This window comes from Pecten maximus, chromosome 10 (assembly GCF_902652985.1).
Source record: "Pecten maximus chromosome 10, xPecMax1.1, whole genome shotgun sequence".
Classification (NCBI taxonomy): Eukaryota; Metazoa; Mollusca; class Bivalvia; order Pectinida; family Pectinidae; genus Pecten; species Pecten maximus.
Window position 1 is genome coordinate 41,867,447 of NC_047024.1, and position 144,179 is coordinate 42,011,625.

The 144,179-nt window shown below is 34.2% G+C and overlaps 7 protein-coding genes across 7 annotated transcripts; 3 read left to right on the forward strand and 4 right to left on the reverse strand.

Moving 5' to 3' along the window:
- Positions 1-2,958: 2,958 nt before the first annotated feature.
- Positions 2,959-15,603, reverse strand: LOC117336713 (multiple epidermal growth factor-like domains protein 10). The gene is made up of 12 exons (XM_033897325.1): positions 15,552-15,603; positions 13,928-14,062; positions 12,526-12,660; positions 9,030-9,164; positions 8,696-8,830; positions 8,222-8,353; positions 7,089-7,223; positions 6,623-6,757; positions 5,925-6,059; positions 5,289-5,397; positions 4,963-5,054; positions 2,959-4,632 (listed from the first exon to the last, which is right to left on the reverse strand). The coding sequence occupies exons 1-12, from the start codon at positions 15,601-15,603 to the stop codon at positions 4,184-4,186; spliced, it is 1,779 nt and encodes a 592-aa protein (XP_033753216.1). The 3' UTR covers positions 2,959-4,183.
- A 6,825-nt stretch (positions 15,604-22,428) lies between these two features.
- LOC117336714 lies at positions 22,429-29,605 on the forward strand. The gene is made up of 9 exons (XM_033897327.1): positions 22,429-22,475; positions 22,802-22,905; positions 24,595-24,642; positions 25,229-25,363; positions 25,734-25,868; positions 26,388-26,537; positions 26,921-27,053; positions 27,631-27,752; positions 28,233-29,605. The coding sequence occupies exons 1-9, from the start codon at positions 22,429-22,431 to the stop codon at positions 29,402-29,404; spliced, it is 2,046 nt and encodes a 681-aa protein (XP_033753218.1). The 3' UTR covers positions 29,405-29,605.
- Positions 29,606-36,495: 6,890 nt separating this feature from the next.
- On the forward strand, positions 36,496-40,186 carry LOC117336109. Its single transcript, XM_033896485.1, has 5 exons — positions 36,496-36,621; positions 36,969-37,103; positions 37,685-37,802; positions 38,374-38,465; positions 38,584-40,186. Exons 4-5 carry the CDS (start codon positions 38,432-38,434, stop codon positions 39,162-39,164), a joined length of 615 nt encoding a protein of 204 aa, XP_033752376.1. The 5' UTR covers positions 36,496-36,621; positions 36,969-37,103; positions 37,685-37,802; positions 38,374-38,431; the 3' UTR covers positions 39,165-40,186.
- Positions 40,187-44,923: 4,737 nt separating this feature from the next.
- LOC117336715 (multiple epidermal growth factor-like domains protein 10) lies at positions 44,924-69,923 on the forward strand. Its single transcript, XM_033897328.1, has 10 exons — positions 44,924-44,935; positions 47,580-47,670; positions 49,043-49,168; positions 50,954-51,073; positions 51,916-51,936; positions 64,593-64,727; positions 66,173-66,307; positions 67,369-67,480; positions 68,830-68,921; positions 69,877-69,923. The coding sequence occupies exons 1-10, from the start codon at positions 44,924-44,926 to the stop codon at positions 69,921-69,923; spliced, it is 891 nt and encodes a 296-aa protein (XP_033753219.1).
- A 3,869-nt stretch (positions 69,924-73,792) lies between these two features.
- Positions 73,793-80,242, reverse strand: LOC117336110. Its single transcript, XM_033896486.1, has 6 exons — positions 79,949-80,242; positions 78,204-78,395; positions 77,734-77,910; positions 77,202-77,422; positions 75,287-75,504; positions 73,793-74,646 (listed from the first exon to the last, which is right to left on the reverse strand). Exons 1-6 carry the CDS (start codon positions 80,057-80,059, stop codon positions 74,558-74,560), a joined length of 1,008 nt encoding a protein of 335 aa, XP_033752377.1. The 5' UTR covers positions 80,060-80,242; the 3' UTR covers positions 73,793-74,557.
- Positions 80,243-89,397: 9,155 nt separating this feature from the next.
- On the reverse strand, positions 89,398-95,336 carry LOC117336716 (G-protein coupled receptor GRL101-like). Its single transcript, XM_033897329.1, has 4 exons — positions 95,270-95,336; positions 94,411-94,521; positions 90,471-91,652; positions 89,398-90,023 (listed from the first exon to the last, which is right to left on the reverse strand). Exons 1-4 carry the CDS (start codon positions 95,334-95,336, stop codon positions 89,398-89,400), a joined length of 1,986 nt encoding a protein of 661 aa, XP_033753220.1.
- Positions 95,337-103,903: 8,567 nt separating this feature from the next.
- LOC117336717 (leucine-rich repeat-containing G-protein coupled receptor 4-like) lies at positions 103,904-109,053 on the reverse strand. The gene is made up of 4 exons (XM_033897330.1): positions 108,951-109,053; positions 105,077-108,394; positions 104,686-104,816; positions 103,904-104,041 (listed from the first exon to the last, which is right to left on the reverse strand). Exons 1-4 carry the CDS (start codon positions 109,051-109,053, stop codon positions 103,904-103,906), a joined length of 3,690 nt encoding a protein of 1,229 aa, XP_033753221.1.
- Positions 109,054-144,179: the final 35,126 nt, after the last annotated feature.

Here is a 144,179-nt window from a genome sequence, read left to right on the forward strand (position 1 = left end):
TTTTGCATTTTGACCATGCTTCTCCTCTTTTACGTATATATGTTCCTGTTTGAGAAACACGTTCGTATCCGATATTTGCGATGCCCATTGATCATTTGTACTTTATCTACAGACTTATTTCTTTGTGAGACATTGTTGTCCAGTAAAGCTGCATTTTTGATAGCAAACATATTTAGAACACCGTTACATTACGTTCGGACGCATGTATTAAAAGGGAGGAGCATGCACTTATTTACATTATGCATAAATGGATGTCTGTGACGTTTTAAATTATTGTTTTTATGTACGCAGTTTATTTTTTTCTGAGGAGTTAACAAGACCATTAAACATTATTATTTTTTTGTATCACAATCAAACAATTGTTGAATCATTAAATTGCAATTCAGTTATAGTTTACAATATCAAAATCACTGTTTTCAAATATTCGAGGTCAAATTTTGAGAGTGATACGTTGTTTCTGTTTGTTTACGATACGTATAAATGACGTTTATTCAAGTTTACATTACCCAGTGGTTTATATGTATTTACCTTCACAAAGCATTTCCTTTCCTTGCTGTCGATATCCGGAAGGACAGTTGAATTCCATCGAACTTACAGGAAATATATCACTGCTAGAACGATCAAAAAGGTAAACAATTACTACACGGGTGAATACTTTATCGTAATAATAAAATATGGCGGTCAAAACGGTCCAGAGTGTGAACTGGTTTCTATTCCAACATTCAGAGGACGAAGTGACCCCCATGTGTAACCTGTGGTGAAATGCCGATTATTAATATACAAAACTGACAATAGATTGGTGTCACGAAACTAGACAAAGGAATGAAATCATCATTATATTTGTACAAATAGATACAGTTTACACCACACGTGGTGGTAATTATTAATTCCTTTCGGTTGAATCATAGGGTATAAATCTGTTATTATAATTTTGTTATGACTTTATAACAAATTGTCATATTTCCACACATTTCTGAAACCATCAGTTTTGTATATTATTAACGTATTTCACTTTAGGTCATATATTTGCACTCCAACTATGAAAAGAACACGCGTTAGGATGTCAATGTATCATCAAAATATTTCCCTAATGTGGTAAAAAAACAGGTAAAACAATATCGTGGTTGTTGAATATATTGCTCTTACCCTCGGTAGTTTTGTTTAACCGTTGGTGATCGTGTTTTATTTATAACATTTAAAAAAAAACTACTTTGGTTATATTAATATCATATTCAATGACCCCGAAGAGGTGTTGGAATTATTATGTATAAGTCCTAATTGATTTTCAAAACATTCGAAATATTCAAGAATATGCCAGCCCATGGTTGTTAGGCGTTTTTCATGTATGCAGTTGTGCATTTCATAAAACAATCACTGACTATATACACGCATGTATATATATGTACGTGACGAGCTACTCTTTGCTTCAACCAAATAGTAGAGTGTTGAGAGGGGGAAACATTCACAAATTATGTTCGAAACAAATTTAATTTTCTATCTTTGATAATTTTAATCAGGATTATAAAAAAGCATAGCAAGTTATAATATTACAAACATCAAACTAGTATATACATTGTTTATAGAAATTATTATTAAAAGCAAATATTCTTTAAAACCTACACTGGTCAGATAATTTTCAAAGTATGAAGGGATGAATTAAACAAAGGCATTATCTGATTAACCTTACACACATATATATACCATAAAGTCAGAAATGATCCAGGAAATAACGATATACTAAAACTTCTTATTACAGCTCACAGAGACCTGGCACGGTGTATGCATTACCTCACATCCTGTTTATGTGCTGAAGAGAAATTGAAAGCCAGTACAAATAGTATCCAAATAACATTAATTATGTTATCATTTAAAATACATATCCCTGGAACGACCATATAACATTCATACAGAGTATACAAAGCGTACATAATCTCAATGCATGTGTAATTTCCGTTGATATTGTTAGAACGCCTACGTCCTGCATCCTGATACAGGCCAACAAGCATGTGTACTGAAACATAATTCTAACAAATATATGTGTGCAATTGCGATTTTGTTGTGTTTGTATCTATTTTTAAATCAGATTAATTTCAAGATAGATATTTTTTTATAATACCAAAATAAGATGAATATAAAACACATGTATATAGTCACATGGCTTTGTGACTTTTATTAAGTGGTCAGAGGTATATAAAAACACCAAGGACACAACACACCATTAAACACCATTATCTTACCATTATTTGATTTATAATGTATCCCCTAGGGACAGCTAACAACTCGATAAACAATACGTGATAGCCCTAGGTAACAATCTCTGCTTCTGTGAAATGTTGAAACTTATAATCGGTATCAATGGACTAATTGTAATAAAACAGTTTTGAGAACAAGTGCCATTTGAAGACGTAAAAATTACACCAAATATTTGTTTTGGAGCGATATGTATTGACAAAGATCATGAGACCGTGTTCAGATCGTACTCAGGTCTGCTTGTGAAAAAGTCTTTATCTTTGTGACTTTGCAACCAATTTTTGTATTATTTTGATGATCTGGCTCGCTTGGCGATGACCTAAATTTCCATGGCTACCTTCGTCATTGAAGAAATAGACGTTAGTCCTCCAAGACCATATGATCTTATTTTTGTCTTTACTTGTGCAAAGGGCTGCCATTAAAAGCTGTATTTGTGCATATTTTGCCTCGAGGTATCTATTTAGAATTCGAAATACAATTTCGTTTTAGAGGCATTCTGTGCTTGCTTAAAGTCTTTCACCTTGAAAACGTATTTCAACTATTTTATCTGTTCGATATATTTTAATTTAGTGGCAGTACGGGTGAAATAGCAATAAAGAAAACATGGATGCTCGATTGCCAAGCAATTCATTACATTTTGTATGAAGAAACACGAAACCAAAATCCATTTCAAATAAACATAAATTATCATTGTCAAAGTTCCTGACTTACCTTTACATACCTACAAATAGAACAAAGTGTTATTTGTAGAAAATATTAATTTCATTTATTTCTCAATATATATTGGGTACAATAATATGTGATATGATCTCAATGATTGACAACTCTTGAAGGCCGCAAATAGCAGCGCTGTGCAGAAATCAAAATTAGTATTATAATATTACTAAATATCGGAAACCTAATCATATGTTACTATTGGTATACCAATGGTGTAACTAAAGACATTGAAGTCGTATTAACCACCATATGTTCATGCATATGTTTTACTAGTATATATGATACGCAACATTTTAGTACTGATTCTACTACATACTGTGTATAAAAGGAGGAAAGAAAATCAACGGAGAAAAGTATTGAGACGAACTTCATTATTCGATCACCAGATAATATAAGATAGTATAGACAATATTAAGATATTATTTCTGAAGAACCCCAAATTCAAGTTACTACTCCGTTTAATATATAATTAATGATGAATTATTCTAGACTGGTAAATGCATCAAGCTTATACGTGAATTTTAAACAAATTCCCTCAAACGTATTTGTGTGCATAGTTATAGAACACGTGCAAACGAAACACAAATACCTCGATCGCAAATAAAACCCCACGTGAACTGTTTATGTATTGAAATCGCGAAAATGACCCCTTGCAAATAACTCTGTTTGCAGTATCATCGTCATGTACATGTTTCTATTCACAAGGCCGTATTTATTACATTATACAAATTAAACAAAAATGACACTACAATAGCCAATTATAGAAATGTCATAATGAATTGATTCTCATTTAGTATGATCCCTAATTTGACATATTCACTACACGAACAAGTTTCTTTCACCACCACTTATACATGTATTTATAAGTAATATTTGAATTTTATCATAGTGCAAATATTTACGTAACTCCTACGTTGCTTTTGCAGCAAACAGTGTAGCACATCATTAATTCTTATTTCTCCATTCACATACTGGGAACAAATCATCCAATCATCTAATACAGCAAGGACACTGTGTAGACAATAATATATTTGAATATTTTCCTACATTGTTGTATGTTTTATTATGTACATAAAAAAGTAACATACGTAGCAGTTCGTTTAGCAAAGAAAATATTCTGATGATATGAATATCATTGATGTGGCAAATTTTAATTGCATGTGAATGACTGCATCATAAGCATTTTGAATCACGTCAGAGGTGCAAGGATAATATACTAATCCAAATCAGCGTAAGTTTCCGAGACGCCTCTTCCTCCCAAACTCTCGTATTCTTCTTGTATACCAGCGTTTCCATACACTGGCTGTGCTTTAGTCTGCTGTACTGGGGGAAGTGGTAGCGGTGTTTTTGCAATTTTCGGATTTATTCTTGGACTCGAAGTAGCGGAATTGGAACTGTAATTTTGATAAGTGGTCGCTGAAACATCCCCTTTTGGTTTGAGATCTTTACCGGCGTTACCAGCCGCTGCAGCAGAAATACCGTCTGTGTAGTAATACTCGTCCCCACTTGTGGGAACAGGTGGTGCCACCTGTGAACCATTCCCCGCCGGTGTGGACGAGTTGTTCAAAGTATCTCGGCCATAATATACCCCGTCTTTATCATTCGGTAAGCCCTTTGCTGTAGGTGTCTTTTGATATCCTGTAGCTTTCGCGGCAACCCCTCCAGCTAAACAATGAATCAAAACCGTAGATTCATGATTATGACATGTACTATTTCATAAATAATAAAATTGCAGAATTGTTTTTCAAAAGGGTTCAAACTCAATTTTAAAACATGTTTTCACTATATTGTTATAAACATATATATATTTTTTGTAAAATAATTACAAATGCATTGTAACATATACAGACAGTGTTTGAACAAAACAGTATCAATAAAAAACAAAAAGAAAGAAAAAGATAAAAGTTTCAAGATAAGCAGATGAAGCATAGCTAAATCGCCATCTTACGTCGAATATGATTGTTTTAATTGACGTTTAAGAGATTATGTTACTACCTATAGGAGGCGCAGGTGCTTCGGGTACCTCAGAAAGCTCAATGAAATCTTTCTTTCGTCGAGACCGAGATTTCACCTCATGGCAGGAACATCTATAATAAATACAAACAAGACTTTGTTTGAACAAAGGTGAATACGATTTTGCAATAGCTTTAACAAATGATATACAAATTCAATTACATAAATAAATAAATACTTAGTATGCCAGAATATGAGAATGAGAATCATTGTTAGGTTTCAAGCTCTAAGCTAACTCTTGTTGTTCGCAATGATTTCTTCCTATTACAAAACAAAACTGCAGAGCGTATGCTATAAAACTGGCCTACCTGCACGCGCACCACAGAACGACAGCTATGATTACCACTAGGACAAATGCAGCCAGGAATCCTAGAATACCAACCAGGGCCGGACTGCTAACCAAGGCAAATGCAGCAGCTAGGGACAGAAAGGCAAGCAAAACTATTGTTTTATGAGTTTATGTGATTCTAGGAATATTTGTACTTATGTTATGAAGGCCATGCATGCTTTGGCACATTTGTACTGTGTTGACAAGGCAATGGGAAATGACTTCAATCAAAATTTATATGCATGTATTATATTTGTTGATATAGAAGAAATACGGGCATTCGATGCTTGCAATGTCAGAGTATGACTTAAAATATATAATAATTTCTAGGTTTAATTACAGAATAAACTGAAGAGCAAAACATCTCTACTTGAACTTCCACATGTTCTTTCCCGTATGACACATGGTACCTTACCTAAAGCTTATTCAAAATATCCTTCAAATACAATGTAGCATCCCTGGTGCCGTTTTGAAAATATAGAGTCACCTATCACAAAACCTGTATCATACCTCGCCAGCTACTGTTACATACATAGTCACGTGTAACATTATCTTTATGACATCTGGTAGGTGTCTCACCACACAATGTTGCCCACACATGCTTTTGTCACCTTACCTGTATCACACCTAGTGCCCTCCCAGCCACTGTTGCATGCACAGGCACCCGAAACCTTGTCACATAGGTTTGTGTGTTGAGCATCACAATCACAAATCCCAATACATGCTATTCCAAATGTATTGTCCGCACAAACTGTCAAAAATAAAAGCAAGCTAACATTTTACCACATAACCTTTATGGTGGTAATAAGCCTTTTTAGCATCTTATCAGCTTTTGCTGTTAGTAATTAAAACTGATGAAAATATCGTTAATGTTGCGCCTGAATTACTTTTGTGCAGTAGGTTTTTAAAATGTATGCCAAAATGAAGATTATATGAGATTTTGTGCCTACAAGTAAAGAAAGCAACGCCGAAATGGACGGGAAAATGATATTTCGTACACAAATACGGACGGTAATTAGTGATACTTCGGGTCAAACTGAGAGTTTTTACGATTATGATACATAAAACACTTTAGTTTCGATTGGAAGTAAAACTGCCGTATTAATTTAAAGATTGAAAAATTTACATCTTGGGAATAATACACATTTCCCATTCAGTTTCAGCATTATATACTTTATTCAAATGAAGGAATTACCTTATAAAGAAGCATTCTTGTCAATGTTTCGATCTTGTGTTCCCTTCGTTTTTTTAATCGGTTGTAAGTTGTTGTTTTTTGTTTTTGTTATCGATTATCCGTTTGTGTATATAACTCACCACTATCACAGGTGTCACCGACATATCCCGGACTACACGTGCACGCCCCTGTCACGTGATTACACACTGGGTATGCATTGGAGGGACAGGAACATGATTGTGAGCACTTATCACCGAACTTCAAAAGGCTGCAGACTAAATCAATCAAATATTTAATTTAGAGGGTCTAAGGTATCATTAAATTTCATCTTTTAAAGGTTCAAAAGTTTTTAAGCTTAATGAAGTAAATGGAGATATCATAACAAAATATATTTAGATCACTTCGTTTCAAATAATCTACATATGATATGATAAATAGCATGTTTTTATTAATATGTTGAAATATTTGTTTTTCTGAATTAAAGCGTTTTTACATGTTTAATATTATTTAATGAAAAATTTAAAAGGTATCTTCACATCAAAGGACATTGAAAAAAAATACTTGAGTGTACTCGTGAAATGAGGGAATTGGAATAGCAAATATCACCTTGTGTGCAGTCTGGTTGATCATATCCGACTGCGCATGTGCAATATCCGGTCACATGGTCACATGCTATTGTATTATTTAAATGACAGTCACAAACAGATGAACATCCATCTCCGTAAAAACCGGAAGGACACGCTAGGTAAAATAAATCATTTAGATATATGCCCATATGATATCGAAGTAGAAAACAGTTTTATACTCAAAAGAGATTCTAGCAGAATTTTATTCTCGTAGTTATTAAAGAAATATTGCATTTAAATCGAGTAAAATGTTTATAAAAAATGAAGGCAATGATGTAAATATGTCGAAAATGAAAATTTCAGCATAGAAGAACATGCTCATGACATAACCCCATGGATCAAATGTAACCATATCCCACAATACATAGAGGATATCTAACAGTGTCTTCAGTAATACACAATATATTTCACGAGTGGAGCTAGTATTTTGATATTTTTCACGAGTGCGCAGCACGAGTGAAAAATATCAAAATATTAGCTACACGATATTCTGTTTATTACATTCTTTATCAACGAAAAACCTACCCCGTATGCTAACTAGAACTACAGCGACAATTAGTTAATAATTAATAATTAACTAAAAGTAGTTTCTAAAAGTAGTTTTATACAAACCTGACATTAATTTAAAAAAAAAAAAAAAAAAAAACGTTGTCCCCATTTTTTTTCGAAACATCCGGAAAATGATTCTTTAATCAATACGATTTGAAAAAAGAGATGTTTTTGATATAGTATATCAATTGCAGTGTTATGCAAATATATCAATAGATTTGATGCGATATGTATTGATTTGAATGTAGTAAAAGTGTGCACTAAACATGATGAAGTAGCACATGCGGATAATCTGGGGTTGGTCTTTTATAGGAATTATGTCGCTTTCAAAATTTGACATTGACATCTCCTCAAATATCTAATACTATCTTACGCTTTAGAAATAATATTGTTGATTATACTCTGTTCATTCAAAACTACTAAAATTGAGCTAGGCTAACGTGACCATTGTTTTGTTTTCCTTGTTTAACACATCAAAACGCATTCTACGTAAATCGATATACAGACTGTCTATCAAATTCATATGCTGATATTAATATGTAATTTTGATAGTTTACATTTTACCTTCAATGCAGCTTATTCCGCTGTAACCTGGTTTACACACGCACGTGCCGTTAGAACTACAGGTGGCTGTATTGCTTTTGTCACATGTGCAGGTTGAAAAGCACCCAGCTCCGTACGTCCACAGAGGACAAGCTGTACGAAAAAATGCAAAAATAAAGTATAAGGTATTGTGTGACCCTTCGAAACAGTACTACGTGAGGTTGCGATGCTATTAATAGCATAGAATATATCAAATGACTTTGCCTCAAACAAAACATGCATGATCATGGTGAATTCATTGCACGAATGAACAGTCAAACATAACTCAATCTGTACAGGGTTTAGGAATGTCAAGAGTATCTGTGTACGAAATGTCCCTACATGAGTGAGGTCGCAAGGGCTATATACTAAAGACAATTAAGTTTGAGGAAGAAAGACATTCAAAAGATTTAAATTAGCATCATCATAAATTAGTCTGCTCTTAAAGCATCTTACTTTCGTTACAGATAAGTCCAGTGTAGCCTGTATTGCACGCGCAACTCCCGTTCACATGACTGCACGTGAGAGTGTTGTTTGGGATACATGAACAGTTTTCAGTACATCCTGCTCCATACGTATAACCAGAGCAAGCTGAAAATATGACACAAAATCATTGACATCCTGTTACCCGGAAAAATGATACGTCTCTCAAGTACCAGAAAAAAAATCACATTTTGTGTTACAATTGTGTCTGTCAATTCCAACTGTTGTAGATAAGTGTAAGAATGACATTTCTGTAGTTATAGATGTTTTATACTTTTTAATCACTTGCTGCATTACGTTCTCTTACCAGTTTCACAGTTAGTACCGATGTAACCCGGCTTACACGTGCAGGCACCGCTCACGTCGTTACATGTTTCGCTGTTGGCTTGGACACATGTGCAATCATTTCCACAATCGTTCCCAAATTTCCAAGGAACACACGCTGAAAGAAATACAAATCCTAATTCATTTTGATTTTAAAATCTTGGTTCGTAGTTTTTATGAAAATGTATCTGTCCCATCGTCTCGATTTAGTTCCGATGCATAGTTTCTTCATAACTTAGGACCGTTTTACAACTGAAATGCCAAATGACATACTCCGTAACCTTGTTTTGATTTACACACCACAGTACCTTACAGTTTTAAAATCATTTGACCTCCAACAGTTCTGACGGACTAGCCTCTATTCGGACTTATCGAGTCGTATGAATACGCGATTGAGATATATATCGCATTGATCATGTTGTATTAACCAAAACTGACTGTGATGCGGTTAACAGTAATAGTTGCTACATTGGGCAAACATGATCCCAAACGTTGGACGGTTGTTTACCAAGTGTATCTGACTCTCGTATTAGGAAATGAAACTTTTAACTCGTGTCTTTTCAATATTTGGAAAACTAATAACTCGGTTGTTGAACAACCATCAGTTGTTTTGGAACCTGTTTTCATCTCAATTTGAATATTTCGAAATATTACACATATTTCTAAAATGATTCTCAAATAAAAATAGCCCAGGGTATCAGTAATATAAGTGTTTATACTTACACGATTCACAGTTTGTCCCAAAATAACCAGAGTGACATGTACACTCTCCATTAGTACTACTACAGGTCGCCGTGTTGGCCTGGACACACGTGCAATCACTGACGCAGCCAGATCCATATTTCCAGCTGCTACAGGCTGCAAAATTAACGTTTAATTCTAGACAAACCGAACTCATATTTTTAATTATAAGTCCACCATTCAGCTACATGTAAAACTGTCGTTGTGTTGTACTGTTTTCGCTTTTAGATTTTAAATTTAAATCTGGTTATATTTAGATTAGCTTGCTTGATGGATTAAGGTATAAACGTAGATGTATATACATTTTTGTCTACTGTAAACAAAATCATTAGTTTGTATTATTAAAATTCTACGAAAAGTTTAACACCAAGTCAAACATTTTTCTCGTGGAAATTTTGAAACAAACCATAAACTTTAATGCTATTAACTATTCATTAAGTGTATTGGGCGTAGCTGTTATCAACTAGGTTCTGGTTTGATAACAGAGGAAGGGAGTGTGACATGCAGCATCCAAGGGTAAATATCATAATATATAAAGGGTATGCTATAATAGCTGTTGAATCTTTTGATATATGCCTACTTTAATCAGCTTTCGAATCATGTACAGTAAACCCCTTTTCAGAAAGCGACCGTCGATGAAGTCACCTACCTGTGTCACAGTTCGTCCCCGAGTAGCCCGGATTGCATGTGCAGGTTCCGTCTGCGCTATTACAGGCTACTGTGTTGGCCTGTAGACACATGCAATCACTCGCACAATTGACACCGTATTTCCATGCGCTGCAAGCTGACATCAACATAATATTAACTATTTTGTATTCGAAAAGCTTATCCAAACGATGACTATACACTGTTACATAGGTTGCTCTATATTGTGTGACAACCCGCAGTCACAAATAAAGTAGACGATATCACAACAGTGTCTGTAGGGTCAAATCAGACCTATAAAAATTTCCAGGCCAGTGACCAATCTGCTATGATGTCGGTTGCAAATGAAAAAATTGCCTTTATACTAGTTTAAATCCTACTCCATTTGTTTGGTTTAAAACGAACGATTTTTCGCAATTAATTTTCCCACCCTGTTGTATTTTTATTATTAAAATGAAAAAAATGTCAAATGCTTAAGAAAAGAAAAAAAATTAAATAAAAAATGAATAAATATAATAAATCAAAAGTGAATAAATAACAAATAATGTATCATACTGAGTTTGTAGCAAAAGTTAGATGGCATCCTTGCAGTTTCCGAAAACCAGCTCAAAACGGCGGAATGATAATATCAATTATAAGAATACAAATTCAAATTACGTAAGAGACGGAACAATAATATCCATGGGGACATCATTAAAGATGATAAACCCAAGATAATGCGCTGCATTAGTAAGACGATTAACATGGCACTGTACCTGTTATGTTAGCATGGTATACTTACATGATTCACAATTATTTCCGGAGTAACCAAGATGACATGTGCAGTCTCCATTAACGCTGTTGCAGGTCACGGTGTTGGCTTGTACACATGTGCAGTCACTGACGCAACCAGACCCATATTTCCAGGCACTGCACGCTAATACAAACAAAAAACGGGTTACTCCATGTTACGTAAATCTTAACGTATATATAATGCCATCCCTTCTTCATCTACCTATGTGGATACATGTTCCAGGCACTGCACGCTTATACAAACAAAAAACGGGTTACTCTATGTTACGTAAATCTTAACGTATACATAATACCTTCCCTTCTTCCATTACCTATGTGGTTACATGTTCCTGGCACTGTACGCTAATACAAACAAAAAACGGATTACTCTATGTTACGTAAATCTTAACGTATATATAATACCATCCCTTCTTCCTCTACCTATGAGGATACATGTTCCAGGCACTGCACGCTAATACAAACAACAAACGGATTACTCTATGTTACTTACCTCGATATTCACTTATAGATAATAATATCCCTTCTTCCTCTACTTATGTGGATACATGTTCTACTTGATTCGACTATCAAAGAAAAATCACTATGATTTCTACGATAGATGACGACTTCTCACCGAGAAGTTAACAATGCAGGATTTGGGGGATGCGGGTTGATCATGATCGTAGGAAAGGTTTATAGACGACAACGTGATCGCCTTTTGACATACTCTTTTGTCTTGTGTGTATGCAGACATACGTTTTTATTGCTTGCTGATATGTCGAGGTTCTATTAAAAACGCCATAGTTCTCTTTTTGAGGACGTGACATCACCCTTATTTTGCATAAAACTTATTTATGACGAGTGTCGACGATAAGCTGAAGCCACTTATTACTCTAAACACATGGTTTTATTCTCATTGACTTTTCTTGCCACAGGTCTTAATGCAACTCGGTTTTTTAAATATGGTTTTGACCTCTTTTTATCGATTTTTGAATCTGTTACTTTCACTTATTAGCATTCTCTGTTGTCTTTAATCAGAAACATGTTCAGCATAAGCGTTGGAACAATTAAGAATTCAATAGAGACAAATTAAATATTTAAAATGATAAATATATTTTTTTAATTATGTGGCAGGTAAAAGAATCCCCTCATACCCTCATAATCTATGTTTGACAGACTTAACCAGTGAAAAGCGCTCTGGAAATGTACTCATATAAATTCTGTATTATACATACGTACACATCAGAATTGACAAAAGGGTCGCTTAAATCAAAAATATGAAAACAAATAGCATTAACATTATGAATCTCTTGTAAACCTACCGGTGTCACAAATAATTCCGGAGTATCCAGGGTCACACAAACATTGCCCGTTTTCATTAATACAGCTAGCGGTGTTAGCCTGTACGCATGTACAGTCACTGCTACAACCATCACCATACTTCCAGGCGCTACATGCTAAAATGAATATTGAAACATTTATTGTTAAGTGAAACATGAACTAATAAAATGTTTTTGGTTAATTATGAAAATAAGTTACTTTGCCATTCATTATGTGTACAAACATATGTATATATTTCTGTATTAAGGACTGGGCAATACACATCCTCTTATATTTCTTCGCGTATCGTCACTCGTGTATTAAGGCGAAATTTTACCTGAACATTTCGGCATACCGTTCCTTGACACCGTCAAAACAAGTGCTTTGTTGAGGGTTTGCATGTGACAAAACTGGATGTAAGACTCAATAGATAGATGTAATATCTCCTAGTGAGGTAGAGTTTAGAAAAAAAAACCCGATCCCTTAGCTGTTTCATGGTAAAATTATAACGACACTCGATATGTCAACACCTTTTTAATAATTGTTGTTTGTTACATAGGTTGAGTCTAATTATAGTGAAATCTGTTGTTTTACTAGCGGTCACGCATAGTCATAATTAAACACATACAGACACTTGTAGTGACACATACAATTTAGTCACAATATAACCCAGTAAGACACAAACAGACACTTATAGTCACAGAAAGTAACAATGATATACAATTAGACAAGATCAGACATTTATAGTCACACATAGTCACAATATATAGAGGATTTCTAACATTGTCTTTAGTAATACCAAATATATTTCACGAGGGGGCTAATATTTTGATATTTTTCACGAGTGCGCAGCTAAAATATTAGGCACACGAGTGAAATAAATTTGGTATTACTGAAGACACTGTTAGATATTCTGTTTATTACATTTGTTATCAACGAAAAACCTACCCCGTATACTAACTAGGTCTACAGCGAAAGTTTACATAAATAGTACGTTTATAGTAGTTCCCCTTATCCAGGTGCTGACATATATGTCGGGCTTTCTGATTGGTCAATTATTTTGGTATTTTCTAATCATTAATTTCATTGGTCAAATCAGCAAAAATTTCACTTTTAAAAAATAAATATTTTTGATATTTCATTGGTAAAAATGTAATAAAACACGCGTATACATATATAGGTAATTACACCCTTTACATAGCCACAATAAACCACAGTTTGGCAAAGAAAGACACATTTAGCCACAGATAGGCACATATATACATAGTTAGATACAGAAAAACATATTTACGCAAATATATCAAATACCGGCACAGTAAGGAACTGGAAATGCACAACTAGTTACATTTAGGCCGTGATCAAATTAGATACCGATAAATAGTTAGATAATTCTTTTATAATTACCATTTTCACAGTTTGTCCCAATGTAACCTGCACTACATGTACAGGCCCCGTTTACATTGTTACAAGATGCTGAGTTAGCTTGTACACATGTACAATCACTTCCGCAGCCGGATCCGTACTTCCAGTCGCTGCAACCTGAAACAAATATTGTAGCGGTTGGATGAAACATTCAACGCGCTCGTATCTGATGGCACAAATGCTAGTTGACTGCAACATTGCCTGATTTCCGACATATTTGGTTGTATTTTATCACTTCGGTCGACAAAATTAATTGAAAGAAAACAATTAATCCAACTTACTAGATCCACACGTTTCGTCCTGGTATCCATCTTTGCATTTACAAAAGGGGAGACTACTCAAGTCACAGAACGCGGTGTTCCTTGAGTTACATACGTCACAAATGTCAATAGGGCCTCCCGTCACTATTCCACAATCGATGATGCAAACAAAGCAAAAAAGAAACAGAATAATCAAATTTCGCAAGCACAATTTAGTTTTTTTTTCAAATATGGATTTAAAAAATTTGATTTAGAACAAATTCACTATGTTTAAATATATTTTTGCAACTTAATGTTCAAATTTGTAGCATTGATACACTCATGTGTGAATTTTTTCTCCATATGTCAGTGAGTTTTCGGTAAATGTTGATGTTTTAACAACAGGAACATCAAATACGTAAATACAGTTTGTCCTATGTCTATATTTATCCATATTTCATATTACATGCGGGATTTAGGCAACATCCAGAGCTTACCAAACACCGAACTTAAATGATTGAATAATCAAAATTTCTTAAATACAGATCGAATGATGACATTTTTTCTTAACTCATTCAGTTGAAAAAATATGCATATCAAAAGTAACGTAATAAATAAAGACTTGATTATACACAATTTTATATCTCATATGATCATACCTATACCGCCGCCTCCAATTATTGACTCCGGGGCTGTAAATCAAAATTAAACGTCACTATAACTTGCTCCAAACACGGCCAAATACCAAATTAAAAGGAATCTAATAATATATATTAAAGTAATAAGCAAACGGTTTCACTTATTTATTAAAAATATACCCTACCCCATACCATGTTGAAAAGGCAAGAAACAATGTCATTTGTTAATGTACAATGTTTATAAATATATAATGAGGAAACATGATAAGAACAATAAATGTGGTTTCTAAAACAGCAGGCAGTCTCTTCATATTACCCTGGCTATTTCAATGACACATGAAATGAGAGAAATAAACTTCTTGACTTTTCTTACTAAAACATAACATTTCGAAGAGAATCAAATACTCTCTAAATATTCTAAAATCATTGTTTCATGATTCAACTCGCAATGATATTTATCTAACTTTCTGTGTGTCAATACACAAAAATGTTTTATCAAAGATGTCAACACCTTTTTGGTTCCATTTTTGTTGAATAATTAGTATGGGTAATGCCATATTTAAAACTACTACATTCCATATGTGCAATGGCTTGGAATAAACAACACAGAGAAACGTACATGGTATCAATAAAAATAATGTAGAATTCAGTTAATCAATTGTATACTAAAAATAATTAAATACAAGTGTAATCAATTATTCAGAGTGTATGTGTGTCAAATAACTTTACCACTTCCGGTGAGATGTGCAGCAGGTACAGCTCCTGAAAATGTCATAACCATATCTCAATTAATTTTTGCTAGTAATTGTATTGTATATGATAGACGCTATTAAAATAATCATTAGTTTGTAAAAATAAAAATAATTTATTCTTATCTAGAAGGAAACAATAGCGATGTAATATAGTATAGGAGCTTACGTTTTCCAAGATGAGTTTTACGTTTCTTTGAGCATGTACTTCCGCTCCATCGATATTTACATCGACAACTTCCGGTCGCATGGTCACAATAACGGGAATTTCCACGTATGCAGTTACATTTATGTGTACACCCAGACCCGTATGTCCACTCAGGGCAAGCTAGATAACAAAACCGATAAGCGAGCAGTTCACATGCACATGTATGATCATAACTGGACTTGCCAAAAGTATATTTTACATTGATATCAGTATGTAGATGTAGATGTCAGACTTAACAGTTAAACGAGCAATATACTAACACTTTGTCATTTTTTTTCAAAATATTTCCTTACATTATTGTTAAAAAAATTAACTAAAAATCAAAGATATTATTTTATGAGTGTGGTTGGGTTTCAAACTAACAAAGCAGAAGTAATTTAGGGTGATATTCTTCTGTACCATAAGGCAGTAGATTGTGTATAATATTTTAAAGAAAACAGGTTATTAACACATTTTCCCCCTTTTCCTGTTCGATATACACAGACTTTTATCCAATGTCAGAGATAGTGATCGGGAAAAATGGTTGCCATCATGAACGTATAGGAACATATCATATTTTCGTCCATGCAATCTAGATTCTTACGAGTTCGAGTTTCCATTGAAATCTTTATTTTTGCTTCATAGTTTGCCCTCGTTTTTATCGCCTGTGACTTTTAATGCTGGTTTTGTTATTATGTTATTATTCTTTGTTATTACTCTTTTGATCTAGAAATAATTATTGGTCGTCAAATTGAGGATACCACCAACATACTTACCTCTGCATTGCGTTTCCTCTTCGCCCCGCCAATATCCGATCGGACACTGGAGTTCCTCCGCATCAACAGTTTTTATTTCATTGCTAGAATATACCAATATAAAAAAAATAATAATGATACTCTGGTCTCGAGAAATTAAGCCAGAACTGCTTTTTCTATAGTTTATAGCGAGATTTATTGACGACTAAGTCACATAGAGGATTATATTCGTCTAACGCGGTTTTAAATAGTGTCCTGGTTAGAGACAAAATCTATATCAAAATAGCCAAAACCAAATCAGATGAAAATACCATTGATATCATTCAGCCAATTATGTTTAATTAAAGAAACAGGCTACTCTTCTTTCGTCATACATAGATATATAAAATACGGACAAAAATATCTTATTTACACCGAAACAATAGTTTTAACAATGCATTTATCTACAGGTATATGAATCAAATACTATTTGATTATCACGAAATCAACCCAATTCAGAAAAAAAAACTTACTTTAGAATGATTACGATAACACGACGAGCGACAAACCTATTGTTTCGTACTTTAATCCTCAAAATCCGAAAACCTCATTGAACTGTCCTGATTGACATTGTTTTGAACAGGTAGCTATCACTTAGACCACTTGAAGTGTTAGTTATATTTAGATACCATCGTTGATGTTTATACTCTTTCAAATAAGCGAAAACAATGTTTAAATAATATTAATAATAAAATGTAATTGATTACATTACCTTTTCTGTTCTGTATTTGTTGTGAAGCAATTAAATCCCGGTTCTAACAGGAGGAAAATTGCTAGAAAAGCGATCATGATTACAAATGTTGATCTTCTAACATAATGTTTCATATACGAGTAAAATAGTTTAAAGCTGTTATTTTACTTGTGAAAAATATTTGTTATTTCCGCTCAAACTGAGAACAACCACTTCCTGTATCCTGGTAGGGATGGACTTTCATGTGTACTATAACAATACCACCAGCTTGTTTTATTTAATATATACTAACATTAAACTATGCTACTATGTGAAATTAGTGTTTCGGCATTATAGTAACATTAACCAGGCTTTTTAGCAAATTAGTGTATAGTCAGCTTTGACTTCCAATGATGATATATATCTCTACTGATCTGAAACGAAACATTTTATTTTAACTAACCTGAAAAGTAACTGTATACTTTTTATCTAAAATTTTTCATAACTTAACTAAATGTTTACGCTGATTATACACTCAGAGATGTCGACCTTTATTAAGGATAGCACGTGTTTTGCCAGCCTCGATACTAAATTTGCTTTTTCATTGCCAAATTTTGCCTGATGAAATGTCTTTTTTTTTTGCAGGAACAGTCGATGTTAATATTTCAAAAACTGCAGAAAACAGTTCTAGTTGCTTCAAATTTAAGGTAAATGGGATGAGTTTCCTTATCAGCATTATACTTTGTATGTGTGAGCTAACAGCTTGTGTTTGGTCTTGATAGGGGAACGGTATTTGTATACTTGTACAGTGTTTTAACTTGAATCTGATTAGGTACTGTTTTAATAGGTAGCATCGCTTAACTCAAATTCAAAATATACATTTTATGGAGTTTGATCTTACTTCAAGACCTGATTATTTCGTTGTTTTTATTTATTTATTTTTTGGGGGGGGGGGGGGGGGGGGGGTGTTGTTTTTGTTTTACGTAATTACGTAACGTTATTTTAGTTTGCATCCTGTTGTTGTGAGCCGAAATCTGATATATTTTGTACATTGAACATCAATATATTTTGTATCCTCAACATATTCCCATTAGCTTGTTATTAACCATACACAGATTTTTTTTCTTACATACGGTAATGCCTTGACTGCTAGATCGGATACATCACTATCACACAAAGTAGGGAAAGAGAGCTGGACGCGCGAGGATGCCACTCACAATAGCGTATATATGTAACAGAACCACCTCTCTATTTTTTTTACGTCCTCAATATCGACGCAAATTATCTAGGTCATGAAAGATAACGCGATGAGAAGCTTTCACAAGCCTTACTCTTTGGTGCTGTATTTTCTAAGTACGAAAAAAATATTCAAATATGTCTCAACTCTCGTATAAGAGTTTGTTTGGCAATCCGCGTGCTGGCCATCCAAACTCTTCCGCTCGGGTTGAGATATCCTATCTACGGAACAGGCCCATTTAATAATATATTTGTTCTAAAAGATACCTCCCCCGTCTTTGTTCATTCTGTATACCCATAACATATCTGATCTTGTATGTATCATCCATATGTCTGCACACACACATGCGGATATTATACTCATCAAATTGTATATTGATTCCATTCCGGAAATATCTGGCGAGTTTCCGTATCCGACATGTGCTGTCGAGAACTGAATAGAAATTATTATCAATTGATATTACTGTTGATAAGTATGATAAAAATCGTTACATAATGATACTTGGTAGTTCTTTACCCATATTATTTGGAGTTGTATGGCTGATGACGTCGATGAGTACAGGCAGTTTACAACCACAGAGGAATGATAGGTATGTCTTTGATTGATATGTTTTTCATATTTTAGTTTCATTTAATTAATATCTTTCATTTCAAAGATAATATGCATAATTTGAAGAAAAACATTCTCTCATATATAATATAATATTTTAGAAACACGTTTTTATTATATGTGCGTTACAAATACAGAAATTTATGGCATTTTTGAAAATTACATAAATATGGAACTTGTTATGATGCAGAACTCGTTAATCTAAGCTCACATGATATATATATATGTTATCTTTATATATCATATATATCAACTGATGAATTCAAATGTTGAAAGGCATTTTCTATATTCACTTATGATCATAACTGGACTTGCCAAAAGTATATTTTACATTGATATCAGTATGTAGATGTAGATGTCAGACTTAACAGTTAAACGAGCAATATACTAACACTTTGTCATTTTTTTTCAAAATATTTCCTTACATTATTGTTAAAAAAATTAACTAAAAATCAAAGATATTATTTTATGAGTGTGGTTGGGTTTCAAACTAACAAAGCAGAAGTAATTTAGGGTGATATTCTTCTGTACCATAAGGCAGTAGATTGTGTATAATATTTTAAAGAAAACAGGTTATTAACACATTTTCCCCCTTTTCCTGTTCGATATACACAGACTTTTATCCAATGTCAGAGATAGTGATCGGGAAAAATGGTTGCCATCATGAACGTATAGGAACATATCATATTTTCGTCCATGCAATCTAGATTCTTACGAGTTCGAGTTTCCATTGAAATCTTTATTTTTGCTTCATAGTTTGCCCTCGTTTTTATCGCGTGTGACTTTTAATGCTGGTTTTGTTATTATGTTATTATTCTTTGTTATTACTCTTTTGATCTAGAAATAATTATTGGTCGTCAAATTGAGGATACCACCAACATACTTACCTCTGCATTGCGTTTCCTCTTCGCCCCGCCAATATCCGATCGGACACTGGAGTTCCTCCGCATCAACAGTTTTTATTTCATTGCTAGAATATACCAATATAAAAAAGAATAATAATGATACTCTGGTCTCGAGAAATTAAGCCAGAACTGCTTTTTCTATAGTTTATAGCAAGATTAATTGACGACTAAGTCACATAAAGGATTATATTCGTCTAACGCGGTTTTAAATAGTGTCCTGGTTAGAGACAAAATCTATATCAAAATAGCCAAAACCAAATCAGATGAAAATACCATTGATATCATTCAGCCAATTATGTTTAATTAAAGAAACAGGCTACTCTTCTTTCGTCATACATAGATATATAAAATACGGACAAAAATATCTTATTTACACCGAAACAATAGTTTTAACAATGCATTTATCTACAGGTATATGAATCAAATACTATTTGATTATCACGAAATCAACCCAATTCAGAAAAAAAACTTACTTTAGAATGCTTACGATAACACGACGAGCGACAAACCTATTGTTTCGTACTTTAATCCTCAAAATCCGAAAACCTCATTGAACTGTCCTGATTGACATTGTTTTGAACTGGTAGCTATCACTTAGACCACTTGAAGTGTTAGTTATATTTAGATACCATCGTTGATGTTTATACTCTTTCAAATAAGCGAAAACAATGTTTAAATAATATTAATAATAAAATGTAATTGATTACATTACCTTTTCTGTTCTGCATTTGTTGTGAAGCAATTAAATCCCGGTTCTAACAGGAGGAAAATTGCTAGAAAAGCGATCATGATTACAAATGTTGATCTTCTAACATAATGTTTCATATACGAGTAAAATAGTTTAAAGCTGTTATTTTACTTGTGAAAAATATTTGTTATTTCCGCTCAAACTGAGAACAACCACTTCCTGTATCCTGGTAGGGATGGACTTTCATGTGTACTATACGAATACCACCAGCTTGTTTTATTTAATATATACTAACATTAAACTATGCTACTATGTGAAATTAGTGTTTCGGCATTACAATACCATGAACCATGCTTTTTAGACAAATTAATGTATAGTCAACTTTAACTTCCAATGATGATATATATCTCTAATGATCTGAAACGAAACATTTGATTTTAACTAACCTGAAAAGTAACTGTATACTTTTTATCTAAAATTTTTCATAACTTAAATAAATGTTTACGAACTGATTATACACTCAGAGATGTCGACCTTTATTAAGGATAGCACGTGTTTTGCCAGCCTCGATACTAAATTTGCTTTTTCATTGCCGAATTTACTTGATGAAATGTCTTTTTTTTTTTTGCAGGAACAGTCGATGTTAATATTTCAAAAATTGCAGAAAACAGTTCTAGTTGCTTCAAATTTAAGGTAAATGGGATAAGTTTCCTTATCAGCATTATACTTTGTAAGTGTGAGCTAACAGCTTGTGTTTGGTCGTTATAGGGGAACGGTATTTGTATACTTGTATAGTTTTTAACTTGAATCTGATTAGGTACTGTTTTAATAGGTAACATTGCTAAACTCAAATTCAAAATATACATTTTATCGAGTTTGATCTTACTTCAAGACCTGATTATTTCGTTGTTTTTAATTGTTTTTTTTTGGGGGGGGGGGGGGTGCGGAGGGGGAGTTGTTTTTGTTTTACGTAATATGTTATTTTAGTTTGCATCTTGTTGTTGTGAGCCGAAATCTAATATATTTTGTACATTTAACATCAATCTATTTTGTATCCTCAACATATTCCCATCAGCTTGTTATTAACCATACACATATACTTTTTTTCCCACATACTTCACAACGTGATGTCTTGATTGCTAGAAATGGGATAAATTACTATCACACAGAGCAGGGAAAGAGAGCTGACCACGCCATGATGCCACTCACAATAGAGTATATATGTAACAGAACCACCTCTCTATTTTTTTTACGTCCTCAATATCGACGCAAATTATCTAGGTCATGAAAGATAACGCGATGAGAAGCTTTCACAAGCCTTACTCTTTGGTGCTGTATTTTCTAAGTACGAGAAAAAATTTCAAATATGTTTCAACTCTCGTGTAAGAGTTTGTTTGACAATCCTCGTGCTGACCAGCCAAACTCTTCCGCTCGTGTTGAGATATCTTATCTACGGAACAGGCCCATTTAATAATATATTTGTCTTAAAAGTTACCACTCCCGTCTTTGTTCATTCGGTATCCCCATAACATATCTGATCTTGTATGTATCATCAATATGTCTGCACACATGCGGATATTATACTCATCCAATTGTATATTTATTCCATTCCGGAAATATCTGGCGAGTTTCCGTCTCCGACATGTATTGTAGAGAACTGAATAGAAATTATTATCAATTAATATTACTGCTGATAAGTATGATAAAAATCGTTGCATAATGATACTTAGTAGTTTTTTACCCATATTATTTGGAGTTGTATGGCTGATGACGTCGATGAGTACAGGAAGTTTACAACCACAGAGGAATGATAGGTATGTCTTTGGTTGATATGTTTTTCATAGTTTAGTTTCATTTTATTAATCTCGTTCATTTCAAAGATGATATACATAATTTGAAAAAAATAAATTCTCAGATATAATATAATATTTCAGAAACACGTTTTATATGTGCGTTACAGAAATTTATGGCATTTTTGAAAATAACATCAATGCGGAAATTGTTATGATGTTGAACTCGTTAATCTAAGCTCACATATATATATATATGTATATTTATATATCATATATATTCAACTGATGAATTCAAATGTTGAAAGGCATTTTCTATATTCACTTCGTGTTTGTATTTTTGTTATCAGTTTAAACAATACAGACATAGACTATGCAATAGCTCGTGTAAATGGTGACGAGTTTGAGTGCAGTACGGGATATAGGCGAGTTGGAAAGGAAAGACGCTGTGAAGGTAATTAACTTCTATTTAGACACTGAAATCAATGAAAAAGATATATGCACATTATAAGGGCACACGACACTTACACTTTGCATTGTCAGTGACAATGACAAGTACACTTATATGAAGTTTCCAGCTAGAGGGACCGCGGAACCAAATGATTTCCCATAGACGGTAGTGTTAAAGTTTACCACTGTCCTACTTAAATGGAGTTTTCATCTCTGGTCCACTAACTATAATTTTGAATAATGACATCTCACACACATGTAAATTAAATATTTGAAAATTCAAAAACTGCATTTCTTTCAAAGATGTACCATATCATTAACTCTATTAACTATGTTATTTTCAAAAAATATGAGGATTCGTGGATCGTCAATACCCAATACGATTATTTATATTGGCTATAAAAGTGTTATAATAAGGTATACAACAAATCTGAATTTAAATATATTTTCTTGATAAAATCTAGGAAGCTACGGCGGCAGTGTATATTAAACATTGATTCTAACGATAGACAGAAATGTATAATGGAACAGGAACGAAAAAGAAGTTTTTGCTTAATCCGAATTATTCTGCAAAGATTGATCTTTTGATAGAAAACCATTTTTTTCATTAATAAGGCCATAGTTTGATTACCAGGTTAGACCTGAAAATGTCTTTTTTTTCTTGTCAAACACGTAATTTATCTTTATGATTACACCGTTGTTCCGTTCATCCTTAAAATACATATCTCGCAATAAATTATTGATTTTCAATATTTTCTATTTTAAAGCTTGTTCGGGCTGGACATACGGAGACTCTTGTCGTCGAAAATGTAGCTGTGTTCGTAACAATACACGGACATGTGGACACTTGACCGGAGTCTGTGTTTGTCATCCACGCTGGACTGGGATAACATGCAGTCTCCCTGTGGCAATAAAGCGGGGGAAAAGTAGGAAAAAAATATTATTAATTGATGAACTGCTGAATCAGTTTCTGTTATTTTTCAATACAAAATCTAAAAATACGATTGAATTGTTACTCATGAAAAGAAAACGAGTTAAAATCATGCTCCATCAAGTTTGTTTCCAAAACTGAATAAGCTCTATTCCAGTTTATCAGAATTAAATATCAAATAAATGGAATACGAATTTTGACATGTTCCGCCACATGATACTTTCACAACGCTGTAAAGGCATTGGAAGTACAACGATGGCATACCTGAATAACTGAAAGATTGTTGGTGTCACCGCTACACGCTCTTAAAATAAATGTGATTTCTTTGAGGACCTTTCCAAAAATGAATTACTTTATTTTCATGTTTCAAACAAGCATTTATGTTGCATTAAATAGTTAAGATCTCATAACAAAAACAATTATCGTTCTCTATATCTTGATTTCGATGGTTAAAAAAGCTGAGCAGTATTATTTCAACGGGGTAAATAAAGCAAACTAGTTATATTGACGTCATACCAATGTAGACAATTTTAAGTTATCATGGCATTCCTTATTACATTGATGAAAATAACTTTTAAGTTTTACTTTAGTCACAAAGTTTACTCAGTACTTTCTGCCAAATCGCAGGTATTGAGAACTTTAAACTAGTGTCGGTAGTTTACATTCCAATGTATATACCATTGAAATGGTGAAAATGGCAATTTTGCTTGACATCGTTGGGGGGCATAAATTATAATATGCAATTGTTGTTTTTTTTTGTAGGATCAGGGGACTCTGGGGTCAAGGCTCTTGTACCAGAAAATCTTTCAGGTAAGCTTTGATCTGTTTTATTCATAACGTTTTTTTAACCAAATTTCCTAGCTTCATTAATTGATGGTAATGATGTCATGTCATGTCGATTCCATGTTGTAACGCATTCTTATCCATTAGAGATGCAAAACTGAATTTGAACAAAGAATAAGGAAGCATAATCCGGATACAATGTACACACATACTTCCAATTTGTATAGTTAGCCCATGATGACTGTTTAAGGCATCAATGAACGCAATTGATGCAAGACATCAAGGAAATAATTTTTTCAACAACAGCGCCGCCAGATGATCAAGGTCGCGAGAGTCATATATAAGGCATATTAAACATATTTTATCGAAAGCATACAGAAGCAACCAAACATTAGCATGGGCTTCGAGTTTACTCATACAGATATTGGGATCATTATGTTATGTTGTCATTTAAAATACCATGCCCTTTATAATTTCGCCTATAACATATGAAGACATACCGCGAAGAATTGCAGAACACAGTATTCATCCTCTTATTATATGCAACAAATAGAGTTTTATGACTCAGATTTCTATGTTGTGTAAATATGATTATTAATAAAACGTCTTTCAGTGTGTCCTGCTTGGTTTTACGGAGTAAACTGTACGGAGATGTGTTCCTGTAACCAGACTACGTCTGTAAGCTGCAACTCTGCGAATGGGTCATGTATATGTACACCAGGACACACCGGGAATCAGTGTAACCAAGGTAAATTATCATACAAGGGGATTAAATGTAACAATTGCAAGGTAAATGTAACTAAGAACTTTTTTTTAGAAATATATGTTTCATACATGGAGTGTAAAGTCATTGGCAATATAACCATCAATAAAACCCAGTATAGACATTAATACTTTTCTTTTATTGAGCATTCTCTCCGTAGCGTTAATGTACTAAAGAATTGATTTGATAGCCATTGATGTACGTAATACACACACAAAAGCTAATTTGTCACCCAATAAGCAAAATAACATTTATTTTTCAAATTATAGCATATCCTGCATTGCCTTATAACCTATATATAAACAAGACATTTCATAATTCTAAAAATGTATTTTATATATGTATTTTCAAACAGCTTGCGATAGTAACACTTTCGGAGAAAACTGCAGCCAGACATGCAAATGTGATCCAATCAACAGCTTCGCCTGTAGTCACGTTGATGGAACATGTGATTGCTCCTCCGGATGGACAGGAAATTTCTGCAACGAAAGTAAATTGATAAATATTTCATAAAGCATGACTGATTTATCGAGTTATGTTATAATTTGCTTCTAAATAGCCATGCTTACCTGGGTATAGCATTTATAAGTTTTCATATGCGTAATTAACCTACAAACGATATTCTAGTAATTAAATAAATTTGCAGTACTGGTGAAATTAACTTTCTGGTAGTTTTGTAACCTACTAATATTGAGTGTGTGTATACTGATACCCGTATTTCATTTTTATGATTAGCCTGCAGTAAGTGTTCATAAATCTAGCGAGGAGTATGACATACTTTTTTTATCCTGTGGTGATTGTAAGTTAACATAGATATACATTTCCGGAATTATGTCTTTGACATTCAGTGATAGAACGGAGAGCCAGATATAATTATGTTGTATTTAGTGTTCAGCCAGGATTGATTATAGGTGGAGCTTTTCTAATAGATGTTTGTATTATACGTTGGTGTGATTTTGGTATTGATTGTACGTAAAAGCAGATATTTTTGTTATAAATTTACGTGTAGCCTGCAGTGCTGGTACATATGGCGATCAGTGTAGAAATAACTGCTCTTGTCCAACCAACGCATCCCCAGTCTGTCACCATATCAATGGCTCATGTTCCTGTATCACGGATTATGTGATGGTCGGAGATACATGTCTTAAAATAGATACAGGTATAATATTCCTTATTATATCAAATGCATATTTGAAATGGCCCTTTACTTTCAAATTTTGATCAGCCTTAGTTTACAGATGCATACGCCTAGATCAATGTAACACTGCAATTCGTAAATGACGTACTTCTTATTCATCAAAACAACACTTTGGTACTAATTATTTTTTCTTCATAACAGCACATACACGGGAAATGTGATAACGTTGGTAAACCCCTTTGACGTTCGATGGATCTGCCAATAGGAACTTAATATCCACATACCCTTGTCATTTGGAATTCAAAAATGTCACACAAACATGCTTTCATTGAAATTAGTATTCACTTAGAAAATATCAATTATTAGCAACAACTGTGCATCTAAAGCATTTTCCTTTCTTTCAGTTACAGTGACTGTGTCTCCACTGTCGGAATTCCTCGCCGTATTTGAAAATCCAGTCTATGTCTGTATTATCACTGTCGGATGTACTCTTCTTCTGGTCGCCATTATATTGTGCATCATGTGGATAGTCTGCAGGTATATTAAAATTATGAAAAAAATCCAACATTTGGGTCAATCTTGAGACTCATAATGCACTATCAGTTGAATTTATTAGGTCACCTGAGACGAATTCGATCGCCTTTTTGTCCGGCGTCATCCGTCATGCATCATTTCAAATCATTTTCTTCTCAATTACCAACATGCCCTGATACTTGATATCGTGTCTGTAGCATCTTGGGATAAAGGGCTACAAAGTTTGTTCAAATGGATGACCTTGACATTCATTAAAAGTCACAGGGTTAAATATGCTGACATATTGTAATGACATATTCTTGATAACTCAAAAGACCCAAATACCCAATATTAGGTATGTAGCATGCTGGGATGAAGGGCTACGTAGTTTGTTCAAATGGACGACTTTAACCTTCATTCAAGGTCCCAGGGGTCAAATATGCTGAAATATATAAAAACCCGGGTAACTGTTAAGGGTATCTTGTTTGAAGAGAAATGATTTTGTCAATATTAATTGAATTTTAATTCGTCGCAACATGTAACATCAGATTTAATGTTTTAACATTTTAAAACTTGTAAAAAGTAACTCTTTTTTCTTCAGATGCTCATGTGCTGAGGTCAGGAGCCGAAAACACTTGTTGAAATCACCGACATTGTTAGACAATGTCCCTACAGCTTACCCTAGACAGTTAATTGGTTCAGCTGCTGAACCAGCTAAAAAAGGTATGCACAAAACAAATACCAAGAAGGGATTCTTCAAAACATTTGTATGATTCAACCTTTATGTGCATTCATAATTCGAATACACAATGTACAACTCTCAATTGTTTAAAGTGTAAATCGCAGATACATCCCTATAGAATATACTGCAACACTTCTCATCCAACACAATGAGTTATGAAAATTAAATTGAGTAAAATGGCGCTTTCAGTTACGTTAAGCTTGAAAAACATAACTAACTATTCGATTATTTACAATAGTTAAATGTCGAATATTTTCTTCTTATACAACAGTGTCAAATATTCATAATATAATGTGATCGTTAATTTTTCTAATCAACTACATAATTTCTCATTTCCTTAAAATGTAAACAAAAATAAATAAATATTGTTCACTCCAGCGTGGTTTGCTACATAAAATTTCTTAGGTCAAAACTGTAAACGAGGCCCAAGTTTTACGCCATCTTAATTATTTTATTGATAGATGCCATCGCTGCTTTGGCTAATATCACAACGAAATCAATCAAACAAGAAGAGGAATTAGACGTCCATACATCTACAGTTTACGGGGCTTCCCTTGGTGTTACAGGACAACCTCCTATTACTGAAGGAGGAAGCTACTACTACAATGAAACTCTTCAGCAATCTTTTCCAAGTACAACACCCCTTTTAGATTCATCATCACAAGTGAATATAATCGATAATTTGTTGGATGGCAATGCATACTTCCAAAACACCAAAGCCTCATCCGTGTCAACATTCAAATTGAATGAGACAACAGATGAAAGCCCCCAGACGGTTAACACTATCGGGGGTATGTATTATAATGTTGATGATTTGCAACAAGGAATCCTGAATAGAAAATTGGTGGCTTCACAGCCAAACCTGTCACAACAACCACGACCGAAGGACGTTACATTTAACGATGTCATCGCTGATATAGCGAAGAAGAAAGGATATCGAAATGGAAAAACTAATTTGAAAAAGATGAACTCCCGATCCCTCCCTAATATTAATCGTGTCAACGTTGAGCCAGACAGGGTTCGTCCAACATTTCATTTGTTCAAAAATTCCACGTCTGATCCCGATATGAAGCAGAAACAGTCTGGCAATAATATCAGCATTTATGAGGATACGGCGGTTTCGAATTCCAAGGAATCACGTGACGTTAACGCAGCTGCCACTACCCCTATGTTTATTGGTGCAAAAAAAGCCACACGCATTGCCCCAATACCGGTGGCGCCACCTCTTCTACCTCCGAAACCGAAAAATGTCGGTAATAGTGTCTTGGACTCCTCTGAATCAAAACCTTCTTCAGATCAACCGTCACCTCCTCCAATATCTAAAATTCCAACATACTCTAATATCAACCGTAATGGCATGCCAAGAGACGATACAAAATTGAATTATTCAGCTTCTGACACCAATTTTCAAAATGTACCCGTGGCGCCCCCTTTTAGCAATATTCCACTTCAGAATCCGTCCTTTGTAAGAGGAGGAAATGACTTAAGGAGCAATGCGACTGGTGGCGTTAATTATGATGACGTAGCTATTAGGTCGTTCACCAGACAAGAGTCTGAGGGTATTTACGATGATATAGACCAAGATCCTGGTCGTGTCGAGACCAGACAGATTTGCATCTGGTATATATGCTGAAATGGAATGAAAATGTACAGCCAATCATTTTATCTATATCCCTTTAATACATGTTCTCAATCATTTATGTATATTTTGTAGATCAGTTTTAAATCAGTTTTGAATAACACTAAAATTGTCTTACTTCAAACAAAAGTCAAATAGCACGTAACTCGCATTGATGGTCAATAAAATGTGTTCCCACCTAGCGTTCACTTGTTTTCCGTACACATAGTCTATGTATTTTACAATAACTTGTGATTGTAGATATATATCAAATATATTTGTATATTATTTCCTTAATATCACAAGCATTTAAGTTGAAATGATTTTGTTGTTATTTTATTCCATGGTAATTTTTATTCAATTTCATGATATGCTATATATATGTATTAGATGCAAAAATACTCTTTTAAACTTTAGTTCACAAAGATACATGTATATATGCTGCACGATTGGACACGATAAACCTGGTAGGCCAGAGCTGACCAACCATCCGACTCAAAGAATTGTGGAAGCAATCACTTTCTTTCAATACATATCTGGATAGTAATGCTCGTGGGGAATTGGTTTTGCTACATTAGATTTAAATCCCAGACAAAAAATACGCTTTCAATTAATATATCGTGTTTATACGCAAAAGTATGGGATAAATCGAGTTTAATGAAAATATAAAACACCATATTCATTTATTTTTAACAAGTTTGGGATGAAACAATTAGAATCGTCTAGCATTTTCTATACAGTGATTTAAAAGCTGTGGCTTCTGATATGTCAGCATTAAGGAAACAACATCCGGCCAACTGTCATCTACAGGAAGCAAAACCCTTTGGATAGACATTGGACCGGACACGATTCACTTCCGGTGTGTCACTTATAAAACAAATTATTCATATAAGAAGTCTTTGGCCGTTATCAGGATAAGGGAGCGAAACAAATATGCTGTTATTGGTATAGCATAATGGCTTACCTGAAATATGTTGTCCTGGTGAGTCTAAGTCTTGGTGTATTAGGGGATGAAAAGGCGCTTTGTACAAAGAAAATAAGGTATGTAAACAAAGAAATGAAATAAACAATAACATAAATAAAAACAAAAATGCAGCCTTGACAGAAATAGTTGCATTTGTAAAACAAAATTCAGAGTAACTGAGATTATGTAGAAATGTTGTTTAAGAAAAAAATTAAATAAAAAGGAAATTGCTGTTCATAAGAAATTTTAAGACCTATGCTAAAATGCTTTTGTTAGACTATTTTTTCGTGTTTTTGATTTAATGTGTATGATTTCATATACTCAAAACATAAAGAATAAGAATTGCATGACATATTGAAACATATTAGCATACGGGAGTATGTATGTAGGTAGTAAGTGTCAATTAAATCAAGATTCTTAACAAAAAAGATAATTATTTCTGTTTACAAAAACAGGTTCATTCTTTGTCACACATTGAAGATTTTAATTCGTACAGAACTTCACAGGGGTCAGAAGTGAGTTACAGGGAAGAGTTGGGATGCTGTGCCGGGTACACAGAGGTGACAGGCGATCAGCTTTGTAGAAGTAAGTTACTCTCTTCTACAGATGGAGTAGTTATCACCATAAATTAAAGTGACCTGTTCAAGATTTCTCTGCCACCCAAAGGATGACATATCTCTGTCAACCTGTAGATAAAGATGCATCGCACGTTCTTCCAATAATACGAAATTTCAAGGACGTCACGTTGTAATTCAATAACATCAGGTCAAATTGTGTAACATTGTAATATTTTTTTCCTTTTATTTTGAATATTGGAACGATTGTATCCTGCGTAACAAAAACGTGATGAGAGTAAAATAATAACCCCTAACTTGAAATATCGCTCCCTCAGGACGATATTCCTGGTTGTTTAGCTCTCGGCAGAGCCTCGGGTACGGTAGACAACCTATAATTTCATCCACTGCGTTGGAGATTTCTCCATCACACCTTCAACGTAGGAGAAATTTAACATAAATTTGCTACGAGTAGAATTGCATAGCAACATTCAGATTTTAGAAAACGTCTGATTATAAAAATGGTCAATGGTCCATCAGTACCATAAATAAATAATCAATGATTCATTTTTATTTCATACCTGTCAAGTACAAGCTCTCTGTCTACTTAGAATAAAAACAAGATGGTCCCGCTTCGCGGCTTTGTCGTAGGCGGAACTAAAATAGATTAAACCAATAAACGATAGTTATAACGTGTAGATACCAGAAACAAAGACATGTTACACATAGCTTATAAATTGACATTAAAGGTCTTAGACGTAATAAGACCCATAAATTACATAGCTAACAAAAAACAAATTCTCGCAATTCATCTTAATTCTACACTATAAATTACTTTTTACCCAAACTGCATTATTGCATTTAATAGAGCTCTCCAACCTAATATTGTTATCACTACTCTCTAGTCATATTGTCAACGAATCAAAATATGAATGTTTTATTATAGAGTGTCCGATTTGGACGTTTGGTCTCTCCTGCAGACACAAATGCCGCTGTGATCGTAAAAACACCAAATATTGTGACCACATCACTGGAAGCTGTGAATGCCGGCGAGAATGGACAGGACAGACATGCGCTATACAATCCCATATATTTAAAGTGAAAAGTACGTGCGAAGTATTGATACACATCATTAAGAAAATGAATGTGTAATGATAGATGTGTCTTGTATATATGTCAATGGAATCGATATATCTTGTAAATGCTTCCTTTCTTCAATGCATCATTTTGCTTTATTCTAACTAAATTGTGAAGTAAATACCAAGGAAAGTATAATGTGAGTATATACTTACAATATATATATATCAGCTTAAGATAATTTACAGCATATGCTTTTTTTAATCAAGAATGATTAACAAGACATTCAATAAAGAGAGATAACTCCAAAGTAAAATATATTAGAAAATAAATTAAGATATATTCCCTGATGGTTTGTATCATATACGATTTCGCTTATCGTTAGACAAATCTTTTTTTTTATTTTACAGGGCAAACCAACACCACATGTAAGTAAAGAAAGTGTACAATGACATTGGGACACATTATATATTCTATAATATCTTACAAGATCGTTTTCTTTGATGATTTTCTAAATGTATGTTTGTTTTCTCTTTTGTTTGTTTGTTTGTTTGTTGTTTTTTTTTTTATGAATAACGGAAACTTATTTTCAGTCATAGTAAGTATTCAGAACAAAGATTTTGTTTTTGCTGCATATCGTTTCAATTAATGATATCCCCCCTAATTTCAATCGCTAATAAATTCTGTATATAAAAAAGCGTGCATTGAAGCTCAATTTGTATGCGTTGCATAAAATGTCACAAGCGTTCCCTAACTCAAGGAAACTCGCCAATTTATATTCTGGTTGCGATTAAGTGTCTTATTTCTGCTCGAAGCTACACTTACTTATTCCCGTTTAATGTCCTTACACGATACAAACTCATTGCATACATACTGCATCTACTATGATGAAGGGACACCTCTACTATATAGGCACGGTGTAAAAAAAACTTATTATTTTAAACAAATAACCAAACGTTGCTACGACTTTAAATCGATATGATAAGTTCTGAATCACTATCCGTATTAATGGGAATGTATTTATAAATGTTGATCTCTGACCTAACGCTAAAAAGAATGTCAAAATAAAGATCATTTTGAATTGATTCTGTTTCCATTCCAATCGTGACTTTTTTGCAGACCCGTATTTATCTAATTAAATATATATTTTCTGAATTTATAGATATAGATTAATCAACTTGTCTCGAGAAACTAGTATCTGTTATATTTAGTCTAATTCAATGAAATATACAGTGCCTTCATTGTCGTAATTATAATCTATGGTAATTTAGCTTCTTTATAATGGCAACAAACATTCTAGTGGCACCGATGCATGTATTTTTTTTTTTTTTTTTTTTGTGATTATCTTTAGAATCCCAGAAAATGACTTCAAGAAACATAACTTTCCCACGTTGTCATCAATGCCCAGATTAAACTTAATGACTATATTTAACCATTGCTTAACCTCCTTTTCAAAGCATAAAATTAATACAATACAATTATGGTCATATATTGTACGTTTATTATGAAGGTTTGTTTGTTTCAATGATTTAGAACCTTAGATCGCTTTGTCCCATGAATGCTTAGCAAAAGACCATTTAGACTGTAAACTTTTGAAATGATGCTCCTTATAAAAAAAAAGCGAAAGTATATTTCTGTTAGGATATGAAGCATTAATTATAAAAAGTAAAATTTCGGGTCTTTCTAAACATAATATTATAAAACAGCGACTATAAAAAATTAAACAATATTCGTCAAAAATTAAAATTAGTAGATTGTCACGGAGACCATTGTACAATTAGAATTAGCCCATGTGTTAAGAGGAAGTATGCATGTCTTCGACGAAATCCCATATACTGATCTAGGTCAAATCCGAATTAATTTACATTCTTAAAATGAGATAAATAGTAACGGCAATATTGCTGTTAGGCTTCTCACCAAGTGATGAATATATTTTACTTCATATCGCACAAAGAAATACAATAATTCCAATTGAGGTCATCTTCTACATTATCTTCCTCTCTCGAAACCTTGAGTTGCTAAAGTAAATGTTTGGTTCTTCTCTTCCAGCATGTCCTTCGTTCTTCTATGGCCCTGACTGTGCCTTAAATTGTACATGCCGGGTGGGTACATCAAGCTCCTGTGATCCAGTGACTGGAGAGTGTACTTGTTTGTCTGGTTACACTGGCAGCAATTGTGAGCAAAGTAGGTTTGATTATATGCTGAGCTGTACATTGCAGTGTTAACCATTACTTGCTTATATGATTATGCTTACTTAATTTAGTAACAGTATTGATTGAATTTAAGCTGTATTTGTAATTCAAACAAAGCAAAGCTGGAATCCCAACATCATCATAGTTATGACATTACGCAGGTTAGTATATAATAACTTCAGTAACTGACATACATACAGTGTAAATACTGAGAGCTGTTATTTTGTAGCATGCAGTCAGTTTACGTACGGCCAGAATTGTGCACAGAACTGTTCATGTGACGTAAACAACACAGTAGAATGTAATGCATTTTCCGGTGCGTGTTCATGTAAATATGGCTGGGAAGGAATCATCTGTGATGAAAGTAAGCATTACCGCTGATTAAAATTATCGTTATAGTGAAACGTCTACATAACAAGAACGATGCCGACGTTAACATTAACTGATCTTCTTTGATGAAAAATGTTATATGGTACATATATTAGCTCACCATTTCCTGGTATCTGATTGGTTGAAATCAAAATAGTCATCAGATTTTGTGCAAACTAAGTTTGAAGGTGTAGTTACAATGCTGTATGAGACTGCGTTCTTTTCCTAACAAAACTGTTTCAACAGAATAATTTCCATTTCCTGGTATTTGATTGGTTTAAAAAATGCGAGCATTTCTTTAAAAAAAAGGTGTCTGTAAATTAAACATCAGACAAGTATTATAAAAAATGTCAAATCATTGACTAATTAAAACTTGTTCATTTCTATTTTTGAGTATATATGTGGTATATTGTCAAAACCGACTCCTGTCTAATCAGGATCCCTGTCTATGTCAGCTTTATTGCTTGGTCCCGCAATTTTCCTTCTTAAATTATAGCAATTAAAAGTTATTTTTTTTTATTATTACTGATCTCTATAAACAGGAACCAAACTGTGTTAAGCGGCAAAACATTTTAATCCCGTTGGCATTTGGTTAAGACAAATTATACTGTACATAGATAATAGAAACCATGTTCACTTACAATTATTGGCGATCTTAAAACGAATATTTTGCACCTGCATGCAAATCTTTTGTATTGATCCTTTATAAAAAGGTGGTACAAACTTGTATCTATATTGTCTAAACCAATATTTCTTTTCATAATGATCTCGGGAGTCTGTTAATCATTGTTGGTTGTAGTTTGTTCCAACTGGACTTACAGTAAATACTGTGACAAGTCCTGTGAATGTAATCAGACCAATACCGAAGTATGTCATCACGTGACCGGTGAATGCACCTGTAATCCAGGTTATCAAGGACAGGCATGTAACGAGGGTAAGAATCCAATCAGTTACCTGTTGTTTTACAACAACAACAACAACAACAACAACAACAACAAGTTAGCATTTCAGTAAAATAAAAAACGCTTGTCTATTTGAAACACCAATAATGCAAACAACAAAAACGAGACCAGTTTTCCATTAAGCTTGGATTACCCTAACCTTGTCCCTCATCTGTATCAGACTTACCTTTACTATTACCCTTGCCCTACACCTTATACCAGAACCATTGGCGAAAACATCGAAACAGTCATGTACACACCAGTAGTCATCACCATACGGTGATACATGATTGGTGAATCAGGGCTTTATGTTACATTGATATTTGTGGGTTATATTGGGTTTTTTTCCCCCATTTTACCAACAATATTATAAAGTTCCATTTTACCATAATCTGCAAAGGACCAATTTTCGTAGTAATCCAAATATGTAATAAACTGTAATAAACTTCGTCTGAATGCGTATGATACCGGGTCAAAGAATACTGACCGTAATTAATAACACATGTCTCATTAATTGATACCATATTTGTAGAAACTTAGAATTTGCTTTAAATGTATAAGTTTATATTCACTATGACTTACGATCACATGAATCTGCTTTAGTTTGCCCGGCATATTTCTATGGTACGAAATGCCAGAGTGAATGCGCATGTGACAGAAATCTGTCAACTTCCTGTGACCACGTGACCGGAGAGTGTAATTGTATCACTGGCTACGACAGACCAAACTGTAATACTAGTAAGTTACCATTTTTTTATATTTACTTATTCATCTTTTAAAATATAAATATCACGAAATATTTTCTATTATTTATCGAAAGTAACAAACGATATGATTGTTTTCTTTATTGTTATGACAAGGAGTATATGTAATATTAGAAATAAAAAAAAGATGGAAAATAAGATGAAGAAATAAAAATTAAAGTAAATAAAAACATTGTAACGAACTTTTATATTTCTTTGTAATTAATGTGAGTGTTTTCTGTCCTGAACGAGTCTAGCATGTCCGAATGGCTTTTACGGAGACCTGTGTTCAAGTCAATGTGACTGTCCATCTACCGCATACGGACTGTGTAATCACATCACGGGTGCCTGCACGTGTAAACCAGGATATGTGGGAGATGCATGTCAAACAGGTGAGACAAAAGTTAATAAAATACCAAAGCTGTACGCGGAGTATTAATATGGAGGTTGTTATATTAATGGCGTGTTTTCATCTTTACTTAAGGTGTGTGAGCATCTATTCACTTAAATGTATACATTAACTTTTACTTTCATCATGTTTCTTTGGTTAAAGTGTGTGCATTTTCAATTTAACGTTCCGAAAAAAAAACATGTTTTATCTCGGGATTTTCGGAGATTATTATTATTCTGATCAAGATGATTGACTCATCCAGTTTTCAAGATACTATTCAAATCAAGATCTACTTTTTATAAATACGCGACAGTATATTTCCATCGACATTACAATTTCCTTTTTCAGAATGTCCTGATAATTCATATGGGGTAAATTGCTTAGGAGTATGTGACTGCCTGACTACTCATACCTCGTACTGTGACAAAAGAACAGGTTATTGTGTGTGTACTAGTGGCTGGGAGGGCACAAGGTGTGATACAGGTAGGTTAACAAAACAAATGTTTGATTTGCATATATTTCGGTTTGAGTAAATGTGTTAATATGTTCATGTTTAAACATGTTTGTACCTTGCGAATATAACTTAAACATAGACAACAAACAAAGCAAATTATTGTTTTTTGGTTTGTTTGTTTTTTTTCTGTTTTTTTGTTTGTTTTGTTTTTGTTCTTTGGAAGGCAAACCGTACACAGTGCGTAAATAAATATATTTTTAAAATATTGTTTAAATAGAAACTAATAAGATGTTATTTAGCAAAGGAGTTATTTAACCCTGTAGTCTTTTTAAATATCGACCAATGATGAAGCCTTTTCTTCATTTAGCCGTAGCTTACGAATGTATAAGCAGAGCTTTGGTATATATCTACATCACATTGCGTGCAATGAAAATACAATGTGAGAAAAAAAGTGGCAACTACTTGCATATATGTTATTAAAGATTCTTAAAATCATATTAAGCATGATATTTTTGGTAGACAAAAATTTATCAAAAACGACTGTGTAACAAAGACATAATAATGTATCTGTGACAAAACACAGCTTCATAATGCCTTGTGTATGTTCTAGTTGTAGCCAGTATCTCGGAGTCCCTGTTAACATCGCCTGTCATTGTTGGAGCAATCGTCGTAGCAGCTACATTATTGCTTGTGTTAATCATTTTGTTTATACTATGGAAAATTTGCAGGTAAGTCTAATTTCATTTACATTATAATACGAATATTATTTGATTCTGGATATTTGTACTGTGCATTGATGTTGACTGATCGTCAGTGTACACAATATTTGGTAAATATAGACAGGTTTGAGAGTGCATCGCGAACATTATTAGGTTAATTGAATTTTCATTAACAACAATCCAAAACTAGAATGACGTATCTATCAATGATCCATGTGCTTTTATGAGTGATATTAACATTCTCACACTCTCCCAATGCCTAACAGGCGCCATTTTTTTATCTGTTACCCAAATAACATTGATAGTGACAATAAATACAATCTAGCAAGTGTTTAGATGTTCAAGAATGAGTGTTATAGGATTATTTCAATCAATGAAAAAAATACCAGGAATAAGTATGTCAAACATAATGAAAACATCTTTTTTCAAACATGTATTCCTAAAATATCATCATTTTGACGTTTTAAGTATTTTACAATTTGAGGTGTTCTAGCCCATCATAAACTGACATTATGACATCATCACCGAAACCTGCGTGATAAAAAGAAACAACAACTATAATCGAACGTTTAATTGACAGATGTTCCTGTACAGAAGTTAGACACCGGGCACATAAGGACAAAGGAGCAGTGCTATTGATGAACTCGCCAATTACTCCCGGATCAAACAATGGTAAGTGTTACTATCTACTCAAACGTGCTAAAGGTTTGGACTCCCCTGAAACTGAAATCCACTTTCCTAAATAAAACTCTTTCGTTTAATACTCGTTTTTTACTATCTCTTATTTCAGCTGCAATATCAGCAATGGCTACCACCACGACCCAGCTGAAGCATGACGGGATATATTACTACAACGCAGACCTGAAGAAAGCTACCGAAGCTGTGGAAGATAACCCAGATCACTCTCAAAACAGTAAAGACATTGATACATATTACTACGGTGGCATTCAAGGTGCTCCTCCTCCAGCTAATGCCTCGAACACACCTTCTAAACGTCCTATAAACGAAACATACTATGATGATGGCGATGTTGGTGGAGTTGTTGAACCAGGCATAAATGATGCAGAAAAGGGAAAAACCTCTTCAGCAACGAGTTCATATCAGAATGTTTCATCTCCTGCAAAAACTACAAATACACCCGTCCAGAAGGTCAATCGTCCAGCATTGCCGGCTCTTCCACGGTTTGGATCTGATCTTAATAAACCAACTGAGAGGATTTATAGAAATGAAACTGTCGAAACACCGTTCGGTTCAAAACCAACCTATGGTAACACTGGGCGAAAGTTACCGGGGCTTGATGTCAATGATAAGTACGAAAGTTTAGATAGTAACACACGAGACACTTCTAGTGAATACGCCGAATTAAAATAATGGAATCTAGATATGTGTATCCCAATCAAAATGCACAGTAATTATAGCTAATTACACACCACTATGTGAATTGGAAAACCAATGTATAGAATGTCTTAGTGTTGGTTTACTGAAGTACACTGGGTAACTATCGTCCGCGTTCTTCTTTTCATTTAAAACAATGAGCCAGAACTCGAGAAAGAAGCAAGACGGAAAAGAACGTAGGCTCTTCTTCATCAATATAAAACACCTACTTCTATAAGTTGTAGAAAATGCTGCAGTTGACAAGAACATTATTTATTATTAATATCAACATCTTATAAATTACGAAAAAAAATATGCCAATCGCCTTATATAAAGTGTTTTTTCTTTAATATATCCACGAACAATATTAAGTGTTACCACATCATCTATTTAAATGTAGAGTTTTATTTATTTTCATATCAAAGAAAACATATTATCTGAATATATTGACAATTTAAATATTTGTTTAATTACTTTAAATGCATTTTATAAACGGTCATACTTGCAATAATTGGTGACATTGTGGAAATACACTCGAAATACTTCAGGTGAATACGCCGCGTTAACATAAAAGCTGTTGGAACAAAATGCTTATGGTCAAAATAATACATACCACTGTTTAATACATTGAAGTAAAAAGATGTTTCTTTAAATATTTATTTATTTGTGGATTTTACGTAATCGAACAAAATCAATCGTGCAGTCTTTATATTAATAATTCGTTATATCACAACATGTCAGAAAAAGAAAAACAAATGTTTTAGTCTTGAAACTCGATATTGAATGGTTATATCGCCAAATAGCTAGAAAAGAACACCTGTACTTTTAAATACACGACAAATTGACAACCGAATTAAATTGTAGAAATTGTTCAAAACGACTAAAACATTCAGTTTGATGTCAGAGTTTGTCATTTGTTAAGCATTCAAAGTTATTCGAGAAAACAGTAAGATTTTCTTTCTTCTCTTAAATATCAAGTGCGCATATGTGTTAATGCTGCATTATAAGTGAATAGAACACAAATCATTCAGTTTTAAAATAAATACATTATTCACTTAATTTCTCAACAGTTTTGTATTTTTTTACTAACGGATCTCAATGTTTAAAGTCCAACGTTCTTATCTGGATATATTCTTCCGTCTTCGTGTTCTCGCGTGGTCATATGACCGGCAAGAAAGACTACACATTAACACTCGGTCGGTAAATATTACCAGAGCCTTCCATTAACGTTTTTTATCGTACAGCTAAACGTCATGCACCTGTTCATCGTGCTTAAAACGGGAGAAAAGTGCTGTACATGGTTCTCATTATTCACGTACATATATCAATCAGCGTATGAAACTGATATATATTGAAGAAGTACCAATGTATTCACTACCCCCTTAATGAATGACGAAGCTTGACATTTTCATGAGAATGTACACCTCTATTGGCTTTCACGTACCCGAATGCCATTTTTGTTTCATAAGTATTGCTTCGGGGGGATAGGGTGCTCTACGATGATTTATAAAGCAAGTGTTCATGTTCATATTTCGGTATTAGAACCATTGAAGTCGGCATATAGAAACGAGCAAACGTTGATTCGTGAATTCAAAGGCCTGTTAATAAAAAAAAATATGTACATATGTTTCCGGTTGTGCATGTACGTTTGCAGATTCAAACTTCATTTTTTTTTCTTTTTTTTTTTCCTATTATTGTCATTTAATTAACACAAAACAACATTGCCTGTTTGTAAAGTAAAACGTATTAATTGTTTCAGCTTATAAAGAAAACAATTGTTTCATATACATGTCGATCAAAACGTGAAAACTGGGTAGATCTCTAATGACAATGGGTTCGGTTAAATTTTGATTTTACGACCCGATGTTTTTTTTTTTTTTTTTTCTAGGTTCAAAAAATTTTATTCAAAAAAAGACAACATTTTACAAAAAAATTGTCCACACGCAGGAGGAGACTCATTCGCCATACACTATCAAAACACACTTACACATCATTATATTTGTTATTATTTTCTTCAATACTAATTATATTTTACCAGTAATATAAATAAAAATATTTCCGGATATCTGTTTTCTCTACTAGATTGTAGTATCATTCCGAGTCAAAAAAGTGTTTGAAGGATTCTAATCTGCGTTAGTAGGAGGTTTGCAGTTTGACCTATAACGGTGAATTTACAATGTAGTGAATGTATTGAATGAAGCTGTTGAAAAGGAAAGAAAAACGACCAACAGATAGGATAACAGACCACACTCACAGAATCGACTTTCGTAGAGGTATTCTCTACATTCCTATAAACACACACTTGCACGTTTGGGGCATATGATCTTACCACAGGGACCCGTCTCTCCTTAGCGGCATGCCTAGCCTAAATAGCTACTAGTAGACATACCACTAAGACCAGACAAGCCCGTGTCATCTAATCGTATGTCCATGACAATATAGGCCTTCATATACGTTAGTATATTTATTCAAACTTCATTCATACCGTACCTAGTATTAAGTTTTTGTTGATGTTGTTGCATCAAATCTGATTACTTAAAACACTAATCGAAGCTTTCGGGTTAGGCAGTGGAGACACAACGCTGAACCGGTAAATGATAAGAGGTGTTCGGAATGAAAAAAAAGTGTAACATTGCGTAATTCAATTTCATTTGTATTACTCGTTTTCATTGGTTTGATAATCAAGGTTACTCCGCATATACCAAAATAATGTACGTCCATTTTTATGATGTAATACACATATAACTACTTTTTGCGTTGTCTGCTTTACAGTCAATCATGGTAGTCAACGTCTATGAAGAATGCCCATTCGTTTTTTGTCAATGACTTCATGAACCCCCAAAAAAATAAGAATAATGCTGAAATACTACCACAAAAATTGATTCGATTTCAAAGAAATCTCAATTGCATATTTCACCTATACAGACCAGGATTTGAACTTGGATCCCTCGGACACGAAGTCTGATAACTCTACATTAAGCTGCTTGTGTATCAAGTTCAAATGTATACACAATCGAAAGTTTTTTTTTATGTTAGTTATACATGAAGTTATTCAAACGTCAATGTTATCGTGATTGTCGGTCGCCAAAGAACATATTTGGTTGGAAATTAAAGCAAAATATTGATGGAGATAAAATTGCGCCCAACATAGAACTAACAAAAAACCATCATTGACAATGACGAAATTATTGCGATTGGTTCGTACCTTCACCAGAGTTTAATTCCAGTTATCCTTAGACGCAGCGTGTGGTATCACTTATCAATACACTTCGTCTCATGTGGGTTAGAATTTTACTCATAACTAAATCCAGGATTGTTTAATTACTATACCGATGTTGATAACGTTCAGATAAAAAAAAAATCGTTGCCCTGTGCAGTCGTTAATTTTTTGTCTGCAAAAATCTCCTTCTCGAGCAAAACAACTTTTCAACCACTGTGATTATGATGCTATGAGATTTCTAGAATTGAATACATCTGTTTAATCCTTCCAGTTATCAAGATCTATGCCAGACATTTCCTCAAAACCCCTTTAGTTCGATGACGTACACCACCCACTGCTCACCAGTATTTCAAAAGTCAGTGAAGTTGCAGATGAACTCCGTCATATAATAATGCACTATTCTGGACACCTTAATGAAAGTGTTCAGCAAATAAAAAACGTGTCATCAGAAACATTTTGGCCCTGGTAACGAATCCAAACTGTAGAAATGATATATATCTATCCCAGTAGACCTAATTAAAATGGAGCATTTGTGTGCGCGGTCGAAAGCAACTTGCCTCTGTCAGCATCGTTCCGCACATTGCCAATGGCATACGTGTCCTCAAATAGAAATATGTTGTCGTCTATAATGTTTCCATATTCTCCATTCAACAGCTGTGTGTTTCATTTCCTTCAAATTAAACATAACAAACATAGATTATTTCAACAGAGTACCCCAGCTAAGCAATGTCCAATTCCAATGACCTGTTGCTATAGCTACCAACGTGACCCGCGCGAACTGGATCAAACCGGCTCGTCACGACCTGTTTCGCGAGATATTCAAAAGCGGCACATTTTTTTCAAATAAATAAATAAATGGAGAATGTCTTATAAGAATCTAGTTCAGTTATTTAACTTAGATTACAAGCATTATTCTCAATTGAGCGTCTAAGAAAAAGAATGCCGATCAGTGGCGGGCGTAACATTTACCCAGAGGCGTGTGAACAAAACACGTATCAACTTTTCTACCACAATACCCTGTGTTATTCAACTCTCAGACCATCAGTTAATCATTACAGCTGTTGATTAACAATCTGTTTATACCACACGTGGTATAAACTTTGTACGCATTTCGATTGGCTAACACGGTGAACTTTGACCCAAGCTGCAATTGTTATTTTGCAATTGTATTTTTTAAAATTTGCAAAAAACACTCGCTAAAGCTCGTGTCTTTTGTAACTTTTAAAAAATAACTTACTCGTGTGAAATAAATTCCATATCCAACAACCACTCGTTGTGTAACCTCTATTTAAACGCATGAATAATCTGAAAACTTAGGTTCCGAATGATTTCCAATATATTTGATAAAAAGCAATGTTGACATTAAATGCAGAAATCGGTTAATTAAATGTAATATAACCCCATATCCAGCCAATAGCCCGAGGGATTCTTACATCTGGGTAAATCAGTTTGTGGTCATCTACCGGAGTGAGCTCACTATGATACTTTATGTTACGTAAATGTGGAAAAAGATGGATTACATGTTATTTGTTTCCTGGTTTACACACAACTGTCAAATACCAATAATTATCCAAAAGAAGAAAACAGTCCATTGTTCAAAGCACACGTCTATAAAATACAATTCAGCCGTTTGGCTCATGAACATAAAATGTATAATACATTATGTGATTTCAACATTGTAACTTATGTGTTTGCTACATGTAATACGTCGCCATAATTTACAAATCTACGCCAAGTTATATTGACTCAGCGTTTTATACAGAACAATTAATCTGGTTACAAATATGTTTTATAAGACGTAGATTTGCATATAAATATACGATTATATGGTAAATATTTACATTATAAAATAGGCCCTGATATTATATAATTTCATAATGATGTTATCAATTAAGTATATAACAGCCATCAAGTCATATTGATTGAAATTCAATGATCATACCATACAAATTAGTTGGTAATATTCGCGGCCATGCGATACACCGCGATAATAAATACATAACGAATATTAATAAGCTTACGCAAAATTTGATACTCGCGAACAAGGTCCGACTGAGACAACTGCATACAATAAGTCTCATCAGTAGTTTATCGTTAGTTTTGTTTTATTATTGGGATGACATTAAAAAGCTGTATCAACATTATAGTAAAATCGGCATATCTTAAAATGCCGTAGTACTATGTGTTAGACAATAATAAAAAGTTTTTATCAATCTGGCATGCAGCATTTATTTGAAAGTTCTTGCATTTCTCTTTGTATGATTTCAATGTCTTTGTACAACATTACATAATGCCACAGTGATGCCAAACAAATAATGGTAGGATAATGATGTCAAATTTAAAGACGAAATAGTGTTATATACCTGATCCACTACAATATATTTACATTTGCTCCGCATTTTCCCATTGACACAATGCTAAGAGGCAGTTGCCACCATACGCCTATAATACCCAATGCCTCAGGCTATAACACCCAGTGGGTCATGTGACTTTTAAAAAGGCGGTATTTTTTGAGTTGGTTTAGTGCTTTTCAAAGATGACGAAAATGGTAAGACAATGTAAATAGAAGTATTGAACAGTGGGTTTAATGTTGTTGTAGTCGATATTGCAGCAATATGTATGGTGTGCAAATGTAGCATGGAACCCTAACGAGTTCCCATGCCATTTGCCCACCATACATCTTGCTGCCATATCGACTATAACAACATTGAAATCACAGTTTATTGTTTAAATGGCTGCATTACGTGTAGTCCTTTTAGCTACTTTGTAGCTAATACCTTGTACTTCTAGTCTTCCATATACATTGGTGATGGTAAGGTGCAATTACTATCATCACATAATATCACAGCTATGTACACCACGAGGATTTGATTAATTACAAAAAATATTTGTTTTCATTTCTTCGTCATTCATTCACATGATACCACGTATGTAGTGGACACTGATATATCAGCATTAAGGAAACATCTCAGTGACAACATCCGGGCAACTGTACGACTACAGGAAGCATATTTCTTCTGAAAGACATGGACCGGACACGATCTACATCCGGTATGCCACTTGTTAATCAAAATATTCATAAAGTAGGTGTGTGGCCTATTGGCAGGACATATTGCTAATAATATAACAAGATGTCTTACTTTCAATATGTTGTGCTGGTGTGTTTAGTCCTTTGTGTGAGGGGGAAGGAGGAGAAACTTCTGTGTACGAAAAGGACCAGGTATGTTGAGAAATAGGCAACCTGGGCGAGGAACAAGTTTAAATTGTTCTTTAAAGAGATTGATGGAAATAAAGCATTCCATATTTTAAAGAAAAGTGAAATGTATATTTTTTTTATTATTATTAATTAATTTAGAAAATTTGGTTTGCTTTGTTTTCATGTTTTCGTTATTTCAGTATTACTTGATTGTGGTTGTTATAAGGAAACCATACATTTAACATATATCAATAACAATTATCTGAACAGCAAACGTTTCGTAGATATTTTGATTGGCAAGATGCCTAAATATTGATGAGTCAAAGCATATTGAATTATCCAAAATCATTTTCACGGAAAAAGCAGGTAAAAAAATAATCTAAGTGAAGTTAATCAAACGAACGATTGTTGTAGGTCTGATTTGATATGTACTATATTAAGTTCATATAATTTTCAATATCCAATTTATTTGAATAAAAACTCCTATTTGTTACAAGAAAAGTTTCAGAAATCCCTTTGATATACAGAAAAAAATTCAAAACATTCACGAATATCGGTCAATAATTACACAATTTTTTTACTCTGTATATGAAGACACATCTAATATCATTTTCATTATTTTCTATATTTCATAATAAATAAAGTAATATGTTTCAAAAACCTATAGCGTCAACCGCTTTTGACGTAAAATTTATCAATAATGAAATCATTGACAATATTTAAATCTTTGCTGTAAAGGATATCTACTACCTGAGACGAGTCTTTATATTACACGCATGTATTCCTACAGATTTTCAAATGGATTGGAAATACGTTACAGGGAAGTGCGGGGTTGCTGTGCTGGGTACACAGAGGTGACAGGCGAGCAGTTATGTATCAGTAAGTTACGCTCTTCTACAGAAATATATATATCTATATATATATATACCAAATAAGTAAAAGGTTTTTAAAAGATATCTTTGTCATCTTGATCACAAGCGCGCTCAATTTATCTGACCGCTTGAAACAAACATTCAGCGAGCGAGTAGTGCATATACCAAAGTAATAAATGTGATGGCCATACATCACCACATCAATGTTGATGTGTGTTCCGTTGAGTAGCTGGATAACTCTCTTCTCTTTACAGATCAATAAACACCAATTGAACATTTTATCTCCAAATTGAGATTTTATTGAAATCACATTACCCTGGATTCCAATGTCCAGTGCATAGTTTCTTCAAAATTAACTCGAATTCTAATTTTATATCAGTCAACCCATTTCACACTTTCAACAAACTCAATAATAAAATCCTTTAAGCAATATTAGCTTTTTAATTTCGGTTGATATATGGTTTTATCAACAACATTTCCATAGATAAACTAATTTCTAAAGTGTCTGTCTGTATCTATTTAACTTCATTAGCTCAGCGTAGCGATTGCGATCTACTTCTTGTCAAGTTTCCTGATAGTTTCATAACTGTTTTCTAAATAATGATTCAAATGTTAGTTGCTATCTGTAAGAGAAATTTGGTACAGATAATTTTTGCAAATGCAAGCTGTCGAAGCCTGTCTGGAAATTTTCTTTCTATATGAAGTTTTTCCTGTTTTGTGTTCTTTATTGAATTTCGCGTGTTTATCTTCACTTCCCTGATTTTCATTATGATACTTGATTTCGTGATGACAAGTGCTGATAACATTTAACACTGATAATGATATTAATATGCGTAAGTATTTAAAATTTCGACATTGCTTGTCTACATGTGATATGCATTAAATTGATTAAACGTTCATGGTTTTATTTTTCACACGATTACCGTTGGGATGTTCAAAAAATAAGAATGCTACATTCATCTCTCATTTGATATATTGATATATTCATTATATTGTGTATAGAAAAGGGTTATAGCAATTAATATTGAATTTCTAATACATTCAAAGAATAATGACAATGAAATAAAGAGTAAAACACCGCTATGATATATTTTCTAAGGATACTCCTTCTTGTGTTATTACAGAGTGTCCCATCTGGACATATGGCTTATCCTGCAGACAAAGATGCCGCTGTGCTCGTAAAAACACCAAAAACTGTGACCACGTCACCGGCAGGTGCGTGTGCCGGCAAAACTGGACAGGACTGGCATGCGCTATTCCATCTTATCTGTTCAGAGTGAAACGTGGGTATATTGTAAATATAGCAAATACAACCTTTCCGATTTACTTAAGAATGCTTGAAGGTGAAGGCGATAATATAAATAAGACAATTCCATATTCCTTATAGACTAGTTGATATATGTCAAGATTAATTGTTATCATTTTACAAATACCTTTCATTGAAGCATTCTTTTGACGTAAATGATTAAATAATCCTATGGCGATAATAGCAATAAGACAGTTACGTATTCATTATAGACTACATTACAAAGTAAGTTATTGTATAAAACTCTACAATAAATGTCAAGTGTTGTCATTGTATATCTTTTATTGAACATTCTTTAGACGGAAATTTGAGAAACGTATAGAGAGGACTTGACGACAACAAAGCATTGTACGGTTATATATTTACCGCATAGAGTGTATGTGTATACTGACACGTTTTACTTAATGCACTATTGATATATTTCTTTAACGTTAACGCGATTTATGAACTAAGTACTAACTTATTCAGTTAAGAAGAGTAACTAATAAAATGTAGTAACACGTACGTGATTTCCACAATGTTTTTAATTGTATATACTCTTTAATTTCGTCTATTGACAGACGCGTGATTTACTGTTTTTTCCCCACAGGACAAATCCCGACCATGACTCGTAAGTTTACAAAGAATGCTTACTATCCTTTCTGTTTTCTTTTCTTTACACCGTTTAAGTCATATTTGTTAAATATCCCTTTTTCAGAATATCAAAAATCCAAACACTGGAAAATCATTTGATTTTGCATTAATCTTCACCTCATTAGTATATTATTTAATTTGTTCGGGTATATATTTTCAGTTTCATCAGTCTTCTTATTCAAAATGCTTGCAAACACATACAGACGTCATGATAAAGGGTGTGGTTAAATTTACACATAAAACGCAACCGTTACTTTAAAAGTTCTACAATATACAAGTTTTAACATGGATAGACACTGACGATTATCAAAGTCAGATAACCATGCTTAATAATAAGTTTCATATGTGTTTTATAAATAAAAAAAAACTAAAAATTAACGAACACTTAATTCTACAATCAATGTTTTTTTTTTTTTTTTTGGTTTTTTTTTTATTTCAGAAATATGCCATTAGCACTATTTATGTTTTGTTCGCGAAATGCTGTTGAAGTAACGACTAGCAAAACTGTATACAACATTTTCAAAACTGCATCAAAATGACTCGTTCTTTTTAAAATATATTATTGAGTTTCACAAACGTTGTTTGAAATTCTTAACAGTTACAATATATTTTATTCAAAGACTATTTTTTGTTTAATGTTGTCCTCAGCTCCAGCACCGCCAACTACAACTCCGTCAATATGCAATTCATGTGATGGTGACGGCACCGCAGACTGCTCGCCAAACACCGGCTGTAACTGTAGAGATGGATATACAGGGACCTTTTGTTCAGAGAGTAAGTATCTCGTACCTGACATTGTATTGAATGAGTGTCCATGTTCTCTGTATATGAGGAACATGAATGAAGCCAAGTCCTTTTAGGAAGACTAGTTTTGTACACAATATCGTATGGTGTGGTCATTTATACAGAATGCATGCCTATCATCATGCGTCGTTGTACAAATATACATAGTATGCATTTAAAATATGCTTGGTGATAGGTGTAACGAGTCTGACTATATATGTTATCAACACTAATTAAAGACATATCATTACGGTTCCCGATTTCAATATTTATATTCAGATATAATCGGAAAAAAATAACAAGCATATGCTGGAAATGTGGAGTTTTGTTTCACAACTCCGGTAGGAATTATGTTTTGAATTTTCTATAAGTTTCTTTAAGTTTACGGATGGACGGCGTTATAGCGGTAGGACACAGAGTGTTTCTACTTTGAGTCCCGGTAAAGTTGATGCTTATCCCTGAAGAGATACATAACTCTGTTGTGTTCTAGTCGACTCGGCTCTGAATGTGTACGTGGTAGGGACGTGAAAGAAATGATGTGTGTAAGCTGTTAACACCAAAATGGCAGCTCCAACTGTATGCTGCCAGGGCTGTTAAAGGGCCAATAACCACGGATACTAGTTTGTGAATCACTTTGAGAATGTGTTGTCGCTGTGATATAGCACTATATAAAACCCAATATTATCAAATTATCACCAAACCACATACATCAATTATATAATATTTCTGCCGTATTCATTGAAAAAAAGCTTTAACAGAATAATAAAATATCAATTGGAGGTTCACATATAAGTTTGTTTACTTTACAGGAGTAAGAACGACGACGCCAAGTGAGTATCTACTGGTTATTGTATAATGATCTATTTAAATAATCCATTTCAAAACAGATTTCCATATTGTTGTTAAAAGAGAACATTAATAATGTGTATTCGGTAATATTCGCGGTGATTCAAAATAGCTATTTTCGCGGTATATAATATAGTGAAAGACTATCCCGTCAATGTTAAGTGCTATGATTCAATATCAAATTCTATACACGTGATCGGCATCTCTGGCGGACTTGGAGGAAGTCATAACTTTCTCTGTTTAGGAGACACGGAGAAACCTAAATACGTTGGACTTAGAAAGCGTCTTATAATTTTTGCAAATGTATTTGTTGATTGTTCAACAAAATGCTTAACTTCGCAGAAGAGTGTTAAAAGGAAAAGAGCAAGTGGTAACAATGACTCGTACAGGATTTATGATGATAAGGATTCAATAGGGATAGAATCGGGAAGACAAGTGTAGGAATTGTGTATTAAATATATGCATGTATAGCAATATTCTACGGGTGATAATTGATATATCTATATATATATACATAATGCAAGATATTTTTATAGTTTACGTTAGGAAAAGTGTTGCAAAAAGGCGTATCAACTATTAAGTTTTGTTACTACTATAATTACGTGCACTCATATGACCTCTTTAGCCCACAAAAGGCATATGTAAGGTTACAAATCGCTTAACCCGCTGGGTATCCAAGGTAATTATTAAAGTCAGTCTGATCTCTGAAAAGAGGGATGCATTTCTATAGCATATGTATTAATGTAGCATGTATGCTTTCCGAGAATGAAAGTAGATACATTATACCCCAATTCGTAAAGGGGCGGGGAGTATATATAGTGATGTTTCCGTCCGTTCGAAAGTCCGTCCGTGACAGGCTTTTGCTTCCCAGCAACCTTTCATATTACTAATATTTGTATAACTCATTATGTATTTGTGTTTTTTCAACAGCTACGACGCCATTTGTGGATACCGTTTGTGATTTCTGTATTCAAGCAAACACACAGAGCTGTACAATCAACGGGGGTTGTGTGTGTCGCGGCGGTTGGACGGGAACATTTTGCCAAACACGTATGTTTCATAAAACTGAATATATGATGCCTGTATATATCTTTTGATAAATCGTTGTACTGCTTTCCAAATGAACATACTAAGTCATATTTCTAAGAAAGATGTCAATATGCCAAATTAACATTATGGATGAATATAACTTCCTTCCTACATTTTAACAATGTTAGGCCCTTTCCGATTTTTTAATTTTTAACACTTTTATCTTTAGCCTGATTGCTAAGTCCTTGATAAAAAGTTCTATCTTTCACATATAAATGTGTTCTTCGTTTGCTTTTTGTTTTTTTGTTTTTGTTTTTTTTTTTTACAAGCCATCGTCCTATTAGGTAGTTCTATATTGCATGTCTTGCAGGCGTCATGGTTAAAGTCTTAAGTCTTAGCATCCAATCGAGAGAGTAGATTGGACATTTGAGTAAGATTGTTCATAACACCTACCTTCGTTAAGATAATGTGAATCTTTTGCAGCATGTCAAAATCATCAGAAAGGCAACTTTATTGTATAACATGTATGTGTGTGCAATAATTGTCTTAACGTAGAGAAAAGGTTTATAAACAAACGGTTGACATTTCTTTCAATATGAGTGTCTTCTCGCCTCCTTTCTTTATACACTTTGCATCACGGAAAGACCTAGAAGGACTAATGATTTGTGTGACGAATTTTATTTATTTTTTATTATCTTTTTTTTTTTTATTTATCTATTTATGTTTTTGTTTGCCACACTATCCAACTAAATGGTGTTTACTCAGTAATTGCTATTATATTAGATTGATGTCTATATTTTATTCTTAAATGCAATACGTGATGTTGTTATGTATTGTAATAAAAACGTATGCTTTATTCACAGAAGCAGAAATTACAACCACGGGTAAGTATCTAAGATGTTTTACTTATAAATACTAATATAATACTTATATAAGTATAGCACTATTCATATCCCGTCAATATTATCAATAGCAGGATTTTGCATTGCCAATTAATATTTCCTTGTCAAAAACCGTCATCAACTTCTATACGTGATATCACAATGGATATTCATTACAGTTATAATATCCCGTATATGCATTTCCTTAAATCATTCTCCATAGCCTATTATCACAAGTATTAACCGGCACCAAATACATATCGCGTTATGATAATTGATATCAGCACTGTCATTGATATCTAGATATCAACATTCGCATCTACTATTTTCCCGTTGTAATCATTGATACGGTATCAACATTGATGTCCGGTAATCGTGATTGACATCCCTTAATTATTAATATCTCATGATCTTCAGATATATCCTGTTATCGTAATTGATAACAACCACGTTATCACCATTCATATCTCGTTCTTTTTATTGATATCCCATTATCATCCTGGTTATCACGTCATAACAATTTATATCATGTCATCAACATATACGTCAAGTCAAAATTATTGATAATCATTTATCATCAGTTATATTCCGTTATCCGCATTTAGATATGATTATCACAATTAATATCCGGTGGACAGCATTTATATCCGGTTTCCTCCATTTCTATCCGGCAATCACCATTAATATCCAATTATCACCATTTATATCCGGTTATCACCATTTATATCCAATTATCACCATTTATATCCGATTATCACCATTTATATCCGGTTATCATCATTTATATCCGGTTATCACCATTTATATCCAATGATCACCATTTATATCCGGTTATCACCATTTATATCCTATTATCACCATTTATATCCGGTTATCACCATTTACATCCGATTATCACCATTTATATCCGATTATCACCATTTATATCCGGTTATCAACATTTATATCCGGTTATCATCATTTATATCCGGTTATCACTATTTCTATCCGGTTATCACCATCTATATCCGGTTTTCACCATTTATATCCGATTATCATCATTTATATCCGGTAGTCACCATTTATATCCGGTTATCACCATTTATATCCGATTATCATCATTTATATCCGGTAGTCACCATTTATATCCGGTTATCATCATTTATATCCGGTTATCACCATTTATATCCGATTATCACCATCTATATCCGATTATCATCATTTATATCCGATTATCATCATTTATATCCGGTAATCACCATTTATATCCGGTTATCATCATTTATATCCGATTATCACAATTTATATCCGGTTATCACCACTTATATCCGGTTATCATCATTTTTATCCTGTTATCATCATTTATATCCGGTTGTCACCATTTATATCCGGTTATCATAATTTATGTCCGGTTATCATCATTTATGTCCGGTTCTCACCATGTATATCCAGTTATCACCATTTATATCCAATTATCCTTACTGACATCTCGTCATTACCGTGATATGCGGGCATCACCAAATATATCAATTGATGACCATCAATATCCTGGTCTCGCTTTGACGTCAAGTCATTATCATTGTTATTTAGTCGATATTTACCAAGTATAGACCATTACTGAGGTTAATATAGCGTTATACCATCCTGGTAGAATCAAATATTGACCGAGGATTGGTAAGTGCGGTGGAATCACCATCATGCCTCTATAATATATTTTTCTTATTTAATATTTTATATCAGATCATCGTCCTCGATTTCACATAACTACGTTTAATAACAAGTCATCATCCTCGATTTCACATGACTGCGTTTGATAACACGTCATCAGACGATTTCACATTGCTACCTTTTTCATAACACATCATCAGCCTCGATTTCACATCTCTACCTTTTATAGCATGTCATCGTCCTTGATTTCACATTGCTTCGTTTGATAACATGTCGTCACCCTCGATTTCTCGTTGCTATGGGGTTTTTTTTCGTTCGTTTTTACAGGTTGTTTGCATTTATATTTTCTGAGAAAAAAACCTAAATGTCTTGGTTTTTTTTTTACTGTCATTCAAAATCCGAAATTAATTTATTAAATATATATAATCCACTTCGCAGGACCACCAACAACTACGATTACTACGACTACTACAACGACGGGTAAAGTCTTCTTTTTTTTCATATAACGTCATTACAATTGGTATCATAACATTATATTTAATAGTCCGTCATCAGAAATGAAATTACATCGATATGGTTGATATCACGTCATTATCATGAATACCCAATCTTTATAATCGATAGTCAGTCATTATATTTTATATTCCGCCGCGACAATTGATATAACGTCACTATAATTGATACTCGGTCATCATAGTTGATACCACGACATTGTAATTATTATCATATCATTATAACTAATATTACATCATTGCCAATGGTACTCCGTCATTATGATTTAGATTCTGTTATTTTAATTGTTATTTCGTCATTCTAATTGATATTACATTATCATAACTATTAAAATGTCATTATAATTGTTAGTCCGTCATTATGATTAAAAATGCGTCAACGTAACTGGTTTTAAATCATTATGATTTAAAATGAGTCATTATAATTGGTATCATATAATTATATGTACTTAATACATGTATTATGTCAATAAAATTGAAAAGTCGTCATTTCATTTTGAATCCCTTCATTATAATAGGATTCCGTCATAATGATTGAAATTCGTCATTAAAATTGATATGCCGTCATTATAATTAGTTTTCCCCATTTTAAATGATATTACGTCATTGCAATTTACATTTTGCAATTATAATTGGTATTTCGTCATTGTCATAGTAACCACGATATTCTTATTGATATTACGCCGTTTCAATTGATATTCCGTTATTATAATTGGCATTACGTTATTATAATTGACATGACGTCGTTCTAATTGGCATGACGTCATTAAAGTCGATATCCCATTGTTATAATTGTTAGTACATCATTATAAAATGTATAGCATCAATTTTATTGGTATTTCGCAATCATAATTGATGTTCTGTCATTATAATTAGTATTACGTCAGTATACTTGGTGTTCCATCATAATATTTGTTATTCTGCCATTATGATTAATATTCCGCCATGTTCATTGATATTACGTCATACTAATTGATAGTTCGTAATTATATATGATATAACGTTATTTTATTTGTTATTTCGTCTTTCTAATTGATATCACGTCATTATAATTGATGTTATTATGATTAGTATTCCTTCGCTATCATTGTAATTACGTCATTCTAATTAATATTCCTTGATCATAATTGATGTTTTGTCATCAAAACCGCTATATCGACACATTGACCTTTGATATCTTATATTATTCAACATTTAAATCTTTTCTTGGATAATTGAAATTCCCTCATATTTCGTCTCTTTACTTAATGTGACATTCATTTTTGATATCATAATTGATATTTAGTAGATATATTGATATTTTGTTATCATCTTGTTATCAAAGTGTAATTTATTATGAGCCCTAATATGCTGAGAATAATACGAAACACGTTTTTGCATTGATAGTACATTTTCTTATTGAGGAAAACGCAAATAAGCATAATCCGTTGCGATTGTTGGTCGTACGATCTTCTGTTACTTTCTATGGAACCGAGGTTTGGGGATGATTAGTCCTGCTAGTGCACTGGTAAGATCTACTAGTGAACTTATCTCACCGAGGTTCATAGGCAAAAAACTCTGCTAGTGAACTCTAACTCCCCGAAGTTTGTGGATGTTCAGTTGCTGGTGAACTCAATCTAACCGATGTTTGTGAATAGTAAGCTCTACCGGTGAATTATAAGACCTCCGCGTTAGTGCATTTTACGCTTTTCTGGTGAAATCTAACTTCCCGAGGTTTGTAAATGGTAAGCTTTATTGGTGAATTATAAGTCTCAAGTGTCTGTGCATTATACACCCTTCTGTTGAACTGTATCTTCCCGAGGTTTTTTTTATTGTTAGCTTTGTTTTTGAATATAGCTCCCCGAATAGTAAACTGTGCTGATAAACTCTAACCCCAAGGTTTGTGAATCAAATCTTTGCTGTGAACTCTACCTTCCCGGGTTTGTTGGCGATGGACTTTTATGGTAAACTCTAACGCCCGAGATTTGTGGGTAGTAGATTCTGCTGGTGAGCTCTTACCTCCAGCAGTTTGTGGGGGTAAACCGTTGGTAAGCTCTAAATCCACGAGGTTTGTGGGTTCTAAGCTCTGATGGTAAACTCTAATTCCCCGAGATTACAGGGTGGTACATTCTACTGGTGAAATATAACTTCCCAAGGTTTGTGAACAGTGTACTCTGCTGGTAAACCCTAACTTCCTGACGTTTGCCGCTATCCTACATGCCACGTTCGAACGTTATTTAATAGCGTCGTTTACGGATACACTGTATATTCACATACTTCATGATAGTTGTAAAATTGTCCAACATCTTAAAGTAACCAATATTGTGACACGTGTTTTAATGGGCAATTTACCATCGCTTTTTTTTATTATTTATTAGCTGTTTTTGCTATTTCCGACATTATTCTGGATTTCCAGTGTCCTGTGTGGATGTCCAAAATGTTTGGCCTATCACTTACGATTCCTAGAAAGACGAAACATTTATAATGCATTAATCGGCATACAGTACTTAATATCAAACTCCTAGTCTGCATGTCTCAAAGATACCAACAACATGTTACATTAATTTGTAGCTTTTTACATTGCATTTCATGGTAGCATCGACGTTTTGTGATCAGTGTGTTGCCGAGAACACACAAAGCTGTGCGAACGTTTGTACCTGTAAACCTGGCTTTGGAGGACAGTTCTGTGCTGACGGTAGGCATACAATGAGCAGACATAACTCGAAAATTAGAATTGCTACATATTGATTTATATAAGATAATAAAGTTTGATATTTGATTTCATGCTTCAATGATTTAAAGTATTGGTGAATATTTATAGCTTGCCCCGAATGGACATTTGGATCTGGTTGTGACGCCTGCCAATGTACCTCAAACAATGCCATCAGCTGCAACGCTATCAACGGCTTCTGTAGTGAGTACAGAAATTACTTTTATTACATTATTTACTAATGAAATGCAATATATCCTGGTAGGATATACCCAGATATCAAAGCAGTTACACTCTGATTAAAATAAAATAGCATATTACATGACGATTGATTCAGTATAAAAGTGTAATATAAGATACTGGTATATAAATGTGTAGACATATTATAGCCTTACCAGAGAAACTTCTGTTGTTCGATGCCTCAGTCAAAAGTACTTTTTGTACCTAATCATACATAGTTAGACATAAAATTTTGTACTGAACCGTTGGAAATTACATCTTACTTTTTTTTAAATCTAAAATTACCTATAAAATTCGAAATATTTTACATGCTTCATATTTGGTAAATGATTTTGTGATGATCAACATATTTTCTCCTAATAATGTCATACACAGGACTTGGTATAGGAAAAATGAAATAACATAACATTAAGCCATTAAAATAAAAACTAATCACATCTGCTCGATGATAAATGATCTTATCTTTCTATCCATAGTGTTTTAAAGTCTACACTTACACATCAGATAATGTATGAGCTTTTAGTTCATACAAGATTTTATAAAAAGAGTCTTAGAAGTTTTTATTAAAAGATAAAAATCAAAACTTACCACTTACATCAAAAACAATATTTTGACAAATTGTAAAGTCAAACGTGAAGGAAAATATCAAACGAAGGCATCCATTTTGATGCTTAATTATCCAATCATGACGTTATGTCATTACCATATTCTGACGTACAAAATGAGCGTGTCATTTACGACCACACGAGGAAATATGTTGTTTTTTTTTCTGGAAAATTCGACTGTTCTTGGTGACGGGCACATTCACTTCTATTTGTTACCCAAATTGTATTATTATCGTCGGTATAAAAGTATCTGGTAACAGATCTATGCTTAAACAAAAAGGAAAACGAAATATCATTGACGTCATATTTCTCCTTTACTCTTAGGACAGTAAAATGATATTCTAATGTTTAGCTTGTCAGCCGTACTTCTGGGGTACCTCCTGCTCTAATACCTGTCCAGATTGCAGTTCAAACCGACTGACAGCTCTTTCCTGTAATGATGTGACAGGGAATTGCATCTGTGCTGATGGCTACATTGGATCTACGTGCATTATAAGTATGTTTAGTTTGGAAAGGTCTTATGTCAAACGTGATGACGCTAAACGTCTGCAATGATTACATATTGTTACGTTTTTGTGTATGGATCACTCTGACACGCTAGGTACAATTGTATTAAATAATTAACATTCAAACTGTTTTCAGAGAACATCGCTGTAAATGATAAGATTTCAAGAAAAATTATCTTGCCCATGTCATCCGAAACAAACATCGAGAGGCCGAATTTTAAGATATAAGGAAAAGTGAGGATTTGGGCGAATAAGGTGTAACAATAACGTCCGGAACAGTAGGAACAATAGTGTGGCCCGGAAGACAAATAATTGCTACTTGTTTCGGATAGCATGGGTAGCCACACGGTTTTTGAAAATATGCTCCAACCTAGGGATATTTTCCCTCTTTAATTAATTAATAAAATTTTAAAAAAAATTGCAGAAAGTAGATTCGCAGTAAACACTGAATATTTGGTCTTGGTATTTCAGCTTGCTCTTCTTTCTTCTACGGTACTAACTGTTCTTCAAGGTGTACTTGCATCGTGGACAATTCAAGATCCTGCGACCATGTGACTGGCGAGTGCTATTGCTGGCCTGGCTACACAGGCAGTAATTGTGAACAATGTATGTATCATCACTCATTATGGTATATCAGAGTATATGTCAATGGTGTCTTCATTCAATGTTAAAAGATCAAGCGCCATAATGAACCTTTTTGGAAAAACAAATATTCAAACACATAATCAATTGATGTAGGTGAAATACTGTTTAGTTTTACACTTTTTAAATGGACATTTAACTTCATGAACAATATTTCTAGTGATATATATATTCCTGGGTACCAGCTTCTATAATGAAAGAATAACCGTAATGTGTACTGAAGTGTTAATTGATTCTGTTCAGTTGCTTTTGTATAAGGAGCTTACAAAGTTGCATGAACTAACAAATTGGAAAAGACGTCTATGTTCCATATATTGAAAGTGAACTAGGTGTGATAAATGTGATAATATCAAACATGTTTAGCAGTAGGGCGCTTCTTGATATGTAGTGGGATACTGTTATAAATTTTAACCTGATCTGTCCCTAGTATGCAGTCAGTTTACTTTCGGACAAAATTGTCAACAAAACTGTTCCTGTGACAAAAATAATACATTGAGCTGCGACGCTGTTAGCGGAACATGCTCATGTGATCAAGGCTGGACTGGAACGTCGTGTAACGAATGTAAGTGAAGCATCTGATACAATGTACTGCTATGTACATAGTTAAATATAAACAATCATAACAGGACGTTTCATAGACAGAAACAAAGAAACAAAAACAAAACAAAAACAAAAAACAAAACAAAACAAAAAAACAAAATCAAAAACAACAACAACGATGTAAGCGATAATATGTTTACATACTTCTATAGTATAACATTCGTTGACTATATTCGTTGATATACATCAATGTTACTATTTGTATAGACAAAATACGACATTAAAATATCCGAGTAGATATAATTGCACTCATATGACCATTCCACAATTTAAACTACATGTTAACATAAATGACTATAAATTTCCATCCAGCGCGTGCCCATAGAGACGTTATAGTTCACTGAAAAAATGGTTGTATAATAAAAAATGGGATACGTATTGGAGCCTAAATATAATCAATATGTACATTCTATTAGAAAGGATGTAAGTGGACATTTAATTTATACAGCTTTGCTGTGAAGTATACTATTACGTCATCTACAATAACTATAATATATAGGCACGGCCGATAAATTCGGAATTAATAGTAATAAAAATGAAAAAAAAAACATGTATATCTTTATATTTACATTTCTCGTGTGTGTTCCATATATAACCTTACTAACGAAAACATTGACAACCTTTCCCGCCAAATTAGAATAAGCTATTCAATGATTCCAATAATTGTTCTGCTGTAACGTGTATTCGTGTAACGTTAAAAAAAGAGAGTGTGGATTAAATGTTTTAATAATATTAAATACAAATCTAGGTTAAAATGTTAATGCAAATAAAACAAGAATTATTCCCTAATTAATCAGTTAAATACAAATTAAGTTAATAGGTTTTTTTTATATCTTAGCAATGGTTACATTAACAATATCATGTTGTATATCTGCAATATCACAGGTTTTAAAAGTGTTCTATATTCAATCAGGTATCCCAAAATAATTAAAACTACCAATTCGAAAAATCCCGATGTGTGAAAACAATGCTATGTTTTCATGTTATTTGATAGATATTGGGTAATCCAATATTAATCAAATGGAAAAGGAAGGGAACACGTTAAATATAATCAAATAACATGTATTTCTGTCAAAATAAATCAATCACTTCACATCAAATTATACTGAAGTCCAAAACATTGCTAATTATTTCTGTTCATTTTCTTCCCATAGAAATAAAATAATTTGAACTTCAATAATTTCTTTAATATACTGCTCTGCGATGTTCTATATTTAAGCAAGCAACTTCCAATTGCAATCTAAATTTTATAGTTGATTGAGGTAGTCAGACTGATTCTAGATAAATCATAAAACTGGACATTTTTTAAACCCCCGCAACGATGTTAGAGGGGTATACTGGAATCAGGTTGTCCGTCTGTCTGTAGACGCATTTTGTCAGGACAACTCCTCCTAAACCGCTTGGCCGATTCCAATGAAACTTCACACATATGTTAATGACCATGTGTAGATGTGCATGCCACTTTCTTTTTCTCAATATTATGGTTGCTATGGCAACTTGTCACTATAATAAGGTTTTCCGATAAGAACCATAACTTGAAGTTTGTCCGGACAACTCCTCCTAAACCGTAGGACCAATTTCAATGAAACTTCACACACATATAGAGGACCATATGTAGATGTGCATCTCACTCTCTTTTTCTCAAAATTATGGTTGCTATGGCAACTGGTCACTATAAAATGGTTTTCCGATAAGAACAATAACTTTAAGATTGTCCAGACAACTCCTCCTAAACCGCCAGGCCGATTTCAATGAAACTTATTACAAATATAGAGGACCATGTGTAGATGTGCATGCCACTTGCTTTTTCTCAAAATTATGGTTGCTATGGTAACCGGTCACAATAAAAAGGTTTTCTGATAAGAACCATACCTTTTTTTGCTTGTCCGGACAACTCCTCCTAAACCGAAGGTTCGATTTCAATGAAACTAAACACAGATATAGTGGACCATGTGTAAATGTGCATGCCATTTTTTTATAAAAATTATGGTTGCTATGGGAACTAGTCACAATAAAAAGGTTTTCTGATAAGAACCATACCTTTTTGCTTGTCCGGACAACTCCTCCTAAACCGAAAGACCAATTTCAATGAAACTTCACACACATATAGAGGACCATATGTAGATGTGCATCTAACTCTCTTTTTCTCAAAATTATGGTTGCTATGGCAACTGGTCACTATAAAAAGGTTTTCCGATAAGAACAATAACTTTAAGATTGTCCAGACAACTCCTCCTAAACCGCCAGGCCGATTTCAATGAAACTTATTACAAATATAGAGGACCATGTGTAGATGTGCATGCTTTTTGCTTTTTCTCAAAATTATGGTTGCTATGGTAACCGGTCACAATAAAAAGGTTTTCTGATAAGAACGATACCTTTTTGCTTGTCCGGACAACTCCTCCTAAACCGAAGGGTCTTTTTCAATGAAACTAAACCCAAATATAGTGGACCATGTGTAAATGTGCATGCCATTTTTTTATAAAAATTATGGTTGCTATGGGAACTGGTCACAATAAATAGGTTTTCTGGTAAGAACCATAACTTAAAGTTTGTCCGTACAACTCCTAAACCGAAGATCCGATTTCAATGAAACTTCACACAAATATAGAGGACCATGTGTAGACGTGCATTTCACTTTATTTTTGTCAAAATTATGGTTGCTATGGTAACTGGTTACTATATTACTGGGTTATCTTAGTTGGCCTCTAATTAACAGTTCCAATTCACCATTGACTTGTGCAGATTGCGGGGTACTAGTCAGCTATCCTGGCGACAGTTCTAATTTACTTAGGGATTAGTGATAAAATAAACGTTTCGCAATCCACAGATTTATCTAAGACTCAGATGTGGATTTCACTTCACCTCCGCACCATTTATACGAATGTACACCAGCTTATACGCAAACAATTGCAGTTTCTCAATACCCGTTATGCAATTTAATACTGGAGTAACGGGTTCTTTACGTTATACTGTATGATATTATGTATACAAATTACACATTGCACCATTTACAACATACGGGGCGAAATTGAAAATTTAAAAGATAATCAAATGATTTGCAGAACACTGAATCAACATGAGATTGTAAAAGAACTGTCATACTCATTTCGGTATTGTTGGATGTTTATAAAAATGACGGTCTTGTGACGAATACTATGGATGTTTCAGCCTATGTTTTGGGAGCATTAGTTATAGCAATACCGTTATGCAGCCCTTTTCTTTCGAGAGTAAACCAACTAGGTTGAAAACCATCCTTATTTCGCTATTTAAATTTTCCTTGTTTATCTCGACATTGAGATATGCAATACATTGTCATAACGGATATTACTTATCACTTTCTTATAATTGTTTGTTGTAGCGTGTTCAAACTGGACTTACGGTAACAATTGTGAGAAGTCATGTATTTGTAATCAAACTAACACCCAGCTATGCGATCACGTGACCGGCCAATGCTCATGTAATCCAGGTTATCAGGGACAGACTTGCAACGAAGGTGAGAACCGTACCAATCAACCGAGTTAGCTAGGGACTAACCAACCAATTGTTTTCCAATGGACTTTAGTGTTAACGTTTTGGAGTATTTCATTCAAATTCTTGAATTCAATATGACAATTATGGATTATAACAAAAGTTTAGGGTCTGATATAACACCTAATAAAAAAAAAGTTTTCTCCAGGGTAGCCATTTTGAAAATGGTTGAATTTCGCTGTAAAAATTATCAAAAATCTTAAATGTTTACCTGTTAATTATTATTACCTGAACTTTTGGGAAAAAAAATCAATCGGACTTACGAAATTTATATCAACATTTCTTATTGATAGTTACCTATCATGCTGCATTTCTATTTTTTCGCTTCATAACATACTGACCAATCAGTGGCTGCCAGACATTTTATCCTTGGCTCAACTTTCTATACACTGGGGCTGTTTCAAAAATCTATTTTTTTCAATTGGTTGGTTGTTCCCTAGCATCTCAACACTATACTGAAATGCCATCATCCAACCAGCAAAAATTGCACTGTTCATAAGACTCGTATCGATATGCCCAGTATTATTAGAGGGATTGAATCTTTAAAGATATCACCTTAGGTGTGTGACCAATCTGATCACAATACATATCATGCTTATACAATACTATACCCGCCAAGTTATTCTGATGGTATGCAAGACCATTTAATTTTATTATAATTAGCAGTATCTACCCACCCTGCAGATTAGGTAGAAGAATGGTATCTGTTGTCTCCATCGCATGATTCGAAGATACGAATTTTAGGATTTGGCCTTATCTTGTCTCTTCTCTTATTTTTTTTTTTTACTTGCCATTGCCTCAACTTTGTATTGTATTGTTGCCCCAGTAAGAAAGGCTTTTGGTCCTGCCCCCTGACCGAAATAATAAAAATCTCTGAATACGGTAGTTGCATTTGTACTTCCTATTTAACTCTCAGTAGTTTTTGAATGGGACGAATGGTGTTGTCCGTTGTAATTACAATGTGACTAGGTGTGGTTTCTGCTAATGACTTTGGGCAGTATAACGGGAAACATTATAATGTTTGCGCTGAAGTGTCTCAGTGGCTTTGTTAAGGCAGCCCAAGTTAAAGTAGTTCACATTGTTTAGATGATAATGTATAGTATCTGTTTCTATTGTTTATTGATTGAAATTTCATGTTATTATTTGCTTATGTCTATATTTTACATTTTTGTTTTGATTGTGTTCCTAAGTCATCAGAATGAGTCTCATACTTAATAATATTGTCATCATTTTAATGTACATTTTCATTCCAAACCTGTTGCTGGAGTTGTGTTTTTTTTTAAATTATAACTGAAGTTCAAAACTCAAAAAGTTATATACTTTTACAAAAATGCACGCTGCATGAACGCTTTCACAAAATGGTTTAAGCACAAACAAGTACACCAAAAGTGTGCTGACAGCGGACACGGAGACAAAAGCTGTTGTTGATAGGGCTTTATACAATAAAAAAAACAAGCATGGAAAATATTTGAAATATTCGAAATGAAAACCAACAAGAAAAATACCATGAAATGTAATACATCTGAGAAATTTGAAATAGAATATAAAATATTTGTCAAAATTAATGACAATGAGTAATATTTGAATCAAAAAAATACTTTTTCTCGTTGAATTTGCATGGTACACATGTAATAATGCATCATCTTACTAACAGTTATATTGATATGATCAATACAATATGTTTCAGTTTGTCCAGAATATTTCTATGGTGTGCAATGTCAGGGTGTATGCGAATGTGACAGAAATCTGTCCACTTCCTGTGACCCCGTGACTGGAGAGTGTAATTGTATCACTGGCTACGACAGACCAAACTGCAATACTAGTAAGTAACGTCTTATTTCCTTTCCATATTTATCCAGACATGTTTCTAGAAACGCAAACACGTGCTATACACTCAATTGATATGTAAGCGTCCTTTAAATCTAAGAACGTGCCACCCTTGATGTTTATAACAGAGACAGCCGTTTATCCTTATAAACTTTGTTCAGGACTACATATTATTAACTTCTAGAGCATATGAAGTCATACAACATTATGAGCATTATTGAATGAGACTACGGGATGGAAAACACGTCGCATACTCTAAAGAAGGTAATATTCGTGGTGGATTTAACTACTACACATAAGAGCAATACTAGCAAGGTACAATGCACTGAGAGTCAATTGTTAGGAACTGTCATGCCCAGGTGTTAATTAGGTAGGGTACATGACGACAATTACATAATATAATATGCATCGGAGGTAAAATAAAGGGACAAGGTTAGTTTCATAACCAATAGGTTTTGATCGGGTATTATTTCTACTCATACTATTGTGAAGTAAAACGTCTGTCGATGCAATTATATATAAAACATATTTTCGATACAATTCTGTCTTACAATTTCTTCTTAATTGAATAAATCAATCAAGATCCTTTAAACAATGGTTTCTAATCTACTCATTTGACTGTCATATGGGAATTTTGCCTATTTTGATGCCGAAACCCGTATTTATTCCCTATGCAAATCATTTGTTATATTTCTGTTTTTCTTTTTAAATAAAAAAAATTCAATGCTAATTAAAAGATAAATGAATAATAAAGGAGAGTATGGCGGCACGAGAAAATCAATACTTTGTGTATTAATGTAAATGCTCTTCTTTTCCGTGATGTCTAGCATGTCCGGATATGTTTTACGGTGATGTGTGCGCCAGCTCATGTGCGTGTCCATCTAACGCGTACGCAGTGTGTCATCACATCACAGGCGCCTGTACATGTACACCTGGATATGTAGGAGATGTATGTGAAACAGGTGAGAAAAACAAATAGCACAAAACAAAATAAAGATACATTGTTTTACACATTATTAATAGAATGAATGTGTGTTTAGTTTACGGCAATGTTTAGATAAATAGTTCAAAGGCTACACGCCAAAAAGAGAGCTAACTATGTTTATAGTTTTTATCTACGTTTTCACACTAAGGTTCTGTTTTCATTTTTCCCATAATGGTCATTTTTTCATACTTTAAATGTGATTCTTAAAATATATATTTTCTTGCAAAATATATTTGTATCACTGAGTACTTTTAAAATCATTGTGTTCGACCGTTTCATTTTTTACAAATAGATCTTAGAACATTCAGCCAAGAATGGCGATTTCAGTATATTTCAACTTAAACTTATTCTCCTAATTAACTTAATACCTATGATGGATGTGGTAATTTAATAATTCAACATATATCACCGGTAGGGGACACTAAAAGACAAAATTGTTTGGGGTTGTTTTTCAGAATGCCCCGACAATTCGTATGGAGTAAATTGTCTAGGTGCATGTGACTGTCAGGCCATCCAAACTTCTTACTGTGACAAAGCTATAGGTGTATGTGTTTGTAGCAGTGGCTGGGAGGGCACCAGGTGTGATACAGGTAAGATGGCAGATGTCTGTTGTGTAACAATGGTTTGGGGGCGCCAGGTGTGATACTTTTAAGGTGACAAATGTCTGTGTATAACAATGAGACCACCAGGTGTGATACGGGTAAGATGACAGATATCTTTGTTTGACAATGGTTCGGGGACACCAGGTGTGATACAGGTAAGGTGACATATGTCTGTGTGTAACAGTGATTGGCAAGGCACCAGGTGTGATACAGGTAAGGTGACAGGTATCCGCGTGTAACAATAGTTGGCAAAGAGCCAGGTGTGCTACAGGTACGGTGACAGATGTTTGTTGTGTAACAACAGTTTAGGGGCATCAGGTGTGATACGGGTAAAGTGACAGATGTCTGTTGTGTAACAATGGTTTGGGAGGGCACCGGGTGCGATACAGGTAAGGTGACAGATACACTGTATCTGTGTTTAACAATGGTTCGGGGGGGGGGGGGGGGGACACCAGGAAATTAGTAAATCGTACGTACTAATTACTAATCCGTACGTACGAATTATTAAATCGTACGTACGAATTAGTAATCCGTACGTGGCCCTAATACGCTGCCGTATTTATTTGTTATTGTGTCAAATGATTGAATGGAGGTAAGAAAGACGTGATGGCCCACACTTTGTTTTTGTAAATATATTGAATTTAATCCCAATATTTAAGTCATGTCCCTTCCATGAACTCCGTATGCTGAGATTTGATTCTGTATTATATTACAATGAAAAATGACGAATTTAGAAAGTCATTGTTTATTCTCTGTTCATATCAAGATTAATCCATAATACCTCATTCTCAAGTATGCTTGATCATAAAACATGTTGTGTTGTGCAATTCGGTGTTTTCTTAGTTTATGATGTGTACACTTGAGAAAACATACATTGTTATCAAACTTTTTTTTAATTAAAGGGACATTATTGACATTTCGTTAAATATGACTTATTTCTTGTAGATTATTGATTTAATTAAAATGTACTTATTTTCTCTTATAAATACATACATATGTATTATGGACACAGAAAGCAACTTTCAAATATTTGTTTATTCGTTTTGAAGCCAGTGTAACTGATGCCTTTGTAATATCGACCGCCATTGTTGGAGTGATTGCCGGAGCAGCTACACTTCTGCTTGTGCTCATCATTTTGTTCATTCTGTGGAAAATCTGCAGGTATGTATTATTTCCCACTTTTACTTCGAATAAGCCTTATGCAGCCTAGTTTATTCCATATTTCTTTCAATTTATCCTAGTTTACATTAAAATAAAAAGCAATAGCTACAAAAAGAGATCGATAAGAAGCGGTGGTGTTACTGCATCTATTAAGAACAAACAAGGTATATAGACATGTTTATTACCATTCATTATTCAAATCTGTAGCACTCATGGAAGTTACTTTTGACACATGTTTAAATATTGAAAAAATTATCAAGTTCCCGGCATGCGAAGTGACCTTTATGTACAGTTGGTAATATCCGTAAGTGATTCGATTTCGTCACATTCGTCGTCGTTAAATATGAAATATTTACATTTTGGTGGCAAAGCCATGATATAAACGAAGTAAACATATTTGCAGTCTATGTGACCATAATTGACACCCAAAACGTGACATCAATCCATGCCGCGCATGAATATATTTACCCACCGGAACTACTTCTAACTAGCGTAGATCGTTTTTGATGTTAATTAAAAAAGTATCAAAAAGACATTTTATACAATATTGTTTCACAAATAATGAAAATAAATTGAACAGACTGTGTTATTTTCGTATTATTTCAATGCACTTTTTTGTTTGCCAATCTGAACGTGACAATTGAATTTTGAAAAAAAGAGGCTGTTCTATATGTCGAACCCCATTGACGAAATCGTTGAATATTGGCATTTTTTATGCTAACTCAATTTTAATTTTCAAAAATAACAAAACGAATATGTCTAGAATGTAAATATAATCGTTAAACTGTCTTTTTTTGGTGTCTTTGGTCGATAAAGATGCCAGAGCTTTGCAAACAACCATGTCATATTGTTCGCTTCATATTGTGCTATGCTAGCGCACAATATGACGTTTGTTTGGAAAGCTCTGGCATCTATATCGACCATAGACACCAAAAAAGACAGTTTAATCCTAAGATAAACATCAAGCCGATACGTATATATACTTATGCATAAAAATGTAAAGTGAAAAATATTTACAAGGCGGTGTTTCTCGGAAATTAATTAGTTAAAGCCGCAATGTGAAATCTCTTAACAATTTTTAGGCCTTTGTCACGAAATGACGGTGGGGGCGTACCAATTAAGTCACGATATATATTTTCAGTATTATTCCATGTGCATGATGACGGTTATATGCCTTCATAAAAAATACTGGTTGAGTAATGTGTATTTTGTAAATGCAAAAGTAATAATTATCAATATCCATCGACAAATAACAAATTTATCAGTTAAATTGCTGAATATCACATACTATCGAACACGAAGAAAACAAACAAAAATGAAGTTATACTATGTTTAATGTGGTATGACAGGTGTTCCTGTACTGAAGTTAAACACCGAGCACATAGGAATAAAGGAGCCGTTGTATTGATGAACTCGCCCATCACTCCCGGATCAAACAACGGTAAGTTATCACTAGAGAATTTGTTCAGTGATGCAATGTAAAATTCACCCAGAAATAAACGCCAATATCTCTAATAACAATGTAGTTCAAAGATAATTCGCAAGAAATGTCAAATGATTGTTTTCTGAACTAGTTTCGCAATTTCTAGAAAATTGCAAAAGTTGGATGCAGAATTGCAATGTACGAAAGTCCTTGGACTCAAATAAAAAAAAACAGTAGAAATGTAAATGCATTTAGCTCGTTTGTACAAAAAAGCACATGTTTACAATTGTACCTCTGAATATGAATACAGAAACAGATACACTATGCGGATAATTTTGAATAAAACTGCACGACATATCTATATATCAATCTTTTAATGACTATTTGTGATGATGATATGGGCAAAACGTATGAAAATCAAAAAAGTTCGGATACTCCTCTCCAGCGGATATGATACGAACCCTTTCAGTGTGATATTCACACATTGATCATTTTGAAAAAAAAAAACAGTTTTGTTGTGATACCAAATCAGTACAAAAGAATCTAAACAAGGCATGCAGGAAGTCAGCATAAATTTTGTAGATTTTTGATTAAAAAGCAGAAAACTATAAAATACAAACGATCTCGTTCAACTAACCTCAGTATATAACTTGAAGGAGACCAAGCGTTCCGGAAGGTGAACCACTTCTGCTTCATTGTCGACATCCGTTATGTAAATGTTGAACTCAACAAGTATCGTACATATATTTGAACACTTCGTTTAAAGAATGGCACAACAAATACATACACAACCATTATTATATCTGCTCGATGTAACTTTCATTTTCATTCACAGTATTTCCAGTACTGTTACCTTCCCTTTAAATCAAACCGATAGTTTTTGTAAAGGTGGAGTTTTCGATATCAATACATACAGTACTCATTAGTTGCAAAATGTTCAAATTTAATTTTCTGTACTATGTTGATTTTTCAGCTGCAATATCAGCCATGGCAGCCGCCACGAACACAGCTGAAGCATGATGGGATATATTACTACAGTGCAGACCTTAAAAATGCAACCGATGCAGCCGATGACATCCAAGAAAACTCTCAAAACAGTAAAGAGATGGACACATACTACTATAGCGGCATTCAGGGTGCGCCATCTACGGCTAGTTTTCGGAAGAGCACCGCCTAAATCTACTGGAAACGACACCTACTATGATGATGGCGAAGTCGGTGGGCTTGTGGATACAGGCGTAGGTAAGACAGAGAAGGGGAAAGCCCCATCGACACCCAGTTCTTATCAGAACGTCTCATCACTTGCTGCTAAAAATAAAAATATTCCTGGTGGCACGAAGATCATCCATCCAGCATTACCTGTCCCCTCCTGTGCCTCCAGTTCCTTTGCCTTCTCGGATGGTTCTTCCACAGTCTGGAGCTGATCGCAATACTTCGAAACCAATTGCAACTGAAAGGATTTATAAGAATGAAACAGCCGAAACGTCATTCGGTTCGAAGCCAACCTATGGTAACACAGGGCAAAGGTTACCGGGGCTTGCACCCGGCGATAATTACGAAACCTTGGATAGTAACACTCGAGACACGTCCGGTGAATACGCCGAGTTAAAGTAAGGGAAATGAGACATGTGTGTACACACATTAAAACGTATGGTAATTATAGCTAGATATACACCACTATATGATATGTTTATTGGAAAACCTATGTGTAGAACATATTAATGTTGATTTACTGAAGTACACAGAACATCTAAAATGTTGTTGTTTTTTTATGTATCCAGGAATAATATAAAGTGTTATCAAATCATCTATTTAAATGTAGATTTTTATTATTTTCATTAAAAAAACATAATTTTCTGGTTAAATTGACAATTCACATATTTGCTTAATCATTTTAAACGCATTTTCTTAACAGTCATACTGACAATGCTTGGTGACATTGTTGAAATAGATCCTTGTTTATGAAAACAAAAGCGTGTAAATAATGAAATATCATGTCATCGTGTTTCACTGGCTGTTATTCATTTATTTACTTTTTTCATTTATTTATTTATGTTTTAATTTTTTTGTCAATGTTAGAGTTTCTTGGTATGCCTTGGGCAATGATGATGAGTGACTTTTATAATGAGAAAGCTCAAACAGTGTTAATAATGTTATTATTAGTTCTTGTTGTTGTTGAATATCTTAAGAGTGTTTTTGACAAAATATTGATATAAATAATATAACTGCGTGCTATTGTATTTGTAAGTGCGTAAAACTGATTACAGAACATCGTTGACAATTATAAGCGAATAGTCGACGAAAACTCTGATAGGTAGAAAATCTATGTACATGTTTTAGAATAGGAAAGCTCAAACATGTTTAACCATATTACTTATTTTGTTGTTATTGTATATCTTATAAGAGAGTTTTTGGACAAACAAATATAAATTAATAGTAATTATGTTTTATATGTAAGTGCGCAAAACTGATTATAGAATATCATTGACCATTATTAGCCAGTAATCGTCGTAATTTCAGAAAGGTAAAGATGTTTTGTACATGTGTTCTGGAGTTTATAACAACACAATGTAAGATGATGTGAATATAAATGGTACATGTATTGGAAGAATGTCTTCAACTTGTTTGGGACTGTAATATTAACAAATCAGTTCCGAGAAGCATTTTTCAATTTATAACATCTACATGAAGCTTTATGATCCGGTATGGTCATTTTCATATGCAAAACATTTCCACAAGTGTATCTAAATGGGGGAAAAAATGTGGTGAGAAATACATTTCGTGAGATTGGCATATATTAGCAAATTATACTGCGGAAATAAAGAAACGCAACTCTAATTCCATGTTTTAATAAAATAATACTTGTGAGAAAATAGCCTTAATGTGAAATGCAATAAAGTACAAACATTGGACCATCCGTCTTTTTCTGAGATTTTCAACGAATGGGGTCAGCATTAGGCCGACACGAATTATGGTATCCTCATACTGTTGAAACAACGGCTGTTCTTAGACCAATCTTGTATAGCTTCTTGCTCTGCGGGGCATGGAGATCATAAGGCCATTGACTGTCCGCAGAGGAATGTTAAATCCTTTTCAAGTGCCTAGGATGTAAGGCCGATTCTTCATCCCACATGTGTTCAACTGAGGACAAACTGGGGATACAAACTCTCGCAACGTGTAGTCTAGCGTTATCCTGCTGAAAGGTCAAATGGTGCCTCCTAATGTATAGCACATCGGGCCTGTGGTCTCCTCTCGATAGCGTATAGCCGTTGTATATATAACCGTTTATGATCACTAAATGTGTATTTAACACATGAAAACCTCCCTCATAAAAGCATAACCGAACCAACCACAAATATATCGCACTTCAAGACAAACTTTTCTGCAAAGCCTTGCCCTCGACCTCGGTACAAACGTTGACAGCTAGACCGAATATGCATATCCTGTCTACAATGCACTCTGACGACGACCATCTGTCAGAAATTGTTCGACGGTCTTCCAGAGCTGCGTTATCGCAGATAGTTGACGGCTAATGTGAATCGAGATTCTTCCGTGAAGAGCGTGAACCTCCAACCTCTCGATATGAAACGTCTTGGCACATGCGCCTTCAACCATCGCATACGACGCGTTCGACGTTGAGGTCAGTGAGAGAACATCATAACTGTTGATGTACATGTAAGCGTAAATTTGAAAATCGTAGTCTATTTCTCGTAGTTTTGGACTGATCCCGACGGTTTGCGTTACCAATGGTATTTCGTGTCGGTTTGGTTGCCGTTAGTTTCCTGTCACGCAAATCGGCAAGCGTATAATGAACCGATCTTGATGTCGCGACGTTAAATGTGGGCATCCGTATCTTGGACTGTCATCATTTCTTCCGGTGGTGTTAAAGACGTATAAACAACCAATTTATAGTCGATTTTGAGCTTCAAAGTAAGTAGAGACTATCTATTTTAGATAGCCGTGGCATATGTAAAACCAATTTTAAATTTCAAAAGTATTGGCAATCACGGGTCTTGGTGATAATCAGAATTTTTTTTTTTTTTTTTCTTTATTTTTTTTTTTTTTTTTTTGTAATTGAAAACAACGCATACATTTGTACAGTCACAGCATATTGGTAATTTAGGCACAGTAGAGTTTTTCGTCACGGATTATGGATTTTGAATATTTAATGGGATATTAGGTAAGGGTACACACTATGCCCTTACTTTTTATATGGTTATGTACAAAGTACATTCAATATGAAATAAAAGCTAAGACTACTGGTGTGACGTGAAAGCTTTTATATAGTTTATATAATGATTGGTGCCTCCTTTTTTATTCACATTTTGCAAGCAAAAATAAAATGTCATGACATTCAAGCAGCCAGATTTGCCTGCAGGAAAAAAAATATCAAGCCTCTTAGTCTTCTACAGAAATGTAAAGCTTGATTCTCAAATATTATCACCTAACCTATCCAGTGACATTGAAAATTGAACGCCAATTATATTAATTATAGCATTGTCCTAGAGATCAACTGGTAAAACATTTATGAGGCCTTAGACACTTCTGTTGTTGACAAAAATATATTCTTGTCAATTTTAATACATTTGACTTCAGTGACCTTGAAAATAGGCCAAAGTCATGTGTATGGGGAAACTTAACTGCACTCTATAAATGCAGTTATCATATGACCAAGTATCAAGTATTCAGGTCTTATTAAACCTCAGAGACCTATTTGACCCCTGTGACCTTGAAAATAGGTCAAGGTCAGTCATATGACAAAACTTTATATCGATTTGTCCTTTGTACATAATGTACCTGCTGGCAAAATATCACATCTCTTTGTAATCAACCATGAACTTACTGTCAATTTGTGTCATGTGAGTAAAAGAAAACAACGACCTTAGTAGTTAAATGAAAGGTTTTATTGAAGCAGAGAAATATACATAAAACAAGAACATTCACATATAATCATATAACTTCACTTTTTCTGCAAGTATAAATCATACTGCAATAAATATATCCCTACCTGTACATAACTCTGTTAAGTAGTATCACAGTTCGGCCTTTAACAATTATTACTCATCGGTTACAATACACTTTCAACCTGATGAAATCATTCTTTGAAAAACTTTGCCACATAAAAACCTCTAGCTCTCTGTGACATATATTAAAAAGTGTAAATTGTTTTAAAAAATCCTGCTACTTTCAGGGTAGAATGAAAATAGTATTCAATAAAATCTTTAATGTGATAGCTTACAAAATGTAAATTACTTTGCTGCTTTTTTGTAAAATAAATTGATATAGTGAGTTGTAAGTACTTCAAAAATAAAACAATATTTTAGTTGTGTGTTATTTGTAAAAAAAAAAAAGAGCAAAACTGTATAAAAATTTTAAGTGATTATTCAAATTGTACTTGATTGATTTTTCATATTATATTTCTTTAACATGTTCCGTATATTCTACTTTAAATTGTAGATATCCTGTATAATATAGAACTTTTCATATTTTGAAGCCTTTGAGCATTTTTTGAGAAAGCAATTTCAGTTTTTATCAGAATGTTTCAATGGCCTATCTTGTGACCAATATTTGTTTTATATCTTTTTTTTCTTCATTTCGTGTACATGTCTTTAATTGACTTGCTACTTCACAAACATCCTCGATTTCTAACGTCCTTACACCATTATCGGTTTGTTACTTCCTACATGCTGGTATTCGGTATTATACATCTTGGGAGCTGTCATTGCAGATTTTGATCCAGGAGCTGCAAATACAAAAACAATTGATGCATACATTTGTATATAAGTATTCCTGAAAAAACGGACTTACATTATAAATATATTTTTCATTTCTTTGTTTGGTTTCTTTTATTATCATCAATTTGAATGTTCTTACTAAATACTGTCAATTTTATCATATTATTCTGATATTTTAGTCGTAAAGCATTTTCTCAGCTACATGTTTTGAAGAATGATTATGAATAAATTTGTCACGAAGAAAAACTATGTTTTATTGTATTTATTTTTACATGCTTTTCAATGTATTAAATTATAAAATAAGTTCATGTTTCATTAGTTAAAAACTGCAATAAATTCATAATACAAATATGTTCTTTAGGATAAAAATCATTGTGATATCAAAAATACAACACCATGTATGCAAATACTTAGATCATAGGAAAGTCCTTTAATTAAGACTAAACAATGAAAACTTATTTCAGAAAATATAATAATTTTCAATCAGTCATTATAAACAAAGGGTTACGTCAAATTAGAGAGAAATAAATTATCAACAAGTAAACTGTAGAGAAAAGGTTTTCTAGGCCCTTGAAATTTTCTAGACATCATTTAAGAATATTTTTTTTTTAATATTTGAAAAAATATCTTATAACGTAACAAACTTACGAGGTAGTGTCCAAGGGGTGTCCACTGGGCAGAATTGGTTTTCTTTAGCCTTCACATCTGAAGGCTGCATAAATGATTCAGCATAGAGTGATTTCAGTCCTCCATGGGGCACTGGGATCATCGGTTTTGGCGCCCGTGGGACCTTGGTCCGGGTCTTAAACCAAATCGGGTCTACCATTGGTAAAGGTTCTCGAGGAACTGTGTCCTTAGGAAGGGGACTGGAAACAAAAATAAATATCAACATTCAATAAACTTCTAATATATTCATTACTTATTTGAATACCAGATATTGTTGTCTTATTCTGAAAATAAGTCCATTATATTTCTGAAAGAATTGTGTTTATAATGTGATCAAGTTGTATATTGTATATATGTAATTACTTGTATGTAAAATCAGATTTCTGAGTTATCACAATGGATTAATATGTAATTTGAGAGTTTTGTTTATTTATTAGAAGATTGAAAAAAGTGTCAAGAATAACAAATTTTATTCTATCAGGAAGAGCAGTAACATAAGAAGAAAAGATGTAAGGGATATATTTTGTTCGTACATTTTTTTTGTATACTTCATGTACAAATGTACATCTTTTTCATACACTTTTTTTGTACATGTTTTTGTCAAACTTTTTAGGATTTTTTTTTTTTTTTTTTAGAACACTGACCAATATATTGTTTTGTTAAATCGGACAAGACTCCCAATAGAAATGCAAAATCATTAAATATATATCCATAATGTACATTGTATGTACACTTGTATGAGCAGACTTAATACATTTTTTGTTATGAATTCCTGTTACATAAGAAAATCATGTGATAATTATATACAATATATTACTCTAAAGATTTTGATGCTTTGATGTAAAATAACATATATACAGATTTACTTTATTTTATTTTAACACCCAATAGTGGCTTTACAATTAGGTAAAAATATATTGCCATTACCTCCCTTTGATTACATTTCAATTCATTTTAAAGGCAAGATTACATTTCGGAAATAGGCAAAATATGTATATAGAAAAGGACATAGGAAAATACACACTTTGAAATATACAATATAATTTGATATTATACATTAGTAGAGAACAAAAGCTTGTAAATACCATTATTTTTCTAAATTCATAGATTATATCAAATGAGCAACCTGAAGAACTTTCTCCTTTTCAATTTATTTTAATTAGTCAATTAAAATTTGTGCTCATCTATCATGCCTTTTTCCAGTAACCATCTTATAATACAAAATGCTTTGCTCCAACAAAAAAACATATAAAAGTGTCACCTGATCATACATACATTTTTTGATTTTAGAAGCAAGAGATCTAGAATTAAGGCAAAACAAACACAAAAACATTCTTCCGATAAAAAAAAATCCCATAAAACATTACATCAAACAGGCCAACATACGTTATGTGATGCAATCTATATGGTTATTTTGAAATGCGTAGTTATCTGCTCCTGTAAGCAGGTTAATTGATTTTTATAGTAAAACATTTGTTTTTGAGATTAGGTAACGTCATAAAATTCTAAGAAAATAACGTAAATTTCTGAAGCAAACTACCCCGTAATGAGTTAACAATCAATATGTGACGTCCTGCTTACACGAACAGATAGAATCAACAGTAATCAACTGAACTGTGATATCTGCATCTTAACTCTAGTGGATTCTTCCTAGCAAACACTATGAACGTTTGATAACACATTTGTATAGACAATTTACAGATTTTGTCTCCATGTAATATATCTCTTCCATATAAATAATCAAGGTCTAAAGTTGGCAGATCTGTATGCCTCGATCCTCCTCCTAATTCACCTGACCCAACCCTATCTCACCACCTGGAACCACTAATTTAAATAGCCTTATTTTGCCTTTAAACTTTAGAAAGTCATAGCTCATTGAGTACATACAAGTACTTACTTGTGTTTCTGGCCATGGCCCCAGGCCTTGGGATATTCCTCGCACTCCCAGTAGGTAGCAATATCCTTTTTAGGGTATCGCTTAAGCTCATTGGCTGTAAATGACCGGTGGTCTTGATGTGTTGTGGTCAGGTAGGGGTCAAGCTGTCGCAGAATTCCCTTGTCTCTGACGTAAAACGGAGCCCCTTGTAATTTGGGGTTTTGGGTTGTGGCTTGGCCATACTGAAAATGAATAACCCCATTTTAAGCTTGAATCTAGAAACCAAGCCAAGAATTAGTTCTTTTCCATTAAGGGACAAATTGAATTAGATCTAGCTTAATCAATTTTTTTTGCAGGCTTTCATGTAACTAAACAAAATATCTTTTATTATTGATAAAATACATTCTTTTGAATAGAATACATGTACATAGATTTGTCAGAAGAAAAACATTGAGATGAAAAAATAATAACATTTTTCTTTGTCCCAATTACAGATTTGTTTGTAATGCAAACCCAATATATTGAATTCCTGTAGCTTTGTGTGCTTGCTCACCTTGGAGGGACCTTCACGATGATGATCATTGAGGCTGTATGATTGTGGCAGGTTCAGTCCTGCTGTATCATCAAAGTGATATTTATCTCGGATGCCTGGGGGAGCTGAATAACATTCCTTTGTCTCTGATCGCTGATTTCCCATTGTTAGCGGTTTTCGCCATCCTCCTTTGCCAAGCTACAAAAACATAAAATAACTGTTATAACACAGAAGCGTGAAAGAAAAATGCATAAGATAATTACTCGGTCATATTATCATGCTCAAGCATGTGTTTGGTGTATACCTAGATGCTGCATCATAAAATCTTTATAATGTGTATATGCTATAGACTACTTCATTTCAGTTTCATATTTTAAGTATTTGGACTCACAGACAGGTTTCATAAAAAAAACTTATAAATGGTGGTAGGTCTGTACTAACTTATTGACATCATATTACTTTTTGAACCCTCCCGGATATAAACAGCTTACCTTTTCTGCTAAGTCTTTAACGTAGTCGACTTTCCAGTGACCAGGTGGTTTCTTGTATAAAGGGTTCTGATAGGGACTGCCTTTAGTGTATTTGCTATCGTGTGTTTTTCCTGTAGTGGTTTCATAGTGCTGGTCACGGGTCAACTCGTCCTGCTTAGCCAGACCAGGAGGCAGTGGTTGATAAAGTTCCGTCTTAAATCATAAAAGTGTTATTATAATGTTACATGTATATTCTCAATTTCAATAATTTATTTAATGGTATTTGATTTTGTCAAATAAAAAACAGTAATTCATATAAAAAAGTTTTTAATATGTCAATATTACCAAGCTGGATATATATATCTTTAAACAGCACAGTCTAAGATAAGACTTGTGCAGTAGGAGTGGGAAAATGCACGACCAGACCGGGGTTCGAAACCCGGGACCTCTGGACACTAGCTGTATGCTCTACCAATTAAGCTTATATTAACCTGGCACCGATGATTGACCCGGTCCAGTTCCGTTACACTTTCCCCTCCCTTTTTTGATTAAGTCTTCGACCCTGAAGTCTTTACAACTCACAACCCAGGTTCAGGTATCCCCAACAAGGTTTGGTCACAGGCATCAAATGTAGAAGGAGTGGAAAAATGCACGGCTAGACCGGGGTTCGATCCCAGGACCTCAGAATACTAGCCTGATTATGCTCTATTAATTCAGCTGACTAGTCGCCGATGATCGACCCGGTCCAGTTCCGCTACACTTGTAAAACTATCATATATATACAGTATAGATTTGATCTATGTTTATATTAGCTCGAGTTTCCTCTGGCCCTGACACCATGTCTGGTATAGGGGGTGTCAGGGCCAGAGGAAACTCGGGCTATGTTTTTTACACTGTAGAAGCAGCATTTTGGCAATTTAACTCATTTGCATTGGAAACCGTAGCTGGTGCAATTAATGTTACCTCAACTGAACCTAATAAGCAGTTGCGGCCATAATTATTTCAATGTCTCTACTAGGATAGGATTGAGCTTGCTAGACTGTCAACTGATTATACATAATTGTAAGGTGTCTGATGATGTCTGATCTCTCCTAATGCACTAAAAATATAGTCTGTAGAATAGGGAATTTATTTCACTGTGTTTACAGGGACATCTTTATATACAAGTATTTCTCGCTAATAATACTGTAATATTGTAGGAGTGGGAAAATGCACGACCAGACCGGGGTTCGAAAACGGGACCTCCGAACATTAGCCAGCTGATCTACCGATTGAGCTACCTGGTCGCCGATGATCGACCGGTCCAGTTCCGTTACACTCTTCCCTCCCTTTTAAAGTTTTCAACCCCGAAGACTTCACAACTCGCGAACCTAGGTTCGGTTTTCCCCTTTTCAAGTATTCACCTCATTTGAACAAAGGTTTGGTCACAGCCACCAAATGTCAATGAAAAATTGCACGACCAGACCGGGGTTCGAACATGTGACCTCCGAACACTAGCCGGCTGATCTACCGATTGAGCTACCTGGTCTCCGATGATTGACCCGGTCCAGCTACAATATAACCCTATGTCCTTGCGCTTTGATTTGAAAATTAGTCCATACAAATTCAGAACAGCTGTCGCTGATATAAGGTGCATTACACAGCTGTTACAAGTGAACATACAATGGATCAATTTTGATAAGGTAGATAACAATATATGTCCAAACAGTAACAAGGCAATAACTTAAAATCCAAGACTATGCTTTTAACATAAACTGTAGGCTTACCTCGAATTGCGAGCTTGGAAAGTAGTATCCTGGTCTGTAATGATGGCCAACACCAGTTGATGTCATCTGCCAATCCTGGCGATGTTCACTGTTTACTTCTTTAAAACTCATGATTTTCACAATATAAGTGTTTGTTTGATTGGATTTTATGGTCAAGATGGTATCTAAAAACTATAAACGGGTTAATCCCCTACAAAATCGCCATAAGAAAGACATGAAAACAGTAAACACCTAATCTTACATGCTCACCAGTCCGACATAGCTCCACACTGTGTACATGTAACCATGTAAACCGCGGTGCATGACGGGAAAATACCAGGGGAGGCAACCCCTATAACATTTCTCTCATGGAAGGTATCACACCACACATTTTTTTTACTTTATTTGTTTTTATGTTTTGTTAGTTTCGTCCGTTTTACTTTATGTCGAATATTCTTTTGATCATTTTGGAATTTTTCAAGTAATGTTATGAACAACAGATGCAAACAGAAAATAAATTGATAGATAGATAAATAAATGATTTAATAGATAACTTCAGTCTGACGAAAGGGTAATACTTTAATCCAGATAAAGAAAATCTATATGATTAGAAAATCACATAAGAAACATCAGCATTTTCGCAACTGATGTGTAACTGTGTTGTATTTACCCCACTGATATCTATTAACATATTGGATGCTTTTTAGTCAGCGTTCGTATCACTGTATCTAAAGTAAACATATTTATATTCCAGATATACATGTATAACAATACCCCTAAAATGCCTGAACCGGTAGAGATTCTCATTTTTATATGAAAAAAGTCAAAGAAAATGACAATGTTATTCTTAATTATATCGTTTACGAGAAATGCGAAACAAGTTATACCAAATTATAGTTATCACTCTTGTTTGCCTGGCCCTATGGAAGTGCGCGAGGGGTCTTATTATGTGAGAGTGTGCCGTGAGAAAACACATGATCTATTAATATATACAGAAGGAGATGCTCTGTATTTTCCTATATATCAAACTTCAATTGTTTTTATATCAGCATTTTACATTTCATTTCAACATCTATAATTGCACAAATGATAGTAGATAAGTCTAGATCTTTTATGAATCCGGCGAATACACTTACATGTGTGTTCAATTTGATAAAAAATTGAAGACGGCACACAAATAATACTTATATGAATAACAAACATACAAAAACACCATTCAATTATTAAATACATATTCACACACCTAGCAAAAAAAATAAATAAATAAATAAATTTGCACAGGTAATGATGAAATTTGAGTTAGATTCTATATCTAATTTTAATCTAATATATTAGATCAAATGTAATTTTGAACCTTGGTTGAAGTACATTCGTAAACGTTATCATCAAGTGATACATGTATATCAAATTTACCAGATGTAAGTGATTCTGCGTTTAACTTCCCGAAGAGGACCCAAAATACTCGCTAACTTGTTTGTTTTTAAACATTTGGTTTTCCGTTAGCTTTTCAGCTGCTACCAAATAACCCTCACGAAGTACTACACAAAAAAGCTAGAACAAGGTAATGCATTTATTTATATTTCTACCTCAGAAACGTTAAACTTCCTTGTAATCGTATGATGTTAGATTCCTGTCTATCAACATCACGTTCTCGCGTGTATGATGTTTCAATGGTTGTTTTCTATTGCTGACATTTTTAACAATGGTCGAGAGGAAAAAATTACGTGGTTTATTACTGTTACACACATGTATACAGTATTAATTTGCTCTTATACTGAGTACAAGGGGAGGTAACTCATATAAGAGGAGCCAAACAGATTAGGAAGCTGCAATTATTTACAATAGATATGTTAAAAGGTTGAGGCTAAATATTGTTTTTGCCCACAGATATAAATTGTATCGGGTGTCTTTCTGCAAATTAAGAAACGAAGCTCAGAAAAATAATCACCAACCAGACAGCTATAAAGACAACTACACCTTATAAAATACGTTGACCCACTAGCGGCATGCGTTGTGCGACTAGTGCAATATGACTCAGGGCTCGATCTGGGCCCAGTTGTTCAAATTGTGATTCGCTTAATCATTTGATTATTGGAAATTTCATTTTAAAACCTGTGAGTATACCATCTTTAAATTAGGCCAGTTGGAAGAAAATAAAGTATTACAGAATTTCATAAAGTTTTGACAAGCTAGTTCTACCAGAAATTATTATATCAGGATTTGAAAAATGTTGTTAAAATGTGATTATCCTAATCACCTTTTGAACAACTGAGTCCTGGTAGACTGTCATCTAGGCTTAAGCTTTACATTTACTATCTCAAAGTCAAATGATGATGCTTTAAAACTAGATTTCATCATATTCATTGCTTTAATAAACTTTCTAATATCATTGTTAGAAGCAGAGACATATATATACAGATCTGTATATATGTCTCTGTTAGAAGGTTCCATTGCAGACCTACAGAGTTCAGTTAATTACATACGTTATATAGACGTGTGGAGGCAAGAAGTCACGTGTTAAATAAATTATGTCCGTGGAAAAAAAGAGACATGCGGATTGATTATCTCGGCAAATTATAATAGAACATATCTTATAATTTGCTGTCGATGTGTCTGGCCCCTGGTACAGTAATTAGTGTCTGGTGTCTGTACAGCAATTTGTGCCTGGTCTCTGAACAATAATTTGTGTATGTGTCCTGTGTAGTAACTTGTGTCGGGACCCTGAACAGTAATTTGTGTCGGGACACTGTTCAGTAACATGTTTCGGGTCCCTGTGTGATTATCTATCCGTTCCTGGTTTTGTAAATTATTATACGAAGATGAGACCAACCAGTAACATTACGACCATCAAAGAGCACGATCATTATGATATATTACTAATAGCTGACAGAAAAAAATTAGCTTGACCGCAAAATGTTAGACGTCACGGTTGTGTAAATATCAAACCTATCACGAGTCTCCTCTTGATTGGAAACATAATCCGACGCCAGATGGCGTTAAACAAGACACGATCAATTGGGAATGGAATTAAAGTGTCCGAACTACGCATGGCTGGATATTGGCCTTTTGTTAATACGTTAGAGTGTGAAATCATGATGCATTGCAACATTATGGATGGCCAAAGGGATCAAAATTTGAACATTTAAATTATGTTGATGCAACCGAGAAAATGTAAATTGTAACATTGCCATTCGATATTTAAAATTCCCAAATTGTAATTTTGTTACTGCAATTTCGAATATCTAAATTGTTAAACTGCAGTTATGTATTTGACAATGGTAATACTTGTGCTTAAAACAAGAACTTTTTTTTTTATACAGTGATTCCCTCTCTGAACCTACAAAAACTACTGTATATACAGTGATTCTGTGAATTACAAAAAAAAAAACATGCAGTTTTAATTCTATATACAACAATTCCCTTTGGGAACCTACACAAATTTGTTTTCATATACAGTGATTCTCCTGTGAATCTACAAAACAAATTTTTTATATACTGTGAGCAGCTCTTGGGAAATTACACAAAACTGTTTGATATAAAGTGACTATCACTAGGGAACTTACACAAAACTGTTTTATAAACAGTAATTATCTCTAGAAAACTTACAAAAAACGTTTTATATACAACTAGAACTGTCGCCAGGATGGCTGACTAATACCCCCGCAATCTGCAAGAGTCAATGGTGAATTGGAACTGTTTTATTAGAGGCTAACTAAGATAACCCAGTAATATAGTGACCAGTTGCCATAGCAACCATAATTTTGAAGAAAAAAAAGTTGCATGCACATCTACACATGGTCCTCTATATTTGTGTGAAGTTTCATTGAAATCGGCCCTTCGGTTTAGGAGGAGTTGTCCGGACAAACTTAAAGTTATGGTTCTTATCAGACCTGTTTATAGTGACCAGTTGCCATAGCAACCATCATTTTGAAAAAAAAAAAAAAGTGGCATACACATCTACACATGGTCCTCTATATTTGTGTTAAGTTTCATTGAAATTGGCCATTTAGTTTAGGAGGAGTTGTCCGGACAAACTTAAAGTTATGGTTCTTATCGGAAAACCTGTTTATAGTGACCAGTTGCCATAGCAACCATAATTTTGAGAAAAATAAAGTGGCATGCACATCTACACATGATCATTAATAGTTTTGTGAAGTTTCATCGGATTGGCCCATCGGTTTAGGAGGAGTTGTCCGGACAAACTTAAAGTTACGGTTCTTATCGGAAAACCTGTTTATAGTGACCAGTTGCCATAGCAACCATAATTTTGAAAAAAAAGTGGCATGCACATCTACACATGTTCCTCTATATTTGTGTGAAGTTTCATTGAAATCGGCCCTTCGGTTTAGGAGGAGTTGTCCGGACAAACTTAAAGTTATGGTTCTAATCAGAAAACCTGTTTATAGTGACCAATTGCTATAGCAACCATAATTTTGAAAGAAAATAAAGTGGCATGTACATCTACACATAGTCCTCTAATATTTGGGTGAAGTTTCATTGAAATTGGCCATTTAGTTTAGGAGGAGTTGTCCGGACAAACTTAAAGTTATGGTTCTTATCGGAAAACCTGTTTATAGTGACCAGTTGCCATAGCAACCATAATTTTGAGAAAAATAAAGTGGCATGCACATCTACACATGATCATTAATAGTTTTGTGAAGTTTCATCGGATTGGCCCATCGGTTTAGGAGGAGTTGTCCGGACAAACTTAAAGTTACGGTTCTTATCGGAAAACCTGTTTATAGTGACCAGTTGCCATAGCAACCATAATTTTGAAAAAAAAGTGGCATGCACATCTACACATGTTCCTCTATATTTGTGTGAAGTTTCATTGAAATCGGCCCTTCGGTTTAGGAGGAGTTGTCCGGACAAACTTAAAGTTATGGTTCTAATCAGAAAACCTGTTTATAGTGACCAATTGCTATAGCAACCATAATTTTGAAAGAAAATAAAGTGGCATGTACATCTACACATAGTCCTCTAATATTTGGGTGAAGTTTCATTGAAATTGGCCATTTAGTTTAGGAGGAGTTGTCCGGACAAACTTAAAGTTATGGTTCTTATCGGAAAACCTGTTTATAGTGACCAGTTGCCATAGCAACCATAATTTTGAGAAAAATAAAGTGGCATGCACATCTACACATGATCATTAATATTTGTGTGAAGTTTCATCGGAATTGGCCTATCGGTTTAGGAGGAGTTGTCCGGACAAAATGCGTCTACAGACAGACGGACGTACGGCCGGACGGACAGACAACCTGATTCCAGTATAAAGCATTATCATTTGTCTTTGAGATAACAAATGTAAAATTGCATTTAATATAATCTGTGTTTTTCGAAAACTGACTCATGAAATAGAGCATGGCTTTTAATAATCAAAACAAATAATCACAATGTTCTTCGCTTTAGTATGGCCTCTTTGCTGTTTTGAAGTAAAACTACAAGCCTATGCGCATTTGCTTGACATTTTATTAGTACTTTGGGTTGTGCTCACATCTCTGCTATAAACAATGTCACGTAAATTTCGTAAATTAGCGCAATGATGAGTTTCCAAACATACCATATGTTGGTAAAAAAAGAAAGAAAAAAATGTGGTAAAAAATGCAATAAGTGAAATGAAATGTGGGGCAAAAAAAACCTCGCTAAAATAGAATTACTACTTCAATTGACATATAAACCACCTGAAGCTCAGTCGTTAGCATGCGCTTTGAGATAACTATACAGGTTTGTAGTTTGAAATAATGAAATGCTAAAACGCAATGCCTTTCTTGATAACTAGTATTGAACCCCTAGTTCGTCTATCACATCAATTGGCCGAAATACATTTCGATCCCGTTTAATGGAAGGCGTCTCTCGATCATTTGGACCCATTATAAAACCCCTACGTTATCGTTTAGATTGATGCAAAAATTGTCATTTACAATGTTTCTAACTGGACAGTTGATGTAATAAGCAGAAGAGGAATATGTGAAGGGGCTATCCGAATTAAGCGCAGCGTTTTAAAACTTCTGGAAAAATAGGTTTTGATTAACTTTACGAAGTACGTGTGTATTGAAAGTATGAAGGTATGATAACTAACTTAGACTTGTCGTGAAGGATAATACTGATGGTTGTTATATCTATTCTCCTGTTTGAAAATTCTGTACGGTAAGGCTTGAAAAGTCTTATTTGTGCAATATCAGCAATCCTTTTCCAGGGTTGCCATGCTAATTTCTTGCTGTCACCAGAAAAAAACACAGAACAGTACTCGGATACACCATTCCCACCCTTCATTATGGCACTCTAGCATTGCATAATAATCACAATAATTTCTGGTATGACAAAATAAAACAAAATCATATAAAACTCTCGTATGACACAATATCACTGAACAATATTCACATGAATATCTCGTATAACACAATGAAGCTGTTCAATAATGACATACATCTCTTGTATGACACAATAACACATTACAATAATCACATAAATCTTTTGTATGACACAATGACACATTACAATAATCACATAAATCTTTTGTATGACACAATAACACATTACAATAATCACATAACTCTTTTGTATGACACAATAACACATTACAATAATCACATAAATCTTTTGTATGACACATTACAATAATCACATACATCTCTTGTATGACACAATAGCACATTACAATAATCACATACATCTCTCGAATAACGCAATAAATGTATTCTATAATCACATATACCTCTCGTATGACACAATTAAACTATACAATTATCTTATAAATCTCTCGTGCGACACATAAGCACTTTACAACAACCACAAAAATATATTGTAGCTCAAAATATCAATGTACGATAATCACTTAAATACGTCATAAATATGACGCAAAGTATATTTAAAGAACCGTGGCACTTCTCCATAATCCAGTTGCTAATACAATTGCTTAATTAGAGTATGTCGTTTCACAGTTAAGTGAATCCAAACCTTGGGTGTTCTTTTTATATTTTCTATTCCTCATTTGAACTCCTATATGTTGGTCTATTAGTCAGACATAGCAAGTGGTGATTTTGAAATTGCTGTTATCTAATGACCACTGACACTGCAGATCTACCCCATACCACTCCCATTAACGCCTACAGATGAGACAAGGAGTTTAGTTAGTAACTTATCACACGGAGTGATCCCCTTATATGATAAAATACTGACATATGGAATGCAAATCAATCCAAAGTTCTCAATAAATGTACAAATTATCAAATAATATAAAATTATAGTAACTAGGTTCTAGTAATGCTTAGAACAAATGTCAAACTGAAAGTCACTTTTCGGAGGTAACCCGTTTCTTGTATAAACCTAAACAAAGTCAACAATTGTTTTTATTGCTTCAAATGATACCTTATATTACTTTTTTTTTTTAATTTAAACTTAACGATCTAACACAATTAGTCAATGAGATGTATGCTATTAATATCTTTAAGACAAATTATGTCTAATAAAACTAAAGCATAAACGAGTAGAGGATAAAATAGTATATCACTGTTATCGCATTCATCGGCTTAACTGAAAGTGCTACGTCATTTAGCAGTTAGATATTCAAACTGAACGTCGTGGCCGTTTCTTGCAAATGAAACCTCGGTCTATATCCACCTATATCTTCTTACTAAAAAAAACAAACAAACAAACAAACAAAAAGAAAAACAAAACAAAATAATCTGTCATGTCCGAGAAAAGTTCCGTCTGTCATTTTGTTAACAGTGGTTACAGCCCGACGCACGACAATACTCTCAAATAACTGTTAAAAAAACAACAAACAAACAAACCCTGGAGACTGGAAATACCTTGTTACTATTTTAGTCAAGGTTATCAGTTTGCTATGTAAACCTCTCGTTCAGATATTCGTCAGTTTCATGTAATCATTTCTCTTTATCAAGTCGGTTAGGAAAGCTGCAAAAATCACAGTCATACAACACAAAATATTCATACACCACAAATATAAATGCTACGGAATATTTTTAACTTGTCTTGCCATATATGAATATTCTAACAGTCTAACCAGTGTTATTAATGTTCCACTAAAGAACACAAACTGACCACTGATGTGTCTTGTCCACTGATGAACGCTGTCTGACCAGTGTGTTGCATTTCCACTGATGGTCCCATTCTGACCACTAACGTTACTTTTCCAATAAAGAAACACTAGCTGACCACTAATATTACTTTCCCACTAATGGCCGCTGTCTGACCAGTGTGTTACTTTTTCACTGATGAACGCTGTCTGACCAGTGTGTTATATTTCCACTTAAGGTCGCAGTCTGACCACTAACGTTACTTTTCCACTAAAGAACACTAGCTGACCACTTATGTTACTTTTCCACTGATGGACGCTGTGTGACCAGTATGTTACATTTCCACTGAAGGTCGCAATCTGACCACCAACGTTTCTTTTCTATCGAAGGACCCTGTCTAATTATTGTGTTACTTTTCCACTTAAGAATGCTGTCTGATTACAGATGGCACTTTTCATCCAATGGACGCTGTTTTGTAACTGATGTTGAATCACCAATGATGAATGCCGTCTGACCAGTGTTGTTATTTTCGAAACTAAATCAAAAATAGAAAAGATCATACAATTTTAAACAGATTAATTTGCCTAAACCTTATGTTTATGATTTATGCGAGTATGCAATTTTCAAGGTAGCGTTCATGAGCTGAAAATACCAATCGCGTTAAAACATCATTCGCATTGTCAGACGAGAGTATATGTAGTCAAACTCGTACGTCTAAATACCGAGGGATAACAAAATCATGTTCAGATGTACCACGCGTATCCATGGCACATCTAGGCACACTCATGTTTTAACAACGAAATTAGTAAAATAGTCATACTGGTGATCATTATGCACATGGAACAAGATACTACTATCTCTGAATTGCATCACGATTGTGATCATAGCATTTTCATCGTAATTTTGATCTGATTTCATCCCTTGAACTCTCGTGTTGTAAATATTCAATATGGACGATTGGATGTGCTTCATACACATATTTCGTAATAACATGGTAAGAGTCTCTTAGGATGACAGCTATCGTTTGTTAGGTTAATTTTATGATATCTAATACCAACTCACATTTTTTCTTCTCCTCCAAACAGCTGTAACAGTATACAGAAACGGATTGATGGCAGCATTGATAGGCAGTACGAACACCATCACAAAAGCATACACCCAATCTGGTATTTCAATTCCACATCGTGATACGACTCCTAGGACATATAGAATACATATCAATATACATTTTACGATGCTATGTCAGCAAGTTATATGTAAAATGAACAACAGTTAACATTTGTAAACAGATAATCATGGAAGAAGTAGTTATTCACAATATGTATGTGCCCTTCGGGTATTGAGAAAGGAATAAGATAATATATATATATATATATATATATATATATATTTAATCTCTGCCGGGTTTATATTATCCAACGCCAAAGGGCCTTAATACGTTAACTTACCCATGACACCTATTGGAAACCAGCAACAAAAATCTGTCGCCACAACAAAAAGCAGTGTCGTAGCTACAGTCATCTCTCTTTGACGATTCTGGTTAGAGGTAATCCGCCGACCACTTCTTCTCAAACTTATGTAAATAAAAGACTGACCAACAGCAATAATAAGAAATACGATGCTGTTGAGGCAGACAAAGACAGCAAAGGAATATTCGGTCCCTGGGCGTTTATCTCCTTTAAGGGGCAAGGCGAGACAAACACTCGATTGAGAGTAGAATTCTCCTTTGAAGTATGATTGCATAGAAACAACAGGGATAATAGCAAGTGTGACAGCAACAATCCATAATGTCAATGAGACAATTAAAGCGTGTTTCCACGTGATACCCCTGCTAGTGAGACGGGAAAGAGGGAACATGATGACAATAAGTCTGTCTACCGTCACCATGAGAATGAGGAACGTCGACATCTCGCTGGATATACTAGATAATATACCTGCCGTGGTACATAAGATACTGTTTCTCCATTTCTGGTCATTCCAGGCGTATACACCTTCGTAAAAGGCATCCACAACACCTATTATCAGTAGGTAGATACCCATGAGTATATCTGACACAGCTAAATTCAGAGTGAAGAATGAGTAACTTTTAGTAATATTATCTTTATCGATAATTAGTCTGTAGATTATGACTGCCAGATTTCCGATAAATGCACAGATTCCAATAATCCAAAGGCAAACTCTCAATACTGTCGAACTTACCAAGGCAAAACAGGACGATATTGCATCACTTTTTGATTTACATAGATCGGGATATCTAACACACTGCCATAATGGAAGTTGTGTTTCTAAACAATTTCTGTTTTCAACTGACGGAGGCTTAACACAACACATAAATGGAACATCAGTATATAACTTATTTAAGTTATTTAAACCTTCAAACATATGTTCCGTCACCTCTAACCTGTTACCCACGATATTAAGTTTTAAGAGATTCCTTGGTAAAAGTGGAAGATGCGCCAATCTATTGTTTGACAAGTCAAGGACTTGAATATAAACAGGCCCACCAGGTTGGATAGTTGATCCATCGTAGTTTATATAGTGTTTATCACCCTCCACTATTCCAGAGAAAACATTATATGGTAGAGCAGTGATTTCATTACTGTGCATATGTAGGTAAATGAGATTTGACAGCCCCATGAACAGATCAAATGGAATAACTGCTATTTTATTGTCCGATATATCGAGATACTGTAGGCTATGCAGACCATGGAACGAGCTGTGTGAAATAACTGAGATTTTGTTGTTGTTCAAAAATAAATGAATAAGTTTTGACTGTTCTTTGAAAAGATTGAAAGGGATAGCCGAAATTTCGTTGAACGCCAAATGAATGAGAGTAAGATCAGTAAGTCCATCAAACAGATTGAAATGGGTAACTTTTATGTTATTGTGCAGCAGATATAGACTAGTAAGTTTAGACAGTCCATTAAATACTTTATGCGGAAGCATGGTAATGCTATTATTAGACAAGCTGAGATAAGTAAGGTTTGATAGTCCATTAAACACACTATGAGGGAGCGTGGTTATAATGTTTTGATCTAAATTAAGATCCGTCAGATTGGAAAGTCTGCTGAATAAGTTATGAGTCCAAACTGGTATACAGTTAAAAGACAAGTCGAGTGAAACAAGTTCAGAAAGTCCATGGAACGCGTTAGTAGAGAGGGTGGTAATGTTGTTTCTAAACAAGCTAAGATGCGTAAGTTTAGAAAGTCCGTTGAAGACGTTATTATTGAGCGTAGTAATGTTGTTATCGTACAAGTACAGATTCTCTAAATTAGAAAGTCCATTAAATACGTTATGAGTAAGAAATTGTATACGGTTAATGGAAAGATAGAGAGAAGTCAGTTCGGAAAGTCCACTGAATACGTTAGGCGGAAGCACAGCTATGTTGTTGCTATCCAGGTTTAGATAAGTAAGTTGTAATAGTCCATTAAACAGGTTATTAGAAAGCTTGGTAATGTTGTTCTTGCACAACTGAAGATCCGTAAGCTTAGAAAGTCCGATGAACACGTTATGGGTGAGAACTTGTATATGGTTATATGAAAGGTCGAGGTTAGTAAGTTCCGAAAGTCCATGAAATACATTGTCTGGGAGAAAAGTAATGTTCTTTTTACGAAGGTTCAGACGAATGCGTCGGGATGAATATTGTACAGACCAACAGGCGCTGATTCCCGTACAGTTGTATGGCTCTGAAACAATGAGTAACGTGTACAAATGAGTAAACATTTATCACCGTGCAGTTATAATGTTATGTAACAAAGAGCAAAATGTGCTAAAAAAGGCGGCCGGCATTAAAATCAAACAATAAATTGCCTCCATTTGAGGGCTAAACCATTCAACTCACATATTTAATAGGTTAGAAACTAAGTATATCCCCGCTAACTTAAGTTCACACTGTTAATAATAGGAAAATGTATCGCCCACCGAAATTAGTTTAAGTAAGAGTTGATGTCAGCAAACATCGTGCATTAGATGAAAAAAAAGAAAACAACAAAAACATTCAATGTTGAGCACTTCCGCAATTACTCTGACATGTTTTGAAATGGTCACCAAAATATCAAAGATGTATCGAGATGTAAGGCAAAGTTCTCTTCCAATCTTAAAAAATTTGGCAAATTAAGTTTGTTAAAGACACAGGTCACATGGCTACAATTGTGCTTTTAAGAGGTATCCCCCTTTTTGAAAAAAAAAAATTCTCGGTAGATTTAAGCTGGTGTTTTGATTAACTGAATAAATGATTATCTTTTGTTAATTTGAATCGCTAATTTTGGTTGAAAGTTTAAAATGTTCAGAATGTATAGGTTTGTGAAAAACAAAACAAAGAAAAAACAAAGAAAAAACCAAAAAAGGGGGGAAATATTCCTGCTGACTACCCTGAAATTAATCCATTGTTCAACTTTCTGAGCAAAGGACCGATTCATGTTCGATCACTAGCTGAGTGACAAATACTGCATTAAACACTATGAATGTAAAAGACATGCTAATGCGCACTTTAACTCTATTATTTCGGTACAGGGGCTTATTAGCACGAATTCTCAATCAACCCATATGTATTAGCATAGTATTCACTTACAGGTGAAATACATCTACAAACTTTGTTTAAATACAATCAAAAATAAAGAAATGGAAAATTGTTACGCACCCCTTTGAGTCAATTTGACTCCGGAAGTCTGTATAAGACTCAGGGTAGTACAAATTAATAGTTGGGGCAAGTACGTTTTATTATCTTGCTGTCAAAATCAACCACATCCAACATGTTTTACCGGTTACAATACCGTTTTCTAGAGACCGATGATACGTAGATGTCAGCAGTCAGCAAGTTACGGCGCATTTTGTAATTTCTGTTTAGATATAGACTTGTGAAGAGTTTTTTTCTTAACTGCATTAAATGTCACACGTTTACATATTTGTTTACTAATTTCACCAGAGGCCTGGGGTGTTCTGTGTTAATTTCATTCAGTGAATTACTGAGTACAAGCTAGCTATAATCTACAAAAAAGCTGGCCATGGTATAATAGCCTGGCCTTAGCCTGGCCATGTGGTTTGTTTTTAGTTTTTTTTTGTTTTTTTTTTTTGTGGTTCACCCGATAGCTCGTGTATTATCAGATGGAGAGAAAAAAAAGAATTGTGGAATGTGTGTTTAGACAAGAAAAGCTAACTTTTCTTGCAGCAAAAAAAAAAAAAAAAAAAAAGTGGGATAGCATAGAATCCTAATGGTGAACATTTGTCGAAACAAAACAAGACAATTCTGTTAATTGATAGAGTTGTTCAATGTGAAATAGGTGTCAGAAAAAAAATGTGCAGGGAATTCGTTTTGGTCCAAATTCACGATATTTTGCAATTTTCCACCTTTTTTATGTGGTTACCATGGTTTTCACAGATCTACAAAACAGAAAAAAATATGTTTACTTAATCTTCACTACTGTAATTTAATTGCGAATATTTTCTCCATGACAACGGTGATCACTTTGGTATTCGGTAATTCTGCCCTTGCATGGTATCACATGTAAACCACAATGTGTTATTTGAAACATTTGGTAGTTTTGACACTTTCCACATTTTGTCGTAATTGTGCGGTGCTTGCTGACATCCCCCCTTTAGAATTATTCAAAATCAACCTAGTTTTGGTATAGTAAGATCAAGACGGTACATTTTGTTCGTATTCCGTCCCACAAATTGCGTCTATCTCAAGCATTAAGTATAAAGATATGTCCTATAAGGTAAACGCACCTTTTTTAATAATTGAATCATACCTCCGTTATATCAGAGCATGATGTTTCAAAATTCGTGTGTACAAATGTAATATTAGGTATAAGGGCAGCCACATGCAGACGCAAAACGATCCTCCATTGATTGTAACGACGTAGAGAAGATACAGAAAACTGTTGCCTAAAATGATTACTGTTTACAAGGATGATATATATATAGGGGTTACACAACGAGTGATTGTTGGATATGGAATTTATTTCACACTCGTCAGTTATTTTTTTTAAATTAAAAAAGACAAGAGCTTTAGCGAGTGTCTTTTTCAACCTTTAAAAAATAACCTACGAGTGTGAAATAAATTCCATATCCAACAATCATGAGTCGTGTGACCTATTTCCACCACAATAATATCGGCTTGAATCAAAGTATAATTTCGCGTGTACAAATAAAGTGTACCGCTAACGACCAGGACCCCATGATGTGACGTCATTCGATTGTTGATGACGTCAATAACAATTGCAGCTTGGGTCAAAGTTCGAATTCTTGACCAATCAAAAGACCGGAAGGTAATATACCATTAGTGGTATATAACATTTATTTATTTAACAGTCGGCACATTTATACAATTGTTTGAGAGTGGAATCACATATTGTGGTAGAAATACTCATTATCCTTGTGTTTATTTTATTTCTTTTAAATATATTTTTATAATCAGGCATATTCTGTATAAAAAACACTTACCACATCCAAATCCTACCTCCTGGTCTTGACAGTTAATACAACATTTGTATTCCACAAGTTGACGAGATGTTTCTGGCGGACATAAGTTTTCCTCTGCATCATCAAGCTCACCTTAAATGTAATGCTTATAATGGCGATGGTTGTTTTTGCCTCCAAAGGTAAAATACATTCTGTGCAAGTAGCATTGGTAAAAAAGTGTTGAAGCAAATTTCATCGTTAAGGACGGAATTATTTCAATTTGCTTAGGCAATCAGCATGGCCATTCTTTTGTGAAATAGTCTAAACGAACCCAACGATTTGATGTTGCCGAGATAGCAACAAGTCGTCGAATACGTCTGACATTATACCACACAAAGACATATTAAAGATATAATGTGTTGACCGTAAATCTTCATCTTCATCGACTTCCATCTCCCGAAACACTGTATTGTTGTTTTCCGTCAGTACATTAATCAAAGGAATAATGATAATAGGAATAAGTCCCGAAAATATGGGAAAACGGGGATGTGGCTATTTAAGAAAATAAAGTTAATACTGCAACTTGGAAACCAGCTGTGGGTAATTTTTAAGTATATATTGAGGTTATCAACGTGCTATCGTGTACATTGTATGTTTAAACTTATTCATGATGTAATCTGATCGATAAGTTGTTTTTTAGTAAAAGACACGATGTATTTTCCCTCAAATATAGAAATCCATTAATACTAACTTTTTAATGACGAAGCCAAATAGGTAAACTATTCTATTTGCTATTGATAAAGAGCACATTTTACAAGTTTAATTGTAAGTCTCCCCACCCCTTGATAAGCTTATCCTGAGATGTGGTTAGATGTTTTAGTAATCATTTAAAATCTCTTACCTCTGGGACATTCTTCGAGTACTCTTCTTTTTGTTCGTTTTGCACTGCTTTCGGTTTTCGTTTCCATGACGAGATTATCAAAACTTTTATTTTCGCTGACTTCTTTGTTCTTCTCTTGTCGACTATCATTTTGCAAAATAACATTCGATTTTCTCAGATTCTCTTTTGAATATACAGTCAAGAAGAAGACCACGATAACAATGCCACACTTTAACGTAACGTTTAACATGATTTATATCAGTATAATGATTAAGATATGAAGTAAAACACAGAAGTGCTAACACGATAACCTATTATAGCGATTTCTGATTAGTATCACAATTTCTTGATGATTTCACAGAACTACTATCCTTTAATTTTAGACTGGGCATTTCACACCACAAATCTCTACAGACTGGTTTTAGGTCACAGAACAGTTATCCTCTAGACTGTATCAAGTTCATAGAACACTTTATCCTGTAGACTAGAGCGATATCGTAGAACGAAAAACTTAGAGACTGGAGCAATGCCACAGTAAAAACTGTCCTGATAAAAGGTGCGATGTCAAAAATCGCAAAACTGTCCAGATGAATGGTGCGATGCAAAAGCTTACAGAACAACTGACCGGCTGACTGGATCAATGTCTCTTTTATGTCAGTGTAACTTGATGAATATACACCAGATGTGTGGTCCTGTTACATATATTGATAACATATTCTACTCATATGAAATACATTTGTTCCAAATTTCATCCCAATTGCTTATCACCAATTAATTGCTTGTTTTAGTGATTCATGTTGCCCTGCCATGCATGCACTATCCCTTTACTAGGGTGTCATAGTTTCTCTTTATAACCTTTGTCCATTGAAAATATTAATGGCATGTTATCTTTGATTATCATTTTCGGAATCATTGTTAAACTGAAAAGCACGTTTCCCGGGTTGATGATGATCCTGTGCGTTGGATCATGTCACGGCCTAAACTCATCTACGATTGCCTTGTTCCATCTAGTACTCGCAAAATTAAGCCTGAAAAAGGAATGATCGTCGCAAAATTGTTGTAAGTCAAATTTTATCACGATCCTTATGCTCATTACAATTCCAGCCAGGCCCCTAAAGGTCACCACATTTTGATACAATAACCTCCATGCTTCATTTAATATTTTGACATCGAAAAACATCACTGCCAGATATAAACCAATGTTGATCTTCCCGTAAAAGTTACACAGTTAACATAAAATTCTTCTTAGAATATCGTCAATTAACAACAGCGCTATCACAATTTGGCTCAAATAGGGATACACCTCGCAAAATTGCTGTAAATAAACTTTTTTTTTGTCACGATCAATACACTTATCACGATTCAGGTCAGTCCACTAAATGTCGCAAACATTTTGAACCAATATCAAGTACGCGTACTCAATATATGGACATCGTAGACGTCACTAAGAGGTATAAACCCAGCATTAAGATCATCTAGAAGTTAACCGAGTTACTTCACGCTTTCCTTACAATTCACCATCAAACTATCGTGATACAATAACTTAACTTGAGACTCTGGTTACAGATTCCTTATACATCCCGATTGCATTTAGGTTAACAAATGTTAGGCTGGCCCGATTGACGTAAGAAACCATTATTTTTGGTCCCTGTTCAATACGTTGTATTTCGTCTCTATTCAGTAGCTTGTGTAGTTCTCCGGGGTAGTAACTTGTGTCTAGTCCCTGTGCAGTAATATGTGTATGGTCTTTGATCATTAATTTGTGTCTGCTCTCTGTACAGTTATTTGTGACTGGTCCCTGTAAATTAATTTGTGTCTGGTCCCTATACAGTAATATGTGTCTGTTTCCTTTAAAGTTATTTGTGACTGGTCTCTGTACAGTAATTTGTGTCTGGTCCCTGTACAGTCATTTGTGTCTGGTCTCTGTACAGTAATATGTGTCTGTTTCCTTTAAAGTTATTTGTGACTGGTCTCTGTACAGTAATTTGTGACTGGTCTCTGTACAGTAATTTGTGTCTGGTCTTTGATCATTAATTTGTGTCTGCTCTCTGTACAGTAATTTGTGTCTGATCCATGTACAGTTATTTGTGACTGGTCCCTGTACAGTAATTTGTGTCTGGTGTCTGTACAGTTATTTGTGACTGGTCCCTGTAAATTAATTTGTGTCTGGTCCCTGTACATTAATTTGTGTCTGGTCCCTATACAGTAATTTGTGTCTGGTGTCTGTACAGTAATTTGTGTCTGGTCCCTATACAGTAATTTGTGTCTGGTGTCTGTACAGTAATTTGTGTCTGGTGTCTGTAAATTAATTTGTGTCTGGTCCCTATACAGTAATTTGTGTCTGGTCTCTGTACAGTGATTTGTGTCTGGTCCCTGTACAGTAATCTGTGTCTGGTCCCTATACAGTAATTTGTGTCTGGTCCCTATACAGTAACTTGTGTCTGGTCTCTGTACAGTAATTTGTGTCTGGTCTCTGTACAGTAATTTGTGTCTGGTCTCTCTACAGTAATTTGTGTCTGGTCCCTGTACAGTAATTTGTGTCTGGTGTCTGTACAGTTATTTGTGACTGGTCCCTGTAAATTAATTTGTGTCTGGTCCCTGTACATCAATTTGTGTCTGGTCCCTATACAGTAATTTGTGTCTGGTGTCTGTACAGTAATTTGTGTCTGGTCCCTATACAGTAATTTGTGTCTGGTGTCTGTACAGTAATTTGTGTCTGGTGTCTGTACAGTAATTTGTGTCTGGTCCCTATACAGTAATTTGTGTCTGGTGTCTGTACAGTAATTTGTGTCTGATCTCTGTACAGTTATTTGTGTCTGGTGTCTGTACAGTGTTTTGTGTCTGGTCCCTGTACATTAATTTGTGTCTGGTCCCTATACAGTAATTTGTGTTTGGTGTATGTACAGTCATTTGTGTCTGGTCCCTGTACAGTAATTTGTGTCTGGTGTCTGTACAGTAATTTGTGTCTGGTCCCTATACAGTAATTTGTGTCTGGTGTCTGTACAGTAATTTGTGTCTGGTGTCTGTACAGTAATTTGTGTCTGGTCCCTATACAGTAATTTGTGTCTGGTGTCTGTACAGTAATTTGTGTCTGATCTCTGTACAGTTATTTGTGTCTGGTCCCTGTACAGTAATTTGTGTCTAGTCCCTTTAAAGTAATTTGTGTTTGGTCCCTGTACAGTTATTTGTGTCTGGTCCCTGTACAGTAATTTGTGTCTGGTCCCTATACAGTAATTTGTGTCTGGTCCTGTACAGTAATTTGTGTCTAGTCCCTTTAAAGTAATTTGTGTTTGGTCCCTGTACAGTAATTTGTGTCTAGTCCCTTTAAAGTAATTTGTGTTTGGTCCCTGTACAGTAATCTGTGTCTGGTCCCTGTACAGTAATTTGTGTCTGGTCCATGTACAGTAATTTGTGTCTGGTCCATGAACAGTAATTTGTGTCTGGTCCCTGTACAGTAATTTGTGTCTGGTCCTGTACAGTTATTTGTGTCTGGTCCATGTACAGTTATTTGTGTCTGGTCCCTGTACAGTAATTTGTGTCTGGTCCATGTACAGTTATTTGTGTCTGGTCCCTGTAAATTAATTTGTGTCTGGTGTCTGTACAGTAATTCGTGTCTGGTCCTGTACAGTAATTTGTGTCTGGTCCATGTACAGTTATTTGTGTCTGGTCCCTGTACATTAATTTGTGTCTGGTCCCTATACAGTAATTTGTGTATGGTGTATGTACAGTAATTTGTGACTGGTCACTATACAGTAATTTGTGTCTGGTCCATGAACAGTAATTTGTGTCTGGTCCTGTACAGTAATTTGTGTCTGGTCCTGTACAGTAATTTGTGTCTGGTCCTGTACAGTAATTTGTGTCTGGTCCATGAACAGTAATTTGTGTCTGGTCCTGTACAGTAATCTGTGTCTGGTCCCTGTACAGTAATCTGTGTCTGGTCCTGTACAGTAATCTGTGTCTGGTCCCTGTACAGTAATCTGTGTCTGGTCCCTGTACAGTAATCTGTGTCTGGTCCCTGTACAGTAATCTGTGTCTGGTCCCTGTACAGTAATCTGTGTCTGGTCCCTGTACAGTAATCTGTGTCTGGTCCCTGTACAGTAATCTGTGTCTGGTCCCTGTACAGTAATCTGTGTCTGGTCCCTGTACAGTAATCTGTGTCTGGTCCCTGTACAGTAATCTGTGTCTGGTCCCTGTACAGTAATCTGTGTCTGGTCCCTGTACAGTAATCTGTGTCTGGTCCTGTACAGTAATCTGTGTCTGGTCCTGTACAGTAATTTGTGTCTGGTCCTGTACAGTAATGTGTGTCTGGTCCATGAACAGTAATTTGTGTCTGGTCCTGTACAGTAATTTGTGTCTGGTGTCTGTACAGTGTTTTGTGTCTGGTCCCTGTACAGTAATTTGTGTCTGGTCCCTGTACAGTAATTTGTGTCTGGTGTCTGTACAGTGTTTTGTGTCTGGTCCCTGTACAGTAATTTGTGTCTGGTCCATGAACAGTAATTTGTGTCTGGTCCTGTACAGTAATTTGTGTCTAGTCCATGAACAGTAATTTGTGTCTGGTGTCTGTACAGTAATTTGTGTCTGGTCCTGTACAGTAATTTGTGACTGGTCCCTGTACAGTAATTTGTGACTGGTCCCTGTACAGTAATCTGTGTCTGGTCCTGTACAGTAATTTGTGTCTGGTCCCTGTACAGTAATTTGTGTCTGGTGTCTGTACAGTGTTTTGTGTCTGGTCCCTGTACAGTAATTTGTGTCTGGTCCTGTACAGTAATCTGTGTCTGGTCCTGTACAGTAATTTGTGTCTGGTCCTGTACAGTAATTTGTGTCTGGTCTATGAACAGTAATTTGTGTCTGGTCCTGTACAGTAATTTGTGTCTGGTCCATGAACAGTAATCTGTGTCTGGTCCTGTACAGTAATTTGTGTCTGGTCCCTGTACAGTAATTGATGTCGTAACCCTGGTCAGTAAATTGTGTCTGGTCTCTTTGCAGTAGCATGTGTCTGGCTCCTGCATAATAGTTTGTTACTGGCCCCTATGATTTGTATTGTGTTATACGAGGACAGGATCAACAAGCAAAACACTACCATCGTTTAGAACACAATCATAATGTTATGGTATTAATGATGGACAGAAACAGTTTAGTTTGTCGGCGAAATGTTAGAAGTCCTGGTTTTGTAAAAGTCAAACCTAATAAAGAGTCTCATATTGACTGATAACACAATCCGACGCCATATGGCGTTAAAACGACATGATCTATTGGAAATGAAACGGAACTAAACACGACAGGATATTGTTATTTTGTTAATACATTAGAACATGAAATAAGAATATGCTACAAAACTTATGGATGGCCAAAGGCGTTCAACTTCTAACATTGCATTTCTGTTGAACCATCAAAGAAAAAGCTTATCATAACATTGCAATAGTTTACAAAGTTCTAAACTTGTAATTTTGTGATTGTAATCATAAAAATGGTTATTGCTAAACTGCAGTTCTATATCTGACAATGTTTAAATTAAGTGTACAAAAAAAGTAATAATAAAAATAAATTATGATGTTGTATGTACGAAAATATTTGGCATTCGAAATGCGAAATTCGATATCCGTGAGATTTGTAGTATAGCCTGTTGCTTGTTGAATATTATTTTAGTCTCATAGTTGGCGCTGTAGTAGATCTTGAATAAACAGACCATTTATCAACTACTTTTACCTAGCAGGACGAAGAATGAAGTTTACGATGGGAATTAATGATCCAAGCCAATTAATAATTCGGATACCCCACCTGTAACTTAAACTTAACCCGAGAAATCTCAACCACCGAACAAATCCCTCTGGGCCAGTAAGCCATAGCATAATTGACTGCAGGAGCCAAAGGGGTCTACTATATACATGTATATCTGCTTTCACTTTAGCCTACAATGGAGATGGCTGACCGCTAACCCTATCGGCCCACTTAATTGTTTTACTAGAATAATATCCTTTTCTATTTGGCCCCTCCTTTACTATATAATTATAATGAGTACAGCCCTGCCATGATTAGCATTGCTCAGGTTGTCGCAATGAAGTAAAACGCCAATCACTAACTCACTTATTAAAATTTTCATTTGAAAAACAGACGGCGACAGGTAATTTATGTGTATTTTCAAACGCAATTTCAAATAAATTCAAGACATTTGATATCATAAGTAATTTATTGATTTATTTTCTATTAACTTTTTTTTTTGTCCTAGGTAAGTGTCATATGACCTTGTTGACAACACTGTCTTAATCGATTAGCTGATAGAAATCGTAGTCACCAACCTAGGTGCGCACACGAATCTTTCCCTTTATTTTTTACAATTTTAGCAGTGACATATCGAAAAAAAATCATTCTAAAGAAGTAATATTTTACCAGAGTATAATATCCCGAGATAACTCATCCGTGGGTCTATACATAGTTCGTAGGGAATTATTAGCTGAACTATACAGGTTGGTTATGGTTTCCAACCACCAAAAAGGATAGGTCGATCCAATTAACATGATGACATTTGGTTTTACATGCATTTAAGGATTGATTGTCAATTTTGTTGCTGGCATGGACTGACGAAGGGAAGTGAACCTCGTGCAAATGAACTAAGTTCACTTCCCTTCATCCGTCCATGCAAGCAACAAAATTGACAATCCATCCCTATAGGTACGTTAACCAAATTAAAAATCCCGCCGCCAGATTGCAAAATTCGGTCGCATCGGAGTGACGTAAGTGCATCACTTTGTAACTTCGTTATACTTATCGTACATGTGTGCACAGTAGTGGAACAGCAGACAGCTATTCTCGTTGCCAAGGCAACACAAAATATAGTCCCAAACACGTTTTGATTATTACGATGTTGATACACATAAATACGATATTTTCAAGATAAAATATTCATTTATAGCAAATATTTATGATATTGTACAATAAAAACTTAGCAATACCCATATAAATACGAATTAAAAGTGCGTGCAGTGTTGACAGTATAGTATGTGTGTGATTTGGTTACTCGAGACACAGGAAAAGGCTAACGTGACGACTGTTCACTGAAATATCACAACATTAAAAACAGTGTTTATATAATCCCTAAAGCATTAAAAAAGACGATTTTGTAAGGTTTTATAATTTGAATGAATGTTGACTTTTTAGTCTTAAGATTATTTGTAGATGTCATATGTTACTCAAAATTTAACGCCGAACCCCTGTGACCGTATGCGATGCAGTCTAATAGCCGGGATATTCAGAGCTTGGGAAACAGTGCAACAATGTGTATTTTTGTCGCAAATTAACTGATAATGCATATGCTGTTTTAGAAATATTGGATTTCATTGTCGCACTGGCGTTTTTGGATGTAAATTCTGATAATAGTAAGTAAAGAAACATTGAACGAAAATGATTCGTCTCTCAGAACAGAAGCACGCGACCAAAATCTTTAATAGGAAATGAAGTGATCTGAGTTTACTATTTTCATTAAGGCTGAGCGAAGTAAAAATGTGTTAATAAATGTTACAATATAATAAATGTATTTTGTACTGACTTATCAAATAACACTGTACAATAATCACATGAATCTCTTGTACGACGCAACAGCAATGTACAATAATCACATAAATGTCTCCTATAACACTATATAACTGTACAAAAATCACATAAACTTCTCGTATGACACAATATAACTGTACAATAATCACAAAACTCTCGCATGACGCAATAACACTGTACAATAATCATATAAACTTCTCGAATGACACAAACGTACTGTAAAATAATAATATAACCCCTCCTATGACACAATAACACTGTACAATAATCGCATCAATCTCCCGTATAACTCAATGTCATTGTACTATTATCACATGAACCCGTCGTATGACACAAAAGTACTGTTTAATAATCACATAATCCCTATATCCATAAGCACTGTTGACACCTCCCTTGACCCCAACTGTTAATCTTATTACTCCATTAGTGTCTGGCATTTCACATTAAAGTTAATCGAACATAATGGTGTTGTTTCAATATGTTTCACTTGTCAGCATGACTGATATATGTTGTCGTTCTAGTAGCCGGACATGACAAAGAGGTGGATTTATAACCGCTGTTATCACTTTTGTGACCACTTACACTGCAGGTAACGCTGTAATATTTTGCAGATCGGTATCCCAAATACAGCCTAAACGATTCTTATCATGTCCGACAGTAGTGTCGTTTTTACCACTTCGTCAAAAATAGTAACAGCCCGACGTACATTGTACATTTCGGCGTTGATTTAATTACATGTAAGCACAAACACTCATGCAATTATTGTTCGGATATAGATTTCATCAATAGAAATTGTGCATATTTTAGATGTCCGAAAGAGTAATGCACCATTAAGGTCAATGTTATCAATTTCTGATGTCAACCTCTCGTTCCCAAGTTTACATTTACGTTTATTTTTGTCCAATTAGAAAACCGCAAAAAGCACCGTCAGATACTTTACACAGAGTAATACTGACTGTTTTTTTTTACTATTTGAACTTGTCTTGCCATATATGCATATTTCACTACCTAGTCATTGGTATATTATGATAATGTAATTAGACAATTACAGCCAGAAAAAAACAGTTACATTTACCCGTATATAATATTCACTGAGACACTTAACCACTAAAGTAACTTCTCTTCTGATGGCAGTTGTCGGACCTTTGATGCTACTTTCTCACTGATGGAGGATGTCTGACCGACGATGTTAGATTCACACTGAACGACACTGTCTGATATTACTTGTCCATTGTAGGATGCTAGCTGGCAACTGATGTTACTTCTCCAATGAAGCACACTGTCTGGAAACTCATGTTACTTTGCCACCGATAAACGCCGTCTGAGCAGTGATGTTCATTTTCGAAACTAAATAAAAAAAATGGTATCAGCTTTTATTTATCATACACAAGTCTCTTTTGTGAGTATACAATGTTCATGGTAGCGTTCATAAGCCCAAAATAGCAAATCAGTCGTATTTTAAAATGGGAGTATACATAACCAAACAGCATGTCTAACTCAATGTAAATACCGGAGGAGGGAGGTTAACAATGCATATTTCAGAATTGCACATGTCTACTGAATCATCCGACGACGTCTACAATGAATATGTAGGACAAATTAGACACAGTCGTATTTTACTAACGATATCTGCAGAATAGGCAAACTGGTGATCATTGTACACATTGAACAGGACTTTTCTATCTCTCAATAAGATCACGATGCTGATCATATCATGTTTTTATGATAGCCTTGATCTGATTTCATCTGTCAAAACCATGTGTTGCAATTCAATGTGACTGGTCGAATATGCTTCTTATACATATTTCTTAATGACATGAAGTGTCCCTTCGGATGGCAGCCATTTTCAAAAACAAAAAATATCATCAGGCTATCAAATACCTACTCACATTTCTTCTCCTCCAAACAGCTGTAACAGTATACAGAAATGGATTGATGGCAGCATTGATAGGCAGCACGAACACCATCACCGAGGCATACACCCAATCTGGTATTTCAATTCCAAACCGTGATGCGACTCCTAGGACACATATAATGCATATTTATATACATTTTACGATGGTATATCAACTAACTTATCAGCAAAATAGGAAAACAAGTTAATACATACAGATAATCAGAGAAGATCAAATTATTCGCAAAAATTAATTTGCACTTCGGGTATAGCAAAACAGATAAAATGTAATTAACATCTTTTCATCTTTTTTTGTGTGTTAATCACTGTCTGGATCATTTTATCCGAAGCTAAAAGACATGAATAAGCTTCAGAATGTAACCTACCCATTACACCTATTGGAAACCAGCAACAAAAGTCTGTCGCCACCACGAAGAACAGGGTCGTTGCTACAGCCATCTCTCTTTGACGATTCTGTGTTGAGGCAATCTGGCGACCACTTTTCCTCAGACTTATGAAAATAAAAGACTGGCCAACTACAATGATTAAAAATACGATGCTGTTGAGGCAGACAAAGACAGCAAAGGAATATTCAGTCCCCGGGCGTGCACCCCCTTTAAGGGGCAAGGCGAGACAAACACTCGATTGAGAGTAGAATTTTCCTTTGAAGTAGGACTGTATAGTGACAACAGGGATGATAGCAAGTGTGACAGCAACAATCCATAATGTTAATGAGACAAATAACGCGTGTTTCCATGTAATACTCCTTCTGGTGAGACGGGAAAGAGGGAACATGATGACAATAAGTCTGTCTACCGTCACCATCAGAATGATAAATGTCGACATCTCGCTGGATATACTGGATAATATACCTGCCATGGTACATAAAATACTGTTTCTCCATTTCTGGTCATTCCATGCATATACACCTTCGTAATACGCATCAACAACCCCTATTATCAGTAGGTAAATACCCATGAGTATATCTGACACAGCTAGATTGAGAGTGAAGAATGAGTAACTTTTAGTAATATTATCTTTATCGATAATTAGTCTGTAGATTATGACTGCCAAATTTCCGATAAAAGCACATATTCCAATAATCCAAAGGCAAACTCTCAATACTGTCGAACTTACTAAGGCAAAACAGGACGATATCGCATCGGCTTTTGCTTTACATTTATCAGCATCTGCAAGACACATCCATAACGGAAGTTTTGTTTCCATACAGTTGATGTCTTCAACTGACGAGGGCTTAACACAACACATAAATGGAACATCAGTATATAACTTATTCAAGTTAGTTAGACCTCCAAACATATTTTCCTTCACTTCTAACCTGTTACCCACGATGTTTAGATATGAGAGATTTTTTGGCAAAAGTGGTAGATGCGCCAATTTATTGTTTGACAAGTCAAGGACTTGAATATTAACAGGCCCACCAGGTTGGATAGTTGATCCATCGTAGTTTATATAGTGTTTATCACCCTCCACTATTCCAGAGAAAACATTATATGGTAGAACAGTGATTTCATTGCTGTGCATATGTAGGTTAACAAGATTTGACAGCCCCATGAACAGATCAAATGAAATAATTGCTATGTTATTATCTGATAAATCGAGATAATGTAGGTGGTGCAGACCACGGAACGAGTTGTATGGAACAACTGATATATTGTTGTTGTTAAGAAACAAATAGATAAGCTTTGACTGTCCATTGAAAAGATTGAACGGGATAACAGAAATTTTGTTGAATGCCAAATGAATGAGAGTAAGATTAGAAAGTCCATCAAACAGATTGAAATGGAGAACTTGGATGTTATTGTACATCAGATATAGATCAGTAAGTTTAGATAGTCCATTGAATATTCCATGTGAAAGCACGGACATGCTATTGTTCCCCAAGCTGAGATAAGTAAGACGGGAGAGTCCATTAAAAACGGTAGGGGGAAGCGTGGTAAGGTTGTTTTTATCTAAGTTTAGACTCGCCAGATTAGAAAGTCCACTGAACAAGTTATGCGTAAAACGTTTTATACCGTTAAATGACAGATCAAGATAAACAAGTTCAAAAAGACCATTGAACACGTCATTAGGGAGCGTGGTAATGTCGTTCTTATGCAGGTTTAGGCTCGTAAGATTAACAAGTCCCTTGAATATATCATGCGGAAGCACAGTAATGTTGTTGTTCTCCAAGCTAAGATAGGTAAGACGTAATAGTCCATTAAACACGGTATGAGTAATCGTGGTAATATTGTTATTATTCAAGTGAAGAATGCTCAGATTAGAAAGTTCTGTAAACACGTTGTAAATAAGAAATTGTATACGGTTAAAGGACAGATCGAGAAAAAAAAGTGCAGAAACTCCATTGAATACGTTATGAGGGAGCGTGGTAATGGTGTTATTATGCAGGTTTAGGCTCGTAAGTTTAACAAGTCCCTTGAATATATCATGCGGAAGCACAGTAATGTTGTTGTTCTCCAAGCTAAGATAGGTAAGACGTAATAGTCCATTAAACACGGTATGAGTAATCGTGGTAATATTGTTATTATTCAAGTGAAGAATGCTCAGATTAGAAAGTTCTTTAAACACGTTGTAAATAAGAAATTGTATACGGTTAAAGGACAGATCGAGAAAAAAAAGTGCAGAAACTCCATTGAATACGTTATGAGGGAGCGTGGTAATGGTGTTATTATACAAGTGAAGACGCTTCAATTTAGAAAGTCCATAGAACACATCATCAGGGAGCGTTGTAATACTATTATTATACAAGTAAAGACTCTTCAAATTGGAAAGTCCCTTTAACACATTATGAGGGAAAATTTGTATATGGTTAAAGGAAAGGTCGAGAAAAACAAGTTGGGGAAGTCCATTAAATATGGTATGAGGGAGCGTTGTTATGTTGTTGTTCTCCAAGCTGAGATAAATTAAACGGAGTAGTCCACTGAATAAGTTATGTGAGAGTGTGGTAATGCTGTTTTTATTTAAGTAAAGGCTCTTCAGTTCAGAAAGTCCATTGAACACGTTATGAGGAAGTAAGATAATGCTGTTGGACCCTAATCTAAGATAAGTGAGGCGGGATAGTCCATTGAACACGTTCTCAGGGACTACGGTAAGGTTGTTGTTATGCAATCGAATACGCCTAAGTTTAGAAAGTCCATGGAAGACGTTTTGAGTGAGAAATTGTATACTGTTAAATGACAGGTCGAGATAAACTAGTTCAGAAAGTCCACTGAACACGTTATTAGGGAGTGTGATTATGCTATTTTTATGCAGGTTAAGACGGGTAAGTTTAGAGAGTCCATTGAACACGTCATAAGGGAGGTTGGTTATGCTGTTTTGTTGCAAATGAAGACTCGTAAGTTTAGAAAGTCCACTGAACACATTATGTGGAAGCAAAATAATATTGTTAGTCTCCAAGTTGAGATAAGTAAGGTGGAATAGTCCACTAAACAGGTTATGAGGGAGCATGGTAATTCTGTTTTTATGCAACTGAAGACGTGTTAGTTTCGAAAGTCCGCTGAACACGTTATGGGTGAGAACTTGTATATGGTTCTTTGAAAGGTCGAGGTAAGTAAGTTCCGAAAGTCCAAGAAACACATTGTCTGGGAGAAAAGTAATGTTCTTTTCGCGAAGGTTCAGACGAAAGCGTCGGGATGAATCTTGTACAGACGAACAGGCGTTGATCCCCGTACAGTTGTATGGTTCTGAAACAAAGAGTAACGTGTACAAACGAGCAAACATGGACCAGTGTACAGTTTCAATGTTCTGTAACTAAGAGTAACCTGTGCAAACAAGTAGGTGGATGACTTTGTTATCAGACAATATATTGGACCTATTTTGGGATATTTCATTCAACACACACATTTAATAGGTCAGGAACTAAGTATATTCACCCTAATGAACGTTACATTGTCGCGATTAATTACATTACATAAAAAATAAACTTGTACTGGTATAATAAGATCATGGCGGTACATTTGGTAGTATTTCGTCCAACAAGCCGTGTTTATCTCAAGTATAATTGAATCATATTTATATGCATATACGAGCAGAATGTGTCACATGTAGTGTGTAAAAACGTAATTTTAGGCACATGGGGAGTTACATGAATACGCCATAAGATCCCCCATAAATTGTAACAACGTTGTGAAGACGTATAGATTGATCCATGGAGTGATTTCTGTTTAAAAGTATACTATATATACTTCAGATTATTTTTAGATTGTTTTTAATAAGATAATATTCTGTATAAATACCTACTTACCACATCCCTCTCCCGTTTCCTGGTCTGGACAGTTGATACAACATTTATACTCCACAAGTTGACGGGATGTTCCTGGCGGACACGAACTTTCCTCACCATTATGAAGATTACCTACAATGTAATACTTATGATGTCGAGAGTTGCTTTATGCTCCAAAAATAAAGAAAATGACAATTAAATGCATTCCATACACGTAGCATATTTTACTAAAGTGTTAAAGAAAAAATCATTGGTGATATGAATGTGCCGACGATTTTTATAATGGGGGAATAACAAATAGTCATAAAATACATCATAAAAGAAATTAAAAACAGTGTGTGGTGTCGACCTTAAAACTCCCCTTGGTCTTTATCAACATGCAAATTCAAAACCCTATTTTGTTATGTTCCGTCAGTAGCCGACATATGTCATAGAAATAATTATAATAGTCACAAGTCCTGACAATTGAATCAACTTTGACATATACCGCTCAAAGTAAGGAAAGACGGGATATTACTATTCAGAAAGGCAAAATTAATACTGCAGTTGGGAAACCAGCTGTCTCTCCTGGTAAGGTTTTAAGAACGCTCGAAAATATTGAGGTAACCAAAGTGCTGGCGTGATATATGTGTTGGTCGACAAAAGGCACAGTTTAGTCAAATAAGTATGTCAATAGTCCAATGGAAGATCTGGTCATCAAACGTAACAAAGAAACTGTTGACGAGAAATTAAAAAAATCTCACATTTTATAGTATTATTGTCATAGCTATATTTACAGACATTTTCCCCAAATATTGAAATATATTAACACTAACTCTGTAATGACAAGGCAAAAAACGGAAAATATATTAGCTTCTGGTTAAAAGAATATGCGAACTTGGTTGGTAGCGGAATAAACCAATTTTTAGTCAGGTTAAAGTGTAAGCTAATTATTTTTAAAATTCTTACCTTTTGGACATTTTTCAAGCAATCTTCTTTTCGCACGTTTTGCGCCACTTTCCGTGTTTGTATCAATAATAAGATGAACATAGTTTTTGCTTTTGCTAGATTCCGTGTCTTTTTGAGTTTCACTTTGAAAAAATACATCCGAATTATGCAGACTATGTTTTGAATATACAGTCAAGAAGAAGACCATGCTAATAATAAGCTTGAATATAACGTTCAACATTTTTTTTTTATCCTGTATATATATATATATATATATAATTATATCCTGTTGAATGATATGATGTCAAAGCTCATATAACACAATTGTATATCCTTATGATTGGTGTGATGCTAAAGCGTAACAACAGAAATATCATGATGAATGGTGGGATGTCAAAGGTTCACAGAACAAATATACTGATGAATGGTGCAATGTTAGAGCTCAAATAACAAATATCCTGATGAATGATGCGATGTAAAAGCTCACAGAAAAAATATCCTGTTGAATGGCGCGATGTAAAAGCTCAAAGAACAAATATCCTGGTAGATGGTACATGTGTATGATGTCAAAGCTCCCAGACCAACTGACCGACTGACTTGATAGATGCCTATTTTATGCCAGTGTAACATGAATGGCTTACGGTGACGTTTGTCTTTGTACAGGGACCATACAGCTGGCGTATCTTTATCTCATTTGCTTGAATCTACTTATATATAACACATTTTTGCAAATTATTTCCCGTCACTAATCATCATTTACGGTAATGTTCTGTGGATTCATGTTGTCCTACGAAAAGTGCTTTGCCCTTTTATTGAGTGTCCTTATTTTCTAGTATTTCCTTTGTGGCTTTAAAATATTCATGCCATTATACCTATGATGTCTAAATTTGTAATCATTGTAAAGCTGAAAAAACATTTCCGGGTTCATCAAGATCATTTACGCTGGATCATATTATGGTTTACACTAATCTATGATGGCAATGTTCTATCCAGCGCTCATAAAATATTAATTCAAATATTGATAATCATCGCAAAATTGCGGTAAATCAACACGATTCCAGTCAGTCCCCTAAAGGTCACAAACATTTCGATCCAATAACACTTACACGTACTCAATATATGGACATCGTAGACATCAATACATTGTACCAGGTTACCCAGCATTAAGGTCCTTTAAAAGTTAAACGAGTTGCTTCACGCTATGCTTTACAAATCACCAATATGCGATTGTGTTGCAATAGTTTCACTTAAGACTGTGGTTACAAATTCGTTATATATTCAGATTGCAGGCAGGATAACAGAGTTTAAGCCGGCCCGACTTACAGTGTCTGGGGCCTGTTCAGTATGTTGTGTCTGGTCCCTATGGTGATCTATGTCACCTATGTACTAACATGTGTATGGTCCATATCCATCACATTTATCTGGTCCTTGATAAATATGTTGTGTGTGGTACAGTTATTTGTGTCAGGTCCCTGTACAGTAGTTTGTGTCTGGTTCATGTACAGTATTTTTTCTTGTCCCTGTTCAATGATTTGTGTCTGGTTACTGTACAGTTATTTCTGTCTGGTCTCTGTACAGTAATATGCGTCTGATCCCTGTACAATGATTTGTGTCTGGTTCATGTACAGTTATTTTTGCCTGGTCTCTGTACATTAATTTCTGTCTGGTCCCTGTTCAATTATTTGTGTCTGGTTACTATTCAGTAGTTTGCCTCTTGTCTCTGTACAGTAATTTATGTCGGGTCCCTGTACATTAATTTGTGTTTGGTCCCTGTAAAGTATTTTCTGTCTGGTCCCTGTTCAATGATTTATTTTGGGTCTTTGTTGAGCAATTTGTGTCTGTTTCCTGTTCAAATATTTGTGTCTGGTCTCCTTTCTGAGATTTGTGGCTGGTCCCTGTACAGTTATTTGGCGTCTTGTCAATGTCAAGCAACCTATGTCCTTAATAGCTTGTGTTTGATCCCTGTTCAGTAACCCGTATCTGGTCTCTGTTCAGTATCTTGTGTCCTGCCCCGTGTTCTGTACATGATTTTGATAGGATGAGATCAGCCAGTAAAAATACTACCATCAAAGAGCACGATCATTATGTTATAGTATTAATAATATATAGAAACATTTTAATTTGACCGCTAAATGTTAGACAACCTATCTACTGTCTCGTATTGACTTGAAACACAATCCGTCGCCATATGACATTGAACATGGTTTGGTTTGGTTTATTTTGTTTAACGTCCTATTGACAGCTAAGGTCATTCAAGGCCGGAACTTTTGCCGATTTATAGTGCAACCTCACTGAAGCATACTGCCGAAGACACCCAGCAGCACACCCCACCCGGTCACATTATACTGACAACGGGCGAACCAGTCGTCCCACTCCAAATATGCTGAACGCTAAGCAGGAGCAGCAACTACCATTTTTAAAGACCCTGGCATGTATCGGCTAGGGGACAGAACCCAAAGCCTTCCTCACAGTGGCGAACCCACAACTAAAGGCAAAAAGTGAGGCATTGTCAAGGGAGACATTAAGAAGAAGAAAGTTGTTCAGAAAGAAGAGAAAAGATAATATCCCAAATTTAGTCGCCTCTTACGATCATGCAATGGGGACAGCAGGTACAATTCTTACGCCCTACCTGCAGGGCAGGCATTGACCATGACACGATCATGAAACGATCAAATGGGAATCGAACTGACTTGTTAACACGTAAAAACGTTAAATAATTCGTATGTTAAGCTTAAGTTTCGAAAAACCTAAGTCGTAAAAAATACAATTCAATATTTAAAATAATAAACTTCTGCTATTGTAAATTTGAAGATGGTGTTAATCGCATTATGAAAACAGATACCGCTGCAGTATAGATTGAATAAACACGCCGTTTATTGACTACTTTTACCTGTCGAAGTGGAAACTGAAGGTCTCGAGGGAAATTAATGATTAAATCAAGTTAATAGTAGTTGATGTCTATAATTTTGATACCTCGCCAGGGAAATATACTAATTCAGATGTATGTTAACAACCGAACAAATCGTACTGGGCCTGTAAGTCATAGTTTAGTCATTCGCCTACAATAGCCTTATATATAATTAGGTGTCTACTATCTACAGCTGCTTTCACTATGACCTACATAGGAGATCGGTGACCGATAACCCCATCACCCAACTTAGTTATGGTACCAGGACATTATCCTCTCCTTCGTTTGACCTATTCTTACTAGTTTTTAAAACCATAATAAGTATAGCCTTTTCATATGGCCCTAGTTGTTGAAAGGAAGCAAAAATCCATTCACTTACTCCCTAAATCTCCGTAAGATGTGAAGACGACGACAGCGAAATGTATGTGTATTTTCAAACGCAGTTTTTTTATTTATTTTTTTTTCTATTTTTTTTTCCAATTTTGTTGAGAAATTTGATATCATGTCTGATTCAGTTTTTTATCTACTTAATTATTTCACGTCATAATGTTTTTGTCTAATTGATTAGCTGATTAAGATTATAGTATCCGCCCTGTGATGCGCGCATTGATAATTCCCTTTAGTAGTATGTAGTAGTATATTATCTATACACATAGATAGCAAATTTTAAGATATCTTTTAGTATAATTTGCTACGATAACTCAACCACAAGTCCATTATTTCCTCCGATATTGTTTTAGTTATCTTGACTTGTTGCCTTCCATCTTTCAAAAAGTACTTGTTAACTGAATTGTAGGTCTGCAATAGATTATAAGACTCTTTCATATGTGTATATGTAGGATAGGGATATTCCACCCGAGGGGTCACAAAATGTGGTGAAACCCGAGGCTTGCCTACATACACACATAATAAAAGAGTCTTTTTCTCTCATATCACTACCAAATTTCTGGCGAAAGTGTCCCTCAGCCATCCATTTTCTTCAATTTTCAAACAATTTTATTTGACGTTTTTACTAAAAATACTTATGATATTCTGAAAGATCATCATCGATTTTGGCAAACAAAGTTTGCACACAAACTTCATTCCTTTTGTGGTTAAGTGATGAACGAATGAACAATTCGCCGATAAAATTTGCCGTAACCTGACCGACTTTTGACGTGGCCGTGATCAAATTGTCAACATCCGAGAAAAAGAAGTTCTATCAACAATACAGAAATCCTCGACATATTTGATCATTTCACGGAACAAACTGTACTTTTTATTGCCAAGTAACTTTTTTTTATAAAATACTACGTCACTGCATGACGTCCGACTGTCATTGGAATTCCATTCATAGTTGAAGGCTATTGAGAGTGATGTCGATCTCGATCGCCATGACGCGGCGATGTTTCGTGGGTGGTAGTTTTAAATTCACGGTGATTTTGGCAACTTCATGTGTGAACCATCGAACAGTAACTCGATACGAGTATTCGATCTTTTCTGTGACATGGGATTATATGTGTTTAACCGATTTTCTTGATAGAATGACGAAGGTAGGTCCGTCGATAACGATGATCATATTGAAAGGCTAGGATGGCAGTTAGTTTCCCTGGTTACTCTACACAAATATAGACTCTGTGTTGCAATCAAAATAAATATGTCTTTATATGAACATCGAGGGGTAACATTTTTACCGAATGTTCGTTCATTTAAGAGCCAATTTCCAATTTCCAAATACACAGGTTACTGAGTAGGCCTAGAGTGAACAAATTCAAGGCCCCTGTGCTAACTCAAACGGAACCATTAATTTCATCGGTTGTGATGGTTGACATTTTTTTTATATAAACTTTTTTTATTTAATACTTTTATTCAACTTCCTATCATTGCCAGGTGATTGTGTGGGTTTGCATGTTTTTAATGGCAAATGACAAACCTGTAGGGTAGGCCAGTCTGTACTCTAACTGTTACAACAGCCCTGTAGGCCTAGTCTACTGTACAGTAACGGAGTTATATTTTCGCTCAGATGAATTGTCTAATCGTTTAACCGTGTAGCCCTATTGGTTTTTAGCTGATATGATATATATTTATCTCAGAACGTTTGTATTTTTATAGTTAAATCCAATAAATCTAAGGACTGTCGGATGTAAACACGAAGCACACGACGTTGTAAGTGTCGTCCCCCTTGAACGCAGATTACTCCGCGCGCGTTAAATGCTATCATACATTGGCAAACTCTATCCAACATGGCGAGATATGAGAGAAAACGTCCTTAGTGATATTAGAAGATGGACGCAATAAACAATAATTGATTCAGTTTTAAAGCATTGGATTTATCTAACCGCTGTTATGATTAATGTGAAACTGTTTCAAATACAATCAGTGTATCTAGTATTGACTCAGCCAATGAAGCATGACTATCGAAATTTAATCAGGTGTAGAAATTGTTAACATGATATCATCGAGTGAACATTAACTTAATTTCTCCAGTGGCTCATTTTTGAATATAGGTTTCTTTAGTATATATTTGGAGGCGCGACCTTTTCATTTTAAATCATTAAAATGCAGCTAAATTAGATACAGTTGATAATGTGGTGTTGTGGTGATGGCATGAGTAAAGTTTTTTTCCAGACATATGTTAGGTTTTTAATTAATTTTTTTTTTTTTTTTTGGGGGGGGGGATATTTTCCTTGGCCTTGATACTTGACTGGTGATTTAGGTTATATATTGGTCTGCATTGATACATTTTTATGTAGCTACAAGATGTCAACCACAAAGAAATAATTAACATCTCTTACTCGTTTGACATGTGTTTTAGCCGACAGAAAATACATTGGTGAAATCACTAATTTGATCGACTGGTTCTTTTCTCCATGTACCGTTGATGGTAAATAATTTAAATAGTCTTACACGCTTGGTGTGACAACGTCAAACTAATAATTCTAATAATATATATTTATATGACCTCGAAATCTTACTGATGCATATATTCTATGTTGCCAGGAATCCCCAATCTCTGAAGGTTTTTCTATTATGCCCAGGAAGCAGCACGTAGTAGATATGTTTTTCCTTAGCATCCTGTTCTATCTTCGGGGTAAGTACTATTTATTCCTGGTGATATATTTTGAAAGGATATATATTTTTTCTGCTCTTTGCAAACTTGTTACTTATTAATTATTACTTGTTAATTAAAAAATGAAAAATCCTTAATCGTCGGGGTATAGCCGAACGATATCGCAATAACGTTTGTTTTTGTTTTTTGTTTTCTCTTTTTTTTTTTTTTTGTAATTCAAAGTGAACATAGCATCATTATACATATAGGTTAAACTTTATAAGGTATCTGTTAGCTGATCTGAGAGGCTTTTTATATAAAATGTATAGATTTTTTACTCTAATCAATATTCCTTGAGTTCCACCATCTACAGTAAGACTAGTAGTAATAAGTTTAGATGAAGTCTTAAATGAACCACTACTCGAGTCAGTAATAAAACGTTAATGATGAGGATGCTTATGACGTTTAGGAATCAAAACGAAATATATCATCATCTTTTAAATAAACAGGGAATGCTTAAGAATGACTACATATGTAGGTGAACATGGCTTGGATGGCAATCAATCATATCTAGTTCATGATGTAAGCAGGAAGAAAATATATAAATGCGGTTCGACATCAATATAAAAAAATAAAAAGTAGGCAGATGTACAACTTGCAACGATCATTAATAGAGGTATGCTTACATTGATTGGATTTTAAACACTGTAATATCAATACTAAAGCACAGTGTCGTTTTGAATAGCCCTCAAATGTAATTTTGATTATAGAAATAATTCATTTTCTCCTATTGAGATTTGTGTATATTTGGTCTTTAAAAATTGTAGATTTAATCCCTTCCGATAGTGAATATAATGCAGCATGCTCTCATTTTACAAATTCTTTATCATTTTTCTTTTCGGGGAATCAATAAACCTCTTGAAATGTGGGAGACATTTTTCGATAATTTGGATTTTTCATGAAACCGTCACGGATTAAAGTTTGCATTTACGACGTTTCCAAATTGGACAATAGTCTAATTGAGAAGTAGAAGAAGAATGTGCTCGAAAGAAATCGAAATTGATGTTTTGATTAATTGCTTAAAATGACAAAGGTACGTGTTTATGGAAAATACGGAGGTACGGTAGCATATAGACACTTTTTGTGGAGGCTATTACTGATATATATAACATCTGTTCCTTTGTTAGAAAAAAATCAATTTGAAAAGTTAAATTTGTGCAATATTAGCAATTGCTTTAAAATGTTGCCATGTTACTTTCCGACGGCCACCAGAAACAGTTGTAGTCGAAGCATCTTGTAATATTGACACTAGAATTAAATACCAATTTATTCGGACATGATGGGCACAGATTGGATTCTGTAGAGTCGCCATTAGATTTTCAAACGAAACATTCTATCTTTGTTACTTGCTGTGATCTCTTTGTCCATAGCTACGTTTACGTTGATTCTGAGAAATAGCCGATGCACACACTGTTTGACCTCAATCTGTTGATGATAAGTTCTCTACATAATCTAAGTGCACATTGGAACTAAATGCCATAGACGACGTCAGAGGTTTCAAAATAAACGTGTTGAAAGCTTCTGGTAAAATATTCTTGACAGTGAAGGAACTCCAGTTATGTATGTTAGTAATTAAAATACTGAAATTATTGTAATACAAGGATCAACATCTGCGAATGCTTAGAAAATGAAGCATCTGAAAATGATTTTTTCGGAAATAAATGTTTGATCTGAGCATTCCGTCAAAAAATATACTACGATGAACGAGGGCCTGGAAGCATAGCATAAAGATGGGTCGTTCTGATCCAAAAGGTGTAAATTTGACAAATACGACGTTGAGAGAGGAAAACTCTCATTGACCTTTTCGCTTTAGAAGGCCTACACCATTATTTGATTTTACTTTAGCAAACCAAATGGTAGCAAATCTGTAAAGGGGAGAACTCGTAAAATACCGTATTGTTTGAATATATACTTTTACTTTTAGGACCAATATAATTTAGGAGCCAGATATCAGCCCAAGAAATTAGGTTTTTGATCGTCAAGTATTTGGCTACCATTAAGATTGAGGGATGGGTGATTATTCCTGCTTCCAAATAGGCAAAAATGCATGCACCCCCCCCCCCCCCCCCCCCCCCCCCAAATAAAAAAAGCACACCAACCCCATCCAAGTTTCTTTTATATGCAACTCAAATTGCTCGTCAATCCGGGCCAAATTATCTCTTTATATAAGTAAATATAAAGATTATAAAGGTACTGTGTTAAAGGAAATAGATAAAATGTGGTCCATAAAATCCCTACATGAAATGATCGAATAACTCGAAGTACCGTGTTTAAGTCCAATAACGGTTCATGGTAGACGCCGTCATATTTCCAAGATCAAATTTGCGGTTGTAATACTGAAGGTTTCGATATTAAAACCTTACCAATTATGATATGCTATTAAAAATGTTGAATAAATTAATTAAACAAATTGTGGAACCGTATAGCAAAAATGTTCGGTTATTAAAAGTACTGATTTACTTACTACATTTAATTTCCCAAGACGATCGCCGTTAATAATAAACACTACAACTTACCTACCCGCTCGATCAAGAGGAACTATCTTTTGACACATCAAACAGTTAGAATCACAACCAGGGGTCGGTACTCAACTTTTATTTTTAGAGGTGTACAAATGACACAGTCATCGCTGCCTATATGAAATGGTGGTCAAATGATAGTTACTACCGAGCTGTTCAGGGTACCCCTGAATTAACGTTGTAAACTCTGTAATAGCTACATTTTATCCGTACATGCGCAGCCCATTGTCATTTGCTAAAACACATGGATATGGCGTGGCAATCGGTAAAACGTAAGTAGGCCTACCATTTGATGTGACGTTTATCAATTGTCATTCACCAAAACCTGTACTAACAGACACTCAACTATCAACTATTCAACCTAATCACTATCGGAGCGTGATGAAGCGAAAAGGGAAAAACATATATTTCTATATAATCAACTAGTTAGATTATCTAAAAAAATGTACTGCATTAGATGTAACATGTTTTAAGAAATAAAGTGTTTAGTTTTCGTGCTTCAAACGATCTTAAAGTAAAGCACAATATAGGATTTTTTTTTTCTTTTCGGTCCATTACGTTCCGATTTGGGTGGTCACATTAACACATTAAAAATGCTGGTCAATACTTTGAAGTTTTGACCAACGTAAGAAGAGGGTGTATGTAAGGTAGGTGTTATGTCACTCACGACGGATTTCGTATATCTGCATATAAAGACTCAAAAATAAAGAGCATTTTTGATTATTCATTTAGTTATATTTAAATGCCATGCTTGGTAATGCCATGAAAATGTGTGTTACACAGCTTCGTTGTCCAGTTTAAAACGATATAAATCTAAAGGCACAGTTAGGAATGTAAACCTACTGTAAAATTATTGAAATACATAAGACATATTTTTATATATTATATATTTATCAAATAACCGGCCTGATATCCAGATCATTCCTTAATGTGATATTTTTGTATGAGCCACAAGTGTAGTTTTTAATAGAACGCTCTACATTTTGACTCTTAGACCTGTCAAGATGTAAGTTTTCTGAAGTATGTGTTAAAGGTATCTTGAATGAATTTGTATGATCCCATATGGCATTTAATGAAAGTGGAAGATGTTATGTTTGCTCTTTAAGGCACTGAAAAAAATTATCAAAGACCCATTTGATTGAATCTCATTTTATATTTTGTATAAACGTATTTATTTATACACTATGGCGCTTTATTTACATACATAAATGATGGCCATCGCTTTCAATAGAAAATATTCATTGCCAACTGCGGACATACTTCCGTATACGCAGTCAAAATGATTAATTAATTATTTCAACGGTAATCTTATTTTAGTAAATTGCGAACTTGAAACGGTCCGCTTTATCATTTTATTTCAGTATATGAATACTTTTTTTATTTGTAGTGAAATGTTCCATAGCTACCACTTCAAATACAGCCAATGAGACTACAACAGGTAGTATTCATTTATCACGATTCTTTAATTTATCCATACCTTTTTATTAGTTTTAAACCTCATATCTATCACGTCTTTTAAAAAGGGAAATTAATAGATAATACGATTTCTATACAGATGCTTTTCATGAAAATATTGATTGCATTACTTTATTTAACTGGGAGTTAAAATTTACCATAAGCGGCACTCATCAACATACCTCAAAACCAACGTTCAATGAAGATTGAAGAGTATTTTGACTTGACTTGTTACCTGCCGAGCCGTTGGCTCCCATAACCTGGGACACTATAGCGTAAAAAGCTCACGTGTTGAAATGTTATCTATATGTCGTAGGTTTCCATGTGTCTATAATTATGTTATGCGAGAAAACTTCAATTTCCGGTGATAAAAATGGTCTGAAAAAAAATTAGATAGATACTTCTATTTAGAGCAAAAATATCTGGGCAGTACTTATAAAGATATGACCTTGAGTTCCGATCAATATATAGTAGGTATGTGTAAACCTGTATAAAAGTCATGATGCAATTGGCGATTGAGATGCAGGCAGAATACTAAATCAACCTTTCTGGAAAATAGTTCAATTGATGATAAGCGGTAAAACTGTAGCATAGTGTTTGGACAAAAAAGGAAAGACAACCTAGCTAATATTAAAGATTTCTTTATTTCATTTAATGCGTACAAACTGATAAACATATGGCTTTATCACTGTATTCATTACAGTTTCAGTTTTGCCGCATGCCGCAATGACCAGTGTCCATACACTTTATTTCATTTAGATATAAAAAAAATAAGCAAAAATACAACAGCTGGTAGGGACAAAAAGAAACAAAAACAATGCATTATACTCAAAACGAATGCGTTTTATCGCAAAACAAATGCGTTATTACGCGAACTAAGATATACTTTGGCGCAAAAATTTCGCGTTCACTGAAAACCATAAAGAAATAGTTTTTAGAAGCTGTTTTCTATTGTGTTTCTTAAGGATGGACGCTGGTAATGAAGTTTGCTCGTGGACAGAACATAGAAGGAGCGAGAAGTCTGCTCGACTTTTGGACAGGCACGTACGCAGTTAACGAAGGGAATGAGGAGGCCATGTCCATAGCCACAGGAACTGAGACTTACAAGTCTTCAATAGTAGACGACTGGGCTAGCTACAACCTGAGTGCAGTTAGTCTTTCATTTTTTTTCGATAAAAAATACAATCTAATCAGTTCAGAAAAAAAAATGTTTTTCTATCATATACTATTTTGCTGCAATTTTGTTATTTCTAAACTTCATAAAACATAAACGAGTCCTATTAAGACTATGTTTGATCCTTGTTGCTAGGTGATAACCCGATTACCAATACCATTTTACGAACATTAATTATGAAATAGGTTAATTGACAGTGACATATTGTAACATCTACCGGAAATGACGTCTTTAAAAGCTGTCAACCTTGCAGGTTCGAGTGTCCTTTGTTACCGGTGGTACGGAGAAAGCATACGTTGTATTTGATGCTCGTGGTTCTAATAAGAAAACCTGGTTCAACAAATCCAGGATTCTGTATTCATCATGGAAAGACCTTAATTCGCAATCAATAACAAATTATGATTCTATCGATGGGTAGGTATTCCTGACTAAGGCACGTGAATGACAACTGTAATATTTTTTCAACTTATGTAACTTTCGACCAATCAAATCTATTTCTATATCACATTCATGGAAAGGTGATGCGCACGCAATTGCTGCCTGCCAATGGCTGTTGTTGTAGGAACAATCAAATCAGTTGGCGGTAACTTGAACGCCGCATCAACTCTATTCAAATATCGAAGGTCAGAGATGAAAAAAAAATGTCCAGCATATTTTATCACTTGATCTTATTCCTTGTCAATTTCTTAAGAGTTTAAGATGATCATGTTTAATAATAGTTGTAGTGATTTCGTCGTTGAGAAGGGTTTCGTGTAAATAGTATAATTAATTTATTAAAAATAAGCTATTCACACAGTTACAGAAAGTCAAGTCTTTTTGGATGTTTGGGAATGAATTTTGTTTTTACAGAAATTGTGACATTTTCTTTTTGGTGATGATGATTTATTATTTTTAATCCAATGCTGGCAATTCGGGATTTCTCACGCAGACGCAGGTAAGTATGTCAAAACATCCTTTATTTGTATGTAAGCAGTTGAAGCGTTATCGTTTAAGGATTGTACCTCATTTTGACTGCGTATACGGTAGAAGTCAATGTGGACACTATAACATCATCTAGAGCATTTTCCATTTATTTGAGCATTTATATTATTTATATCATATTTAACTATTAACCAATTGGATTCTTCCAAATGATGTTTGGAATGACATAAGCGTATACCGCAGTATGTCAATCAATTTGATTATATGTATATCCGATTCAGAGGTGGGATTAATCACACGTCGGTTCTACATGAACCATGGCGACGCCGGATGTAATGGAGATGATGGCTGGTTTGTTGTGGTCGACACACCATCAAACGGCTATTGTGATTGGGAGAAGAAGACTCCAAAACCGTACTTCCTGTACAGCGACGAAGATGTATATGAAGAGTCACACAGTGTGTAAAAGTTCTTAACTCGAATGTATATTGTTCTGGGGGTATCTGTACTAACGACTTACTGCATTTTATTAAAGATTTTTTTTTGTTAAGGGCATCAAATTGACAATAACCACGGTACACGATTCAATTTCACCTGTGTTCTAATGTATATATCCAAGCTAACCTAAATAAAATTGAAAGTTTATCATTTTAGCTTTAATTTTCTTCATTGGCATTATAAATGATTGACTGTGTTCAATTCTATGATTTACATAAAAATATATATAGTGTCGTTCATGACATTAAAACGACCTATACTCGAACCTTCTGAACCCGAAGCAGAAAAAAATATCGACAAAATTTAATAAATTATTTTTATATTTAAATTTCTTCAAGCAGTGCAATGATTCATTACTTTATTATATTATTTAAAAAGAATCAATCGGAGGAATATACAAACGCCTTGTAAATATATGTGGTATGCGAGTATCAACCGTGAAAAATCAATTGTTCACTGTTTGCCGATGTTGTGTTGAAAGTCACTGAAAGCTGCCTTCAATTTTGCAATATTGTCTGCTGGAAGGTTAATATAAACAATTCATAATGGAGGAATGGGTTGAATTTATTTGAGCGTTTGAATAATTCATATTTTGCATGTAGCTGGAACATGTAGAACATTTCGTCGACTATTTGAACTTGCCATAGAGGAAGGTATGGATCTATCTTTTCCATTGTCATTGACTATTTTTTTTCGTTTTCACGTGAACGTCTGGAAGACTAATTACGAAATTCCGTTAAAGTTTATTGACATTGCAGACATTTTGTATATTTATTTATTTGTTTTATTTTGTATTATTTTTTATTGGCGTTATTGATTTTATGCATTGTTTTTAAATCCGATATCGGTATGTAGCCTGTTTGTGTTTGAGGTAATCTCCAATCGGTGACGTCTGAGCATAGCCACGTCAATCTCCAGCTTTCAGTGATGTTGTAAAAGTTCAAGGAGTAGTAGTGTGCAGCCAACCGGGATCGAACCCGCGACCCTCGGCTTACTGGTCCGCCGCTCTACCGACTGAGCTAAAGGGAAATCCCCCTAGTCGAAAGCTGGAAGGCGACCATACAACTATGTACAGTATTTGCAATTAAAACCTGGCCTGCTACACTACTCCCTCCTTCAAACTTGTTCGCCCCCGAACACACCGACCCAGGTTCTCTCTCCAAGAAAGCCTCTAGCTTTCACTTGGAGTGGTCTGCGGGACCAATGTAAAAGTTCAATGAGAAGTAGTGTGTAGCCAGCCGGGATCGAACCCGCAACCCTCGGCTTACTGGTCCGCCGCTCTACCGACTGAGCTAAAGGGAAACTCCCCCTAGTCGAAAGCTAGAAGGCGACCATACAACTATGTACAGTATTTACAATTAAAACCTGGCCTGCTACACGGCAAATATCGCTATTGATATAACAAGAGTTATAGAGTAAATTACAACAATGACTAGATACTGAATCATTTTAAGATGGGTTCCAACGTACATTGTATGTCCATTATATTGTTGTTTTTCCTGAACACATGTGATTATTTCTATTTTCCTGGATTGCCTAAAATATAAGTTATGCCTTGATACTACACTTAAGTTTTGTATAATAGTTCGCAGTGTAAGTGAACTAATTCCAACAAACAATAAACGTCTTTATCGACGTTTTGAAAACTGACAAGATCGGACGACAACAGAATAATTGCTGTCTTGTATGTATTGTTTTGAATATAGTTATATGTTTACTTTCATTACAGGACAAGCGATGGCAGATGTTTTTGCGATCTGGGTTTGTGAGTAAATTATTCTTCATTCTACTTTTAAATATTTCTTATATTACTGGAGCTTTAACTGGGGTAAAAAATAATGTCCTCGTCTTTGATGCTACCCCTTTTTATGTTTGATTTTTGTAATGAAAAACAATGCTGTATATTTTACGTTCTTGTGTGTTTTTTGCAATGCATTTTCAAATTTGGATTGATCAAAAATACCATTAAAACACAAATGTGATAAGACAATATATCGTAATGTAAAAACATACCAAGGACCTAAACCATATGAACAGTATCAACATGTGAAACATTGTACTAATATGCAGTTTCTATACATATATTAATTTAGCTATGGACATGTGTAAACTAAATCGGTGTGTTACCGGGCGTTCTTGTAAAACTACCTGTGTGCGACACGGAAATCTGCTCGGTGATAGCTGTGAACAGAGTAAGTTGAGATTAACCCGCAACGGACACTAAATGAGAAACCTAACGGTACGACAAACAATATTACATTTGTCAATCGACTATACGTATTATTGTCCTATCAGATATAGTTTTAACATATAATGAGGACTTCAATGGTGGAGTTTTGCCCCTTCTAAGTTGTAATTGTGTATTTAACCTGGATACCAATTGATGTTAATCACTTTATAGGCTTGCTGGAAGCAGAAACTGCTACATATATACTCAGTCATATAGAGTGCTTAGTCAGCTACGAGCGTAAAACTGGGATAGTGTCGTCTTCGCAAGATACCGAAAAGCCTCCTTTGCTGTTAACCATGAACTACCAGCGCAAAACGATTTTATGGTATATTTACAAAACATAACTAATTATAATCACTTCAAATAAAATAGTTCCTCATTTTAGAAATATCTCGTATAAAATTATGTAGCACACTGTAAAAGTAGTTCCTCGCATAAAAGATACGTTCCTGGAGCATGCATGATAGTATTTAAATCACCTTTTTAAAGATAAAAATATTACATTTTCCTTTACAGCAATGAACATCTCGCAGCCTTTACACTGCCATAACGGAGCTATTTGTACCCACCAGTGTATATGTACCGGAAACTACTATGGAACTCACTGCGAAAATTGTAAGTGATGTATATCGTTAGTATTTTTTTCTTTTAATCGTTACTTTCAAACGAATGTTTTTTATTATGATATGACTTCTGTACCCTTTTCAGTAAATGGTGGGTTTTCCAACTGGAGTCCATATGGAAACTGCTCAAGAGAATGTGGCAATGGGACTGAGACCAGAACCAGGACGTGTAACAACCCGATTCCGGCTGGAAATGGATCAGTCTGTACTGGAAATACCTCGGAAACAGTACCATGTAACAGTCACCCTTGTCCAAGTATGTATTTATAAATTACTCGAAACTGACGGTTATAAACGCAAAAGAAATTCATAATGGTAGGTCCGCGAGGAATCTATGGAATTGTCGCAACACTTTGGTGTTGACTGACCTGGAACTATGAGGTTACTGTATCCGCAGTGGTCACAGTCTCTGAATATATTTCAGGTAGTGATTTCATATTACCAGCAAGTACCAATTAGTAGTTATACCTGTTATAGCTACTTTTGTAATAATGGAGAACGTCTAAGTACAAAGGTTGTATGAATTGGAAGGAATATTAGCGCAGCAAACTTTCCTATTCTATGAAAAGAACTAAGCTTTAACGATGATTTTAGCTAAAAAAGTTTGATGTGACATAAACGAAATTGCTTAACCATGTGGGCACTGATTAATATTTTAAGAATTTAAGATAAATCACCATACATATTTGGGGAACGACTCCTTACTTTGTGTAATCAAAAGAAAAACCACAATATTGTGTCGCATTACTTCATTTCTATTATGAGGAGATGTTTTTATCCTTCCATATTGTAATATAACCGGTAATTTAAATAAGCAAAAAACGTATATATATAGGTTCAGTCATAACGTATTTTGCTCTATTTACATTACAAAATAATTAAAATTATATTCGATTTTTCATTTTCAGCAGCATGCCCGAACCCATCTGAGGCTGTTAGCTGTCCTTGTCAACAGAACATGGTCAACATGACATCAGATAAACTGAAGGAAGTAATTGATGCGATCAAATCGGAATTAAAAGTAGACAAAACAAAAACAAGCCGTAAGTTAACCTTGTATCGTCCATACTTTTATTTTCATTGCAGCTATTTACTTTTTAATAATAATAAGAAGAAATGCGAGTACCAATTGTATCAAACATGCTCAAAACTCAATCTTAAAATTGCAAACAGCAACTTTCGATCCTTACTCTATATTCAATCTATTTTTTATTTTTTATTTTTTTTTTTATTGATTGTTTTTTTTTTATCTTCTGATGAATATTACACCGCTGGTATTTCCTCATATAGAAAAGTGCGAGTCCTTCTCCAGTAATAACATCTCTACAATTCTGAATAACTGATTCTGAAAGTATAAACATACATCAGAAAATGAACTTTTATTCAAACACATGTTATTTTAATGTGTATGTCTGTCTTGTATTATCAGTGGCTATGCGCCGCAAGATCAGTGCCACTGACTTGAGGACGTCGGCGAAGATGTTAGGAGGTGTGGGAGCTGTCATGTTGGCTATTCCTTTTGTCTTGATTGTCCTGTCAGATCTGAGTAACGTTTACAGATACATCAATACGAACACAGCTAAAAAACGCACAGTATCTCCAGTGTAGATATTGAACAAGTTAGCTTCAAAACCAACGACCATAAAATCAACTTTAAAACTTAAAAACACAAGAAAACTATCAACCAAGACACAACTTATTATTTTCTCAGTTTTATTCAGCTGGTATTGTTGTTACTACAAGATGATATGGAAAAAAGAGTATTCGAATTCAACCATGTTTTAGACTTAACGTTTTGTTTCGCTTCAACGGTAAATTAGAAATGTTGGGGAAAGGTTTTTTTAATGTTTCTAAGTCTAAAATTGTACACCCCATACCATTACAATTGAGTACATCCATCCAGAAGTGAGGTTACATCAAATTAATGCCCATATATATATATTGTATTTGTCTCTTATAATAACCATGATTCTGACTTAATTAATAGAGTTTGCATCTAAACTCCATTTGGTTTTTCTAAAAGTCCTTATATATCTAATCCATTCCCCTCTTATATATCTAATCCATTCCCCTCTCATTTATTATGCATGTACTTATTATGATTATGCCTGAATATGATCAACTGGAAATCGTGTTTAAGATTTAAATTTCGATTTGAATGTTTACATGTTGCGGCTTAAATTGTTGGAAAACAAATCTGCAAAGTATTTTTTACTCTTTCTTTAAAAATGCATCGATTTTGCATTCATATTATAGATCTTCATAAGTTTCTAAAATGTTCCTATAAGCAATTGGCGATGTCTACTGCCGTTGACCTGTGCATTTATCGAATGTTCTAACATAATCATGTAGAAGTTTTCTTGCTAATTGTCCCCAACACGAAAACCTTTAAAAATGATAAAGATTTTGTGACAATATATTTAATTTTTATTCCAGGAAAGATATCTAGATAAAGAGCAAAATGTTTTAATTTTTGATTACATCATCTTTACAATATTGCTACACGTGGCAAATGCGTTTTATCAGGCATGTACTATTATTAATATCCGATTGTTTTATCGGAAGTTTGTGAAAATATATATTATTGTGTTCCATTGTAAAGCATCACATCCTATGATGTATTTCATGATGAGATGCATGTATATATTTTGACTTTGTCGTCATATTTTAAGACGTTTGTTTTGCATTGCATTAAGACGACTCAGTACTATCCTATTTGTATTTAGAATCACACAGTTTACAGATGTACAAAATGTGTACGTGTTTTGTTGTAAATTGTTTTTTTCTTCATATCATTTTGATTGATATTGTTAACATATTTTGAACAACATTACCATCCGTAATAAGAAATATTAGTGACGTATAACAGTAACAGTATAGACAAACTATTGTAGTAATGATTTAGAAAGATATTTTTCTATTTTTCATATTGTAAAACATTGCATATTTTTCATCTTCTGGTCGCATTTAATTTAAAACAAATATATGTCAGTTTTTAGTTGTTTGCAAATGAAAAGTATTAAATAGATTCTGTGATGCATTTCCATAATCAAATTCAATATTTACATTGCATATTACCTATCTTTAAATGTATATTTACTGTCTTGCTATCACTACTCAACATCTTGTGATATAATACATATTCTGTGACATATTTCCTTCTGAATGATATCTTAAATTTGTATATTCATGTTCGATTTCCTTCTTTAAAAATATGTTGCTAAGATTCCGCTTTATTCAATATCTTGTAATATATATTACATGTAAATATCTTGTCAGTGATTCCTTATCTTCTTACTTATATTTCATACCTTTGATTTTTATTTATTATTTTGTTATTTATATCAATATATACATATTGTACATTTTATGTTTCTGCATTCATCATTTTGAAATAAATATTCAATTTCCTGTAATCTATATTATAAATGGACATATCTTGTGATTTCATTATATAAAACATTCTGTGATTTTATCCAGTATCCTGTGATTTATATCCAATATCCTGTGATTTATATCCAATATCCTGTGACTTATATCCAATATCGTGTGATTTATATCCAATATCCTGTGATTTATATCCAATATCCCATGATTTATATCTAATATCCCGTCATTTATATCCAATATCCTGTGATTTATATCCAATATCACGTGATTTATATCCAGTATCCTGTGATCTGTAGCCAATATCATGTGACTTATATCCAATATCATGCGATCTGTATCCAATATCCTGTGATCTGTAGCCAATATCCTGTGATCTGTAGCCAATATCCTGTGATCTGTATCCAATATCCTGTGATCTGTAGCCAATATCCTGTAATCTGTAGCCAATATCCTGTGATCTGTAGCCAATATCCTGTGATATGTAGCCAATATCCCGTGATCTGTATCCAATATCCTGTGATCTGTAGCCAATATCATGTGACTTATATCCAATATCATGCGATCTGTATCCAATATCCTGTGATCTGTAACCAATATCCTGTGATCTGTAGCCAATATCCCGTGATCTGTAGCCAATATCCTGTGATCTGTAGCCAATATCCCGTGATCTGTAGCCAATATCCTGTGATCTGTATCCAATATCATGTGATCTGTAGCCAATATCCCGTGATCCGTATCCAATATCCTGTGATCTGTAGCCAATATCCCGTGATCTGTATCCAATATCATGTGATCTGTAGCCAATATCCCGTGATCTGTATCCAATATCCTGAGATCTGTAGCCAATATCCCGTGATCTGTATCCAATATCCTGTGATCTGTAGCCAATATCATGTGACTTATATCAAATATCCCGTGATCTGTATCCAATATCCTGTGATCTGTAGCCAATATCATGTGACTTATATCCAATATCATGCGATCTGTATCCAATAGCATGTGACTTTTAATCGTGTGATTTATATTCCACAACCTTTGATTTATATTTATTGTCTGGTGATGTTTATCCAATATGTTATTCAAAGTTGACACTGAGGTGGAATTCTTAGTCCATGCTAGATAGGAGAATGCGATTCAGTCTACGACTATACTACCAAAATTATCTCCCTGCAAAAGTGGTTTGTCTAATGGTGTATATTAACATGATTCCCTGAGAGATACTGCGATAGTATCAAACTGCACTGGGCATTTTTGTGGTGATAAATTATACATATTTGCTTTCTCTTTTTAATAAATGTTTGTTGCCTGATAATAATGTTTCTAGCTTTGTTATTATATACGTTATAATATAGTTATATAATTCATTAAGTTAGTTAAGCTTTAACGCAAAACCAAAATCTGTTTTCTTAGAATATGCTTAGACTGGATGGTTGACTGATGATGTGGTGTATGTATTGGTATACAGCATATAAAGCTGCAAGATGTCACCTGAAAAAGGAATTATCTGCATTTCTACGTGGCTCGTCACTAGATGCCTAAAGTTTATGGTATATTTATTTTTTGTTAAGCGGACGGACAAAGGTGTACCGATAAAATAACGTTTTTTTTTAGACTTAACGTTTTGTTTCGCTTCAACAGTAAATTAGAAATGTTTGGGAAAGTTTTATGAATGATCCTAAGTCTAAAATTGTACACCCCATACCATTACAATTGAGTACATCCATCCAGAAGTGAGGTTACATCAAATTAATGCCCATATATATATATTGTATTTGTCTCTTATAATAACCATGATTCTGACTTAATTAATAGAGTTTGCATCTAAACTCCATTTGGTTTTTCTAAAAGTCCTTATATATCTAATCCATTCCCCTCTTATATATCTAATCCATTCCCCTCTCATTTATTATGCATGTACTTATTATGATTATGCCTGAATATGATCAACTGGAAATCGTGTTTAAGATTTAAATTTCGATTTGAATGTTTACATGTTGCGGCTTAAATTGTTGGAAAACAAATCTGCAAAGTATTTTTTACTCTTTCTTTAAAAATGCATCGATTTTGCATTCATATTATAGATCTTCATAAGTTTCTAAAATGTTCCTATAAGCAATTGGCGATGTCTACTGCCGTTGACCTGTGCATTTATCGAATGTTCTAACATAATCATGTAGAAGTTTTCTTGCTAATTGTCCCCAACACCAAAACCTTTAATAAGATCAAGATTTTGTGACAATATATTTAATTTTTATTCAAGTAAAGGTATCTAGATAAAGAGCAATACCTGATATCGTTTTAATGTTTGATGATGTCATTTGTTCAATGTTGCTACACGTGGCAAATTTGTTTTATCAGGCATGTACTACTATCAATACCCGATTGTTTTATCGGAAGTATGTGAAAATATGTTATTGTGTTCCATTGTAAAGCATCGAATCCTATGATGTATGACACGATGAGATATATGTATATAGTTTGACTTTTTATTCATATTTTAAGACGTTTGATTAGCATTGCATTAAGACGACTCAGTACTATCCTATTTGTATTTAGAATCACACAGTTTACAGATGTACAAAATGTGTACGTGTTTTGTTGTAAATTGTTTTTTTCTTCAAATCATTTTCATTGATATTGTTAATATATTTTGAACAACATTACCATCCGTTATTAAAAAATATTAGTGACGTTAAAAGTACCGGTATAGTCAAATTATTGTAGTAATGTTTCGAAAGATATTTTTCTGTTTTTCATATTGTATAACATAGGCATGTTTTTCATCTGACCGCATTTAATTTAAAACAAATATATGTCAGTTTTTAGTTGTTTGCAAATGCATTAATCAAAGTATTAAATAGATTCTGTGATACATTTCCATAATCAAATTCAATATTTACATTGCATATTACGTATCTTTAAATGTATATTTAATGTATTGAGATCTCTACTCAACATCTTGTGATTTAATCTATATTCCATGACATATTTCCTTCTGAATGATATCTTAAATTTGTATATTCATGTTCGATTTCCCCCGTTCAAAATATGTTGCTAAGATTGCTCTATATTCAATATCTTGTATTATATATTACATGTAAATATCTTGTCAATGCATTCATTATCCTCTAACTTATATTTCATATCATTGATTTATATTTAAAGTATTGTTATTCATAATAATATGTCAATATTATACCTTTTCTGTTAAAACTGTATTGCCTGCATTCATCATTTTGAAAGAAATAGTCTATCTCTTGTAATCTATATTATATATGGACAATTCTTGTGATTTTATTATATAAAACATTCTGTGTTGTTATCCAATTTCCCTTGATTTATATCCAATATCCCGTGATTTATATCCCATACCCCATGATTTATATTCATTTTTTTGTGATTTATATCCAATATCCTGTGATATATATTCAATTTCCTGTGATTTATATCCAATATCCCATGATTTATATCCAATTTTCTGTGATTTATATCCAATATTCTGTGATATATATCCAATTTCCTGTGATTTATATCCGATTTCCTGTGATATATATCCAATTTCCTGTGATTTATATCCAATTTCCTGTGATATATATCCAATTTCCTGTGATTTATATCCAATTTCCTGTGATATATATCCAATTTCCTGTGATTTATATCCAATTTCCTGTGATATATATCCAATTTCCTGTGATTTATATCCAATTTCCGGTGATATATATCCAATTTCCTGTGATTTATATCCAATTTCCTGTGATTTATATCCAATTTCCTGTGATATATATCCAATTTCCTGTGATTTATATCCAATTTCCTGTGATATATATCTAATTTCCTGTGATTTATATCCAATTTCCTGTGATATATATCCAATATCCCGTGATTTATATCGAATTTCCCGTGATTTATATCCAATATCCCATGATTTATATCCAATATCACGTTAGTTTTATCCTATATCTCGTTATTTTTTATCTAATATCACGTGATTTATATCTAATATCATGTGATTTATATCCAATAACCCGTGATTTATATTTAATATCATGTGATCTGTAGTAAATATCATGTGACTGATATTCAATAGCCCGTGACTTATATCCAATATCATGCGATCTGTATCCAATATCGTGTGACTTTTAATCGTGTGATATATATTCCACAACCTTTTATTTCTATTTATTTCCTTGTGATGTTTATCCCATATGTTATTCAAAGTTGACACTGAGGTGGAATTCTTAGTCCATGCTAGATAGGAGAATGCGTATCAGTCTACGACTATACTACCAAAATTATCTCCCTACAAAAGTGGTTTGTCTAATGGTGTATATTAACATGATTCCCTGAGAGATACTGTGATAGTATTAAACTGCACTGGGCAATTTTGTGGTGATAAATTATACATATTTGCTTTCTCTTTTTAATAAATGTTTGTTGCCTGATCATAATGTTTCTAGCTTTGTTATTATATACGTTATAATATAGTTATATAATTCATTAAGTTAGTTAAGCTTAAACGCAAAAAAAAAATGTTTTCTTAGAATATGCTTAGACTGAATGCTTGACAGATGGTGCGGTGTATGTATTGGTATACAGCATATAACGCTGCAATATGTCACCTGAAAAAGGAATTATCTGCATTTCTACGGGGCTCGTCACTAGATGCCTAAAGTTTATGGTATATTTATTTTTTGTTAAGCGGACGGACAAAGGTGTACCGATAAAATAACGTTTTTTATATAATAACTATTTAACTTTCATTATGAGTAAAAAGTACACAATGTGTAAGGAGCCAAAACATCAGCTGTTAGATTGAACAATATATCACTGTAGCGCAGATAATAAATAATGCATATATTTCAGTATTCTATATGGTCAGACACGGTTGTTTTGTAAGCATTAAGAATCCAATCAAATGTTATCGTAAATACACATATTCAATAACACGCCAAGTTGCATGCATTAAACAAATTGTATTGAATATATTTCAGGCAATGATAGATGTCCAGTGGCTACCTCTGAAAAATATCTAAGCAAGTTAAACCCTGTAATTGACGACTTTTGGCAAAGGCCAAAAAAATGCAACGGAATCATCTGCTGTGTGGTATGATGCTTTGCCTTTAGGAAAGAACAGTTTATGTTCATTAATGTCCAAAATCAGTCATCAGGCATCGCTTTCCGAGATTTACACTAACCACTGCATCAGAGCAACATGTATCACTAATCTAGACCGGCATGGAATTGGGTCACGTCACATAATAGGAATTTCGGGTCATAAAAGTGAAGGGAGTTTAAAATCCTACTCATCAAAACTCAGCGACAATAAACAAAGAGACACTTCAAAAGTATTGAAGAGGTGTTGTACAGTCCAGTAGCGATCTATTATATGAACAATAACGTGGTACCATCAGCTTATAAAGCATTGGTGTAGTTAAGCATACACGTCCCATCTCTAAAATCGTAGTCAATACGTATTCTTTGCCTCGATCGTGTGAGTTAAATCTTTAATAAATCAGTAGACTTTTTTTGACATTTCCGAAATGTTAAAGAAAAAAAACTTTTTTTTCTGACCTGGGCTCGGCTACAATTGTAAGTGAAGGTATGTTTATTAAGAATGGCGTTTGATGGTTTTTATAACAATTGTAATGCACGAAATTGCCTTGAATATACATCAGAGTAATTTCAACTATATCTTTATGAATATATATTTTCCCCGTGAAAGTTGTGTATATTGGGGTTTTAAGAATTGTCTTATGGATTTAGTGAACTCGATAGTGAATTCAATGAGGGGTATTTTTTTTTTTTTTTTTTTTTTTTTTTTAGGAAGCAATAAACTATTAATACCATTATATATGCAAATTGAAAATGCAGAGGTATGTTAGCTTTGACGGATTTGTTATAAAGGATATTAGAACGACGCCAATTCATACCTAGAGGCAATTGTCTTTTTGGTTCACCAACACATATCAACTCACAAAGGCTCAGTCAATCTCATCTAAATATCGAAAGATCCTGTCGGAGAATTAACGGTAAGAGCCACACACATTATCAGTTGGCATATCTTAATTACATTGCTATTATTCATCCAGAAAGTACTAAAAGGAATGAAGATGGAATGTTTCAACGAAAATCAAACAGAACGCAGTCTGACATAAATAGTCTTCAACATTTAATATAAGACAGTTTGATCGTCTGAATAATTCAACATAGGTTGTTTCGATTGTATTGATATCTCGTAAAATGAATAGAAAACATTTTACCAACAGACTTACAAATGAGAAGTATATAATATTAGTTATATGTACTTTTTATCCCTGGTAATGTACAAATAAGCAACATCAAACAGTTCTTTCAATTATCCGCCAGTGATGATAACGTTCAAAGGTACGGGGACCAAAACAAGTTATAAATAATTGGAATATAGGAAAGGGTATCTAAAAACATATGTTTTAAGTTCTATCTTTCGGAACTGTTTCTGTTCCTACACTGTAAACAAGACAATAAACAGACATAAGCAATTTTTTGAAAATTTTAATGTACCACGATAGAAATGTATTGATGCACCAGCCATCACGACGTGTCATGCGTAACCGCACACACTAATGAAATAAAATTACAAACATCCCATAAACAGACTCGCATATCGGTAGTATAACTATGTAAATATCGATTTGATTATAAATATATTAAATCCGCTGTTACGTACAAAACACATCATACAGTTCCTTCATTACTTCGCCATTGATGTTAAATTTCAAAGGCACGGGGACCAAATCAAATTATGAATAATTGAAATACAGTGATATACAGAAAAAGACATTGTCTAATATTTAATGTACCAATATAGAAAAGTATTGACGAATACGTGACTACGACAGGTCGTACTAACCCGACATGTCAATGAAAAACGTATTTTTATTCGTGCCAAGAATAGATTGCGAAGTTATATCAACATTGTATCCATCTGGCCATCAACAATTTTTTAAAGTTTAGGTTACTGGACTTAAATGTTTACCTTTGAGAAAGTGACCATTGACCTTAGGTTAACAATATAATCCTTTAAGACCTGTATGACAGACCTCATCCAATTACAAAATGTCTAAATTTCTACATTGGTGTTTTTACCAATATATATCTTCAATAGCTTGCATTATATGATTGTTTTTATATGTAGGAAACTATGCGATAGTCACCTCTTCAGATACAGCTGTTGAAACTACTTCAGGTAGTGTTCATTCATCACATTAACTTAGCAGTATCTGGATTGTATGGTAAAAAGACGTAATTTCAAAGTATTATATTTCATATTACGTTTATTACGCGTGTAAAATCTTAGACATTTTCCGTTTGATGAATTGAAACGTGACAAGCTACTAACGATACAAAATAACTCAATTTGGCATCCTCAGTAAAATCAGGACATACACTAACCCGCAACGACAATATGGCGGCGTCAACTGTGAGGACAACCTGCATACAGCTGAACAGATATGTAACTCTGCCATTTGTCCATGTCAGTACACTTTGCGTTTGGCTATTTTGTTTTACTATCAGCTCAACGCGGATGAAAACGTTATGTGTTGAAAACTTCCTTCGAATGTTGAGCCTACAGTTTACCTCGGTGAGGTAACTGATTCTCAACCTATCGATGATTAGAAGAAATTTAGAGCGCATACAAAACAGATGGTGTGTATAGTGTAAGCATTTCGATAATCGTTTCCGATTTTTACGTTGTGTTAATGTAGACTGTATTTCCTGCCGTTGTACAAATTGTACCATTGATCTCTACCAGGCTGCGCTTATATATACAAAGACAGGGAAGGGCAGCCATATCGATCTGATCAGGCTCCTAACAAATCAAGCTCTGATTGGTCAATCGTTTCAGGCTCTGTACTCCCTCTTGTTTTCCAATGGCAACGTGTGTGAGATGAAGTTACAGCGTCGTCAGTTTGGTAAAAGCAATGACAATAGTAAAACAATCAAATTTTACTGCTTTTCATAAGTTTTAAATAGCATGTCTTAATGCCGTGGACGTAACAGAAACCTTGAGTCTCTGTTTGAAACACCCATATTTGAACTATCGATACACAACCAACGCTAGGTAGAACTGTGTTCCATAGACACACAGTTTATGATTCTGATTACTATTTGATGTTAATCTGGAACACAGTGATTGTAAGACGTATTTTTTTTGTTTTTTGTTTTTTGTATTTTTTCCGCAAAAATATCCATGGCTATATACATACATGTATTAGCCAATCATCGATATACCTGAGTTTTCATTCTGCATGTATGTATTTTTAAAGCGAAGCCTACTGGATTTATATAAAAAAAAAAAACATTTAGTGCAGTCTACGGGTTTACGTTTAAGCAATATATATTCTACCACGGTACACAGATGCCTATACAAAATACCTCATTATAGTGAACAAGCAAATGACATCATAAAATAGTAAATTATCAGAGACTAACATACACATGTATGATGTTTATGGTCGAGGTCTGGATAATAAAAGAAATAATGAGGAAACTAATTATTTGTTATTTCTGTACAATCGGCGACAATTCACGTACATTTGCGTAGATATGCTGATAAATCATTTTCAGAGGACATATTGCAGCTTTATATATGCTGTAAACCAATGCAAACACCACACCATCTGTCAAGCATCCAGTCTAAGCATATTCTCAGAAAACAATTTTTTGTTTGCATTGAAGTTTTACTAACTTAATGTGTTATAATAATATATTATAACGTATATATTAACAAATCTAGAGACATTATGCTCCGACACCAAACATTTATTAAAAAGAGAAAACAAAGATGTATAATTCATCACCACAACATTGCCCAGTGTAGTTTAATAGTATCCCAATATCTCTCAAGGAATCAAGTGAATATAAGTCAAACCTGCTCTAACAGCCACCTTGAATAAGCGACCACCTCCCTTAAGCGGTCAGTATGTGGTCCGCCGATGAAAAACACCATATAATGAACCTTAACGCGGCCACCTGTCTAACGCGGCCAATGGCCACAAAGATCTGCTCGAGTTGTCGTATCGTCCTGTATTCAGCGGCCATATTGTTCGGAAGTAGACATCCGCGATGATCACATAACCAGGTATTTTTTTTTATCAAATTCATCAAAAATTGATCTTTGTTGGTTTTCATTTCAAAATACACTACGCATGGTATATTGTTATCAGTACCAATACGTGCATTATAATATGATACATTCAATAAACTGTTAAAAAAAGAATTGGGCAACAAGCAGTTTCTGGCCAACCTGGTTTAAGCAGCCACCTGTCTTCAGCAGCCAATTTCTATCGGTCCCTTTGGTGACCGCTTAATACAGGTTTGACTGTATACCATTCGACAATCCACTTTCACAGGGGAGATACTTTGACGTAACTCCACTTCTAGACTTAGAGTGAACGGTTATACAAAATTGGAAGGGTATGGGGTGTACAAATTTAGACTTAGAAATATTCCGGAAATGTTCTCCAATGATTCTAATTGACTTTTGAAGCAAAACAAAAAGTCCAAAACATGATTGGATTTGAAAAAAAAAATGTTTACATATCATTTTGCAGTAACAACAATATCAGAATATAAACTGAATAAAGATGGCAAAAAATAAGTTGTGTCTTGTGTGTTGGTTTTCTTTGGTTTTGAAGTTTTAAAATTAATTTCATGGTCGTTGTTTTTGAAGCTAACCTATTCAATTTCTACACTGGAGTTACTGTGCATTTTGTACCAGTGTTCGTATTGATGTATCTGTAAACGTTACTCAGATCTGACAGGACAAACAAGACAAAAGGAATAGCCAACATGACCGCTCCCATAGCTGCTAATATCTCCGTCGACACTGATCTTGCGGCGTATACCCACTGGTAATACAATTTATTTATGTATCTAGAAAAGGAGTATTTGATGAATACTAATGCATCCCACAAAGGAAGGGCATGTTCTCAAAATGAATTATAATCCAATTAAACAAATTTTGAAAACTAGCTAAATTTTTTGTTCAATGGTAAAATTAAGTTTTACAAAATCTTATTCAACGAGTAGGGAAAATGATCATACAGTACCTTACCTCTTTTGTATCTTTGAACAAAGTCTAGCACACTTTCGAAAGTAAGACATATCTGTCTAATCATCAAAAATGGATAATCAGTGGAACGTTTCAATTCAGAAAAGGATATGTTTTTTGTCAGTGCCACTTATAGAACTTTGATTGTAATAGATAAAAACAATACTATTAGCATTATAAGAACAGTTTCCCTGTGGTGATTACATATATAATCGACGAGAAAAGACACTACTTTGTTCAAAATATACCCTGATAAGGTATATCCCAAGTTGAGAATGTGCATGTAAACTAGGAGGGCTGATTGATTAGTTGTAATCCTCATATTGAAAGATTGGAATTTTGCCGGACATATTGCATTATTTTTTCAACATAATCCCCTTCACTTTCTTTTCATTTCTGCCAGCGATGTTTAAGGGCCCCAATGCTACTTTTATAAAATGTTCTATAGACTGAAGAGAAGAAAGGCTATCTGGGAGAATGGTAGATGGCCCGTCTAGATTGGTGTTAAATATAATCCTATAGCTATCAACTCACTGAATAGTTAGTGTAGAAACTGCTACCTGTACACATATGATGTCTACAAAATTAAGTCGCTTCCCTGTGTCATATAAACATTTACACCAGCACTTGCATTTAAAGAAGCTCGACTGTTCAAGATCAAACGAGAACGACGGATATTTCCGTTAGACAACAGCAAGAGAAAGTGTTATGGGATTCCGGAAGCAAGGGAAAGAGTTTAAAATTTCTTTCACCTAACATTTTTTAATTGTTTTTCTAATCATTCTCCTTCTTGAAAGGGATTTTGAATGCCGCAAAAAAATCACTGCAGGTAAGTTTTCTCCATTAGGTACATCTGATCGTATGTTATAGTTTTATCTCAAAATAAATTGATAATGACCAAGGATGTCAATATATCAAGTAGTTAAGTAAATAGCTACTCTTAACCAAAACTGATCAAACGACATAAGATTTAAATAACAAGAAGACAAAGACCTGGTGTTCCAAAAGGATATGGTATTCTGTTTGATCGATGCGAATAACAAACATTATTAACACCTGACGGCTGTGGAACTGAGCTTTGGATGTAAATTATATTTGGGGGTCATCTCAATTTTTTTTTTTTTTTTTTTTTTGCGTCGCACGTATAACTACGACCAGAGTTTATGTCACGCGATGACAGTCGGATATGCGTATTGTATGAATATAGATGCACATGTGTAATCATGATTCTTATAACTGCAGGGGACATCCTGAACCTGTGTCTGTTAGATATTTCAGCAGCTGTTAGATGTGTAAATGAGCTATGAATTCCGGCGTCCACAAGGGATCGTGTTCAAAATTATAACAATGCCCTTAAAGCCGCGTTTTGTATTCTTTTCAGCAAAATGTTTATGGATTTTCTTTCTGGGACCGACTCCATTCAAGGAGATTTCTGTTGACAATATTGACGTTAAAATTATTTCAATCACAATAAATAATTTATGAAGCTGCTGCAAAATCCAACTTTAATAACATTAAAAGTAAATATGCAAATCTAGATAAATAATTGCCTTCAAAAGCATGTGCTTACAATACAATAGTTTGAGGAAGCCGGCGAGATAAAAAAAATCGTTCCCAGGATCCTACGGTAAAAATAAATGACTAATCTTGTTTACATGAAATGTCAGTTGTCATTTATCTTCTGGTTCAGATCAACGAAGAATCCAAATGGTTTTATTTCAACCAATTGTAGACCGGTATTGGAAATATGTAAACAAACATTTGAAATAAATCAAAACCCCCCAAAATGTGTTCATTGCGTGCATTGTAACTATGGAATGAATTGCCTGAACAATAATTACATACTTTAGCATGTGGGCTACACAATGGGTACAAAATGAATATCCTGTAGGCTATTAGAAATAAACTAAAGACGAATGCATTGGTCACTTAACAGACTCCTGCTAATACTGCTGCTAAATTTTGCAATGGTTTCCGGATAAAAATAAAATATGGGGTCGCATTGATATGAATTTAATCTAATGTTGCGCTCCATTCATTATTGTCTTCAAGCAGAGTATACAGTGTTGTACTTTCCTTCAACTTGTACATTCCGATGATATTACCTTGCTTACGCATCCCGTCATGTGTCTTCACTGACTTACACGAAGACTTAATTCTTTTTTTTCAGTATTTTGTCAATGTACTGTTTAAAGTTATCATATACTATCAAATAAAAAAAATACCAATCATTAAAGATACGAATGTTGTTTAAGGTAAAAAGGGCATGGTATGCATACAAATTCAATTTCTTCTTAGTCAGTGCATTTGTGATCCAATGGCTGTCATGGCCACGATTGGGACAGTGGTTTTACCAAGGTGTTGAATGTACGAACGTGTATGCACAACCGTAAACGTTCTACATAATACAATATGTCTTCGGATATCATAATGTAAATAATTAAGTTCATTACAAACGATCCATTGTATACTTTTATCGCCGTTATTTCTTTTAGATATGCCGACTTCGATATTAAAGTCACCGAGGGATGAACGTTAAAACGTACTCTTTCAATAAACGTACTCTTTCAATCGTCATTAAACATCCAATTACCCCGAATCAGCGCTTAAGAAACGGAAAAGACCGTAAGGCATTTGCAAGTAAACATTGAAATGCGCTAACAAAAATGTCAAACATTGTCAAAACTACTGAAAAAGTAATCAATAAATTGGCATTTCCTCAATTTAACTGCACGTGAATAATAAAAAACAGTTCAGCTATTTCTCGTGTTTCTCAGTACTTTGAGCATGTGTACTACGTTTAATTGCACAGAAAAAAGCCTGCGTTGATTCATAGTAAAAACTAATCCAATAATTGAACAACTTAACAACTTGTCGGAGAGATTTTTATACGGAATCCATAAATTATTGTATTGTCTTTGCTACCCTTACAACACCAAGACACTTCTGGTACCATATGTGACTTAAACAACCTTCCTTATTGTCGTTTTTTAGCTGTAGTTTATAAATATTTTTGTCATATGACTTGTGATAATGGAAAAAATTGGAATACGAATGAGTTATACAAAAAATTGAAATTACAAAGCTGATCATAAAGCCTAATTCGCGGATGCTCAAACTTATTCAAAATAAAACTCATTCGAACATGCATTTGTGTAGCTATACATTTTGGTGGCTTAATTTACCTGATAAAATGAAACAGGATTGTTCATTTTGTACTTGTGAAAATCTTGTATGTGGACTGTTTATATTTCGGTTATTAACGTTTATGTATGTAAGTTTTTCCTTTACTATGGAATTTATCTTACATGCTATAACCCTCGACTTCCTAAGTAAACCTTTAAAGTATTCAAGATAAATTATGTCCTCAAACTTCGTAAACAAAGCACATGATCATGAGTCACCGATAAGTATTCTAGATCGTTTCTTGATGTCAAAAAACGGATTTTACAGATATTGAATGGACATTAATGATTAAGAGGTCAACAATTGGTTATAAAAGGAATTTGATGACGTTTGCATTATGTGAATCTATGATTTGCAAGGAAGTACTGTAAAGAATATTTTTTTATTTTCCCATTCTTAGGTTTATATGTTTGTATTTTGCTGTAAATGTATTCGCATGATATTTATTCGCCAAAGCAACTAGTGTCAAAGGGGTCGCTTGAACTGAGGTTGGTTTGGTAGCATAGAGCGGTAATAAACATATAGTAAAATACTTATAGCAATATCAAACTGTACGATATCTGTTTATCCATTACGGTCATATCAACAAGTACTGTGATTGTTCAACCCTTACAGTCATATAAACTAGTACGGTGATTGTTCAACCCTCACGGTCATATAAACCAGTATGGTGATTGTTCAACCCTTACGGTCATATCAGCAAGTACGGTGATTGTTCAACCCTTATGGTCATATAAACCAGTATGGTGATTGTTCAACCCTTACGGTCATATCAGCAAGTACGGTGATTGTTCAACCCTTATGGTCATTTAAACCAGGACGGTGATTGTTCAACCCTTACGGTCATGTAAATCAGTACGGTGATTTTTCAACCCGTACGGTCATATAAACCGGTACGGTGATTTTTCAACCATTACGGTCATGTAATCCAGTACGGTGATTGTTCAGCCCTAAAGGTAATATAAACCAGTATGGTGATTTTTTAACCCTTACGACCATATAAACCAGTACGGTGATTGTTCAACCCTTACGGTCATATAAACCAGTACGGTGATTGTTCAACCCTACGGTCATATTAACAAGTACGGCGATTGTTCAACCCTCATAGTAATACCAGCCAGTAAAATGCCTTGTTAACCCATAAAGTAATTTCAACCAGTAAGTAAACTATTTTTTTAGCCCTGATAGTAATATAAACCAGTATATTACTTGTTAAATCCATGAAGTAATATCAACCATTACGTTGTATGTTCAACACTTAAGGTAATGTTAACCAGTAAATTATTCATTCAACCCTCATAGTAATATGAACCAGTAGATTGTTTATTCAACCATAATAGTAATATTAAAGAGTTAATTGTTAGTTCTACCCTCATAGTAATATTAACCATAACGTTATTTGTTCATCCTTGATTACATATCAACCAGTGGACTGTTTGTTAAATTCGTATTGCAATGTCAACCAGTGAAGTATATTTTCAACATTTATAGTAATATCCAACAATATATAGTTTGTTCAACCCATGTATTGATATAAACCAGTAAATTGTTTGTTCAACCCTCATAGTAACATCTTACAGTAAATTGTTTATTCAACCCTTATAGTAATATCAACCAACACGACCTTTGTTCAACCCTTATAGTATTATTTACCAGTATGGTGTTTGTTCAACCCTTATAGTAATATATACCAGTGCGGTGATTGTTAAACCCTTCTAGTTAATTGTCAACCATAACTTTGTTCAACCCTGATAGTAATATCAACATGTTAATTGTTTGTTTAACTTTCAAAGTAATATTTCTCAGTATTTTTTTGTTCAATCTCAGAGTTATATCAACCAGTACTTTGTTTGTTCAACCTTATATCAACCTTATAACCGTAATAGTAACCTTAACGTTGCTTGTTCAACCCTTAAAGTAATGTCAAGGAGTATATTATTTGTTCAACCCTGATAATAATATCTCCCAGTAAATTGTTTGTTAAACTCTCATAGTAATATCAAACATCGCGTTGTTTGTTCAATCCTTATAGTAATAATCAACCAGTAAATTGTTTGTTCAGATCTCATATTAACATCGACCATAACGTTGTTTGTTCAACCCTTATAGTAGTATAAACTATTACGATGTTTTTCCAACTCTTAATATTCCGTGTGATTTAGCTTTTTCTGCACCATAACTATGTGCCGTTAACCATTTATTCGGAAAAAATATTGGTATGGCGTCACGATAAC

Excerpts from the sequence above, each read along its gene's own strand:
- LOC117336713 (XM_033897325.1), bottom strand. The coding sequence starts at position 15,603 with ATGGTTATGACATTTTCAGGAGCTGTACCTGCTGCACATCTCACCGGA. Across the intron at positions 6,758-7,088 it reads TCAACCAGACTGCACACAAG|TCTGCAGCCTTTTGAAGTTC; the intron begins GTGATATTTGCT and ends TGATTGATTTAG. Across the intron at positions 5,055-5,288 it reads GTTCTGTGGTGCGCGTGCAG|ATGTTCCTGCCATGAGGTGA; the intron begins GTAGGCCAGTTT and ends TATTTATTATAG.
- LOC117336714 (XM_033897327.1), top strand. The coding sequence starts at position 22,429 with ATGACGTCGATGAGTACAGGAAGTTTACAACCACAGAGGAATGATAG. Across the intron at positions 25,364-25,733 it reads CGGGAATCAGTGTAACCAAG|CTTGCGATAGTAACACTTTC; the intron begins GTAAATTATCAT and ends ATTTTCAAACAG. Across the intron at positions 27,054-27,630 it reads ATCATGTGGATAGTCTGCAG|ATGCTCATGTGCTGAGGTCA; the intron begins GTATATTAAAAT and ends TTTTTTCTTCAG.
- LOC117336109 (XM_033896485.1), top strand. The coding sequence starts at position 38,432 with ATGAACTCGCCAATTACTCCCGGATCAAACAATG. Across the intron at positions 38,466-38,583 it reads TACTCCCGGATCAAACAATG|CTGCAATATCAGCAATGGCT; the intron begins GTAAGTGTTACT and ends CTCTTATTTCAG.
- LOC117336715 (XM_033897328.1), top strand. Across the intron at positions 64,728-66,172 it reads CAGACCAAACTGCAATACTA|AATGCCCCGACAATTCGTAT; the intron begins GTAAGTAACGTC and ends GTTGTTTTTCAG. Across the intron at positions 66,308-67,368 it reads GGGCACCAGGTGTGATACAG|CCAGTGTAACTGATGCCTTT; the intron begins GTAAGATGGCAG and ends TTCGTTTTGAAG.
- LOC117336110 (XM_033896486.1), bottom strand. The coding sequence starts at position 80,059 with ATGAGTTTTAAAGAAGTAAACAGTGAACATCGCCAGGATTGGCAGATG. Across the intron at positions 78,396-79,948 it reads TTCCAAGCTCGCAATTCGAG|ACGGAACTTTATCAACCACT; the intron begins GTAAGCCTACAG and ends TTATGATTTAAG. Across the intron at positions 74,647-75,286 it reads CACCCCTTGGACACTACCTC|CTCCTGGATCAAAATCTGCA; the intron begins GTAAGTTTGTTA and ends TTGTATTTGCAG.
- LOC117336716 (XM_033897329.1), bottom strand. The coding sequence starts at position 95,336 with ATGGAAACGAAAACCGAAAGCAGTGCAAAACGAACAAAAAGAAGAGTA. Across the intron at positions 94,522-95,269 it reads ACTCGAAGAATGTCCCAGAG|GTGAGCTTGATGATGCAGAG; the intron begins GTAAGAGATTTT and ends ATTACATTTAAG. Across the intron at positions 91,653-94,410 it reads GGAGGTAGGATTTGGATGTG|AGCCATACAACTGTACGGGA; the intron begins GTAAGTGTTTTT and ends TCATTGTTTCAG.
- LOC117336717 (XM_033897330.1), bottom strand. The coding sequence starts at position 109,053 with ATGGTGAGGAAAGTTCGTGTCCGCCAGGAACATCCCGTCAACTTGTGG. Across the intron at positions 108,395-108,950 it reads ACGGGAGAGGGATGTGGTAA|AACCATACAACTGTACGGGG; the intron begins GTAGGTATTTAT and ends TCTTTGTTTCAG. Across the intron at positions 104,042-104,685 it reads CTGTTTGGAGGAGAAGAAAT|CTAGCATCCTACAATGGACA; the intron begins GTGAGTAGGTAT and ends ATCAGTTGCCAG.